The sequence below is a fragment of the Chiloscyllium punctatum genome, chromosome 35 (genome assembly GCF_047496795.1).
Source record: "Chiloscyllium punctatum isolate Juve2018m chromosome 35, sChiPun1.3, whole genome shotgun sequence".
Lineage (NCBI taxonomy): Eukaryota > Metazoa > Chordata > Chondrichthyes > Orectolobiformes > Hemiscylliidae > Chiloscyllium > Chiloscyllium punctatum.
Genome location: NC_092773.1, coordinates 996899 through 1121657, shown reverse-complemented (window position 1 = coordinate 1121657; position 124759 = coordinate 996899). Strand labels below are relative to the sequence as shown.

General features: G+C 49.0%; 1 pseudogene; it reads left to right on the top strand.

Moving 5' to 3' along the window:
- The first annotated feature begins 3389 nt into the window (after positions 1 to 3389).
- LOC140459580 (neuropeptide Y receptor type 1 pseudogene) lies at positions 3390 to 63976 on the top strand (annotated as a pseudogene).
- Positions 63977 to 124759: the final 60783 nt, after the last annotated feature.

The window sequence follows — 124759 nt, the reverse complement described above, 5'->3', positions numbered from 1 at the left end:
TTCCTTCTGTTGTTACAGTGCAGTTCTGTTTCCTTCTGTTGTTACAGTACAGTTCTGTTTCCTTCTGCTGTTACAGTACAGTTCTGTTTCCTTCTGTTGTTACAGTACAGTTCTGTTTCCTTCTGCTGTTACAGTACAGTTCTGTTTCCTTCTGTTGTTACAGTACAGTTCTGTTTCCTTCTGCTGTTACAGTACAGTTCTGTTTCCTTCTGCTGTTACAGTACAGTTCTGTTTCCTTCTGTTGTTACAGTACAGTTCTGTTTCCTTCTGTTGTTACATTACAGTTCTGTTTCCTTCTGTTGTTACAGTGCAGTTCTGTTTCCTTCTGTTGTTACAGTGCAGTTCTGTTTCCTTCTGCTGTTACAGTGCAGTTCTGTTTCCTTCTGCTGTTACAGTACAGTTCTGTTTCCTTCTGCTGTTACAGTACAGTTCTGTTTCCTTCTGTTGTTACAGTGCAGTTCTGTTTCCTTCTGCTGTTACAGTGCAGTTCTGTTTCCTTCTGCTGTTACAGTGCAGTTCTGTTTCCTTCTGCTGTTACAGTACAGTTCTGTTTCCTTCTGCTGTTACAGTGCAGTTCTGTTTCCTTCTGCTGTTACAGTGCAGTTCTGTTTCCTTCTGCTGTTACAGTGCAGTTCTGTTTCCTTCTGTTGTTACAGTACAGTTCTGTTTCCTTCTGTTGTTACAGTACAGTTCTGTTTCCTTCTGCTGTTACAGTACAGTTCTGTTTCCTTCTGTTGTTACAGTACAGTTCTGTTTCCTTCTGTTGTTACATTACAGTTCTGTTTCCTTCTGTTGTTACAGTACAGTTCTGTTTCCTTCTGTTGTTACATTACCAGGGGACTGGAGAGTAGCGAATGTTGTGCCCCTGTTCAAAAAAAGGGAATAGGGATAACCCCGGGAATTACAGGCCAGTTAGTCTTACTTCTGTGGTAGGCAAAGTAATGGAAAGGGTACTGAGGGATAGGATTTACGAGTATCTGGAACGGCACTGCTTGATTAGGGACAGCCAGCACGGATTTGTGAAGGGTAGGTCTTGCCTTACAAGTCTTATTGAATTCTTCGAGGAGGTGACCAAGCATGTGGATGAGGTAGAGCAGTGGATGTAGTGTACATGGATTTTAGTAAGGCATTTGATAAGGTTCCCCATGGTAGGCTTATGCGGAAAGTCAGGAGGCATGGGATAGAGGGAAATTTGGCCAATTGGATAGAAAACTGGCTAACCGGGTCGAAGTCAGAGAGTGGTAGTAGATGGTAAATATTCAGCATGGAGTCCAGTTACAAGTGGAGTTCCGCAGGGATCAGTTCTGGGTCCTCTGCTGTTTGTAATTTTTATTAATGACTTAGATGAGGGAGTCGAAGGGTGGGTCAGTAAATTTGCAGATGATACAAAGATAGGTGGAGTTGTGGACAGTGAGGAGGGCTGTTGTCGGCTGCAGAGGGACTTAGATATGATGCAGAGCTGGGCTGAGGAGTGGCAGATGGAGTTCAACCCTGCCAAGTGTGAAGTTGTCCATTTTGGAAGAACAAATAAGAATGCGGAATACAGGGTTAATGGTAGGGTTCTTGGTCAGGTGGAGGAACAAAGGGATCTTGGGGTCTATGTACATAGATCTTTGAAGGTTGCCACTCAGGTGGATAGAGTTTGTAAGAAGGCCTATGGAGTATTATCGTTCATTAGCAGAGGGATTGAATTCAAGAGTCGTGAGGTGATGTTGCAGCTGTACAGGACTTTGGTTAGGCCACATTTGGAGTACTGTGTGCAGTTCTGGTCGCCTCACTTTAGGAAAGATGTGGAAGCTTTGGAGAGGGTGCAGAGAAGATTTACCAGGATGTTGCCTGGAATGGAGAGTAGGTCGTACGAGGATAGGTTGAGAGTTCTCGGCCTTTTCTCGTTGGAACGGCGAAGGATGAGGGGTGACTTGATAGAGGTTTATAAGATGATCAGAGGAATAGATAGAGTAGACAGTCAGAAACTTTTTCCCCGGGTACAACAGAGTGTTACAAGGGGACATAAATTTAAGGTGAAGGGTGGAAGGTATAGGGGAGATGTCAGGGGTGGGTTCTTCACCCAGAGAGTGGTGGGGGCATGGAATGCGCTGCCCGTGGGAGTGTAGAGTCAGATTCATTGGCGACCTTTAAGCGGCATTTGGATAGGTACATGGATGGGTGCTTAATCTAGGATAGAAGTTCGGCACAACATCGTGGGCCGAAGGGCCTGTTCTGTGCTGTATTGTTCTATGTTCTATTACAGTTCTGTTTCCTTCTGTTGTTACAGTACAGTTCTGTTTCCTTCTGTTGTTACAGTGCAGTTCTGTTTCCTTCTGCTGTTACAGTACAGTTCTGTTTCCTTCTGTTGTTACAGTACAGTTCTGTTTCCTTCTGTTGTTACAGTGCAGTTCTGTTTCCTTCTGTTGTTACAGTACAGTTCTGTTTCCTTCTGTTGTTACATTACAGTTCTGTTTCCTTCTGTTGTTACATTACAGTTCTGTTTCCTTCTGCTGTTACAGTACAGTTCTGTTTCCTTCTGCTGTTACAGTACAGTTCTGTTTCCTTCTGCTGTTACAGTACAGTTCTGTTTCCTTCTGCTGTTACAGTGCAGTTCTGTTTCCTTCTGCTGTTACAGTACAGTTCTGTTTCCTTCTGTTGTTACAGTGCAGTTCTGTTTCCTTCTGTTGTTACAGTGCAGTTCTGTTTCCTTCTGTTGTTTGTTTTCCTTCTGTTGTTACAGTACAGTTCTGTTTCCTTCTGTTGTTACAGTACAGTTCTGTTTTCCTTCTGCTGTTACAGTACAGTTCTGTTTCCTTCTGCTGTTACAGTACAGTTCTGTTTCCTTCTGCTGTTACAGTGCAGTTCTGTTTCCTTCTGCTGTTACAGTACAGTTCTGTTTCCTTCTGTTGTTACACTACAGTTCTGTTTCCTTCTGTTGTTACAGTACAGTTCTGTTTCCTTCTGTTGTTACAGTACAGTTCTGTTTCCTTCTGCTGTTACAGTACAGTTCTGTTTCCTTCTGCTGTTACAGTACAGTTCTGTTTCCTTCTGTTGTTACAGTACAGTTCTGTTTCCTTCTGTTGTTACATTACAGTTCTGTTTTCCTTCTGTTGTTACAGTACAGTTCTGTTTTCCTTCTGTTGTTACAGTACAGTTCTGTTTCCATCTGTTGTTACATTACAGTTCTGTTTCCTTCTGCTGTTACAGTACAGTTTCTGTTTCCTTCTGCTGTTACAGTGCAGTTCTGTTTCCTTCTGCTGTTACAGTGCAGTTCTGTTTCCTTCTGCTGTTACAGTACAGTTCTGTTTCCTTCTGTTGTTACAGTACAGTTCTGTTTCCTTCTGCTGTTACAGTACAGTTCTGTTTCCTTCTGCTGTTACAGTACAGTTCTGTTTTCCTTCTGTTGTTACAGTACAGTTCTGTTTCCTTCTGTTGTTACAGTACAGTTCTGTTTCCATCTGTTGTTACATTACAGTTCTGTTTCCTTCTGTTGTTACATTACAGTTCTGTTTCCTTCTGTTGTTACAGTACAGTTCTGTTTCCATCTGTTGTTACATTACAGTTCTGTTTCCTTCTGTTGTTACAGTACAGTTCTGTTTCCTTCTGTTGTTACAGTACAGTTCTGTTTCCATCTGTTGTTACATTACAGTTCTGTTTCCTTCTGTTGTTACAGTACAGTTCTGTTTCCATCTGTTGTTACAGTACAGTTCTGTTTCCTTCTGTTGTTACATTACAGTTCTGTTTCCTTCTGTTGTTACAGTACAGTTCTGTTTCCATCTGTTGTTACATTACAGTTCTGTTTCCTTCTGTTGTTACAGTACAGTTCTGTTTCCTTCTGTTGTTACAGTACAGTTCTGTTTCCATCTGTTGTTACATTACAGTTCTGTTTCCTTCTGTTGTTACATTACAGTTCTGTTTCCTTCTGTTGTTACAGTACCGTTCTGTTTCCTTCTGCTGTTACATTACAGTTCTGTTTCCTTCTGCTGTTACAGTACAGTTCTGTTTCCTTCTGTTGTTACAGTACAGTTCTGTTTCCATCTGTTGTTACATTACAGTTCTGTTTCCTTCTGTTGTTACATTACAGTTCTGTTTCCTTCTGTTGTTACAGTACAGTTCTGTTTCCATCTGTTGTTACAGTACAGTTCTGTTTCCTTCTGTTGTTACAGTACAGTTCTGTTTCCTTCTGTTGTTACAGTACAGTTCTGTTTCCTTCTGTTGTTACATTACAGTTCTGTTTCCGCGCTGCTGTTGACATCCCTGTGTCTGCCCGGCCTTACGTGGGTTAACTCTTAAAGTTTGCTTTCCGAGATTATCAGTGTTCTGAATCGTGATTAAATAATTCACAAAACAATAAACTTGGGACTGTGATTACTGGTGGATTCACCCCCCCCCCCCCCCCCCCCCCCCCCCAGTCATTTCCAAAGATACGTAGACATATGATGTGGAGCAAAAATGAAGGATATTTGTTCCACTGCAGATGTTTGATTTGATAGAAGCATTGACCATCAATGGTTGATGTGAATATTATTGAGGTACAATGCACATGGATACTTTACAATGAAGAACAAGTGTGAAGAAATCTGAAGCAACTTGAGTCCTAGTTCAGATTCTCATAAGGTTAAAATGCAGGTTCAGTTGGCATTTAGAAAGGTAAATATGATGTTAGCATTAATTTCAAGAGGACAGGAATACATGAACAGAGATATACTGCTGATACTGTATAAAGCTCTAGTCCTGTATCAAATGGAGGGTATGTTGGTCTCAAAAGGGGGTGTCCAGAGGATGTTTACAAGAATGTACCCAGAATAAGAAGAGCTTGTCATATGCAGCGCAGTTGAGGACTCTGGCTCTGTATTTGATGCAGCTTAGATGAGGCAATCTCAACAGAATACAGAGTGGACATGGGGAAGATGTTTCCACCAGTAGGAGAGACTCTGACCTGAGGACACATCCTAAGAGTGAAGGGAAGACTCTTTACAACTGAGATGAGGGGAAGTTTCTTCAGCCAGAGGATGGTAAATCGATGGAACTCAGTTCCGCAGAAGGTTGTGGAGGTCAAGTCATCAAGTGTCTTGAAGGTAGGTAGGTAGGTTTGAGAAAGTCTATAGCCTTAAAATTTGTCTTTTAACATTTAGACTAAAACATAATGCTGAATTATAGAACACATTTACTGCACAAGAAAATAGATAGGCAGGAAGGCTCAGAAAAAAGGGGGAAGCTCAAGGAATGCAAAAGCATCCTGTTATCACCTGGGCTCACCAAGTGATAACAGGATCTTGTAAGGCAATTAAGAACATTTGCCTTTGCATTGGTGAATCTGTGTCACATTCCATTCACAGCCGTTCCCTTGTGAAATTATGACAGTGTCTGATTCTGACCCTGAAACGAAACTCGGTACTATCAAAAACTTTGTAATTAATGGTTAGATGCTGCCAATTATAATGGATTCTTATTACCCCTTGCAAGCAGGGCAGACACAAAGAAAAAAAAGTCTTTGCTGTTACAAAACCCTGACTTGAGAGTTCAAAATGAAACTAAAGAGAGAGAGACCATTTTAGTGCTGAGGCTGTTGAATCCAGTAGAAAATTAACTTTAGTGCTGATCTGCTTTGGATTTAATTTAATTGCATTTTGAGACTTTTTGATGATTTTGAGTAGCCATTACTGGTTATGAAATGCAAACCAAGCTTTAATTTGCTGTTTTTACAGACCTTACAGACTGCCCCACTGTCAATTCTAATTAAACAGATCTTATGTCTTATTTGAATTTGAATCACAAACTTGAAAATAAGGCATGTTTAATTCAAGACTAATTATTCATTTAAATACAACCTTGCAGTAACATTTCAGCCTCAGGTACAGAATGATTCTGTGCTTAAGATAAAAAGCAGGAATCCCAGCTTAAAATTATTCTAAACCTAACATTGAAGAGATTCTGACACAATCCGTTCGGAAGCCATTTTATGGTCAAAAGTTTGTCCTCCTGGTTAAGAAGCCATTTCGTAAAACAACGATGTCAGACATGTGAGCTGTGCAAGGTTACCTTATGACATCTCCCACTTAATTTAGACTGGTACTTTTTTATAGGAATTTATCTCGTCGCAGATGCCTAACTTGGCTGGATTTCTTTTCCCACCTGATGGATAGCTCAAGGCCTGGAGGAGTAATCAGTCAAGCGCACACAGGCCTGTCAATTAAATTTTCTTCCTTACAACTTATTGTCTTTGACTGTTATCTGTCTAATTAAGAACATGCAATGTTTTTGTAAACTTTTGTATAAAGAAAGCCACTTTGTATCAGTACATCGGAGTAGCCTGCTGGGGCACTTGAAGAACTGGTATCCTAGTTATTAGAACTTAGTTATTTTGGCTTCTAGGTGTTATGTTGTAACAGTGATGCTATTCGGGAATAAAGGGGATGACTAAATTAAACTAAACTGCATGTAAGAGGTTTTTATTCCAGACTTCCAAAGAGTACAATCTCCTGGACGAACCAAGAGAGAGGCTTTACAGCCCTAAGTCCAGAAGGGATTCCCTTGGCCATCTCAAATCTGTACTTTAACAGGCTCTTGGTTCATGAGAGGATCAAAGGTTACAGGGAGAAGGCAGGAGAATGAAATTGAGAAGCATTAGCCATAATCGAATGGCGGAGCAGACTCGATTGACCAAATGGCCTAATTCTACTCTCTTATCTTATAGTCTTGGAGTTTGTTGGTAATCTGAATGTGTATTCTGGTCAACACAGCAAATAGGATGTAAAGACATTGTGAATATTAACCTAAAATTTGTTGAGATAGCCAAAATGTAGTTAAGTGTAGTTCAATTAAGTGAGAAGGAAAAACCGAATGAGGCTGGGCGATGACTTAATAATTAGAAAGGTCACTGGTTCGGAGCCATTTGTGTTTTGATGAAGGAATGCATATGCGATTCCATCAAATATTGTTACTCAGCAATAATGGACGGAACCTTCACAGTAACTCTGGAAAGCTGAAGCTTTGTTGAAGACAGACAATGTGGATTATTTATCAGCTGAATTTGGGATTGACATGGAAATGGACTGTGTAAGTATCATCAAGCTGTTCGGTGACAAAAAGTGAACAGTGAGCATCAGCTCAATTTTACCTCAAAGTTCATTAAAAGAAGCAATTAGCTTCTTTTCAAGGAGACAGAAATCTGACTGAGTTAACCTGAAAAACGTGATGTTATATTTGCCAGTGGTCAAACTGATCGCTTGCTCGAGACCAGATAGTATCAAGAACGTAAATAAAGGTAAAGATGAAGTTGCTTTCGTCTGACCAGACCATAGAACTGGTCTCTCATTACAGAGAGACAATGAGTGGTGGCTTAACCTGAGGGTCACCATGTCTCAGGGGAAGAGAGAGATTGAAAAGGAGAGTTCTTCCACGGTAACATTAGCTGGTTTCAGAAGTGAACCCATACTGTTGCCGTCACTGTGCATCACAAACAAGATATCCATCCAATTGAGTTAATCAACACCAAGAGTTTAAACGTGTAGTTTCTCCATTGGAAATTCTTTTCTTTGAAAAAACCCTTGCCTCACTGCAAAACTAGTCTGATTTAGTGGTTAGAATGGAAACAGGACAGGCTGATCACATAGAGTAATAGAGATGTACAGCATGGAAACAGGCACTTTTGGAATATTGCTTGCAATTCTGGTCTCCTTCCTATCGGAAAGATGTTGTGAAACTTGAAAGGGTTCAGAAAAGATATACAAGGATGTTGCCAGGGTTAGAGAGTTTGAGCTATAGGGAGAAGCTGAACAGGCTGGGGCTGTTTTCCCTGGAACGTCGGAGGCTGAGGGGTGACCTTATAGAGGTTTATAAAATCATGAGGGGCATGGATAAGATAAATAGACAAGGTCTTTCCCTGGGGTCGGGGAGTCCAGAACTAGAGGGCATAGGTTTAGGGTGAGAGGGGAAAGATATAAAAGAGACCTATGGGGCAACTTTTTCACACAGAGGGTAGTATGTGTATGGAACGAGCTGCCAGAGGAAGTGGTGGAGGCTGGTACAGTTGCAACATTTAAGAGGCATTTGGATGGGTATATGAATAAGGAAGGGTTTGGAGGGATATAGGCCAGGTGCTGGTTGGTGGGACTAGATTTTCTGGTGTGATTTTGGAACAAGAATGAAAAGGTTCACTTGTGATTGCAAACATTGTATGGGTAATAAATTTGTAGTTTTTTTGTAGTGTACTGTGCTTTAAGAAAGAACGTTGGATATATTCCATTATTAGAACTGCACTGGATTATTGATATCCAGAGTAAACCTCATAGACCAGGGAAAGTGGGAATGAAAGCCACCAAGGTTGTGGTCTGGGTTGGGTAGCAAAACTGAGAAGTATTTTAGTCACTGTTATATTCATGACACCCATTACTATCAAGGTCAATACTAACTGACGACCCCTTCAGTGGGTGTTTTTGGTGAGCTCCTTTTTTGAACTGCTGCAATCCAGATCTTGTCACTGCAGCCAGGACGTTGACCTAGTGAGGATTGATGATATGTTTTAGTTTAGGATGATATGGCTGAGTTTGTTAGGTGGGGGAGGTGAAGAGTTGGTGTGGGAATCTGCAAGCATTGGTGTTTTCATGCAGCTGCTGTTTTTGTTATTCTTGCTGGTAGAAATTGTGGGGCTACTCTCAACATAAATGATGAACTGAAGGCTGTGAAATTATGTTGAAGAAGGATTATAATGGTACAGCATTTGTCACCACCAGGTGAGTTTACTGTTGTCCTGACTGGAAAGAAACATCATTTATTGTTGAACACCAAAATAGAACCACTACTTGTGGCGTGCATCGACTTGTTCCAGCCTGGGATAGACGTTCAATTTTAGAACAATCAGTTTAAAATGTTGTTCAGAGATGTTATTACATACTTTTGGAGTAGGTTGGACTTGAACTCAAACTTCCTGGTACTGGAGGAAGGGGTAAGTACACAAACATTTCACTACAGGAGGGCCCCTGGATCTGCTTGACCCTATTTTTCAAATCATATTATTACATACCTCTGGAACAGGTGGCACTTTACCCCAGGCCTCCTGATCATGGATAGGGACAATACCACTGTGACACAAGAAGGCCCCCCTTTTTTGGTTTACAAACATTAACCATCACAAGTAAATCATCTGTATAAGCAAATGAATATCTCCTGGCAAAGCCCATGAGTCTGATTCTTTACAAAGGGCTTAGGTGATGAGTTCAAGCTTGGCAACCTGTTATTGAGGGAACTTGTACTCGATGAGCTCCATGAGGAGATTAATTAGTGATTTGCCACGACACTTGTAGAGGTTGTCACAGTTACACGGGCAACATTGATGAGGTCAGATCTGGATTGCTGATTTCAACAGAGTTAATCAGGAAATATTCTAGGCCTGAACAATGCAAGAACTTCCTTGTTGATTTTCAGGTAGAGTCATGGAGTCATAATGAGACAGTGATGGAGTCTGTTTGAACCTTTGAGTCTGAAGTAACTCTTTGTAGAATCATGTAACCCATTACCTTGTTCTTTTTCCATGGCTCTGTCATTTATTCATCACATGTGCCAGTCAGATTTCCTTTTGAAATGTTTGATCGGGTCCACTTTCACGACCCTCGGGGGCACTATGTTTCAGTCTTAGCCTCGTGATGAAAGTTGTTCCGATGTGCAACTATATCTCTTAAGTAAAACCTAAAACCTGTGCTTCCAGTCCTCACATGATCAGCAAATAATCTTCCTTTGTCTTTTGTCACAAAGAGGACATTGTGGTGGAAGGGACTGAAGTTAAATTATGGGATTGCATTTTCTCTCCTAAGCCTGAGACAGGGATTTACTGAGTGATGTAATATTTTTCCCTTTTTTCCGGTCCTTTATTCGAAAAGGCTAAGGCATGTTCCCAAACATTGTCAATCTTATAATTAAAGAATCGTAAAATCCTTTTAAGATTGATTCAAAGGTGGAACTTACAAACAAACCTTTTAAAAAGTGGGGGAGTTGCTTTCCAACTGATGCACTTTTGTGTTTGTGTTAAAGGTAATGTAAGGAATTGAAATGGCACTTGAGAAAAAGGTGCATGCAGTGAAGTGGTTTTGACCCTAAGACAGAGAAACAGAAGTAAGCTATTTGGCTCAGTGAGCCTGCTGTGCCATTCAGTGGGATCGTGGCTGTTTCCAACATTGCTAACGTTCACTTTTTTTACCCTTTCTTGCAACCTTTTGTTCCCCTATTTGTCAAGAATCTTTATCTCAGCCTTAAACACATACAAGAACTCTGACCCACAGCTCTCTGTGGCAAGGAGATGCAAAGTCACTCATCCCTGTGAGAGAAGAAATTCCATCTCATCTTCGTCTTAAATTGGCACCCCTTTATTCTGAGATTGTACCTTCTGGTCCTCTCCCAGGAGAGGAAACATCCTCTCAACATTTACCCTGTTCAGCCCCTTTAAGAATCCTGTACGACTAAAAGAGATCATCTCTCATTCTTCTAAACTTCAGTGAGTAGACTCCCAACCTGCTTAACTTACAATCCCACGATACCAGGATCATCTTAGTGGATCCTCTGAACCACCTCCAATGATGAAGGGGACCAAAACTGTTTATTACAGATGTGGTCTCCCTAGCACCTTGTACAATTACAATAAGACTTCCCTACTCTAATACGCCAACCTTCTTGAAATAAGGGCCAACATTCCATTGTCCTTGCTAATTATCTGCTGCTCTTTTGTGCTAGCTTTATATGTTTCATGCACAAAATCTCGCCAAGTGCCTTTGTATTGGAGCTTTTAGCAGTTTCTCTCTATTTAAATAATATTCTGTTCTTTTGTTCTCCTTTCCAAAATGAGCCATTTTGCATTTTCTCACCTGGTACTCCATTTGCCAACTTTTTTGCCACTTACTTAATCGATCAAGATTTCTTGGTAAACTGCTTGTATCCGTCTCACAACCTGCCTTTCCACCTATTTTTGTGTCATCTGCACATTTGGCTCCAGTGCGTACACTCTCTTCCTCCAAGTTGTTGGGGGAGGTTTAATGGTGACATTTTCTGACCAGCAATGATGGTTACAGAGTTCCAGTGTTACAGTGGTGAACTCTCTGATAAGTATGGAGGAGTGTAGGGAATGAAAAGAATTTGACAGAACACTTTGGGTTGATGTGAGTGAGTGTACTTCTGACAACACTGGAAACTTGACAGCAGGCAGGACGAGATGGTCCACTTGAATGTCAACCCCTGGCATTTCATGTAGTAGCTGTGACCCCCGAAAGCTCGAATGTTAAGTGCAAATGAGGAGTGAGAACACAAACAGTACCACTGCAAGTTGTGCACCATTCTGATTTGAAACTACATTGCTGTTGTTCCATCAAATTATTGGAAATTTGTTAAAGTGCTGTTGGTGTACTTAGGCCATGTGGACTGCAGTGGTTTCAAGAAGCTGGTGTACAATAAGATGCACAACAAAAGCAGGCTCGTAACTGAAGAACAAATAAAAGGAAGAGGCTCCTTTAGTTTCCCTAACTTGTGCTCGGCCTGGTCTGCACTATTTTATAGTGTAGTGATTGGAACCAGGGCCAGGTGGATCTCATTGACCATTGTTATGAAGATGTGGGCATGCTATACCTTTAAGAGAGTAAACACCAAGTGTTCTCAAAAAGACACAATGTAACGTGTGCTCCAGCTATGACAAAAATGATTTGAATTTGGCCAGTTTAAATTAGACCCTGAAAAAATACCAAATTCTAATCAAGTTTGAATTTGTATATTGATAGTCTTAAAAGCCAATGACACAATCTCATTGCTTTGGGGTATAAGACCAGGGAAAATTGAACAGTTGGGTAGAGAACTGCCATCAGACCAACAGCTGTAGATTGCTAGTCAGAATTCTTTGAGAGATACCTGTATAGAGAAGGAGTTTACATAGAGCAAAACCTCAAGACTAACCTGGAGAGCCAATCTACCAACAGAAGTAAAGAGAAGATTCGGCTGGTTTTAAAATTTGAATTTTCCTGTAAGTCTTAATTGGGAGTTTTTATTGGACTAGTATTATAGAAGAGAAGGTAAAGATAGGTTAGAAAAAGTAGTTCTAAATATTTGTGAGTTAGTTATTCTCTGTTATACTTTAAGAAATAACGTTGTTACTTTTTACTTTAAATAGGTCTTGGCCCCTCGAATTTTCTGCACGGATTACTGCACGGGATAAATCTTTTCTGTGTTTCTGATTTAAATTAAGCAGGACGGTTTACTATGGAGTGTTACTTGGAACACGATGAAATCCTTGATTGGAGTTGTTAACTTGGGCCAATCAAGAATCCCTGGCTCGGTGATGGGATACCTGCCTCTTTGGAGTTATTTCAGATGGGAACATGTGCAGGATGAGCTTTACTCTGTGTCTAATACTGTACTGTGCTAGCCTTGGAGGTGTTGACAAGGTAGTGTCGAGGAAGCTGTACTGTATCTAACCATGTGCTGTACCTGCCGAGGAACTGTTTGATATGGTCAGTTTAAACTGAGCTTTACATTGTGTCCCAACCCTGTGTTGTACCGACCATGAGAGTTTTTTTATGTGAACTGTGTTGAGTGAACCTTAATCTGCATTTTAATGTTGTACTGCACCTAGCCTGGGAACTTTGAGCTTTATAGTTGGGAGAGTCTTTGAGATCCACCAATAGATCGCCCAGAGCTCGATCACCCTGATCGATTGGACCCAACTGGGTGTTGACAAGTCGATGGCAGGGTGGTCTTTGGGCATTCATTTCTGGAGGTGTCAGGTGCATGTAGGTCAGGTGGTCCTTTCCAAATAAGGGTGTGAGGCACTCCGTGTCTGGTAAACAACTTCATGTTAGTGATTGTCCTGGGGATGGCATTCAGGTCGATTCTGTTCCTTTCAAGTTCAAATCTATATTGTATGGTCTGCAGTTGCTGGGTCAGTTGTATACTGTCTATCCGTAGCTGCAACCTGTCAGGATTCTGCATCATGTTTATTCTAGGGTCTTTGAGCACTTTTGGCCGAGGCTTGTCTCAATCTCCCAGCATGCCTCATGTATCGTCCATTTTCAAATTCCATCATTTTAACCGGCCTGACCAGCCACAAGATATAGAGGAGAATTAGGCTGTTCGGCTCTTTGAGTCTGCTCCACCATTTGATCATGGCTGACGTACTCCTCACCCCTATTTTCCTGCCTTCTCCCCATATCCGGACAACCCATTCCCAATTAAAAATCTCTCCAACTCCTCCTTAAATTTACTCTCTGTCCCGGCATCGCAAATTTCACAGATTCACAACTGTTTCGGAGCAGCAGTTTCTCCTCAACTCCATTTCAAATTTGCTCCCCCTCATCCTAAGATTATGACATCTTGTCCTAGAATACCCTCCCCCCCCCCCCCCAAGAGGAAACATTCACTGTATGTCTTTTTTATCTATACCTTTTATCATCTTTGGATATGAACATAGGAATTAAATTTAGTCAGTTTGCAGATGACCCCAAAATTGGAGGTATATATGGTTATCTTAAAGAAGAACGGGATCTTGATTAGATGGACCAATGGGCTGAGGAGTGGCAGATGGAGTTTAATTCAGATCAATGTGAGGTACTGCATTGGAAAAGCAAATCAGAACAAGACTTAATGGTAACATCCTAGGGAGTGTTGCTGAACAAAGAGAACTTTGAGTGCAGGTTCATAGTTCCTTGCAAGTAGAGTTGCAGGTAGATAAGACAGTGAAGAAGGTGTTTTGTATGCTTATCTTTATTGGTAAGAGCATTGATTACAGGAGTTGGGAGGTCATGTTGCAGCTGTATAGGACATTGGTTAGACCACTTTTGGAATATTGTGTGCAGCTCTGGTCTGTGAGTAGCCTGTCAGTCTGTAGTAGAATGACAGAGCTTGAATAGTGATGGGTGGCTGGGAGAGGAAAGAGTCCCACTAGTAGAGAGCACGTGGACGAGAGGTAGGTTTCTGGGCCTATCTGGACGTGTTGGGTTGGTAGATGAGGCCAGGAGGGTAGAGGAGTCCTGGTAGAGAGCACACCCTATTGAGCCAGCATTCCTAGCCGACCGGTAGGTACCAACTAGTAGTGGTGACCGGGAGGGTAGAGAAGTCCCACCAGTAGAGTGCACACCTCACTAGGAGGCTGCTACGGCCGTATGGATGGTGCTGGGACAGTATTATTGGAACACTTTACTGTTGGTGGTATCTGGGGGTACACAATCTGCTAAATGGCAGATCAAAGTTTTTCTGCAGATTCCCTTATTGAGAAATACAAGGCAGACAGACAATAGTTGACAGCAAGTGAAGAAAAGTAGTTGGGGATCCATCCCAGACATTAGCACAAGAGAGCGAGATGATAGATAAACAGAAACGGAATAAAACTAAAAAGGTAGGGGTACTGTTAGTGTTCCAATCAGCAGGCGTAATTGAACAAGTGAGTGTCTCCACGAGTAGGTGGAGAAAGGACCAGCAACAAGTTAAAGAGCTAGAGGATAGAATACAAAAGTAGGAGTAGGAATTCAGAAGGGTACACAAAAATTCAGATGTGGATTCGCTTCCTCCTTACGAGACCGTCCAGCAGGGACCAACTGCATCCTCTGTTGGACGAACTATGCAAGAGTTATAGAGGAGGAACGGACTTACAGCCCAAAGCAAATTATAAACCCTTCACCCCTGGGGAGAGAGACAGCAAATTATGGCCTCTTTGGGCAAGTTACAGCTCCAGAGCACAAACATCAGATTCTGGGAAGAGCTGGAAAGTGTATGGGTAGGGCACCAACTACACCTGAGGGATGTACACCAGCTGATCCGGGCAGATGGGCCAGCAGACAAGTGGAGGCAGGTAGCTGGCAGACCTGATGCCACAGCAGCCCGAAACTTTAGGGGAGGACGGTGGACACATGCCATCGCGCTTACAACTGAGATAGATGCCCAGCAGGCCCCCTTCACCGACTTTAAAGAGGAAATCCAGAGGGCGCCAAGAAATGCTCCCACGAACTGGAGCAAGATCACAACCACGAAGCAACTTAAAGAGGAAGGAGCCTCTGAGTATGGGGAACGATTATTGAGGTGCTGTCAGGAATGCTCAGGGCAAGTGAACCCAGATCGGGGGACTGGACATTCATCCAAGCTTTTAGAGATGGACTCTCTAGTGCCCACCAAGCCATCCTGAAAATGGGAGTAATAATGTCCCAGGATTCTAATGATCTAGTTGAGCAGGCTAGTGGGGTGCAGGAGGCAGAAACTCCTGCAATAAAGGCAAGAGCTGACAAAGCAGTCTACCGGAATGGAGGCAAGAGTAGAATAAAACTATCCTGCCACAACTGTGGCCGACAGGGACACTAGGCTCAAGAATGTAAGGCCCCATGAGCCAGGGATAGAGGAGGGAACAATGTAAAATACTGCAGCCACTGCAACAGAATAGGACACGTAGAAGTAGTGTGCTGGGAAAAGCATGGGGCACCCCCAAACACCACTCGGAGCATTGCAGAACCACTGGAGTCCTGAAGTCAGCAGAGCTGACAACCAGCTGTCCCCTTTCATGAGGATAAGGGAGAGGGGAGAATCTACATACCCGCAGTAGTAGGAAGGAGGAAATGTGAAATGCTAGTAGACACAGGAGCAGCTGTATCCATCACAAACTTATCCTTACCCCACACAAGTAAAATGATTCTCTTAACCGGGGTAGGAGGGGATAACACACCAGCTTATCTAAGTAAAACTACCCTCGTAGAAATAAGCAATACATATTTCCCCATGAAATTCTATGTCTGCCAAAATAATGAGGGCACTATAATGCTCTAATCAACTGTGCGAAAGGGAACTTGATTTGGCCCAGACAGGACGGTCAAAAGACCAAGATTGGGATACTTACAAGTCACCTTGAAACTATTAACGTGGCTACAGTCACCTCGAAAATGGGGGATTCAGAGTCATCTGCACCTCCCTCCCCAGAGCATGGCAGAAACAAAATAAGATACAGATCTAGTTAACATAGACCCTATAAGGGTTCCCAGACCGGAGCATAAGCCCCACCGGCAATACCCAATAAAACCCGAAGCAGAAAAAGCAGTTGTGGAGATAGTGCAAGGACTAGTGAAACAGGGAATCCTGAAAGAAACCACAAGTACAACTAATTCCCCAACTTGGACAGGACCACATAAAGTCACACCCCAAATTGCATCCCATTGTAGCAGACCCCTCCACCATTTTAAGCGGCTTCTCCCCCGAACACAAGATATTTGCTCTTTTACACATAGCCAATGGGTTCTGGTCTCTCCCGTTACACTCTGAGTCCCAGAATAAATTTGCTTTTACAGTAAGGGACAGGCAGTACACCTAGACTTGCCGACCACAAGGCTTCCCCAACAGGCCCACTATTTTTCACGGGGTGATGAGCGACATTCTGAAGAGAATAGATTTAGCAGAGGGTAGCACTGCCCTCCAACATGTCGATGATATCCTAATTGCCTCAAAGTCCGAGTCAGGACACCAGGAAGCTTTATGTCTAGTATTATGGAATTAGCAACCGAAGGTTTAAAAGTTAGCCCTGCAAAGGCACAAATTGGCAAAACACAAGTCTTATACCAGGGACACTTTATATCTCAGAGGCTCAAAGAAATGCCCAATGACTGAAAGAAGGCAATCCAGCAGATGCCATGACCTGCCACGCAAATGCGAGGTCTTGCACTTTGGAGAAAAGAATATAGGCATGAACTATTTTCTAAACGGTGAGAAAATTCATAAAGCCAAAGTACAAAGGGATCTGGGAGTGCTAGTCCAGGATTCTCTAAAGGTTGACTTGCAAGTTAAGTCTGTGGTTAAAAAAGCAAATGTAATGTTGTCATTTATCTCAAGAGGGTTAAAATATAAAAGCAGTGTGTGCTATTGAGACTTTATAAAGCTCTAGTTAGGCTCCGTTTAGAATACTGTGTCCAATTTTGGGCCCCACACCGCAGGAAGGACATCTGGCATTGGAGCGTGTCCAGTGGAGAGTCACACTGATGATCCCTGGAATGGCAGGCCTAACATACGAGGAATGGCTGAGGATCCTGGGATTGTATTCATTAGAGTTTAGAAGGTTATGGGGAGATCTATAGAAACTTACAAAATAATAAATAAAATGAAATGAGAATGTTATCATCATGGCATTGCTTGACCAGCCAGCAAGGGGTTGACTGAATGATTTTGGTAAGTGTTAGTGAAGGGCAGCAGAGGGTTTGCACAGACTCAAGTGGATAATATTCCAGTACACCCATAATTTGTACTCCATAGTTAACAAAGTAAACAGCAATAGATCATGCAAAACTTTTGTTTCAAGTTTGGACTTGTGATGCTGTCACTTCCTGGGCACTTACCTAGTGTATACTATATTACAAGGTGGTGTGGGGACTGTAAAAATTGATAAAGCTACACGTACTCAGGTCTGATATTTATGAATAGTTGCGGGTTTCAGATCGGTGATCTTTCGTATTCACTTTAGACTTGACCATATGAAATCAGGTCAGCTGTTTGCAGCAATCATCCAGTCATGAAACAATGTCTGATACATAGTATCACTGAGAATGTTGAACAACAGCTCTATTAGCCTTCTCAAGAGGCTATAGAAACTCCCTAAAGCTTTTTTGAAAAACCGAAAAGACTTTTCAAAAATGTCTCTGGAGTTCTCTCATTCCTCAGGTCAAATTAAGCAAATAAAAATGTTGTTTATAAGGGGACCTTTATATCAATGTGCTAGAAAAATTGTACAAAAGTATTGAATGTAATAATGAGCATGTCTTATTAACTTGAGAGTTGAGTAATACTTTAACCACGTAGTTTTGTTATGTCTCTTCCCTTTCTGTCATTGTCTATATTCTACGGCAGCTGGAATATTAAGTTCTATTGAGAATCGCTTTACCGTTTTTCATGTCCCTTCTTTGCTTGTTTAAACATGGAACTGGCTCAAGTCCATAAGAAATCTGATGTCTTCTAAAAGAAGTAGTTAGCGCTTGTTAAGTTGATATTGAAGTAATCACTATACTCTGAAGCCACTTGATGTTGTAAATTGTCTGGAAAGAAAGCTCTTTTCTGTTGGTTATGATCCAGTGTGGACATCAGTTATTTTGCAGTGTCCTTATGTCCCCATTAAAGTTGACACACAAAGTATTGTTTCCATTAATTAATCACTGACAAACTGATTACATCTGTTTTTCTTCAGCTTTGGTTCTTTTGATTAAAGTCAAAGTGGGCTAGATTTTGGAGGAGCAGTACATTGAATGGTGTGCTCTTTACTTAGTTCTTTTAGCCGAGAAGTTGCTAGGATAAGGTTCGTAATTCAGTAAGGCATTTGATAAGGATCCCCATGGTCGGCTGATGGAGAAAGTAAAGTTACATGGGGTCCAGGGTGTACTGGCGAGATGGATAAAGCTGGGCAACAAGAGGCAGACTAGTAGTGGAAGGGAGTTTCTCAAAATGGAGAACTGTGACCAGTGGTGTTCCACAGGGATCCATGCTGGGACCACTGTTGTATACACAAATGATCTGGAGGAAGGTAAAGATGGCCTGATTAGTCAATTTGCAGTTGATGCTAAGATTGGTGGAGTAGCAGATAGTGAAGGGGATTGTCAGAGAATACAGCAGAATGTAGATAAATTGAAGAGTTGGTCAGAAAAATAGCAAATGGAGTTCAATCTGGGCAAACGCAAGGTGATAAGTTTTAGAAGAGCCAATTCAAGAGCAAACTATGTGGTAAATGGAAAAGCCCTAGGGAAGTTTGATGTACAGACAGGTGGTCAGGTCCATTGTTCCCTGAAGGTAGCAACGCAGATTAATAGAGTGGTCAGGGTATTGAGTACAAGAGTTGGCAGGTCATGTTTCAGGAGAAAGTGAGGACTATAGATGCTGGAGATCAAAGTTGACAGTGGGGTCCTGGAAAAGCACAGCAGATTAGGCAACATCCGAGGAGCAGGAGAATCAACATTTGAGGCATAAGCTCTTCATCAGGAATGACAGGTCATATTACAGTTGTATAGAACTTTGGTTCAGCCACATTTGGAATATTTCATACAGTTCTGGTCGCCACATTACCAAAAGGATGTGGATGCTTTGGAGAGGGTGCAGAGGAGGTTCACCAAGGTGTTTCTCCTGGTATGGAGGACGCTAGTCAAGAAGAGAGGTTGAGTAGAGTAGGATTATTTTGATGAGACGGAGATGGAAGGGGGACCTGATTGAGGTCTACAAAATCATGAGAGGTATAGACAGGGTGGAGAGCAAGAAGCTTTTTCCCAGAGTGGGGGCCTCAGTTATGAGGTGTCATGAGTTCAAGGTGAGAGGGGAAACATTTAAGGGAGGTATGCTTGGAAAGTTCTTTATGCAGAGGGTGGTGGGCGCCTGGAACATGCTAGGTGGTAGAGGTGACCACAACTGTATCATTTATGATGTATCTGGACAGATACATGAATGGGCAGGGAGCAGAGGGATACAGATCCTTAGGAAATAGACAGCAGATTTAGATAGAGGATCTGGATTGCACAGGCTTGGAGGGCCAAAGGGCCTGTTCCTGTGCTGTAATTTTCTTTGATCTTTATGTTCTTTTGATAAGCACTCAAGTGAGAGCCAAAAGACAATTGGGAACTGCTCAACATCAGGATTAGTAGTCTTATCATAAACCATGAAAATTATGAATTGTGAAGGAAATGAAGCAATGAAGAAGAACAAAGACAAATTGAAATAAAATGAGGGGGAATAAATGTGAGGGTGGGAGGTGAAGAGACAGCAAAAATTCCTAGTCTTTAAGTAGAACTCAGGGCATGGTTAGGAACATGGGACTGGGATATCAGAGCAATTACAGAAACATGGCTCAGGGATGGGTAGGACTGGCAGCTTAATGTTCCAGGATACAAATGCTACAGGAAAAGGATAGAAAGGGAGGCAAGAGAGGAGGGGGAGTGGCATTTTTGATAAGGGATAGCATTACAGCTGTGCTGAGGGAGGATATTCCCAGAAATACATCCAGGGAAGTTATTTGGGTGGAACTGAGAAATAAGAAAGGGATGATTACATTATTGGGATTGTATTGTAGACCCCCTAATAGTCAGAGGGAAATTGAGAAACAAACTTGTAAGGAGATCTCAGCTATCTGTAACTTTCCAAACATAGACTGCCATAGTGTTAAAGGTTTAGATGGAGAGGAATTTGTTAAGTGCGTCCAAGACAATTTTCTGATTTAGTATGTGGATACGAGAGAAGGTGCAAAACTTGACCTACTCTTGGGAAATAAGGCAGAGCAGGTGATTGGGGTGTCAGTGGGGGAGCACTTTGGGGACAGCGACCATAATTCTATTAGATTTAAAATAGTGCTGCAAAAGGATAGACCAGATGCAAGAGTTGAAGTTCTAAATTGGAGAAAGGCCAATTTTGATGGTATTAGGCAAGAACTTTTGAAAGCTGATTGGGGGCAGATGTTCGCGGGTAAAGGGACGGCTGGAAAATGGGAAGCCTTCAGCAATGAGATAACGAGAATCCAGAGAAAGTATATTCCAGTTAGGTATATTCCATCTATTTCGCTACTTTCTATATCTTTCATGTCCTTTTCCATGGTAAATACTGATGCAAAATACTCATTTAGTATCTCCCCCATTTTCTGTGGCTCCACACAAAGAGCCAGTTAGGGTGAAAGGGAAGGCTGGTAGGTGTAAGGAATGCTGGATGACTAAAGAAATTGAGGGTTTGGTTAAGAAAAAGAAAGAAGCATATGTCAGGTATGGACAGGATAGATCGAGTGAATCCTTAGAGTATAAAGGAAGAGGAGTATACTTAAGAGGGAAATCAGGAGGGCAAAACGAGGATATGAGATAGCTTTGGCAAATAGAGTTAAGGGGAATCCAAAGGGTTTTTACAAAAATATTAATGACAAAAGGGTAACTAGGGAGAGAATAGGGCCCCTCAAAGATCAGCAAGACGGTCTTTGTCTGGAGCCACAGAAAATGGGGGAGATACTAAATGAGTATTTTGCATCAGTATTTACTGTGGAAAAGGACATGGAAGATATAGACTGTAGGGAAATAGATGGTGTAACCTTGCAAAATGTCCATATTACAGAGAAGGAAGTGCTGGGTGTCTTGAAATGCATAAAGGTGGGTAAATCCCCAGGACCTGATGAGGTGTACCCTAGAACTCTGGGAAGCTAGAGAGGTGATTGCTGGGCCCCTCGCTGAGATATTTGTATCATCGATAGTCACAGGTGAGGTGCCGGAAGACTGGAGGTCGGCTAACGTTGTGCCACTGTTTAAGAAGGGTGGTAAGGACAAGCCAGGGAAGTATAGACCAGTTAGCCTGACGTCGGTGGTGGGCAAGTTGTTGGAGGGAATCCTGAGGGACAGGATGTATATGTCTTTGGAAAGGCAAGGACTGATTAGGGATAGTCAACATGGCTTTGTGCGTGGGAAGTCATGTCTCACAAACTTGATTGAGTTTTTTGAAGAAGTAACAAAGAGGATTGATGAGGACAGAGGGGTAGATGTGATCTATATGGACTTCACTAAGGCGTTCGACAAGGTTCCCCATGGGACACCCGTTAGCAAGGTTAGATCTCACGGAATACAGGGAGAACTAGCCATTTGGATACAGAACTGGCTCAAAGGTAGAAGACAGAGGGTGGTGGTGGAAGGTTGTTTTTCAGACTGGAGGCCTGTGACCAGTGGAGTGCCACAAGGCTCGGTGCTGGGTCCACTACTTTTTGCCATGTATATAAATGATTTGGATGTGAGCATAAGAGGTACAGTTAGTAAGTTTGCAGATGACACCAGAATTGGAGGTGTAGTGGAGAGCAAAGAAGGTTACCTTACATTACAACAGGATCTTGATCAGATGGGCCAATGGGCTGAGAAGTGGCAGATGGAATTTAATTCAGATAAATGCGAGGTGCTGCATTTTGGGAAAGCAAATCTGAGCAGGACTTATACACTTCATGGTAAGGTCCTAGAGAGTGTTGCTGAACAAAGAGACCTTGGAGTGCAGGTTCATAGCTCCTTGAAAGTGGAGTCGCAGGTAGGTAGGATAGCGAAGAAGGCGTTTGGTATGCTTTCCTTTATTGGTCAGAGTATTGAGTACAGGAATTGGGAGGTCATGTTGCGGCTGGACAGGACATTGGTTCAGTGTGCAATTCTGGTCTCCTTCCTATCGGAAAGATGTTGTGAAACTTGAAAAGGTTCAGAAAAGATTTACAAGGATGTTGCCAGGGCTGGAGGATTTAAGCTATGGGGAGAGGCTGAACAGGCTGTGTTGTTCTCCCTGGAGCATCTGAGGCTGAGGGGTGACCTTAAAGAGGTTTATAAAATCATGAAGGGCATGGATAGGATAAATAGACAAAGTCTTTTCCCTGTGGTGGGGGAGTCCAGAACTAGAGGGCATAGGTTTATGGTGAGAGGGGAAAGATATGCTGGGCGGCACGGTGGCACGGTGGCACAGTGGTTAGCACTGCTGCCTCACAGCGCCAGAGACCCCGGGTTCAATTCCCGCCTCAGGCGACTGACTGTGTGGAGTTTGCACGTTCTCCCTGTGCCTGCGTGGGTTTCCTCCGGGTGCTCCGGTTTCCTCCCACAGTCCAAAGATGTGCAGGCCAGGTGAATTGGCCATGCTAAATTGCCCATAGTGTTAGGTAAGGGGTAAATGTAGATGTAGGGGTATGGGTGGGTTATGCTTCGGCGGGGCAGTGTGGACTTGTTGGGCCGAAGGGCCTGTTTCCACACTGTAAGTAATCTAATCTAATCTAAGTAATCTAATCTAATCTAATATAAAAGGGATCTAAGGGGCAATTCTTTCACACAGAGGGTGGTACGTGTATTGAATGAGCTGCCAGAGGAAGTGGTGGAGGCTGGTACAATTGCCACATTTAAAAGGCATTTGGATGGGTATATGAATAAGGAGGGTTTGGAGGGATACGGGTGGGTGCTAGCAGGTGGGACTAGGTTGGGTTGGGATATCTGGTCGGCATGGATGGGTTGGACCGAAGGGTCTGTTTCCATGCTGTACATCTCTATGACTCTGTGACTCTGTAATGCATGGCTTAGAAAGGGTGGATGCTGGGAATTTGTTTCTGTTAGACGGGGAGATTAGGACCCGTGGGCACTGCCTTAGAATTAAAGGAGGTCAATTTAGAATGGAAATGAGGAGACATTTTTTCAGCCAGTGAGTAGTGGACCATGTAGCATTACCTTGATCTCGCAAGGAATTAGGGGCTACGGGGAGTGTGCGGGTAAGTAAAGTTGAATTGCCCATCAGCCATAATTGAATGGGCCGAATGGCCTTACTTCCACTCCTATGTCTTATGGTCTTATGGGCCTGCCACTGTCAGGGGAGTCAGGAAGGTCTTCGGACTATTCGACTACAGTCGGAGCTTTATACCCAAGTTCGCAAAATTGGCTGAACCGATCCAAGGCAAACCCACCTTGGAACTGTAACCTGGGGGCCAGAACGGTGGCACAGTGGTTAGCACTGCTGCCTCACAGCGCCGGAGACCCGGGTTCAATTCCTGCCTCAGGCGACTGACTGTGTGGAGTTTGCACATTCTCCCCGTGTCTGCGTGGGTTTCCTCCGGGTGCTCCGGTTTCCTCCCACAGTCCAAAGATGTGCAGGTTAGGTGAATTGGCCATGCTAAATTGCCCGTAGTGTTAGGTAAGGGGTCGATGTAGGGGTATGGGTGGGTACGCTTCGGCGGGGCGGTGTGGACTTGTTGGGCCGAAGGGCCTGTTTCCACACTGTAAGTAATCTAATCTAATCTAATCTAAACAGAAGGAGGCATACAGTCAGCTTAAAACTTCACTCCCGGGCTAGGGCTTCCAGATCCCAGAAAGGATTTTCCCATCCACTGTAATAATGAGGGAGGATTTTACTTTGCAGTGGTCACCTAAGACCACTTGGGTGGTAACAGGAGAAGGCTCGCAGGTTACTACTCAACTACAGAAGGGCCAGTAGTCACCAGGAGAGAGTGGTGGTGGAAGGGAGTGGGAAGAGATGTGACCAAGTACTGCCGCAGATGCATGGTTTGTGCACAACACAACCCAGGGAGACCCTTAAAAGTTCGGATGGGACACCATCCCAGACCAAGAGGACCCTGGGAACACCTTCAGATAGATTTTACGCGGCCGTGACTCCCTTCCCATGGGAAGATGTACTGCCTGGTCATCATAGACCAATTCACTTGGTGGGTAGAGACATTCCCAACTAAAAGTAGCATTGCGATCACTGTAGCCAGAATATTAGCGGAGGTGGTATCCCTGGGCAGGAGTATCTCTCCTGATCGACTCTGACCAAGGGACGCATTTTACAGGTAAGGTCATGAAGACTGTCTGCCAATTACTTGGCATCAGACAAAAATTTCACATTCCCTATCACCCCAAGAGCTCAGGGATGGTAGAAAGAATGAGTCGAATGCTTAAAAATACTTAGTGAAGGCTATGCAAACCTCAGAACATGGGCTGAAGTGCTGCCAGCCATACTAATGAGACGAAGAGCCACCACGAATCAGGCAACTGGGCTAACATCAGATGAATTAATGACCGGGCGAGCAATGCAATTTCTAGAGACAAATATCACAGATGGCACTGATGTGGGTCCATTCAAAGACAAAATTCAGCGATATGTGGTAGAATTAAGCTCCCAATTGAAAAGGATGTGGAAATCTGTAATTGATAAACAGGACAAAAAGGACAAGGCAGGGGAACTCGAAATCTTCCCTGAGGTCCCAGCAGCAGGAAGCCGTGTCCTGGTGCGAGCACTGCCTGACAAACCAGGCTTTGCCCCAAAATGGAATGGGCCATATGACATGGTAATAAGTGGGGACCCCTGTGCCTGTATAGATATTAAAGGAAAAGGCACATGGAAACACTGCACCCATCTAAAACCGTTTGAAGACTCCTGTGACCAAATGAATGTCATTGACTATTCCCCAGGTGCAGACAGGAACGGCGGACAAGATGGTCATCCAGGGGCAGGGGGTAAGCAAAAACACAACAGAACAACCCACACAGGAACACGACTGCACCTCCTGACGAAAACAAAGACTTTGAGTGATAACTTTATTTAACTGCAAAAGTGTGTCCACCTGTATGTATTTTACTGTGTTTAAGTGTCGCGACTGTTGGGAGCATATCAGGATTGAAGATAACGTCTTATGTAAAACCCACCTAAGTTTGCGTGGGAACCGAACTGTCTGCTACCCATTGGCGCGATCAGTAGAGTCCCTATTTGTGGGCACCTCAGTGGGTTTATAAAATCATGAGTGACATGGGTAGGGTAAATAGACAAGGTCTTTCCCTGGGGTGAGGGAGTCCAGAACTAGAGGGCATAGGTTTAGGGTGAGAGGGGGAAGATTTAAAAGAGACCAAAACGGCAACTTTTTCATTCAGAGAGTGGTACGTGTGTGGAATGAGCTGCCAGAGGAAGTGGTGGAAGTTGGTAGAATTGCAACATTTAAAAGGTATCTGAAAGGGTGTATGAATAGGAAAGGTTTGGAGGGATATGGGCCGGGTGCTGGCAGGTGGAACTAGATTGGGGTGGGATATATGGTCGGCATGGACAGGTTAGACCGAAGGGTCTGTTTCATGCTGTACATCTCTATGACTATGATTCTATGACCCCTCGCGAGCTGTGTAGGTAGACACCTCGGGCGCACTGTGTAAGGGGCAGATAGGAAAATACAAACGGGGAATCCAGGGTAGATGTGTGCAGCTGGGCCGGACCACCTGCCCAGGGAAGGAAGACCCATTTAAAAGCCGGTAATTACCCAGTCTGTTTCACAGGGCAGGGATGGGGATATGTTTATGCCTTGGTTCCCAAAAATGACTCATGCGTCCAGACACAGTGCATTTATCAGCACTGTACAGTCACCAGTGGACAGTTGACCTGCACCTGCAGTGAGCAGGCAAGCTTGAATGTGACCGTAGGCAGACAATTCGTATGTGGTCAGTGCAATGGCACTCACATTAACTCTGCCACATGGACATACCCGTTTGATACTTACCAGCTTGGGGGTGTGGGGGGTAGTTGGGGGTGGCCACCTAGAGGATCAGAGGCAACATGGGTAGTCAGAAGGACAGGACAACGTATGCTATCGAGCGGCGAAGGTATTTGTTTTTCTTTTTAAGGGGATTTATGCGACAGACACCCCAGACCTCTCAAACCTGTTAGCAGTAGGGACAATTGCACACCTTAATGTACCGTGCCCCAGTGGGGGCCATGTTCAGAGAAAGATAGTGAACTGCTCCATCAGCCAGGAGTTCTGTGCTGACTGGCAGATCCCCACCACTTTGAGGTCATCATTAGAATATGGATCCTCGGGATCTCTGTCTTTAGTGGGGGGGGGGGGGTGCAGCAGTGCTGAAAACCTTGTATGTGGCCTGACTATCTTAGGCAATAATACTTCAAACGCTCTGGAAGCAATTAATACAGAATTGGCTGAACTCAGATTCTGCACACAGCAGACACGTTATGCTGTGGATTATCAATGAGCACAGCAAGGGGGAGTTTGGACAATTATTGATGACAATTGTATCACCCATGTTTTTGATGATTCTTCTAACATCACAGAAGCCTTCAAGACCAGCTGGATTTCTTTTGACAGGGAGCCCCAATTACAGACAGCTGGCTAAATTGGTTGATAGGTAAATCTTGGGGATCCTATTTGGCACACAGGATAGTTCTCCTCATTGCACTCATGGTGGTATTCTGTGTGGGTCTCGAGTGTTTAAAACTCTGCTGTAAGGCGCTACTGACGAGAACTGTGCTTGCAGCGAGTGTCACCAGGAAAAGCCCCCAACAAAATTGGCAGTCCATGATACCCCACGGGAGGAGAAGCTCCTAGAGATGACCTATCTCCACATGTAAATTGGGTGGTCTGCGGGAGATCTCTGAAGTCGCCTCCTTGACCACAAAGGAGGGAGTGAAGTGGGAGATGGCATGGGGCAGGGTGACACTAGGCACACGGACACACATGATGGCTGTTGAGCCATAAGTTGGCCACTTGCCACACAAGATGGCCGCCGGACCACAATTTGGAGAGAGACAGCAGAGCAAACACAGACACTGCCTGGGGCCACCAGGATGCCAGCACAGTGCACTCACAACCCAGTTGATTTGTTTAAGGCGGGTGGGGGAGCGAATACACATGAGTAGCATATGCTGCCCGCCAAAGTGTCTGGGTCCAGCCAACACCTCTTAAAGAAATGCTAACTGTTTGATATCGACTCAATACAAAGTGCTAATACCTAGGGCTGCAGTAATCATCTATTTCAGGAAGAGCGATTAGCGCCCATTACTACAATGTCTGTGCTGGAACTGACAATGACTGCACCGAAACTATCAACGATTCTGCAATGTTTACAATAAACAAACTATGTTACAAAGACAATAACCTTATCACTGACCTATTATATTACAAAATGTATAAAAGTATCTTGACATGTGCTCCAGGTGGAGAGAGGACTCGCGGCTGGCCACTGTGCTTATGGTGTCTCTCTCTCTCTCTCTCTCTCTCTCTCTCTCTCTCTCCCTAGAGCTCCGGTATTTCCTTGTACAATAAACTCTGTCATTGAAACCCAACTCTGACTCCGAGACTGGTGATTTTCCCCACAACAAAATCATCGTGTCAAACGTCACAGAAACAAGCTCTTTGGCCCAACTCATCCATGCTGACCAGGTTTCCTCAACTGAACTGGTCCCATTTGCCTGCATTCCATTCATATCCCTCTAAACCTTTCTGAACCACATTAAAAATCACACAACACCAGGTTATAGTCCAACAGGTTTATTTGGGAGCACTAGCTTTCCGGAATTACCTTGTATGTGGCCTGACTATCTTAGGCAATGATACCATCGTCAGATAGCTGTCACAGGAACCTCCAAATCATTTCTGAACCATGTACCTGTCCAAATGTCTTCTAAATGTTGTAATTGTACTTGCCTCTGCCAGTTCTTCTCACAGCTTGTTCCATATGTGCATCACCCTCTGTGTGAAAAAGTTGCACTTCAGGTTTCTTTTAAATCTTTCCCTTCTTAGCTTAAACCTGTGCCCTCTAATTTTGGGAAAGTGATCTTTGCAATTCACCTTATCTATGCCCCTCATGGTTTTATAAACCTCTATAAGATTTCCCCTTAACCTCTGAAATGTTTGGGGACAGTCAAGGGAGCTTTACTTTCAGTTTACAAGGGTAGAGGGAGCGTTACTCTATCAAACTCTGTGGTATACCTGTGTTGGGAGTGTTTGATGTGGGGCAAGATAAAGGAGGCTTTAATCTACCTCATCAGTGTTTGTCTTGTCATATTTTACTTGGCTTTCAAATGCTGTTCATTGTAGATGAAGAGAATGTTTATCAAGTTGTTTCTCTAGGGAATGGAAGTGAAGCTAGAAACTGTCAACTGTAAGATGCTGGGTGTAGACAAATTAGAACAGCCCACACAGTCTCCAATTGGCCTTTGTAAATAAAATTATGAGCGGAGATAACTGTAAGGAATGGAAATAAATGCATCTGTGTGAACAGCTCTGGGAAATAAGAGGACGGAACTGCAGGAAAGGATCAGTACTTAATGTCAAGATTTTGACAGCTGCTATCAAATCATTACAATAATCTTAAGATAATATGATGTTAATTTGATGAAGCTTTGAACAGAGATAGAACTCTCCCAGCTCATCACCTGAATCTATGCAACAGCTTCAGTCCTAATAGCTGGTAACTGGTGAGTTTATGCTCTAATTAGTTGGTACACTGCAGGAAGGAGATATGTCAGCATTTTTGTAGCGAGTGTACATACTATCCTTTATTGCTTGCAGTACATCTGGCCAAAAATCTGCATTTCAAAGTTGTTCACCAGGTAATGAATAAATGAGAAGTGACTGCAAGCACTTGAGTAATTTTTAAGGCTGACACTTGTTTCTTGCAGAGTGAGAAACTTGCTGTCAGCAGGCCCATCTTTAAGAAGGAGACCAAGTTGAGAACAGGGTAATATTGTGGGGCCTGAGCTATTTACAATCATTAGTAATGATTTAGGTGAAAAGACGGAGAGCATTTAATGCAAGGCTACAAGAGGAAGACAGAGAGGGCACGAGGACACATAGACAACTAGTGAGTGGGTAACTAAGTGATAGATGGTGTATTATGTGGAGAAATGTGATGCTATTCTTTTTGGCAATAATTGAGGAATGGAATATTCTTTAAAGGGCATGCAACATGAAAATGTACATTCTCAGCAGGACATTTTGTGGCACAAAAAGGTGGCAGTGAATGGCCTTTTCGAACTGCTGTTGTACTTAGAGTCTGAGTAAGGGTATTCAGTATTTTGACCAGTGGCAGCAAAGGAGATGTGGTTCCAAGGTGTTCCTATGAATGTACAGCTCTTGTTTTTGATAGTAAAGGTTATGGATTTGGAGGGTGCAGTAGCAAAGAGGCACTGAATGCACTTGTGTGAGGACGAAATGACACATTGGTATTCCCTGCAACAATAAGGCGGTCTGCGAATTTGACAACACCAGATGTGGGGTTCTGTGCATGGTTTTGGTCTTTGTCCATCGTGAAGGATTTACTTGCCTTGAATGTTGTGCCATGAAGATTCATGACTTTTGCTTCTGGAATGATGATAGGCTGAGTGAAATGGATCTATGTTCTTTGCAGAATTGGAAACATGAGAGGTATTCTACCTGAAACACGCATGTTTTTTGAATGGGCTTGAGAAGAGTGCCACTGAGTTGGTGTTTCAGCTGACTGGAGAATCAAGAACAAGAGGACACAGCCTCACAGTAAGAGGATGATAATTCAGAGCTAAGATGAAGTGAAGTTACTGTGTTCAAAGGATTATGAATCCTTGGAATTTTTTTCCCTTTTTGAGGATTGGGGGTGATCAACTATTGACCATATTCAAGGCTGGGAGGATGTTTTTAGTGCATCCGAGAATAAATGGATATGAGGACAGGCAGAGCAGAAGCTGTAATTATGTTGAATGGTGGAGCAGGCTGCATGGAACCCACAGTGCATTCCCATTTATTACATTACAAATAGTGAAAAACTACAAAACCTGAGATCTTGGTATATATCGAGGAGAAAGTGAGGACTGCAGATGCTGGAGATCAGAGCTGAAAAATGTGTTGCTGGAAAAGCGCAGCAGGTCAGGCAGCATCCAAGGAACAGGAGAATCAACGTTTCGGGCATAAGCCCTTCTTCAGGAATGAGGAAAGTGTGTCTCTTCCTCCCTCTACAAGGATTTCAGTGAGTCCCTCTCTCACTGCACACCCCTCTGCACAGAAGCTCTTCAGCCACGTCCTCAAACAGACTCGCTACCACAGCCACATCTCCTTCCTCAGCACCTGCCTACGGAACTGACTGACCCTGCACGGACTCCGGACTACGTTCCGACCAACAAAATTTGGACCCAACCAGGATGGACACACTTGCTTCATTCCTGAAGAAGGGCTTATGTTCGAAACGTCGATTCTCCTGCTCCTTGGATGCTGCCTGACCTGCTGCGCTTTTCCAGCAACACATTTTCAGCATCTTGGTATATGTACCATTGCAACGTCACAAGCCGGTCTTAAAAAGGACTGGGAAAGTTAATGAAATAAAACCGAGATAAACCACACTTCAACCACTGTGAACACCTTTGTGAAGGTATTTCGATTCTGGGGGGAACTGCAGTGAACAATTCAGGGAGTGGCAACAAGACTCCCAAAGCTTGACTTGGAAGAAAGGTATTGCAAGCCAGTGTTTTGATTCCTTGCATTTATAAATTTAACTGGTGGACTTAAGCAAGATATTGAGGAGATCAGATTGGGTCCACTGTGAAACTATTCCAGTGGAAATTAGATTCCCTACAGTGTGGAAACAGGCCCTCGGCCCAACAAGTGCACACCGACCCTCCAAAGAGCAACCTACCCAGACCCATTTCCCTACATTTACCCCTGACTAATGCTCCTAACACTATGGACAATTCACCTGACCTGCACAGCTTGGGAGGAAACCCACGCAGACACGGGGAGAATGTGCAAACTCCGCACAGACTGAGGCTGGAATTGAACCCAGGTCCCTGGCGCTGGGTGAGGCAACAGTGCTAACCATTGAGCCACCGTGCCGCCATTATTGGAAATCCTGGAGAGGCAAGGATTTGAGGGCACATAATCTGAGAATTGGAGTCAGACCTTTCAGAAAGGAAATTAGCAAATGAACAAAGCGTGATGCGGTTTGAGAACTCTTCCCGCAAATGGCACTTGATGCTGAAGTGGAGCTGAAATGAGCATCAGCCATGATTGAATGGCGGAGTGGACTCGATGGGCCGAATGGCCTTACTTCCACTCCTATGTCTTATGGTCTTATAACTGTCAATTTGTCAACCTGAAGTTGGTATTTCTCTCTTCAAAGTCATAAAAAGAATGAATGTGGAGTGGATCAAGGAGCGAGCTCCCAGATCAGCTACCACCCCCCGTGAAATGTGGCAGTGGGTCGAGGAGCTGAATGGCGTCGTGTCGTTCCTGTGTTGGGCAATGGTTTATTCTCTCGGGGATATGTGAAAGACCTGATAGCACTGTAACATCATCGAGCAGACCAGTGGAGTTGTAAGTGGGGTCGTTCAACTGGAATTAATCCATGATCACATTATTGTTTGAGCGATGTTCCTGTGTCAAGTGAACTGTCTTGTTTCCGACATGACAACAGTGATTGCACTTGGCTGTACTGGGGCGTTGTTAGGTCCTGAAAGGCGTGTGGCAGGTTCAGGGGAGCCGGAGGTTGGAAAGGATGGCTGTGTGCCGGACTATTTTCCGGCATATTTTTAAAAGCAGGGCCCGGTGCATTGACACCTCGCAGCCGTCAGCTGAAAATTACAGCTTGTTGCTGCACATGGATTGTCGGCGAGTCCTTCTTTTCCAACCTATCACTGAACATTGCAGAGCTGTTGTCAGACAGAGGCTGGGTTACTGCAGTATCTGCTGAGAAATCCCCCTCGGCAGCTGAAGGAACTTTGAACTGGCCGCCGTCAGCGTTCAACTGGAAGACAGGTGAGTGATAAAACCACTGTGAGCGGCCACCACAAGCCAGCCTGCTCCGTCCCCTCGCTGACACTCGCTCTGATTTACATTTCTCTCACAAGAGTCCGATTGCTTTCTGAAGGTGGCCCGAGGCCTTTCGGACCACTCTCTACATCTGGACCGACGTCAGTCCCTGCCACTCCAACCATTAAAAGAAAAGCTCCAGCAGCTCTTCATTCTCTGAGGATCAGCGGGAGAGAGAAAGACAGCAGGGTCCACAAAGCAGCAGACCTGTCGAAGCAAGAAGGTGAGAGTCGCAGCTCTTGCCCCTGTTCTGTGTGTGTGTGTGTGTGTGAGAGAGAGACAGACTTCAGCTTAGGACGCATTGTCATCGAATGTTTCTCTTCCTATTCTTTTCCTGGTTAAGTGGCCTCTGCTCTGTTTAATGCATGTGGACCTCTCTGCATGTTCCTGATTTTTTTTTTGTCACGTCCTGCGGAGAGGGGGGAAGGAAATGTCTGAGTGTGTGCCAACTGCAGAATAAATGCAGCAGCGATCTCCAAGAGACAAAAATCGCCCAGGCTTTGCCCAGAGTTGTGGCTGTGGGAGATTTTATCATCAGCAGCATTCCTGTTATTCTGTCATCTCGTGGTTATGAATAAGGTTTCGTTTAAAAGATAATTACAGAGAGGGAAAACAATAAATTCAGGTGCAAGGAGAACACGTCCCCGCTCTGCGCACAGTTACACAGTTAAGAATTTGGAAGTGTTTGACGACCAGGTAATTGGAGTGATTATGGAATGCTGTATGTCGGAAGGAAGTGCATTGTACCTTCACCGGCTCTTTGAAACAATCCAATCCAACCAATCCATTTCCCCTGCTCTTTTCCAACAGTCTTACCAATGTTGTTTTGCTAACTGGTAGCCTGCAGGGCAGTTTGCAGCAGTAAGATTGTACCTAATTAAGATGCTGAAAATGGTTGAGACCTGGTTCACAGAGAAAACACCTCCACAGAATCTGAGGGGCTTGAAATGTTTCTTTTGCAGCAAGATCAGAGCTGGAATATGCTGCAGGAAAGCTGTGGGAAACAGTTTGAGCAGGCACTTTGGGATGGGAATGGGATGCATAGAGTTTGCGTTTAGATAACAGGTTTGACCACAAGATCATTTTCAACTGTTGCACAGTCAATGAAGTACTTTTTGCAGTTACTGTTGTGAGGTCAGAAGAAAGCCATTAACTTTCTACAAACAGTGCTGTGATGATGAACTCAGCTGGTTTGGGTGTTATTTGAGGGACAAGAAAAAGCAAGGACACAGAGTCTGACTCCCCTAGAAAAGATCACAGGGCTCTGGGAAAAGAGGCAGTAGAGGGGACAGATTTGGCTCATTCAGGAACTAGGGCAGGATTGATTTTTCTAAATATTTTTGAGGGAACCTCCCTGGTGGGAAGAACAGAGTATGGGGCCATCATATTAAAAATACAGCAAAGTCAAAGAGGACTAATCTTTCAGAGAAAGCATAAAAGAAACCTAGACCACTCTTCAGTCCCCCCCCCCCACCCCCATACTGCCGCCTCACTCTCTCACAGTCTGCTATTCATGCTTTCCTACTCATGTTGGCACCATGTTGAGGAAGGGGCAAAACTGCTCTGGAGAGATTACAGGGGACATTCACGAGAATGTTGGCATGGTTGGAAAATTGATAGGCTGGGTTGCTTTCCTTTGAAAAGATGAGAGGTGACTTATTTAAGATGTACAAGAGAATGAGCAGGTTAGAGTGGACAGAGCAGACCTGTTACCTATGGAATGGATGTTAGTTACCAAGTCTAAACTGATTGGCTCAAGGATTCGAGGAGATAAAAGGAGAAACCTCTTCACCCAGCAGGGGGTAGTGTCTAAAATTCACTGCCTGGTTTGGCAAGTCAGGTGGAAACCTTCAATTAGTTTGATAAGAACCTGGATCGGCCCCTTGAAATACTGTTACCTACAAGCTACCAAATTGTTGCTGAATGTAGGATGAAATGCATGGCCTCTTTCTCTGCCCGAATTTTCCAATGGTTTGATGTTTGTTTCTCTGAACTGCTTCAAATGGGGATCCAAATTATATAAAGTACTCTCGATGGGATCTCACCAAAGTCAAATGTCCAACTGCAATAAAACATCAGTAAAACATTTCGGAATGCACGCTGAGTAAGTGAAGTAATATATTTGGGTGGTTGCGTTACCTGAAACACTACTTAGATCATGTCTCCCACCCATCTTCCTCCTCTAACCAAAACAAAGATTCTGTGCAGCTGATTGGTAAGATAAATAGTTCTTTGTTTCATTCTTTATTTTCCTACAGTCTCTTTGGGAATTCAGAATAGTGGGAATGGCGGTTAGAGCAGTTGAATGTTCCTCCTGCAGAATGTGGGAGGTAAAGGGTCACTGCTAAGTGTCCCTGCTGATTTCATCTGCAGGAAAAGTGCACCTTACTCCAGCTCCTCGAAAACCATGTTAGGGAACTGGAGCTGGAGCTGTATGAACTTTGGATCATTTGGGAGGCAGAGGGGGTGGTAGAGAGGAGTTACATGGAGGTGGTCACACCTTAGGTGCAAGAAAAAGGGTTACAGTCAGGGGACAGAAAGGGAACTAGCAGTCAGTGCAGGGATTCCCTGTGGCCATTTCCCTCAATAACAAGTATATTTTGGATACTGTTAGCTGTGGGGGTGGGGGGGAAGGAGCTAACTAGGATTAAGTCATGGGGTGCAGGTCTCTGGCACAGTCTGTCCCTGTTGCTTAGAAGGGAAGGGGGGAGAGGAGCAGAGCATTTGTCACTGGGGACTCCAGTTAGGGGGACAGATAAGAGGTTCTGTGGGAATGAGACAGAATCACAGATGGTGTGTTGCCTCCCAGGTGCCATGGTTCATGATGTCTCGGATTGTGTTTTCAGGATCCTTGTGGGGGAGGGGGAGCAGCTACGTAGGCACTAACGACATAGGTAGGAAAAGAGATGGGGATTTAAGGCAGAAGTTCAGGGAGCTAGCGTGGAAGCTTAGTGCAGAGTTGTTTGTTGCCTGTGCCACATGCCAGCGAGGGAAGGAAAAGGGAGAGAGGATTGAACATGTGGCTGCAGGGATGGTGCAGGAGGGAGGGTTTTGGATACTTAGACAATTAGGGCTCACTCTGGAGTAGGTGGGACCTCTGCAAACAGGATGGTCTACACCTGAACCAGAGGGGTGCCAATATGCTAATTTGCTAATGTTCTTCAGGAAGATTTAACCTAATTCAGCAGGGGAATGGGAACCTAAATTGTAGCTCCAGTGACCAGGAGGTTGAGAGTAGTGAGGTCAGCAATGAGGTTTCATGGTCGCAAGAGTTCACCGGCAAGCAGGAATGTGGTTTGAAGTATGTCCATTTCAACACCAGGAGCATCCAGGATGAAGGTGAGTGAACTTGCAGCATGGATTGGTACCTGGGACTTCGATGTTGTGGCCATTTCAGAGACATGGATTGAGCAAGGACAGGAATGGTTGTTGCAGGTTCTGGGATTTAGATGTTTCACTAAGAACAGAGAAGATGATAAAAGAGGGGGAGGTGTGGCATGGTTGGTCAAGGACAGTATTATGGTGGCAGAAAGGATGTTTGAGGACTCGTCTACTGAGGTAGCATGGGCTGAGGTTAGAAACAGGAAAGGAAAGGTCACCCTGTTGGTAGTTTTCTGTGGGCCTCCAAATAGTTCCAGAGATGTAGAGGAAAGGATAACCTGGTTATTTTGGGTAGGAGCTAGAGTAACAGGGTAGTTGTTATAGGGGGCTTTAACTTTCCAGATATTGACTGGAAATACTGTAGTTCAAGTACTTTAGAGGGGTCAGTTTTTGTTCAATGTGTGCAGGAGGGCTTGCTGACACAGTATGTAGATAGGCCAACAAGGCGCAAGGCTGGGTAATGAACCTGGCTAGGTGTTAGATTTGGAGGTAGGTAAGCACTTTGGTGACTGTGACCACCATTCGGTTATGTTTACTTTAGCAATGGAAAGGGATAGGTATATACCGCAAGGCAAGATTTATTGCTGGGGGAAAGGCAATTGAGATGTGATTAGTCAAGACTTAGAATGCATAGGATGGGGAAGGAAACTGCAGGGGATGGGCGCAATTGAAATGTGGATCTTATTCAAAGAATAGCTACTGTGGGTCCTTGATAATTATGTACCTGTCAGGCAGGAAGGAAGTGGTCGAGGGAGGGAGCCGTGGTTTACTAAAGAAGTTGAATCTCTTGTGAAGAGGAAGAAGAAGGCTTATGTTAGGATGAAATGTGAATGCTCAGTTAGGGCTCTTGAGAATTACAAGCTAACCAGGAAAGACCTAAATAGAGAGCTAAGAAGAGCCAGGAGGGGACACGAGAAGTCATTGGCAGATAGGATCAAGGAAACCCTAAAACTTTCTATAGGTATATCAGGAATAACAGAATGACTCGAGCAAGATTAGGGCCAATCAAGGATATTGTGGGAAGTTGTGTGTGGAGTCTGAGGAGATAGGGGAAGCGTCAAATGAATATTTTTTGTCAGTATTCACACTGGAAAAAGACAATGTTGTTGAGGAGAATACTGAGATACAGTCTACTAGACTAGATGGGACTGAGGTTCACAAGGAGGAGGTGTTAGCAATTCTGGCCAGTGTGAAAATAGAGAAGTCCCTAGGCTGGATGGAATCTATCCTAGGATTCTCTGGGAAGCCAGGGAGAAGATTGCAGAGCCTTCGGCTTTGATCTTTATGTAGTCATTGTCGACAGGAATAGTGCCAGAAGGCTGGAGATTAGCAAATATTGTTCCCTTGTTCAAGAAGGGAAGGGAGACAATGCTGGTAATTATAGACCACTGAGCCTTACTTCGGTTGTGGATAAAGTGTTGGAAAAGGTTATAAGAGATAGGATTTACAATCATCTAGAGAGGAATAAGTTGATTAGGGATAGTTAACACGGTTTTGTGAAGGGTAAGTGTGCCTCACAAACTTTATTGAGTGCTTTGAGATGGTGACCAAACAGGTGGATAAGGGTAAAGCGGTTGTGATGTGGTGTACAGGTATATTGATTTCAGTAAGGCGTTTGATAAGGTTCCCCACGGTAGGCTATTGCACAAAATACAGAGGCATGGGATTGAGGGTAATTTAGTGATTTGGATCAGACATTGGCTAGCTGAAAGACAGAGGGCGGTGGTTAATGGGAAATGTTTATCCTGGAGTTCACTTACTAGTGGTGTACCGGAAGGATTTATTTTGGGACCACTACTGTTTGTCATTTTTATAAATGACCAGGATGAGAGTGTAGAAGGATGGATTAGTAAATTTGCAGATGACATTCAGGTCGGTGGAGTTGTGGATTGTACTGAAGAATGTTGTAGGTTACAGAGGGACATAGATAAGCTGCAGAGCTGGGCTGAGAGGTGGCAAATGGAGTTTAATGCGGAAAAGTGTGAGGCGATACACTTTGGAAGGATCAACAGGAATAAAGAGTACTGGGCTAATGGTAAGATTCTTGGTAGTGTAGATGCTCAGTGTCCTCAGAGATCTCGGTGTCCATGTACATAGATCCCAGAAAGTTGCCACCCAGGTTGACAGGGTTGTCAAGAAAGCATACAGTGCGATAGCTGTTACTGGTAGAGGGATTGAGTTTCAGAGCCACGAGATAATGCTGCAGCTGTACAAAACTCTGGTGTGGCCACACTTGGAGTATTGCATATAGTTCTGGTCACTGCATTATCAAAAGGATGTGGAAGCTTTGGAAAGGGGTTCAGAGGAGATTTACTCGGATGTTGCCTGGTATGGAGGGACAGTCTTGTGAGGAAAGGCTGAGGGACTTGAGGCTGCTTTCATTAGAGGGAAAAAGATTGAGGGGTGATATAATTGAGGCATTAACTCAGAGGGTTAGATAGGGTAAACAGTGAGAGCCTTTTTCCTCAGATGGAGATGGCAAGCATAAGGGGACACAGCTTTCAATTGAAGGCTGATAGATATAAGACAGATGTCAGTGGTAGTTTCTTGACTCAGAGTTGTAGGGGCATGGGTCGCACTGCCTGCAACAGTAGTAGATCCGCCAACTTGAAGGGCATTTATGTGGTCATTGGATAAACATTTGGATGATAATGGAATAGTGTATGTTAGATGGGCTTCAGATTGGTTCCACAGGTCGGCACAACATAGAGGGCCAAAGGGCCTGTACTGCGCTGTAATGTTCTCTGTTCTATCACTATTTGAATGATCCATTCTTGTTTCTACAGACAAGAAAAACCTTTTTTGCCTTTTTCATCAAATGTAAATGCAAATAGATTTTGTTTTGTGATTTGTGGACCAGGACCTGCTATTTCCACTTTGGTAATTTGCAAACTCTTTTGACTTAAGTAATGTGTGTTTTTCTATTTAACTGCTGAAGTGCCACGTCTTCTCACATGATCCTACCCCTGCTGAATTTGTTTTCTGGTCGTGTAGCCTATCTTTAATGCTGTACAGACTTGATATGTCCTTTTATCATTTAATTTCTGGACTGTCTTTGTGTCGTCAGCAAGTTTAGGATCGGTACATTTGGTTCAATCAGGCAGATTGCAAACAGATTCGACCCCAGGTCAGATCTCTGTGCTAGTTCCCTTGTTGCAGCTGTTATAAATCTGGAAATGACCTGTTTCAGTCTACTCTCAGTTTCTCGTTTGTTCATCAATTCTCTACCAATGCTAATATGGTACATTCTCTCCGACCATGAGTTCTTGTTTTGTTTTGTCATTTTTGATGTCAGACTTGTCAAATGCCTTCTGTCAATCCAATTCCACCACATCCACATGTGTTTTTTATATGTTGCTTGTTGCTCCTTCAAAGAACTCCAGTAAATTGGTAAAACATGGTTTTCCTTTTGTAACACCGTATTGGCCCTCCTGCAATTTCGTTCATTTTTATCTTGTTACCCGTTTCCCTCCAACAAAATGTCAAGCCATTTGGCTTGGAGTTTCTTGCTTTTTGTCTTCTTCCTTAATTCCCTCTTGTTCATCCAATCCCTACAGTATGGGAACAGGCCTGTTGGCCCACCAAGTCCACACCAACCCTCTGAAGAGTAACCCACCCGGACCCATTCCCTTACATTTCTTCCTGGCTAATGCACCTAACCTCCACATCCCTGTACACTATGGAGAATTTAGCATGGCCAATTCACATAGCCTTTAGATTGTGGGAGGAAACCAGAGTACCTGGAGGAAACACAAGCAGACACAGGAAGAACATGCAAACACCACACAGACAGTCATCCAAGGCTGGAATTGAACTCGCGTCCCTGGCACTGTGAGGTAGCTGTGCTAACCACTGAGCCACCGTAATGGCTATTTTTAGTAGCTAAGCTTCATATTCAGCCATCTAATCCCCGAGTTGTGTGCCTTCTTTCTGTGATACATCTACTTCACTATGTTTCTGCCCACCTTCAAGGTCTTTGTTTAAACAGACTTTTTCAATCAAATCTTTGGTCTCCTGTCCTAAAAGTTCTGATGAAAGGTCATGGTCCTGAAAAATATATATTCTATACTCCTATCTGACCTAAATATTTCCTGCTTTTTCTGTTACTGTTTAGGATTTCCAACATCTGTGTTATTTTGTTTCAGCTTTAATGCTCCTTGGTTGATTCTATTTCAAGGGCAGTTTTTAATTGCTAAGTTAGATGCCACTTGAGTTCAAGTGTTTCAAGTTGAGTTTAAATCATATGTTTATCAACCTGGTGAGAAACTGTTATCCAGCCATGAGTTGTTGCATTGGACGTGTTATGGAGCAGACCAGCTTACCGCCAAATCTCCTGCCCCCATACCTGGACTTCAGCTTTTTTCTAAATTTAAGGCAAGTATAAGGTGCTGTGTTGCAGACATGTGATTAGTGCACATTTAGGATTTAATCAAAATACATGTTATTTTTACAACACGCTTCAAATACAAAAAGAAAGAATTGGCATAACTCTTAAAGGCACAGTACCACTACACATGTGGCTCAGAAACAGGCCATTTGCCCAAATCAGTCTGTGCTGGCATCAGCGACTAAGCTTGCCGAGCCCTCTGGGACAGAGAATTCCATGGATTTACCACCGTCTAAGTGGAGAAACTAATCATTACAGTCTAAATAGCTCTCCCCTTATTCTGTCGATAACTAATAATTCACTCAAAAGGTGGATAGTTAATGTAATTACTGCATTAAAGAACACAGCCAGTTAATACAGTCAATTAAGCTTACTATTAGAACATAGAACAGTACAGCACAGAACAGGCCCTTCAGCCCACAATGTTGTGCCGACCATTGATCCTCATGTATGCACCCTCAAATTTCTGTGACCATATACATGTCCAGTAGTCTCTTAAATATCCCCAATGACCTTGCTTCCACAACTGCTGCTGGCAACGCATTCCATGCTCTCACAACTCTCTGCATAAAGAACCCGCCTCTGACATCCCCTCTATACTTTCCGCCAAACAGCTTAAAACTATGACCCCTCGTGTTAACAATTTCTGCCCTGGGAAAAACTCTCTGGCTATCAACTCTATCTATGCCTCTCATTATCCTGTACACCTCAATTAGGTCCCCTCTCTTCCTCTTTTTTTCCAATGAAAAACGTTTGAGTTCAGTCAACCTCTCTTCATAAGATAAGCCCTCCATTCCAGGCAGCATCCTGGTAAACCTCCTCTGAACCCTCTCCAAAGCATCCACATCTTTCCTATAATAGGGTGACCAGAACTGGACGCAGTATTCCAAGTGCGGTCTAACCAAAGTTTTATAGAGCTGCAACAAGATCTCACGACTCTTAAACTCAATCCCCCTGTTAATGAAAGCCAAAACACCATATGTTTTCTTAACAACCCTGTCCACTTGGGTGGCCATTTTAAGGGATCTATGTACCTCCACACCAAGATCCCTCTGTTCCTCCACACCGCCAAGAATCCTATCCTTAATCCTGTACTCAACTTTCAAGTCCGACCTTCCAAAATGCATCACCTCGCATTTATCCAGGTTGAACTCCATCTGCCACCTCTCAGCCCATCTCTGCATCCTGTCAATGTCCCGCTGCAGCCTACAACAGCCCTCTATACTGTCAACGACACCTCCAACCTTTGTGTCATCTGCAAACTTGCTGACCCATCCTTCAATCTCCTCATCCAAGTCTTTAATAAAAATTACAAACAGTAGAGGCCCAAGAACAGAGCCCTGTAGAACACCACTCACCACAGACTTCCAGGCAGAATACTTTCCTTCCATTACCACTCGCTGTCTTCTGTTGGCCAGCCAATTCTGTATCCAGACAGCTAAGTTCCCCTGTATCCCATTCCTCCTGACCTTCTGAACGAGCCTACCATGAGGAACCTTATCAAATGCCTTTCTGAAGTTCATATACACCACATCCACAGCTCGACTTGTCTAGTAACATCCTCAAAGAATTCGATAAGGTTTGTGAGGCATGACCTGCCCCTCACAAAGCTGTGTTAACTGCATTTAATCAAGCCATGCTCTTCCAGCTTGTCATAAATCCTATCCCTCAAAATCCTTTCTAACACCTTGAGACTGACTGGTCTGTAATTGCCAGGGATTTCCCTATTTCCTTTCTTGAAGAGAGGAATTACATTTGCCTCTCTCCAATCCTCAGGTACGACTCTGGTGGAGAGCGAGGATGCCAAGATCTTCACAAGTGGCGAAGCAATCTCATTTTTTGCTTCCCAAAGCAGCCGAGGACAAATCTGGTCTGGCCCTGGTGACTTGTCAATCTTAATGTTTGTCAGAATTTTCAGCACATCAGCTTCCTCAATCTCTATCCATTCCAGCATGCACACCTGCTCCTCAATAGTTTCATTCACTACAAGGTCCTTTTCTTTAGTAAAGGCAGAAGCAAAAAACTCATTTAGGGCTATCCCAACCTCCTCAGGCTCTATACACAAGTTCTCTATGCTATCCCTGATTGGCCCTACTCTTGCTTTGACCGTTCTCTTATTCCTCACATACATGTAAAATGCCTTTGGATTCTCCCTAATCCGTTCTGCCAAGCCTTTTTCGTGCCCCCTCCTGGCTCTCCTCAGACCATTTTTGAGTTCCTTCCTTGCCTGCCTGTAATCCTCTAGAGCTGAGCAAGATCCTAGCTTCCTCCACCTTATGTAAGCTTTCTTTTGCCGAGAAGCTCCTCCGCTCTCGTCATCCAAGGTTCCTTTATCGTACCCCTTCTTGCCTGTCTCAGAGGGACACATTTATGCATCACTCACAACAACTGTTCCTTAAACAGCCTCCACATGTCTATAGTGCCCTTTCCATGGAACAATTGCTCCCACTCCATGCTTCCCAACTCATGTCTGATAGCATCATAGTTTCCTTTTCCCCAATTAAATATCCTCCCATTGTGCCTGCTTTCTCCTTCTCCATAGCTATGTAGAATGTGAGGCAGTTGTGGTCACTATCACCAAAATGCTCTCCCACTGCATATTAGTGGCAGGAAAAAGCAATGCAACCTTTGCTGAAGGATATAATAAATAAAATATCTAGTATGGAAGCTAGAATTATGATAGGCGGAATGAAAGGCAAAAATAAAAACATTGATTTACTGATTTTTTTAAAAAATGTGTGCTACAAAGAATAAATTATGTTAATATGATTGATGTAACTTTCAAAACCACTTTCATAAACTGTCCTATAATACATCAGTGAATCAGGTCTGAAAAGTACAGGGCAGGTGGCCAAGTGAATTGCTGGCAAGCTTCAAATCACAAATCTGGGAGTAGTAGTAAAACGGAGTTCTTCAGAGTAGCAGTCTATGGGAACCCAACGATCTGGGTTGGGAACACTGCTCTTCACAACTGACATTTAGAATTTGCACATGATGATGAAAAACACAATTTGAAAATTTGCTGATGTGACTTAACTTGGGAGATTATTAGTACTGAGGAGGGCTTCAAAAAATTACAGGAGGACACAAATGAACTTGAATGATGAACAAGTGATAGATTAGCAAAGTTGGTTACAGATTAGTGTGTGCTAGTTGAGTTTGGTGGGAAGAGTAGGGAAGAATTGTTACTTTCAAGACATCAGAAGAGGTAGTAAAGGACCACAGGGATCTTTGAGTACAAATATGTTAAACACAAACTTGTTTCACTTTGAATGTTCAGGATAGTGTGTAGTTTGCAACTTGCTGTGTCAGGTCTCAAGTGGGAAAGTACACCAACACTCGAGCCCCACTACTCCTGAGGTCATCACAGTGGTTGAAGATTTTGTCCAAGATTCAGGGTGGTATGTTACCTTCAGGTGCTCAGGTCAAGGCTATCTTGGAGCAACACCATTACATTGTTGAGTAGAAGGATGAACAGCCAAAGGTCGTAGTACACTTTAGTGACCGTCCTAGATTTAAGAAAAGGAATGAGATCCTAAAAGCAGACTGAGAGAGTTAAGAAGCAAGTTTAAAAGTAGGACCTCAAAGTTATTGATCTCAGGATCACTACCAGTGCCAAGTGCTACTCAGTAGAAGTAACATATATGTATGTGGCTTGAGAGGTGGTGCAAGGGGGAGGGCTTTAGATTGCTGGGACATTGGAACCAGTTCTAGGGGTGGTTGAATGGGTTGCATGTGGGCAGACCGGAATTGCTGCCCTCAGGAAGTATTTGCAAGTGCAGTCGAGGAGGGTTTAAACTAATGTTATGGACTAGGCCAGACCACTCAAAACATTCTTAAGCAGGTAGCCCAGGCCATAATTTTGCAATTTGTTTCAGTTAGTGTACAGTGAAAATTACCCAGGGTGAGGTAGCTCGGTTGACTCCCAGGTTTTAAAACAGACAAAAAATTATTCACAAGATTACACAATGAAATACAAAGAACAAAGTAAAGAACCCTGCAGAACTCTGTCTATCCAAACTACTTTAGGCAGTTCCGAATACACACAACAGTCCCAATAAGCAAACCCTCTTAAAGACCAGTTTAAAAAAAAGGAACAGTTGCTTACAGGTTGAATTTGAAGGGCAGAAAGAGTGAGAGCCTGTTCACACATTCCACTGCTGAACTTCCACTAGTTCTGGACTGAACTAAACTGCTCAGTTAGAGAGCTGACCACTTCCTTTCATTGTGCAGGTCACTTCTAAAACATGACCACTTTGGCCTGAAGTCTCATCTGTTTAATTATAAACAAGAAAGCCTCTCAATCCCTTTTAATCTCTGTACCAAACTAGACTAATCGGCACTGAGAGCAGTTTATTACCCCTCAGAGAAAAACCAAGGACATAGTATCTTTGAGAAAAGGAACAGCTTTTAGAAAAAAGAAACCAGCTTTGTGAGACTAAAAGAACAGAGGTTTAGGAACCTATACGAGGAGCCAGAAGAGAAGGAAAGACAGGAAAAAACAAAACACAGAATGGGAAATACGAAAAGCGAAATGCAGAGAATTCAAGGGTGAGAATTAAACAGGGCCACAGGTGTAAAGTGATATAAAAGGGATTAAAAATGTTAAAAAGATAAGCCTTGAGACCTTCTGTCTTAATGCACAGAGCATTCCCAATAAGTGGCTGAATCAGTCACACAAATTGGTATAAAAGGGTATGATACATTTGGGATTACAGAGGTGTGGCTGCAGCAGGACCAGGCTTGGGAATTGAATATTCATGGGCATTCAACATTTATAAAGAATGGACAAACAGGAAAAGGAAATAGATTTAAGAGCATATTAAACACAATACTAAGCATCAATATTAGTTTGGCTGAAGAATCTTTATGGGTAGATTTAGATCCAGGGTGCAGAAAACAATAGTTTGGTGCAGAAACCCCAACTGTGATGGTAACTTGGAAAAGGCATTAAACAGGAAATTCGAGAGTCAAGCAATACAGATACAGCTGTAATTATGGGTGACTTCAATCTGCATATGCATTGGTCATATCAAATCTCTAACAGTGCTTTAGAGAAAGAATTACTAAACTATTGTAGAAATGGTTTTTGGATCAATATGTTGAGGAACCAACCAACTGAGAACAGGGTGATCAAGATAAGGGATGGTGGAATGAGACAGTACCAATTTACAATCTAACTTTGGTGAAAATGACCATAAAATGATTGAACACTTCATGAAGGTGAACAGCAATGTACTTGATTCTGAGGCGAGGATTCTGAAACTAAATAAATGGCTATGGTAAGTTGGGGAAGGTTACTTTAATATTATGAAAATGAATAAGGGATGGCAAATATTTAAAGACTCCATGGATAAACGATAAGAATGCCTGTCTGGCTCAAAAATAAAGCAGGAAAGGCGGAGCGTTTACCACTGCTGCCTCACAACTGCAGGGACCTGGATTCCAGCCTTGGGTGGCTGTGTGGAGTTGGATGTGCAGGTTAGGTGAATTAGGCATGGAGTTAAAAAGCCATCCTGGGTTATGGGGGTGTGTGGTGTGTGTCTGTGGGGTGCCCCTTGGAGGGGTGGTTCGGATCCAATGGGCTAAATGGCCTTGACCTGCGCTGTGGACATTCTATGATTCCAAAGGTCGTACTGGATTCAAGGAAGAAGCAACCGTCCTGAAGATGTGGACACTTAAGATTTCAGCAAAGGAGCACAAAGAGATTGATGAAGAAGGGGAAAATAGAATTTGTGAGTAAGCTAACATTAATGTACAAACTGCTTGTAAGAACAGATACAGGGTATGTGAGAAGAAAATAATCCATTAAAACAAGACAAATGAAGGTCCCTTAAAGTCAGGAACAGGCAAGTTGGAATGGGGAACAAAGAGGTGGCAGACCAATTAAATACACATTTCAATTCTGTCTTCACAAAATATGACACAAATAACATCCTATAAATGTTGTGGAATACAGGGTTAAGTGAGCGACAGGAACTGAAGGAAATCATTATTAGTGAATGATTTGGAGATGCCGGTGTTGGACTGGGGTGTACAAAGTTAAAAATCGCACAACACCAGGTTATAGTCCAACAGGTTTAATTGGAAGCACTAGCTTTCGGAGCGACACTCCTTCATCAGGTGGTAGTGGATGAAGGAGCGACGGTCCGAAGGCTAGTGCGCTTCCAATTAAACCTGTTGGACTATAACCCGGTGTTGTGTAATATTTAACATTATTAGTGAAAGAATGGTGTTGGGAAAGAGATGGGATTAAAGACCAACAAACCCCAAGGCCATGATAATCCAACCGACATCCGAGAGTACTCTTTGGCCTTTGAAGGAGTGGATGCATTGGTGGTCATCTTTCAAGATACTACTGACTCTGAAACAGTTCCTGAGCATTGGAGGGTAGCTAATGGAACCCCAGTATTTCTAAAAGTTGTTACAGAGAAAATAGGAAATCTTAGACTGGTTCCCCATAATCAGTAGTGAGGAAAATGCTAGAGTCCATTGTACAAGAGTTAGCTAAACACTTGGAAAACAGCAGTAGGATTAGACTATAAGACATAGGAGTGGAAGTAAGGCCATTCGGCCCATTGAGTCCACTCTGCAATTTAATCATGACTGATGAGCATTTCAACTCCACTTACCCACACTCTCCCCGTAGCCCTTAATTCCTTGCGAGATCAAGAATTTATCAATCTCTATCTTGGAGACATTTAGTGTCCCGGCCTCCACTGAAGCCGGGACATTAGACGGAGTCAGCACATATTTACAAAAAGGAAATTGTGCTTGACAAATAGACTAGAATTCTTCAACCATGTAATTAGCAGAGTTCGTAAGGGCAGTCGGTGGATGTGGTTTGTTTGGGCGTTCAGAAGACTTTCAGCAATGTCCTGTGTAAGAGACTCTCAATTAAAATGAAAGCACCTGGGATTGGAAGCAGTACAAAGAACTGATTGGCAGACAGGAATAAATGAGCCTTCCTCTGAGTGGCAGGCAGTGACCAACATGATACTGCAGGCATCAGTACTTGGACCTTGGATATTTGTAATAAAGATATTTAGATTTAGACGAGGAAACTAAAGGTAATATCTCCAACTTTGCAGATGGTACAAGGCTGGGTGGGAAGGTAAGTTTTGAGGATGACATGGAGTGAGTGAGTAAATGCAGGTAAAGTGTAATATGATTTGACCTACTTTAGTCACAAAAACAGGAAATCAGATTGTTATTTGAATGGCAATAAATTGGGAAAGTCTGTGGTGCAGTGAGCCCAAAGTGGATCCAAAACCATCTCCAATTTCCTTTGATAGCCAATGGTCAGACAATTCCTACAGATATAGCAGTTAAGAGTTCACCACATTGCTGTGGCTTTAGAGTCATGTGTCAGCCAAAACAGGTGAGGATAGCAGTTTTCTTCCCTAAAATACATTGGTGAACCAGATGGGTTTTTCCAGCATTCAACAACAGATACGTGGTCATCATTTGAAATTTACTGAATTCAAATTCCACCATCAGACCTGGTGGGAACCTGAGGGATGGGATTTACACGTATTTGGAATAGCAAGGACTGATTAGGGATAGTCAACATGGCTTTGTGCGTGGGAAATTGTGTCTTACCAACTTGATGGACTGTTTTTGAAGAAGTGACAAAGAGGATTGACGAACGCGGAGCGCTGCACTTTGTCTATATGGACTTCAGTAAGGCGTTTAACAAGATCAGTTAACAAGATTAGATCACCTAGAATACAGGCAGAACTCGCCATTTGGATACAAAATTGGCTTGATGGTAGGAAACAGAGGGTAGTGGTGGAGGGTTACTTTTTGGACTGGAGGTCAGTGATTACAAGGATCGGTGCTGTGTCTGCTGCTTTTTATAAATATATTTATATGAATAGTTTGGATGTGAATATAGGAGGTATGGTTAATAACTTCGCAGATGACACCAGCATCAATGGTGTAGTGGACAGTGAGTAAGGTTACCTCAGTGCACAAGAGGCAGTACTTATACAGGTAATGGTAAGATCCTGGGGGAGTGTGGCTGAACAAAGAGACCTTCGAGTTCAGATTCATAGTTTCTTGAAATTGGAGTCAGAGGCAGGCAGGGTACTGAACAAGGTGTTTGGTATGCCTCCCATTATTGGTTAGGGCATTGAGTAAAGGATTTGGGAGATCAGGTTGAAGCTATACAGGATATTGATTCAGCCACTTTTGGAATATCGTGTGCAATTCTGGTCTCTCTGCTCGAGGAAAGATGTTAGACTTGAAAGAGTTCAGAAAAGACTTATTAAGGATGTTGCTTGGGTTGGAGGGTTTGAGGTAGAGGGAGGGCTGTTTCCCCTGGAGCATCAGAAGCTGAGGCGTGACCTTTAAGAAAAGTTTATAAAATCATGAGGGGCATGGATAGGAAGAATCGTTAGAGTCTTTTCCCCAGGGTGGGGGAGTCCAAAACTCGAGGGCATGGGTTTAAGGTGAGAGGAGAAAGATTTAAAAGGGACTTGAGGGGCAATATGTGCAAATAGAGGGTGGTGTGGAATGAACTGCCAGAGGAAATGGTGGAGGCTGGTACAATTAGAACATTTTAAAGGCATCTGGAAGGGTACGCGAATAGGAAGGGCATTGAGGGGTGTGGGCTAAGTGCTGCCAAATGCAACTGGAATAATTTAGGATATCTGTTTCTGTGCTGGGCATCTCCGTGAGTCTATGATTTGAACCCAGGTCCCCAGAACATTAGCAGGGTACCTGTGTTAACAGTCCAGTGATAATACCGCTTGGCCATTGCATCTCCTGGAAGGGAGGTAGAAATGAAAGGTGGAGCAGGCTCAAAGGGTTGACTGGCCTACTTCTTTTGGCCTTTAGGTCTCCTTGATTTTATAACCCCGCTCCACCTCAGAAAGGATCTGCCTTTGTTTTTCCTACCAAACTGATTAACTTCACATTTATTCACATTATGTTCCATTTGCCATGCGTCTATCCAAGTTTCTTGCACCCTCTTTAAACTTGCACTTCCACGCAGTTATGTGTGGAAGTATTTCAGTCAGTCTCTACATTCCCATTGTTGAAGCAGACCATGAACAGGTGTGACCCAAACTCCCATTCTTACGATATCCCAGCAGTACCAGCCTTCCATTGAGAGAATTATCAATTTCTTCCTACCCTCTTCTTGCTGTCTATTAACCAAATCTCAATCCATACAAGTATATTTCCTCCCCCAGTTGCAAACGCTATAACCTTGTTTATGAACCTCCTGTGGACCCTTATGAAAACACAGATGTCAACCTAACAGGGTTGTTGTTCTCCCTTCCTTCATTGTCAGAAATAGTGGGGTTACATCTACAACCTTCCGATCAGGAAGAACTGACTCACCAAACCTAACTCTTCTAAAATCTATGAACATAAGAAGACATGAATGTGCCCATCATTTCCGTAGGTGTCCTTTTAGGGGGTGGGGCTGGGGGTCTTATCTGAACAGAGGTTTATTAATCCTTGATCCATCTGAGGTTTCAAATACTACCCCTTTAGAAATACTAATTTCTTTTAGTTCCTTTGTTTTGCAAGTGGTTTAGGAACGCAAGTGTTTTCGGGAGCTGTATGTTTTTCTCTGAAAACAGACGCAAAGTAAACATTTAGCTTCTCTGCCATTTCCCTGTTCTCCACTTAGATTCTCCTGTCGCCTGTGACTGGATCACACTTGGCCTTGTTAATCTTGACCGTTCTTACTTCATGAAAAAGCTTTCACCTTTTTGTTTAGAATTAGAGTCCTATCATTCTCGATGCTCTCGCAAAAGTATTCTGGTAATCTCCAGTCTGGATTTTTTTGGGCAGCTCTGCAAATCTAGTTGCTTCTGGTCACGGGTCCTTCTGTCAGTGGAAGCTGTTGACTTTGAAACTTCAGTCAAGTGTCCTTCTTATCTTGTTTGCTTCAAGGATAATACTTGCTTTTCCAGCATCTCCTCGTCTTTAAAGTCGCTCAATACCTTTCCAGTAGTGCTGTTCAGCACTAGAGTGGAGCAGCATCTCATTTTTCCACATTATACTCCATCTGTCAGATTCTTGGTCACTCAGTCAATCAGTCGAGGATTGGTTTTTGTCCTTGTTAGACAATCATCACTACATACTTTCCTACTTAGTTGTGTGTCATGTGGAAATATAGCTATCGCACCTTTGATCTCCTAATCTCAGCCTTTAGCATGAATAATGCACTTTGGCAGCCCACCACTAATCACAGCAGGACTCCACTTGTAAAACCTTGTCAATCTGCAAAAGGCCCATTGATGAATACTCTGTTTTCTGCCAGCCACCCAAAGTTCTAATCATGCCAGTCAGTATATTACCCTGGACGCCAAACACCTACTTTGCACAGGAACCTTTTTATGTTGCACCAAGTTGACTGCCTTCTGGAAATCTGAGTGCAGTACATCTTTGGCCAACCCCTTATCCCTTACCCAAAAGACCGCAAATTCCCCCCGGACATGGTCGACGATGCTGTCCACTGCATCTCCTCCACTTCCCACTCCTCCGCCCTTGAGCCCTGTCCCTCCAATCGCCACCAGGACAGAACCCCACTGGTCCTCACCTACCACCCCACCAACCTCCATATACATAATATCATCCGTCGTCATTTCCGCCACGTCCAAACAGACCCCACCACCAGGGATATATTTCCCTCCCCACTCCTATCAGCATTCCGAAAAGACCACTCCCTCCGTAACTCCCTTGTCAGGTCCACACCCCCCACCAACCCAACCTCCACTCCCGGCACCTTCCCCTGCAACCGCAAGAAACGCCCACACCTCCTCCCCCTTACTTCCCTCCAAGGCCCCAAGGGATCCTTCCATATCCTCCACAAATTCACCTGCACCTCCACACACATCATTTACTGCATCCGCTGCACCCAATGTGATCTCCTCTATATTGGGGAGACAGGCCGCCTACTTGCGGACGTTTCAGAGAACACCTCTGGGATACCCAGACCAACCAACCCAACCACCCCGTGGCTCAACCCTTCAACTCCCCCTCCCACTCCACCAAGGACATGCAGGTCCTTGGACTCCTCCATCGCCAGACCATAGCAACACGGCGACTGGAGGAAGGGTGCCTCATCTTCCGCCTGGGAACCCTCCAACCACAAGGGATGAACTCAGATTTCTCCAGTTTCCTCATTTCCCCTCCCCCCACCTTGTCTCAGTCCCAACCCTCGAACTCAGCACCACCTTCCTAACCTGCAATCTCCTTCCTGACCTCTCCGCCCCCACCCCCACTCCAGCCTATCACCCTCACCTTAACCTCCTTCCACCTATCGCATTTCCAACGCCCCTCCCCCAAGTCCCTCCTCCCTACCTTTTATCTTAGCCTGCTTGGCACACTCTCCTGATTCTGAAGAAGGGCTCATGCCCGAAACGTCGATTCTCCTGCTCCTGGATGCTGCCTGACCTGCTGCGCTTTTCCAGCAACACATTTTCAGCCCTTACCCACAGTGCATGCTATTCCTTAAAATAAATCCTATAAATCAGTTAAATGCATTTTCCCTTTAATAAGACCATGCTGACTCTTGCCAGTTACTTCAGTTTTTCCAGGAAACCAGTTACAACTTCCTTCATGATCAATTCAAACACCTTTTTATGATTGCTATGAAGCTAACTGGCCTGTTTTCTACTCTTTTCCCTTAGAGTCATAGAGATGTACAGCATGGAAACAGACCCTTTGGTCCAACCTGTCCATGCCGACCAGATACCCCAACCGAATCTAGTCTCACCTGCCAGCACCCAGCCCATATCCCTCCAAACCCTTCCTATCCGTATACCCATCCAAATGCCTCTTAAATGTTGCAAATGTACCAGCCTCCACCACTTCCTCTGGCAGCTCGTTCCATACACGCACCACCCTCTGTGTGAAAAAGTTGCCTCTTAGGTCTCTTTTATATCTTTCCCCTCTCACCCTAAACCTATGCCCTCTAGTTCTGGACTCCCCAACCCCAGGAAAAAAAGACTTTGCCTATTTACCCTATACATGCCCCTCTTAATTTTGTAAACCTCTATAAGGCCTCCCCTCAGCCTCCGACACTCCAGGGAAAACAGCTCCAGCCTGTTCAGCCTCTCCCTGTAACTCAAATTCTCCAACCCTGGCAACATCCTTGTAAATCTTTTCTGAATCCTTTCAAGTTTCGCAACATCTTTCTAATAGGAAGGAGACCAGAATTGCACGCAATATTCCAACAGTGGCCTAACCAATGTCCTGTACAGCCGTAGGGTGGCCTCCCAATTCCTGTACTCAATACTCTGACCAGTAAAGGAAAGCATACCAAAAGCCTTTTTCGCTATCCTATCTACCTGCGACTCCACTTTCAAGGAGCTATGAACCTGAACTCCAAGGTCTCTTTGTTCAGCAACACTTCCTCGGACCTTGCCATTAAGTGTATAAGTCCTGCTAAGATTTACTTTCCCAAAGTGCAGCACCTCGCATTTATCTGAATTAACCTCCATCTGCCACTTCTCAGCCCATTGGCCCATCTGGTTCAGATCCTGTTGTAATCTGAGGTAACCCACTTCGCTCTCCACTACACCTCCAATTTTGGTGTCGTCTGCAAACTTACTAACTGTACCTCTTATGCTCGCATCCAAATCATTTAGGTAAATGACAAAAAGTAGAGGGCCCAGCACCGATCCTTGTGGAACTCCACTGGTCACAGGCCTCCAGTCTGAAAAGCAACCCTCCACCACCACCCTCTGTCTTCTACCTTTGAGCCAGTTCTGTATCCAAATGGCTAGTTCTCCCTGTATTCCATGAGATCTAACCTTGCTAACCAGTCTCCCATGGGGAACCTTGTCGAATGCCTTACTGAAGTCCATATAGACCACATCTACTGCTCTGCCCTCATCAATCCTCTTTGTTACTTCTTCAAAAAACTCAATTAAGTTTGTGAGACATGATTTCCCACGCACAAAGCCATGTTGACTATCCCTAATCAGTCCTTGCCTTTCCAAATACATGTACATCCTGTCCCTCAGGATTCCCTCGAACAACTTGCCCACCACCGAGGTCAGGCTCACCGGTCTATAGTTCCTTGGTTTGTCTTTACCGCTCTTCTTAAACAGTGACACCACGTTTGCCAACCTCCACTCTTCCGGCACCTCACCTGTCGATGATACAAATATCTCAGCAAGAGACCCAGCAATCACTTCTCTAGCTTCCCACAGAGTTCTCGGGTACACCTGATCAGGTCCTGGGGATTTATCCACCTTTACCCTTTTCAAGACATCCCAGCACTTCTTCCTCTGTAATATGACATTCTGCAAGATGTCACCATCTATTTCCCTGTAGTCTATATCTTCCATATCCTTTTCCATAGTAAATACTGATGCAAAATATTAATTTAGTATCTCCCCCACTTTTCGTGGCTCCACACAAAGGCTGCCTTGCTGATCTTTGAGGGGCTCTATTCTCTCCTTAGTTACACTTTTGTCCTTAATATATTTGTAAAAACCCTTTGGAATCTCCTTAATTCTGTTTACCAAAGCTATTTCATATTCCCTTTTTGCCCTCCTGATTTCCCTCTTAAGTATACTCCTACCTGCCTTTATATTCTTTGAAATTAATTCCAATGCATTTAATTACCTTTTTGAAAACTCAACGGGAAGGTCCATCAAATCTAGAGACTTATCAACCTGCAACTCTGTTTGCTTGACTATTTCCCTTCAAGTGATTTTTGATGAGGGAATAAATATCTTGACCTGGTCTCATTGAGAAAGAGTGCAATGGAGACAGGTCCATTGCGCGAGGTTGTAAAACGGTGTTAGAAGCATAGTCTGATGCTTGTCAGACAAAGCACATTTGATACCATCAGGAGATAGGTCTTAGCCCCTTCTCGTGGCTTGGCGCAAGAGCTTCCTACATGTCTTTTCAATTTCTATCACTTGCTCTATTCATCAGAACATCGGCTTATGGTCCGAAGACTGGTTCTCATTCATTCCCTTGGATTCCTGCCCTCTTAACAAACGGCTGAAGAGGGAGATAAGAAAGAACCTCAGGCTTGCGGTTTGTATTCAAAGGGCTGAACTACTTCTATTTGAGGTTCCATGCTGGGCACCAAAAGTTTTGACCTTGTTTCCATGTGTGTCTGATTTACTTGCTTTCTTAGTGGGGCTAATTTTATACTAATGATGAGAAGTGGTTTACCATGAGATGCAGTTTTTTTTTATTGTTGAAACAAGCAATTCACGCACATATATCTTGTGTGTGAGAAATGGAGAAAGGTGACCAGTGGTGTTCCACAGGGGTCAGTATTGGGGGCCACTGCTGTTTGTAATATACATAAATGATCTGGAAGAGGGCACTGTTGTTATGATCAGCAAGTTTGCAGATGACACAAAGATTGGTGGAGTAGCAGAAAGCATAAGGGATTGTCAAAGAACGCAGGAGAATATCGATAGATTGGAGAGTTGGTCGGAGAAGAGACAGATGGAGTTCAATCCAGGCAAATGTAAGGTGATGCATTTTGGGAAGTCTAATTCTAGAGTGAACTATATTGTAAATGGAAGAGCCTTGGGAAAAGTTGATGGGCAGAGAGATCTGGGAGTGCAAGTCCATTGTACCCTGAAGGTTGCTGCACAGATGGATAGAGTGGTCAAGAAGGCATATAGTATGCTTGTCTTCATCGGACGGGATATTGAGTATAAGAGCTGGCAAGCCATGTTAAAATTGTACAAGACATTGGTTCGGCCGCATTTAAAATACTGTGTACAGTTCTGGTCGCCACATTACCAAAAGGATGTGGACTCTTTGGAGAGGGTGCAGGGAAGGTTGATGAGGATTCAAGCAACAATTTGATTTCAGACAGTCAACATGGTTTTGTCAAGGGCAGAGGTTTTTGAGAAGGTGACCAAGCATGTAGATGAAAGTAGGGCCGTTGACGTGGTACACATGGACTTCAGTAAAGCCTTTGATAAGGTTCCACATGATAGGCTGTTGGAGAAAATGCAGAGACAGAGGATTGAGGGTAATTTAGCAGATTGGATTAGAAACTGGCTTTCTAAAAGAAAGCAGCGAGTGGTGGTTGATGGAAACTATTCAGCCTGGAGTCCGGTTACTCGTGGTGTGGCACAGGGGTCTGTTTTGGGACCACTACTGTTTGTGATTTTCATAAATGACTTAGACACAGGCATAGGTGGATGGATTAGTAAATTTGCAGATGACAGTGGTCATTGGAGTAGTGGACAGTTTGGAAGAATGTTATAGATTGCAGGGGGACTTAGGTAAACTGCAGGATTGGGCTGAGAGGTGGCAAATGGAGTTCAATGCAGCTAAATGTGAGGTGATGCACTTTGGGAAGATTAACAGGAAGGCAGAGTATTGGGTCAATGGAAAGATTTTTGGTAGTGTGGATGTGCAGAGGGATTTTGGAGTCCATGTACATAGATCCCTGAAAGTTGCCACCCAGGTGGATAGTGCTGTTAAGAAGGCATACGGTGTGGTGTGCTGGCTACATAGAACAGTCCATTTTCCATAGTTACACCGGCACCACTCCCCACCTCTTCCTCCGCTACATTGATGACTGCATTGGCACCACCTCGTGCTTCCGCGAGGAGGTTGAGCAATTCATTAACTTCACCAACACATTCCACCCTGACCTTAAGTTCATCTGGACCACCTCTGACACCTCCCTCCCATTTCTGGACACCTCCATGACCGACTTGACACTGACATTTTTTACAAACCCACCGACTCCCACAGCTACCTGGATTACACCTCTTCCCACCCTACCTCCTGCAAAAATACCATCCTGTATTCCCAATTCCTCTGCCTCCACCGTATCCGCTCCCAGGAGGACCAGTTCCACCAGAGAACACACCAGATGGTCTCCTTCTTTAGAGATGGCAATTTCCTTTCCCACGTGGTTAAAGATGCCCTCCAACGCATCTCGTCCACCTCCCCCCCCCGCCCTCAGACCCCAACCCTCTAACCGTAACAAGGACAGATGGTGCTCACCTTCCACCCTACCAACATTTGTGTAAACCACATCATCTGACAACATTTCCGCCACCTCCAAACGGACCCCACCACCAGGGATATATTTCCCTCCCCACCCCTTTCCACCTTCCATAAAGACCGTTCCCTATGTGACTACCTGGTCAGGTCCATGCCCCCCAACAACCCACCCTCCCATCCTGGCACCTTCCCCTGCCACCGCAAGAATTGCAAAATCTGCGCCCACACCTCCCCCATCACCTCCATCCAAGGCCCTGCACATCCACCAATATAATTTATTGTATCTGTTGCTCCCTATGCAGTCCCCTCTACATTGGGGAGACTGGACGCCTCGTAGCAGAGTGTTTTAGGGAACATCTCTGGGACACCCGCACCAATCAACCACACCGCCCTGTGGCCCAACATTTCAACTCCCCCTCGCACTCTTGCGAGAACATGGAGGTCCTGGGCCTCCTCCACCGCCGCTCCCTCACCATTCGATGCCTGGAGGAAGAACGCCTCATCTTCCGCCTCAGAACACTTCAACCTCAGGGCATCAATGTGGACTTAACACCAGGTTCCTCATTTCCCCTTGCCCCACCTCACCAAGCTCCAACCTTCCAGCTCAGCACTGCCCTCATGACCTCTCCTACCTGCCTATCTTCCTATCCACACCACCCTCCTCTCTGACCTATCACCTTCATCCCCACCCCCATTCACCTATTGAACTCTATGCTACCTTCTCCCCACCCCCACCCCCCTCTCACTTATCTCTCCACTCTGCAGGCACCCAGCCTCTATTCCTGATGAAGGGCTTTTGCCCAAAACATCGATTTTCCTGCTCCTCAGATGCTGCCTGACCTGCTGTGCTTTTCCAGCACCACTCTAATCTAGACCATACGGTGTGTTAGATTTCACTTGTAGATGGATTGAGTTCCGGAGCTGCAATATCATGCTGCAACTATACAAAACGCTAGTGCGGCCACATTTGGAATATTGTGTACAGTTCTGGTCGCCACATTTCGGGAAGCATTGGAAAAGGTGCAGAGGAGACTTATGAGGATGTTGCCTGGTCTGGAGGGAAGGTCTTATGAGGAAAGGCTGAGGGACTTGGGTCTGTTCTCATTGGAAAGAAGAAGGCTAAAAGGGGATTTGGTAGAGACATACAAGCTGATCAGAGGATTAGATAGGGAGGACAGTGAAAGTCTGTTTCCTAGGATCATGACGTCAGCTTGTACAAGGGGGCATAACTACAAATTGAGGGGTGATAGATTTAAGACAGATGTCAGAGGGAGGTTCTTTACGCAGAGAGTGGTAAGGGCGTGGAATGCCCTACCTGTCAATGTAGTTAACTCAGCCACATGAGGGAGATTTAAACAATCCTGAATGAGCATGTGGGGTAGTGTAGAGGGACGAGCTGAGAATAGTTCACAGTTCGGTGTAACATCGAGGGCCGAAGGGCCTGTTCTGTGCTGTATTGTTCTATGTTCTATGATGTTGCCTGGCATGGACGATGGTAGCTGTGAAGAGAGTAGGTTAAGTTTCTTTTCATTTAAAAAAAGGAGATTGAGGTACAGACAGGGTGGATAGAGATAAGCTTTTTAATAATGAGAGGTCACACTTTCAAGATGAGAGGTGAAAAGTATAAGGGGGATACACGCGCCCAGTACTTCACACAGAGGGTGGTGGGCGTCTGGAATGTGTTGCCAGCAGAGGTGGTAGAGGAAGGCACGGGAGATTCATTTAAGATGCGTCTAGACAGATGCATGAGTCGGTGGGGAGCAGATGGATACAGATACCTAGGAATTGGGCAACAGGTTTAGACAGTGGATTTGGATCGGCTCAGGCTTGGAGGGCCTGTTCCTGGGCTGTAAATTTTCTTTGCTCTATGTTTAATTCTACGAAACCCACCTTTCCCTCTTAAGTTCCCCAGTAAATTCACTGTTCTGAAATGCCTACGCTTTCACGCAGCTTTAAAGTCTGCTTTGGAAGCACAAGATGATAAAAGAAGGTAATACTACACTGAATGCAGTTGCTTGAACTGAAGTTGAAGCTGTTGTTCCTGCTCTAGATGTTCCTGCTTCTTTTGGCTGATGTTCTCTCTGGAGTGTGAGTTCCCTTTGATTTAAGTAACCTTTTTAAATCATGATCTGGGTCATTCCTGAGTACACTATTTATCATTTAGTAACAGCAGTTTGATGTAACAATGTAATTTTCAGTTACTGCAAAGAATTTGTGTTTCTGTCCCAGGAAGTGTGTTACAAAAGACATCGTTGGATGTTATAATTTCTCTACTGACTGTGTCAACTCTAGGAGCTAGGGCTCTCCTGAATCTCAGATCCATAGTTTCAGCCAAAACCTTGCAGCATTGTCTCATCGACATCTATTCAGTAGTCAGTCAAATTGGATGTTTTGCATTTCTGTCTGGCTTGATCCAGTTTGACAGTGAATGCTGCAAACTTCCAGCCTTAATATCCCAGTTCCGGCCTCATTAACACCTATTCAATATAATCAATTGAGATAACTGGCTTGCATATTTGTCTGGTTTGATCCAATTACTAGCAGACTGTTCAGTTGGGAAGTTTTCCCAGCCTGCCATTCTGTTGGCTAATGTTGCTTTTAGTATCCCAAAACAGCTGTTAGTTTACATTCCACTGGCTACTTCAACTATCATAACATTCAACTGTACATGTACATGAAGATTTCTTTCTATGAATAAAGTATATTTTGGCAATTTAAAAAAAAATTCAAGGATATGGGACAAGTTGAGGAAATTGGGATGAGATGTCCTGGAGCTGGAGGACGAACCTCCAATGACCACAACTATCTTCCTGTGTGTCAGATAATACTCCAACCAGTGGAGAGTTTATCCCCTGATTCCCATTTACTCGGGCTCCTTGATGCCACATTCTGTTGAATGCAGCCTTGATGTCAAAGGCTGTCACTCACACCTTGCCTCTGGAATTCAGCTCTTTTGTCCATGTCTGAACTATGGCTGTCATGATGTCAGGAGCTGAGTGGCCCTGGTGGAACTCAATCTGAGTGTCCCCTCCAGGAAGTTGAAAACTTTCTTCATTTTGCCTCTGATTTCCAACCCACTGTGATTTTCACATTGTCCTTTTCCAACACTTCCCTTCCTTTACTTGACCTCTGTATCTTCATTTCAGGAAATAAACTGTCCTCTGCCATCCATTACAAAGCCCACTAACTCCCATAGGTACGTTCACTACAGCTTGTCACACGCCACGTCCTGCAAGGACACAATCCTATTCTCCCAGTTTCTTTCCCTATGTTGCATCGGTTCAGATGATGCCACCTTCCAAAACTTGCTTATTCCGTAATCGAGGTTTCCCATCCACAGTGGTTGACAGGACCCTCAACCACATCTGCCCTATCACTTATGGTTCTGCCCTTGACCCTTCCCATCATTCACAACAGCATAATCACTTTTCATCCCACCAGCTTCCGCATTCAAAGGACCATTCTCTGCCATTTCAGACAACTCCAGCAAAATGCAGGGTTACATTGCACTTTGCTCAAAAACTGCATGCATTCATGTAAAACGCTGAGCTCAAAAACTGCATGAATTTATGTAAAACTCCATTATCTCACTTTTTAGATTAGAATCAATCTAAACATCAGGTCATAGACAGAGAACACAGGGGGCCAACACCTTCAACATATTGTCTAGCTATCACCATTGTTAACAGCTAACCTGAGAATGCAACTTTTTAGAAAAAAGGTTTGTGATTTACACATGAAAGAAGTGAAACTATCACTGTATTCTAACAGATGAAAGGCTTAACAGACAATCAATTTTTCAATGTATAATTTCAGTTACATCGCACTGTAAATTTTTGCTATAAATTCTGTGTGTTAGGATTGAGCCCTCCACTATGACCTGATGAAGGAGTGTCGCTCCGAAAGCTAGTGTGCTTCCAATTAAACCTGTTGGACTATAACTTGGTGTTGTGTGATTTTTAACTTTGTACACCCCAGTCCAACACCAGCATCTCCAAATCATGACTACAAAATAATGACGGGCATGGATAAGATAAATAGACAGTCTTTTCCCTGGGGTGGGAGAGTCCAGAACTAGAGGGCATAGGTTTAGGGTGAGAAGGGAAAGATATCAAAGAGACCTAAGAAGTAATACTTTCACGCAGAGGGTGGTACATGTATGGAATGAGCTGCCAGAGGAAGTGGTGGAGGCTGGTACAATTGCAACATCTAAGAGGCATTTGGATGGGTATACGGATAGGAAGGGTTTGGAGGGATATGGGCCGGGTGTGGCAGGTGGGACTAGATTAGGTTGGGATATCTGGTCGGCATGGACGGGTTGGACTGAAGGGTCTGTTTCCGTGCTGTACATCTCTATGACTATTAATATACGGCTATCTAATAAGTTAAAAAATCAGACAAACACTAGGTTATAGTCGAACAGGTTTATTTGGAAGCACTAGCTTTCGGAGCTGTGACAGCTACCTGACAAAGGAGCAGCTCTCCGAAAGCTAGTGCTTCCAAATATATCTGTTGGACTATAACCTGGTATTTGTGTGATTTTTAACTTTGTCCATCCCAGTCCAACACCAGCTCCTCCACATCATAACCAATAAGCATTTATAATTATTTAAAAGGCCTCATCTCAGGTGGGCCAAACTTTCCCTTTCTATTGCATATTTAATAGGAAGTTTCTGAACAGTTTCCATCTGAGCGAACCTTGTCAGAACAGAGGAGTCTTGCTGTCTGCATTGTAGCCCCATCTCACTAAGACTCTGTTTTGATTCTCAGAGGCATTTTACTATCTGTCTGTAAAGGCCTTGAGCTGAGCTACATGAAACTTCTCTTCCCATCATTTTGTGAGCTGAAACAAAACACAAGCAGCCATGGGTAGCTACAACACTATCTCTGCTGGATCTGTCCTGCTGTTGGGTATGGATATGATTACAAGAGGATGAATAAACAGTTATCAAGCTGCTGCTTGATGAGTCCATGAGAATGTTCTCCCAATTTTGGATTTGCCCCCAGATGTTAGTAAAGAACATTTTCCAAGGTCAACAGATCTATTTCCAATGTTGCCTCTTCTGGTTCCTAGGTCAATGTCTGGTGCACCATCCATTTTTATTTCTGTTGTGAGGATTCATAGTGATTGAAACAACGGAATGGCTTGCAAGGCCATTTCAAAAGGCAGTTGCAAGTCAACCACATTGTTGTGGCTCTGAAGTCACATGTAGGCCAGACCAGATGAAGGATGATGGCAGGTTAAAATGTGATACAAAGGACATTAATATTAAAAACATCAACAGGTGAACTTGCAGCGGGCAAAGCTGTTTCTCAGTGTGCACAGAGATAAGATTTGTAATACAAAGAAAATCTTGTTATTTGCACAATGCTTTCTGTGATCCCAGGGCATTATGAAATATTTTCTTGTAATGGCTTTGTGTTTGGAAATATACTCACTAGTAAAATGTAATGAATACTGCTGCCAACGTAGCATGTCAATATGTTATGAATTATGCAACTACAAATGTGTAAATTCAATTGTATCTTTTCTTTAGATAGAGGAAGATCCAACGCTGAAATGATTTCCCTGATTCAAATCATGACCAAGAAGACTCATGAGCTAGGTTGAAAGATGTCTCCAGTCCTGTCCAACTAACACCAGGCTAGAACTTGCAGTTTGGCTACCGGTAAGACAGAACCTGGCCTGTTTATTGAAGAATGGATCAGAATTTCAACCGTTCTGTGAAATTCCAGCCTGCTTCCTGGCACAACATTTCATTGCTGGCGGAGCAATTCCAGTTCTGCTCGGACTCAGTGAGTAGTACCACCTTTCTCATCGTGGCCTACAGTGCAGTGATGGCAGTGGGCATGATTGGCAACATGTGCCTGGTTCTGGTCATTATGAGGCAGAAGGAAATGCGTAATGTGACCAATATCCTGATAGCCAACCTGTCATGCTCAGATATCTTCATTACCACCCTTTGCCTCCCGGTGACAGTGATTTATACCATGATGGACCGTTGGATCCTTGGTGCTGCACTTTGCAAGTTGACCCCATTTGTTCAGTGCACGTCAGTTACTGTGTCCATCCTCTCCTTGGTCCTGATTGCTTTGGAGAGACATCAGCTGATTATCAACCCAACTGGTTGGAAGCCAGCAGTGGGCCATGCATACTTGGCAGTTGCTCTCAGCTGGCTAGTTGGAAGTTTAATCTCTTTACCTTTTATCTCCTTCAACGTCTTGACCAGTGAGCCCTACTCAAACATTTCCTTTCTCCCAGACTCTTTCAAGGATCATGCAGCTTGTATTGAAAGCTGGCCTTCAGAGCAGCAGAAGCTGGCCTACACCACTTGCCTCTTGGTCTTCCAGTATGGCTTGCCCCTGTTTCTGATGCTGACCTGTTACTTCCGGATCTTCCTGCGTCTCCGAAGGCGCCGGGAGATGGTGGACCGTGCAAGGGATGGGAATCGCCGGGTCAGCCACAGTCGGAAGATCAACATCATGTTGGCATCTATTGTTGTGGCCTTTGGCCTTTGTTGGCTACCACTCACAGTTTTCAACACGGTATTTGATTGGAACCACGAGGCCATCTCTATCTGTCACCATAACCTCATCTTTTCGCTTTGTCACCTGACAGCTATGCTGTCCACCTGCGTCAACCCAGTCATCTATGGCTTCCTCAATACCAACTTCCAGAAGGAAGTGAAGGCCATGTTGTACCGTTGTCGTTGTGGTGGGACTTCAGACACCTACGAGAGTTTTCCTTTGTCCACAGTCAACACTGAACTGTCGAAAGCTTCCGTATGCCATTAATTGTGTCTAACTTCAGCTGCATTGTGCCTTTTGTGGATCATTTGACACTCGTTCTTGCTGTTTATGTCTGCAGCAATTACATCGCTCCCCTCATGCCAAGTCTCACTGCTGAGAGTTGTTGGTCTGCGCCGAGACAGTCTGGCTCCAGCAGTTGTGGATGACTTGTCAATGCTCTGTTGTCAATGCTTTGAAAATCAGGACCCCTGAAATGCACCATCACGGGGAGGCTGTAAGTTACTTGCCTTAAAGTGACCTGCCTTCAAGTAACATTGACACTGAATTTGTGAGACAATGGTTCCAAAATGTACCTGGCATGGGTGAGGTGACAATATGCAGTGGGTTGTTGGTGTATCTTATTGGGCCTCTGGCTGACCAATCTGCTGGTTCCTCCTCATCTCACACGGTCCTTTATTAGCTCCACACAACTGAGTGGGGGGGGGGCGCACAGCCTGGGTACCCATGGAAGGTGGGGATAAGGGAAATATTACAGATGAGGCTGCATGCATTTCCCATCAACCCCAAAGTGATACTGAACGCATCATTACTGGCAGGTAGATGTCGAGGTCAAGAAGTGCTCAGTGGCAAGGCATCAGTGCAAGATTTGTACAGCGATCGTGTTGCCTGAGTGGAACCACGCCAGGGGAGCCTCATGTGATGCGGCGCTGAGTATCATGGCAAATCAGGAGGGCCTGGTAGCAAGATTCCTTTATCTTCTACCTTTAGATCTGAGCCGCAAGGAGGACCCTGAAAATGAGGGACAAGAAAAGGATGTCATTTTTTTTCCTTTTCAAGTTATTCAAGCGATTTTGAAGTCGTTTGTGGATGAGACAATGGTGCTGGAGGCGGGGAGGAAAGGAAATGAAGTGCTGGGAAATTATCTGTCTGAGTTCAGCCTTTTCAGTGTGTGTTAACAGAAAAATGCATGAGCTTGTTTAAACTGTGTATCAATGTTATATTTGTATGTCATTTTGCCACATTTACAGCGGCCAAATGACTTCAGTCGAGAATCTTCAACAGACAGCAGGGGGATTAACAAAAAGGGGACAGGTCTGATGAACTGGATCTGGAATATTTGATTCGACAGATTGGTGAATAAGGCATATAGAGCAATGTTCTGTGGATATTCTTTCCTTTTTTTTAAAGAGTGCCCAATATGCAAACTGCCCTGATTGAGTTTCTGCAAAATGCAAAATCAAAGATAATGGACTATGGGTGTGGTGGTTATCAGTTTGTAAAGGCAGTTTTATGTCTGGGGGCAAATCTCACCGAAGTTCCAGATTAGTGTTCTGTAAATAAAACACATTTCTTTCTCTTCTAACTTCAGACGAATGATCTTTTGATGTAACTCAGTTGAAGTATTGCTGGAATGAGATACTGCTTTTGAATGCTCCAATAAAATTGATAAGGCTGAGTTTCATATTGTTTGTTATTCACTGTTTCAAGATTTGTCTCAACCATTGAAGGACTGTCCTGTTTCATGAGCGCACCAGAGGATCTCACGACAAGTAAATAAACCTGACCTTCTACTATTCTCTGACATTATCAGAAGCTGTGAGGAAACCAGGAGCAGCATGAGTGACTTAGAAGTAAAGCTGCCTTTGTCATCAGGGGCCTCCTTCGTTTCAAGGACATTGCATGTTTTGGGTGCAAATTTCTAACAGGGCTCTCCACATCACCGTGCAGGCTGATTCTTGAACAGCAGACCTTCAGGTCTCCTCCTAGAGTGGAGGATATGTTTCCTATTCTTAGTTTGTTGACACTGTCCCATTGCAAAGAGGAGAAGAGCAGATGGAGGTCACAGTGCGTGGAAGATGAGAGCTGTGTTGCTGCAATGAATTAAATTAATAGGAGCTAGTTGCCTCTGATTAGCTGGAGTGAAGGGAAATGAACACCTTGCCAACAACACTGTGCAGCACAGAGAACCCCCAGATTCCTGGGGTGTTGGGGACAGATCTGAGAGTGTTTGCATTCTTGTTCTAGATTTGGGCACTGGAGAGCAGGAACAAAGTACAGAAGGTGCTGGTTTGAGAGTAGACGATTATTTAGAAACAACTCTGATGTCCTATTTTCCAACCTCCTTTTGTTTTGTTTTGTTTTGTCCAGTTCAGGGTGGGATGAGGTACACATTATCTGGACTTTATGGAATGAGGTTTGTAGGCTTGGCGTGTGTGAGGAGGTTTACTTGTAATATCAGTGATTGATCCAGGGATGGCAGACTAGGGTTGGTGTTTGTAGAATAGATTTCAGATTTCATGAAATTGAATGTGATTACCACGAAGGATGCCATTAAAGTGGAGTGAGGTTTGGAGGTATAGACAAAAATCTGCAGTTATTTGGATTTAGATGCTACATAGATCTGTAATTGTCACAGTCTGGCCCAGAGAAACCTCCGATCTATGAATGAGATTTGGAGTCAGGGTCATGGTTTGATTGAGGTTGGGAGTCAGCACTGAAGTTAAGTACTCAGAGGAGGATTAAGGATTGGGTCAGTTAGCCTTATTTTGTTGTGGAGACTCTTGCAGTTTCAAGGCAAGGTTGGGTTAGTATGTTTGATGCAGACCATTTGGTGGGTGAATTTCTAATGTTTGAATTCAGCTTGGCTTTTGCTTCCCTCACCTGTCTACCAGATGTACTGCTCGTGTCTATTTCAAATGTTCTAACTTCCAGGACTGTCCCTGGGGGTGGTTTGCTTACAAATTTGTGACCTTGATGGCAATGAAATGTGAAGTCATGCTTGTTATTAGAGTTTCCAGTCTTCGTAATCCAGAAGATATGGCATTATGTCTATCTGATCGTGTATATTGTATTGTCAGTCACAATCTCCTGCTTTTCAGTGGTCCCTTTGTATCATCTTGCCGCCTTTTTGTTGGTTATATATTTGCCAAATGACATACAGTTCTCACCATCATTGCAGGTTGCACATTACTGAGCTGTTGACAATATTTTTTTTTGAGGAGAAGGTGAGGACTGCAGATGCTGGAGATCAGAGCTTAAAAATGTGTTGCTGAAGAAGGGCTTATGCCTGAAACGTCGATTCTCCTTCTCCTTTGATGCTGCCTGACCTGCTGCGCTTTTCCAGCAACACAATTTTTTTTTAAACTTGTTTGAAAATTGATGCTACTTGTAAAACAGAATATTCACATTCTCTGTGAACTTTTGAAAACTGTTGCTCATATCTTTTTTTAAACTTTATTGAGCCTGTCAGAATCAGTGGGAAAATTACAGTTGCTACATAAAGATGACTCCATATGTTTGAGAAATACTTTGATGTTTGTTGAGGTTCACTCATTTCTTTATTGGAAATTTCTAAGTTTTGCACACACATTCAAAGTAATCATGTTTTCATTTTGATATTAAAAGCCTGTAAGTTGATTTGAAGGCGATTTCTGTCTGAGGGCTGTTCTGAAGAACACACACCATAAACTATGGTTTTCCTGTGCTTGTTCAAATACTGTTTTTTTAAAGGATTTTGATACCTTCCTTGTGTGTTCATGCTTTCTGTTTAATGGACAGGCAATGATAATTGTCAGTACAAATTGGTTGGGGGTGGGGGTGGGGTGGGGTGGGGTGGTGTGGTGGTGAGGAGCACAGTTAGGATTGAAGTGACTGAGGCCAAGTGGTTAGGGTTCAGGTTAGAAGATGTGAACCGGGCAGAGACTGAGGGTGTGACAGGCAGAGATGCAGTATTGGAAAGAGAGACTGAGGAACAGATAATGAGAGTCAGGGGGCGAGTCACAAAGGTTGAGAGAAATAGAGACTGTGAGAAGTAGAATTGAGGAACTAAAAGGACAACCAGAGGGGGAGAACCTGATGGTGACAGAACCAGAGAGGGAGAAACAGATGGTCTGATCCATCTATGCTAACCAGGATCCTTAATTGAACTTGTCCTATTTGCATGTGTCTTGCTCACATCCCTCTAAACCTTTACTATTCATATACCTCTTTAAATGTCTTTTCAATGTTGTAATTGTACCCAGCTCGACCACTTCCTCTGCCATGTACGCACCACCTTCTTTGTGAAAAACTTGCCCTTCAGGTTCCGTTTAAAACTTTCTCCTCTCACCTTAAACATATGCCAACTAGTTTTGAACTCCCCTACCTTGGGGAAAAGACCTTGGCTATTCACCTATTCACCCCTTATGATTTTCTAATCCTCTGTAATGATCATGATCCCGTTGTACTCTCAGATTGACGAGTTTGGTGTCATCTGCAAACTCATTAACCATGCTCCCTACGTTCTCATTCATAATTGTTGATATAAATGACGGACCACAGTGGACCAAGCACCGAGCCTTGTGGCATACATCTGGTTACAGGCCTCCAGTCTGAATAATGATCCTACACCACCACCCTCTGTCTTCGACCCTCAAGCCAATTTTGTATCCAGTTGGCTAGCTTTCTGTTGCGAAGTTGGGTAGGGAACTTCTGGATTGGAAAGCAGCAAGTTAAAATTTGGTGTTTGCAAAGAGCTGGTGGGAAAGTATTGTGTGGTCCCTTTTAAAGATCATGTCCTTTTTCTATGCTTGGAGCAGCAGCTTGAAACTTTGCAAGTACACAGAAAGCACCCGAATGAAACATTTGTATTGAACAGTCGTACAGTTAGCAAGCCATGCAGCAGTTTTTACAAGGAAAGCAGGCTTTTGTATTCAGCTAATTAATTTTAACCAGGTACTTAGACACTTCAAACCTATTAAATCTGATTCTGATGGTTTTGATAACATAGGACCACTCCTGTTGTAAGAAATATTGGTACGTTGCTAAGGGTATAAAAGAAGGGGGCAGTTGGACAAAGACACCAGAGCAAACAAGCTACCGTCCACCAGAGCTAACGGCCCTCAGCTCTCCAGAGAGAATTACTGGCTCTTACAGCTTCCTCTGGCTTTGAGAAAGCACCATCTGAGTAACATTACCAACAACACAACTAGTGAATATTCCTGACAGAAGAATTAATGGAGAAGGCACAGAACATTCTGGAAGGCAAGTAACCTGGCTGTAATTTCAAGAGACTGAATTCTTTTTTTAATATGAGTGTGAGTTATATTTACTGGAACAGCATACCTTTAGAATCTTGTTTTATTCGGGAATACAGGTCGGTCTACTGTAATGTTGTAATTGCATTTCAGCAAAACCTCGCTTTATAGAAAATCGCTTAATTTAAATAATGGGGCTGATGGGAAAAGTGGAGTTGGGGCAGACCAGTAAAAAAAATCAGTCCGGATCACTCAAAAATCACCCAAAAATCACTCAAAGTATAGCAGAGCCTGAATGAAGGTATAAATCATATTTATCAATGAATCAAAAGTAAATTTAACACATTACATTTTAACAAAATATTGTTATTGCAAGAATTATATTGTTAAGCAAGAATTATCACATAATTCTCTCATGCTCAAAACGCCTTGTAGCTTCTCTTCCAGTGTTATAGTCTTTCTTTTGTGTTCATCACCTGCAGTTTTATCACCAGGACGCTTCTCACTAACATTCTTGTCACTATGGCCCTCCACCTTTTCGAAATAAAAGGGATCATTTAGGAGCAGTGTACTCCCCATAGAAAGCCACTCTGTTGACAGCTGACAGTGGGGCATACACAGAACAGTGTGTGCAAGACATCACTGCTGGAATTGCGTTATTGCCAACAGAGGTAAGCAATCTTGCAAAGTGTGTTCCTTCCATCTTCAGTGATGTCATAAATAAATCCCATTCCTGGAACGCACTTCATCTGAGAACGACTTGATGTTGGTAGTTAGAAGAGATTTATTCGGGTTTGTCAGTAGTTTAGTTAACTGGTTTACTCTTCAGGTTAGATAAATAAATACTTACTTATGGATTTTAAAGTGAGTGTTGGGTGAGTTTTGAGAAGATTTGTAGCTCAGGTTGAGGTGTAGGTTTGTTTGCTGAGCTGGAAGGTTCATTTTCAGACATTTTTTCACCATACCAAGTAACATCTTACAGTGAGGCCTCGGACAAAGTAGTCCTCATGTTTCGAGCTTTCTATTTACAGGGAAACCTCGATTATCCGAACGTGATGGGCGGGCACGATTTCGTTCAGATAATCAATTATTAGGTTTATCGACTAAATGCCTTCCCTCTGGGGCTCAGAGTTTTTAAAGTCAGCTCCCCGTTCAGGAGACTGTAGAAGCACACAGTGCGTGAGGTTCCGCCTTCAACCCTGTACACACCCGTGCTCTCTCTGGGGCAGCTGGACTGGACACCAACAACAAGACTGTGGCAATTGCCTTTGTGGGGATAAGTCTCCAAATAGCACATGCACACGCGGCCATAGCCACGCACATTACTTTGTACTGCAACTTTTTGACAGGTTCCACGTTTAGCCTGCACAGGACAATGTTGGAGAGATTATCTGGGGAAGCGGGGGGGGAGGGTGAGGGAGTGTTTAGAGTACACACCTGTGTAGAACTTGAGGGAAAGTGTGGGGAGAGAGAGGGCGGGCAGTCAGTCATTTGGAGACGGTGCCTGTTTAATCACTGTAAACAAAAGTTTACAGTGATCATTTTTGGAAGCACGTTTTTGATGTAACGTTTCCATCGGGACCTCGAGACCTCCCTCGAATAATCCAATTTTCGGATAATTAGTATTCGGATAATCGAGGTTCCTCTGTATATGTGTGGGTTTCCTTGGGTTGGTGATGCCATTTCCTGTTCTTTTTCTCAGGCAGTGGTAAGTAGGGACCAAGTCAATGTGTTTGCTGCTAGAGTTCCGGTTGGAATGTCATGCTTCTAGGAATCGCGTGTGTCTCTGTTTTGCTTGTCCTAAGATGGATATCTTGTCCCAATCAAAGTGGTGTCCTTCCTTATCCGTATGTAACGATATGAATGAGAGTGGGTTATGTCTTTTTGTGGCTAGTTGATGTTCATGTATCCTGGTGGCTAGTTTTCTGCCTGCTGTACAATGTAGTGTTTGTTACCATTCTTGCAAGGTATTTTGTAAATGACATTAGTTTTGCTTGTTGTCTACATAGGACCTTTCATCGTCATTAGCTGCTGTTTTATAGACCTGTGGTAAGGGTCAGGGGGTCAGGGTGCAATCAGGTCAGAGTCAGGGAATGTGAAGGAGAATCAGGGGTCCAGGGTCACAGGATAAAAAAATTAGGGTTGGGGTCAAAGGTTAAGAGTTAACGACAGGGTTCGAGGGTTGGGGTCAGGGGTGGAGGGGGTCAATTTCAGTGTTTGAGTTGGGGGTTAGAGTGATAGGGTTAGGTTTACAGTGATAGCTCGACAGTCGGGTCAAGGATTAGAGTCTGGGGTCAGGGTCAGTCTCCTGCAAGAGGAAGCAGGGTCAAGTTTATAAAGGGCAGGCGCAGGGAGGGGGGAGGGTTGGCAGGGTTGGCTAGGGTTAGCATTAGGGTTAGTTCAAAAGTGAAAACGAAGGGGAGACTCAGTACAATGGAATCTTTCTCTTTCTTTCTTTCTTTCGCTCTCTTTCCCTTTTTACCTCTTCCCCCCTCCCTCTCTCTTTCTCTCTTTGTCTCTTTCTCTCTCTCTCTCTTTCTCTCTCTCTCGCGCTTTCTTTTTCTCTCTTTCTCTCTCTCTCTCTCACGCTTTCTTTTGCTCTCTCTTCTCTTTCTGTCTCTCTCTTTCTCTCTCTCTCTCTTTCTTTCACTCTCTCTTTCGCTCTCTCGCTCTTTCTCTCTTTTTCTCACTCTTTCACTCTCTCTCTCTCTTTCTTTCTCTCTCTCTCTTTCTCTCTTTCCTTCTCTCTCTTTCTTTCTTTGTCTCTCTCTTTCTCTCTTTCTTTCTCACTCTCTCTTCCTCCCTCTCTCTTTCTCTATCTTTTTCTCTCTGTCTCTCTCTCTCTCTTTCTTTGTCTCTTTTTCTCTGTCTCTTGCTTTCTGTCTCTCTTTTTCTCGCTCTCTCTTTCGCTCTCTTTCTTTATCTCGCTTTTTTTGCTCTCTCTTTCTCTCTTTCTTGCTCTCTTTCTCTTTCTCTCTCTCTTTCTCTTTCTCTCTTTCTTTCTCTCTCTCTCTCTTTCTCTTTAACTCTCTCCATCGCTCTCTCTTTCTTTCTCTTTCTCTCTCTTTCTCACTCTCTCTCTCTTCCTCTCTTTCTCTCTCTCTTTCTTTCTCTCTCTTGCTCTTTCTCTTTTTTCTCAATCTCTTTCGCTCTCTCTTTTTCTTTTTCTTGCTTTTTTTTGCTCTCTCTTTCTCTCTCTCTTTCTCTTTTTCTTTCTCTCTCTCTATCTCTCTCTTTTACTCTCTCTTTCTTTCTTAGACTCTCTCTCTTTCTTTCTCTCTCTCTCTTTCTCGCTCTCTCTTTCTCCCGCGCTCTCTTTTTCTCGCTCTCTTTCTCTTTCGCTCTCTGTGTTTCTGCCTGTGTGTGTCAGTATGTTTTAGTTTAGGTGTTTCTCTGTGTATCTAGGAGAAAGTGAGGACTGCAGATGCTGGAGATCAGAGTAGCGAGTGTCTCACTGGAAAAGCACAGCAGGTCAGGCAGCATCGAAGGCGTAGGCGAGTCGACGTTTTGGGCAGAAGCCCTTCATCAGGAATGAGGCCTCAGGTCTTGGAGATAAAGTGTGCTGATCTCCATCCTCTCGGTTTACAAAGTAGCATTGGGACTGGTGAGTGACAGTGGGTGAAGGGGGAGAGAGAAAGGTTGAAAGCGCAGGAGGGAAAGGAATTGAGGAGGATGGGTTCAGGGAGGGTTAATAATGGGCACGGCGAAGTGTCTGGAGTGACTAGTCCACTACCCTCCCCTCACTTTTCTTCCTCCCTTTCTCTCTGCCTCTCCCCTACACTCCACCTCTCTGTCCCCTTCTCTCTGTCCCCCTGCTCTTTCTGACTCCTCTTTCTCTGCTACCCCTATCTGCCTCCCCCCTCTGTCTCCGTCTCTGTCCTCTTCCACCTCCTTTCTCCCCTACCCCTTTCTTAGAGTCACAGAGATGTACAGCACGGAAACAAACCCTTCGGTCCAACCCATCCATGCCGACCAGATATCCCAACCCTCTGTTTTAGCCCCTGTGTTTCAGCCCCGTGTTTCTCGCCCTCAGTTTCTCACCCTCAGTTTCTCACCATCTGCTTCAGCCCCTCTGTATCAACCCCTCTATTTCTCGCCCTCTATTTCTTGCACTCTGTTTCAGCCCCTTTGTTCAAGCCCCCCTGTTTCTCACCCCCTGTTTCTCGCCCTCTGAATCTCGGCCTCTATTTCAGCCCCTCTGTTTCAGCCCCTCTGTTTCTCGACAACTGTTTCTAGCCCCCTGTTTCTCGCCCTCTGTTTCTCGCCCTCTGTTTCTCGCCCTCTGTTTCAGCCCCTTGTTTCTCACCCTTTGTTTCTTACCCTCTGTTTCAGCTCCTCTGTTTCTCGCCCTCTGTTTCAGCCCCTTTGTTTCTCGCACTTTGTTTCTCGCCCTCTGTTTCAGTCCCTCTGTTTCAGTCCCTCTGTTTCTCATCCTCTGTTTCTGCCCCTCTATTTCAGCCCCTCTGTTTCAGCCCCTCTGTTTCTTGCCCTCTATTTCAACCCCTCTGTTTCTCATCCTCTGTTTCTGCCCCTCTGTTTCTGCCCCACTGTTTCTTGCCCTCATTTTCAGCCCCTCTGTTTCAGCCCCTCTGTTTCAACCCCTCTGTCTCAGCACCTCTGTTCTAGCCCCTCTGTTTCTTACCCTGTGTTTCTCACCCTCTGTTTCAGCCCCTCTGTTTCTCACCCTGTGTTTCTCACCCTCTGTTTCAGCCCCTATGTTTCTCGCTCTCTGTTTCTCACCCACAGTTTTTCGCCCTCTGTTTTGGCTCCTATGTTTCTCGCTCTCTGTTTCTCACCCGTTGTTTCAGCGCCTCTGTTTCAGCCTCTCTCTTTCTTGCTCTCTGTTTCAGCCCCTGTTTCTCGCCCTCTGTTTCTCGCCCTCTGTCTCAGCCCCTCTGTCTCAGCCCCTCTGTCTCTGCCCCTCTGTTTCAGCCCCACTGTTTCAGCCATTCTGTTTCAGCCCCTCGGTTTCTCACCCTCTGTTTCAGCCCCTCTGTTTCAGCCCCTCTGTTTCTCGCCCTCTGTTTCAGCCCCTCGGTTTCTCGCCCTCTGTTTCTCGCCCTCTGTCTCAGCCCCTCTGTCTCAGCCCCTCTGTCTCAGCCCCTCTGTTTCAGCCCCTCTGTTTCAGCCCCTCTGTTTCTCGCACCCTGTTTCTCGCCCTCTGTTTCAGCCCCTCTGTTTCTCGCCCTCTGTTTCAGCCCCTTTGTTTCTCGCCCTCTGTTTCAGCCCCTCTGTTTCTCGCCCTCTGTTTCAGCCCCTCTGTTTCAGCCCCTCTGTTTCAGCCCCTCTGTTTCTCGCCCTCTGTTTCAGCCTCTCTGTTTCAGACCCTCTGTTTCAGCCCCTCTGTTTCAGCCCCTCTGTTTCAGCCCCTCTGTTTCTCGCCCTCTGTTTCTCGCCCTCTGTTTCTCGCCCTCTGTTTCAGCCCCTCGGTTTCAGCCCCTCGGTTTCTCGCTCTCTGTTTCAGCCCCTCTGTTTCAGCCCCTCTGTTTCTCGCCCTCTGTTTCAGCCCCTCTGTTTCAGCCCCTCTGTTTCTCGCCCTCTGTTTCAGCCCCTCTGTTTCTCGCCCTCTGTACCAGACGGCGAGAAATGAAGAGGGTGAGAAACAGAGGGGCTGAAACAGAGGGCGAGAAACAGAGGGGCTGAAACGGAGGGGCTGAAACAGAGGGGCTGAAACAGAGGGCGAGAAACAGAGGGGCTGAATCAGAGGGGATGAACCAGAGGGCGAGAAACAGAGGGGCTGAAACAGAGGGCGAGAAACAGAGGGGCTGAAACAGAGGGCGATAAACAGAGGGGCTGAAACAGAGGGGCTGAAACAGACGGGCTGAAACAGAGAGCCTGAAACAGAGGGCGAGAAACAGAGGGGCTGAAACAGAGGGCGAAAAACAGAGGGGCTGAAACAGAGGGCGGGAAACAGAGGGTGAGAAACAGAGGGCGAGAAACAGAGGGGATGAAACAGAGGGGCTGAAACAGAGGGGCTGAAACAGAGGGGCTGAAACAGAGGGGCTGAATCAGAGGGGCTGAAACAGATGGCGAGAAACAGAGGGGCTGAAACAGAGGGCGAGAAACAGAGGGGCTGAAACAGAGGGGCTGAAACAGAGGGGCTGAAACAGAGGAGCTGAAACAGAGGGAGAGAAACAGAGGGGCTGAAACAGAGGGCGAGAAACAGAGGGTCTGAAACAGAGGGGCGGGAAACAGAGGTGCTGAATCAGAGGGGCTGAATCAGATGGGCTGAATCAGAGGGGCTGAATCAGAGGGGCTGAATCAGAGGGGCTGAAACAGAGGGTGTGAAACAGAGGGGCTGAAACAGAGGGGCTGAATCAGAGGGCGAGAAACAGAGGGGCTGAAACAGAGGGCGAGAAACAGAGGGGCTGAAACAGAGGGGCTGAAACAGAGGGGCTGAATCAGAGGGGCTGATTTAGAGGGGCTGAAACAGAGGGGCTGAATCAGCGGGGCTGAAACAGAGGGCGAAAAACAGAGGGGCTGAAACAGAGGGCGAGAAACAGAGGGGCTGAAACAGAGGGCGATAAACAGAGGGGCTGAAACAGAGGGGCTGAAACAGACGGGCTGAAACAGAGAGCCTGAAACAGAGGGCGAGAAACAGAGGGGCTGAAACAGAGGGCGAGAAACAGAGGGTGAGAAACAGAGGGCGAGAAACAGAGGGGATGAAACAGAGGGGCTGAAACAGAGGGGCTGAAACAGAGGGGCTGAATCAGAGGGGCTGAAACAGATGGCGAGAAACAGAGGGGCTGAAACAGAGGGCGAGAAACAGAGGGGCTGAAACAGAGGGGCTGAAACAGAGGGGCTGAAACAGAGGGGCTGAAACAGAGGGAGAGAAACAGAGGGGCTGAAACAGAGGGCGAGAAACAGAGGGTCTGAAACAGAAGGGCGGGAAACAGAGGTGCTGAATCAGAGGGGCTGAATCAGATGGGCTGAATCAGAGGGGCTGAATCAGAGGGGCTGAATCAGAGGGGCTGAAACAGAGGGTGTGAAACAGAGGGGCTGAAACAGAGATGCTGAAACAGAGGGCGAGAAACAGAGGGGCTGAAACACAGGGCGAGAAACAGAAGGGCTGAAACAGAGGGCGAGACACAGAGGGGCTGAATCAGAGGGCGAGAAACAGAGGGGCTGAAACAGAGGGGCTGAAACAGAGGGGCTGAAACAGAGGGCGAGAAACAGAGGGGCTGAAACAGAAGGCGAAAAACAGAGGGGCTGAAACAGAGGGCGAGAAACAGAGGGGCTGAAACAGAGGGGCGGGAAACAGAGGTGCTGAATCAGAGGGGCTGAATCAGAGGGGCTGAATCAGAGGGGCTGAAACAGAGGGCGAGAAACAGAGGGGCTGAAACAGAGGGCGAGAAACAGAGGGGCTGAAACAGAGGGCGAGAAACAGAGGGGCTGAAACAGAGGGGCGGGAAACAGAGGTGCTGAATCAGAGGGGCTGAATCAGAGGGGCTGAATCAGAGGGGCTGAAACAGAGGGTGAGAAACAGAGGGGCTGAAACAGAGGGGCTGAATCAGAAGGCGAGAAACAGAGGGGCTGAAACAGAGGGCGAGAAACAGAGGGGCTGAAACAGAGATCGAGAAACAGAGGGGCTGAAACAGAGGGGCTGAAACAGAGGGGCTGAATCAGAGGGGCTGATTCAGAGGGGCTGAAACAGAGGCGCTGAATCAGCGGGGCCGAAACAGAGGGCGAAAAACAGAGGCGCTGAAACAGAGGGCGAGAAACAGAGGGCGAGAAACAGAGGGGCTGAAACAGAGGGCGAGAAACAGAGGGGCGGAAACAGTGGGCGAGAAACAGAGGGGCTGAAACAAAGGGGCTGAAACAGGGGGGCTGAAACAGAGGGCGAGAAACAGAGGGGCTGAAACAGAGGGCGAGAAACAGAGGGGCTGAAACAGAGGGGCTGAAACAGAGGGCGAGAAACAGAGGGGCTGAAACAGTGGGCGAGAAACAGAGGGGCTGAAACAGAGGGGCTGAAAAAGAGGGGCAGAAACAGAGGGCGAGAAACAGAGGGGCTGAAACAGAGGGCGAGAAACAGAGGGGCTGAAACAGAGGGCGAGAAACAGAGGGGCTGAACCAGAGGGCGAGAAACAGAGGGGCTGAAACAGTGGGCAAGAAACAGAGGGCGAGAAACAGAGGGACTGAAACAGAGGGGCTGAAACAGTGGGGCTAAAACAGAGGGCGAGAAACAGAGGGGCTGAAACAGAGGGGCTGAAACAGAGGAGCTGAAACAGAGGGCGAGAAACAGAGGGGCTGAAACACAGGGCGAGAAACAGAGGGGGTGAAACAGAGGGGGTGAAACAGAGGGCGAGAAACAGAGGGGCTGAAACAGAGGGGCTGAAACAGAGGGCGAGAAACAGAGGGGCTGAAACAGAAGGCGAAAAACAGAGGGGCTGAAACAGAGGGGCTGAAACAGAGGGGCTGAAACAGTGGGCGAAAAACAGAGGGGCTGAATCAGAGGGGCTGAAACAGAGGGTGAGAAACAGAGGGGCTGAAACAGAGGGGCTGAAACAGAGGGCGAGAAACAGAGGGGCTGAAACAGAGGGGCTGAATCAGAGGGCGAGAAACAGAGGGGCTGAAACAGAGGGCGAGAAACAGAGGGGCTGAAACAGAGATCGAGAAACAGAGGGGCTGATTTAGAGGGGCTGAAACAGAGGGGCTGAATCAGAGGGGCTGATTCAGAGGGGCTGAAACAGAGGCGCTGAATCAGCGGGGCCGAAACAGAGGGCGAAAAACAGAGGGGCTGAAACAGAGGGCGAGAAACAGAGGGGCTGAAACAGAGGGGCTGAAACAGAGGGGCTGAAACAGAGGGGCTGAAACAGAGGGCGAGAAACAGAGGGGCTGAAACAGAAGGCGAAAAACAGAGGGGCTGAAACAGAGGGGCTGAAACAGAGGGGCTGAAACAGTGGGCGAGAAACAGAGGGGCTGAAACAGAGGGGCGGGAAACAGAGGTGTTGAATCAGAGGGGCTGAATCAGAGGGGCTGAATCAGAGGGGCTGAAACAGAGGGTGAGAAACAGAGGGGCTGAAACAGAGGGGCTGAATCAGAGGGCGAGAAACAGAGGGGCTGAAACAGAGGGCGAGAAACAGAGGGGCTGAAACAGAGATCGAGAAACAGAGGGGCTGATTTAGAGTGGCTGAAACAGAGGGGCTGAAACAGAGGGGCTGAATCAGAGGGGCTGATTCAGAGGGGCTGAAACAGAGGCGCTGAATCAGCGGGGCCGAAACAGAGGGCGAAAAACAGAGGGGCTGAAACAGAGGGTGAGAAACAGAGGGGCTGAAACAGAGGGCGAGAAACAGAGGGGCTGAAACAGAGGGCGAGAAACAGAGGGGCGGAAACAGTGGGCGAGAGGGGCTGAAACAGAGGGGCTGAAACAGAGGGGCTGAAACAGAGGGCGAGAAACAGAGGGGCTGAAACAGAGGGCGAGAAACAGAGGGGCTGAAACAGAGGAGCTGAAACAGAGGGGCTGAAACAGAGGGCGAGAAACAGAGGGGCTGAAACAGTGGGCGAGAAACAGAGGGGCTGAAACAGAGGGGCTGTAAAAGAGGGGCAGAAACAGAGGGCGAGAAACAGAGGGGCTGAAACAGAGGGCGAGAAACAGAGGGGCTGAAACAGAGGGGCTGAAACAGAGGGCGAGAAAAAGAGGGGCTGAACCAGAGGGCGAGAAACAGAGGGGCTGAAACAGTGGGCAAGAAACAGAGGGCGAGAAACAGAGGGACTGAAACAGAGGGGCTGAAACAGTGCGGCTAAAACAGAGGGCGAGAAACAGAGGGGCTGAAACAGAGGGGCTGAAACAGAGGAGCTGAAACAGAGGGCGAGAAACAGAGGGGCTGAAACACAGGGCGAGAAACAGAGGGGGTGAAACAGAGGGCGAGAAACAGAGGGGCTGAAACAGAGGGGCTGAAACAGAGGGGCTGAAACAGAGGGGCTGAAACAGAGGGCGAGAAACAGAGGGGCTGAAACAGAAGGCGAAAAACAGAGGGGCTGAAACAGAGGGGCTGAAACAGAGGGGCTGAAACAGAGGGGCTGAAACAGTGGGCGAGAAACAGAGGGGCTGAAACAGAGGGGCGGGAAACAGAGGTGTTGAATCAGAGGGGCTGAATCAGAGGGGCTGAATCAGAGGGGCTGAAACAGAGGGTGAGAAACAGAGGGGCTGAAACAGAGGGGCTGAATCAGAGGGCGAGAAACAGAGCGGCTGAAACAGAGGGCGAGAAACAGAGGGGCTGAAACAGAGATCGAGAAACAGAGGGGCTGATTTAGAGGGGCTGAAACAGAGGGGCTGAAACAGAGGGGCTGAATCAGAGGGGCTGAAACAGAGGGGCTGAAACAGACGGGCTGAAACAGAGAGCCTGAAACAGAGGGCGAGAAACAGAGGCGCTGAAACAGAGGGCGAAAAACAGAGAGCGAGAAACAGAGGGGCTGAAACAGAGGGGCTGAAACCGACGGGCTGAAACAGAGAGCCTGAAACAGAGTGCGAGAAACAGAGGCGCTGAAACAGAGGGCGAAAAACAGAGGGGCTGAAACAGAGGGCGAGAAACAGAGGGTTAGAAACAGAGGGTGAGAAACAGAGGGGCTGAAACAGAGGGCGAGAAACAGAGGGGCTGAAACAGAGGGGCTGAAACAGAGGGGCTGAATCAGAGGGCGAGAAACAGAGGGGCTGAAACAGAGGGCGAAAAACGGAGGGGCTGAAACATAGGGGCTGAAACAGAGGGGCTGAAACAGAGGGGCTGAATCAGAGGGCGAGAAACAGAGGGGCTGAAACAGAGGGCGAGAAACAGAGGGGCTGAAACAGAGGGCGAGAAACAGAAGGGCTGAAACAGAGGGGCTGAAACAGAGGGGCTGAAACAGAGGGCGAGAAACAGAGGGCGAGAAACAGAGGGGCTGAAACAGAGGGCGAGAAACAGAGGGGCTGCAGCAGAGGGCGAGAAACAGAGGGGCTGAAACAGAGGGCGAGAAACAGAGGGGCTGAACCAGAGGGGCTGAAACAGAGGGCGAGAAACAGAGGGGCTGAAACAGAGGGCGATAAACAGAGGGGCTGATTTAGAGGGGCTGAAACAGAGGGGCTGAAACAGAGGGCGAGAAACAGAGGGGCTGAAACCGAAGGCGAAAAACAGAGGGGCTGAAACATAGGGGCTGAAACAGACGGGCTGAAACTGAGGGGCTGAAACAGAGGGGCTGAAACAGAGGGCGAGAAAGAGAGGGGCTGAAACAGCGGGGCGGGAAACAGAGGTGCTGAATCAGATGGGCTGAATCAGAGGGGCTGAATCAGAGGGGCGGAAACAGAGGGTGAGAAACAGAGGGGCTGAAACAGAGGGGCTGAATCAGAGGGCGAGAAACAGAGGGGCTGAAACAGAGGGGCTGAAACAGAGGGGCTGAAACAGAGGGCGAGAAACAGAGGGGCTGAAACAGAGGGGCTGAAACTGAGGGCGAGAAACAGAGGGGCTGAAACAGAGGGCGAAAAACAGAGGGGCTGAAACAGTGGGCAAGAAACAGAGGGCGAGAAACAGAGGGACTGAAACAGAGGGGCTGAAACAGAGGGGCTGAAACAGAGGGCGAGAAACAGAGGGGCTGAAACAGAGGGCGAGAAACAGAGGGGCTGAAACAGAGAGCGGTAAACAGAGGGGCTGAAACAGAGGTGCTGAAACAGAGGGCGAGAAACAGAGGGGCTGAAACACAGGGCGAGAAACAGAGGGGCTGAAGCAGAGGGCGAGAAACAGAGGGGCTGAATCAGAGGGCGAGAAACAGAGGGGCTGAAACAGAGGGGCTGAAACAGAGGGGCTGAAACAGAGGGCGAGAAACAGAGGGGCTGAAACAGAGGGCGAGAAACAGAGGGGCTGAAACAGAGGAGCTGAAACAGAGGGGCTGAAACAGAGGGCGAGAAACAGAGGGGCTGAAACAGTGGGCGAGAAACAGAGGGGCTGAAACAGAGGGGCTGAAAAAGAGGGGCAGAAACAGAGGGCGAGAAACAGAGGGGCTGAAACAGAGGGCGAGAAACAGAGGGGCTGAAACAGAGGGGCTGAAACAGAGGGCGAGAAAAAGAGGGGCTGAACCAGAGGGCGAGAAACAGAGGGGCTGAAACAGTGGGCAAGAAACAGAGGGCGAGAAACAGAGGGACTGAAACAGAGGGGCTGAAACAGTGCGGCTAAAACAGAGGGCGAGAAACAGAGGGGCTGAAACAGAGGGGCTGAAACAGAGGAGCTGAAACAGAGGGCGAGAAACAGAGGGGCTGAAACACAGGGCGAGAAACAGAGGGGGTGAAACAGAGGGCGAGAAACAGAGGGGCTGAAACAGAGGGGCTGAAACAGAGGGGCTGAAACAGAGGGGCTGAAACAGAGGGCGAGAAACAGAGGGGCTGAAACAGAAGGCGAAAAACAGAGGGGCTGAAACAGAGGGGCTGAAACAGAGGGGCTGAAACAGAGGGGCTGAAACAGTGGGCGAGAAACAGAGGGGCTGAAACAGAGGGGCGGGAAACAGAGGTGTTGAATCAGAGGGGCTGAATCAGAGGGGCTGAATCAGAGGGGCTGAAACAGAGGGTGAGAAACAGAGGGGCTGAAACAGAGGGGCTGAATCAGAGGGCGAGAAACAGAGGGGCTGAAACAGAGGGCGAGAAACAGAGGGGCTGAAACAGAGATCGAGAAACAGAGGGGCTGATTTAGAGGGGCTGAAACAGAGGGGCTGAAACAGAGGGGCTGAATCAGAGGGGCTGAAACAGAGGGGCTGAAACAGACGGGCTGAAACAGAGAGCCTGAAACAGAGGGCGAGAAACAGAGGCGCTGAAACAGAGGGCGAAAAACAGAGAGCGAGAAACAGAGGGGCTGAAACAGAGGGGCTGAAACCGACGGGCTGAAACAGAGAGCCTGAAACAGAGTGCGAGAAACAGAGGCGCTGAAACAGAGGGCGAAAAACAGAGGGGCTGAAACAGAGGGCCAGAAACAGAGGGTTAGAAACAGAGGGTGAGAAACAGAGGGGCTGAAACAGAGGGCGAGAAACAGAGGGGCTGAAACAGAGGGGCTGAAACAGAGGGGCTGAATCAGAGGGCGAGAAACAGAGGGGCTGAAACAGAGGGCGAAAAACGGAGGGGCTGAAACATAGGGGCTGAAACAGAGGGGCTGAAACAGAGGGGCTGAATCAGAGGGCGAGAAACAGAGGGGCTGAAACAGAGGGCGAGAAACAGAGGGGCTGAAACAGAGGGCGAGAAACAGAAGGGCTGAAACAGAGGGGCTGAAACAGAGGGGCTGAAACAGAGGGCGAGAAACAGAGGGCGAGAAACAGAGGGGCTGAAACAGAGGGCGAGAAACAGAGGGGCTGCAGCAGAGGGCGAGAAACAGAGGGGCTGAAACAGAGGGCGAGAAACAGAGGGGCTGAACCAGAGGGGCTGAAACAGAGGGCGAGAAACAGAGGGGCTGAAACAGAGGGCGATAAACAGAGGGGCTGATTTAGAGGGGCTGAAACAGAGGGGCTGAAACAGAGGGCGAGAAACAGAGGGGCTGAAACCGAAGGCGAAAAACAGAGGGGCTGAAACATAGGGGCTGAAACAGACGGGCTGAAACTGAGGGGCTGAAACAGAGGGGCTGAAACAGAGGGCGAGAAAGAGAGGGGCTGAAACAGCGGGGCGGGAAACAGAGGTGCTGAATCAGATGGGCTGAATCAGAGGGGCTGAATCAGAGGGGCGGAAACAGAGGGTGAGAAACAGAGGGGCTGAAACAGAGGGGCTGAATCAGAGGGCGAGAAACAGAGGGGCTGAAACAGAGGGGCTGAAACAGAGGGGCTGAAACAGAGGGCGAGAAACAGAGGGGCTGAAACAGAGGGGCTGAAACTGAGGGCGAGAAACAGAGGGGCTGAAACAGAGGGCGAAAAACAGAGGGGCTGAAACAGTGGGCAAGAAACAGAGGGCGAGAAACAGAGGGACTGAAACAGAGGGGCTGAAACAGAGGGCGAGAAACAGAGGGGCTGAAACAGAGGGCGAGAAACAGAGGGGCTGAAACAGAGAGCGGTAAACAGAGGGGCTGAAACAGAGGTGCTGAAACAGAGGGCGAGAAACAGAGGGGCTGAAACACAGGGCGAGAAACAGAGGGGCTGAAGCAGAGGGCGAGAAACAGAGGGGCTGAATCAGAGGGCGAGAAACAGAGGGGCTGAAACAGAGGGGCTGAAACAGAGGGGCTGAAACAGAGGGCGAGAAACAGAGGGGCTGAAACAGAGGGCGAGAAACAGAGGGGCTGAAACAGAGGAGCTGAAACAGAGGGGCTGAAACAGAGGGCGAGAAACAGAGGGGCTGAAACAGTGGGCGAGAAACAGAGGGGCTGAAACAGAGGGGCTGAAAAAGAGGGGCAGAAACAGAGGGCGAGAAACAGAGGGGCTGAAACAGAGGGCGAGAAACAGAGGGGCTGAAACAGAGGGGCTGAAACAGAGGGCGAGAAACAGAGGGGCTGAACCAGAGGGCGAGAAACAGAGGGGCTGAAACAGTGGGCAAGAAACAGAGGGCGAGAAACAGAGGGACTGAAACAGAGGGGCTGAAACAGAGGAGCTGAAACAGAGGGCGAGAAACAGAGGGGCTGAAACACAGGGCGAGAAACAGAGGGGGTGAAACAGAGGGCGAGAAACAGAGGGGCTGAAACAGAGGGGCTGAAACAGAGGGGCTGAAACAGAGGGGCTGAAACAGAGGGCGAGAAACAGAGGGGCTGAAACAGAAGGCGAAAAACAGAGGGGCTGAAACAGAGGGGCTGAAACAGAGGGGCTGAAACAGAGGGGCTGAAACAGTGGGCGAGAAACAGAGGGGCTGAAACAGAGGGGCGGGAAACAGAGGTGTTGAATCAGAGGGGCTGAATCAGAGGGGCTGAATCAGAGGGGCTGAAACAGAGGGTGAGAAACAGAGGGGCTGAAACAGAGGGGCTGAATCAGAGGGCGAGAAACAGAGGGGCTGAAACAGAGGGCGAGAAACAGAGGGGCTGAAACAGAGATCGAGAAACAGAGGGGCTGATTTAGAGGGGCTGAAACAGAGGGGCTGAAACAGAGGGGCTGAATCAGAGGGGCTGAAACAGAGGGGCTGAAACAGACGGGCTGAAACAGAGAGCCTGAAACAGAGGGCGAGAAACAGAGGCGCTGAAACAGAGGGCGAAAAACAGAGAGCGAGAAACAGAGGGGCTGAAACAGAGGGGCTGAAACCGACGGGCTGAAACAGAGAGCCTGAAACAGAGTGCGAGAAACAGAGGCGCTGAAACAGAGGGCGAAAAACAGAGGGGCTGAAACAGAGGGCGAGAAACAGAGGGTTAGAAACAGAGGGTGAGAAACAGAGGGGCTGAAACAGAGGGCGAGAAACAGAGGGGCTGAAACAGAGGGGCTGAAACAGAGGGGCTGAATCAGAGGGCGAGAAACAGAGGGGCTGAAACAGAGGGCGAAAAACGGAGGGGCTGAAACATAGGGGCTGAAACAGAGGGGCTGAAACAGAGGGGCTGAATCAGAGGGCGAGAAACAGAGGGGCTGAAACAGAGGGCGAGAAACAGAGGGGCTGAAACAGAGGGCGAGAAACAGAAGGGCTGAAACAGAGGGGCTGAAACAGAGGGGCTGAAACAGAGGGCGAGAAACAGAGGGCGAGAAACAGAGGGGCTGAAACAGAGGGCGAGAAACAGAGGGGCTGCAGCAGAGGGCGAGAAACAGAGGGGCTGAAACAGAGGGCGAGAAACAGAGGGGCTGAACCAGAGGGGCTGAAACAGAGGGCGAGAAACAGAGGGGCTGAAACAGAGGGCGATAAACAGAGGGGCTGATTTAGAGGGGCTGAAACAGAGGGGCTGAAACAGAGGGGCTGAAACAGAGGGGCTGAAACCGAAGGCGAAAAACAGAGGGGCTGAAACATAGGGGCTGAAACAGACGGGCTGAAACTGAGGGGCTGAAACAGAGGGGCTGAAACAGAGGGCGAGAAAGAGAGGGGCTGAAACAGCGGGGCGGGAAACAGAGGTGCTGAATCAGATGGGCTGAATCAGAGGGGCTGAATCAGAGGGGCGGAAACAGAGGGTGAGAAACAGAGGGGCTGAAACAGAGGGGCTGAATCAGAGGGCGAGAAACAGAGGGGCTGAAACAGAGGGGCTGAAACAGAGGGGCTGAAACAGAGGGCGAGAAACAGAGGGGCTGAAACAGAGGGGCTGAAACTGAGGGCGAGAAACAGAGGGGCTGAAACAGAGGGCGAAAAACAGAGGGGCTGAAACAGTGGGCAAGAAACAGAGGGCGAGAAACAGAGGGACTGAAACAGAGGGGCTGAAACAGAGGGGCTGAAACAGAGGGCGAGAAACAGAGGGGCTGAAACAGAGGGCGAGAAACAGAGGGGCTGAAACAGAGAGCGGTAAACAGAGGGGCTGAAACAGAGGTGCTGAAACAGAGGGCGAGAAACAGAGGGGCTGAAACACAGGGCGCGAAACAGAGGGGCTGAAGCAGAGGGCGAGAAACAGAGGGGCTGAATCAGAGGGCGAGAAACAGAGGGGCTGAAACAGAGGGGCTGAAACAGAGGGGCTGAAACAGAGGGCGAGAAACAGAGGGGCTGAAACAGAAGGCGAAAAAACAGAGGGGCTGAAACAGAGGGGCTGAAACAGAGGGCGAGAAACAGAGGGGCTGAAACAGAGGGGCGGGAAACAGAGGTGCTGAATCAGAGGGGCTGAATCAGAGGGGCTGAATCAGAGGGGCTGAAACAGAGGGTGAGAAACAGAGGGGCTGAAACAGAGGGGCTGAATCAGAGGGCGAGAAACAGAGGGGCTGAAACAGAGATCGAGAAACAGAGGGGCTGAAACAGAGATCGAGAAACAGAGGGGCTGAAACATAGGGGCTGAAACAGAGTGGCTGAATCAGAGGGTCTGAAACAGAGGGGCTGAAACAGAGGGGCTGAAACAGAGAGCCTGAAACAGAGGGCGAGAAACAGAGGGGCTGAAACAGAGGGGCTGAAACAGAGGGGCTGAAACAGACGGGCTGAAACAGAGAGCCTGAAACAGAGGGCGAGAAACAGAAAGCGAAAAACAGAGGGGCTGAAACAGAGGGGCTGAAACAGAGGGGCTGAAACAGAGGGGCTGAAACAGTGGGCGAGAAACAGAGGGGCTGAAACAGAGGGGCGGGAAACAGAGGTGTTGAATCAGAGGGGCTGAATCAGAGGGTCTGAATCAGAGGGGCTGAAACAGAGGGTGAGAAACAGAGGGGCTGAAACAGAGGGGCTGAATCAGAGGGCGAGAAACAGAGGGGCTGAAACAGAGGGCGAGAAACAGAGGGGCTGAAACAGAGATCGAGAAACAGAGGGGCTGATTTAGAGGGGCTGAAACAGAGGGGCTGAAACAGAGGGGCTGAATCAGAGGGGCTGAAACAGAGGGGCTGAAACAGATGGGCTGAAACAGAGAGCCTGAAACAGAGGGCGAGAAACAGAGGCGCTGAAACAGAGGGCGAAAAACAGAGAGCGAGAAACAGAGGGGCTGAAACAGAGGGGCTGAAACCGACGGGCTGAAACAGAGAGCCTGAAACAGAGTGCGAGAAACAGAGGCGCTGAAACAGAGGGCGAAAAACAGAGGGGCTGAAACAGAGGGCGAGAAACAGAGGGGCTGAAACAGAGGGGCTGAAACAGAGGGGCTGAATCAGAGGGCGAGAAACAGAGGGGCTGAAACAGAGGGCGAAAAACGGAGGGGCTGAAACAGAGGGGCTGAAACAGAGGGGCTGAAACAGAGGGGCTGAATCAGAGGGCGAGAAACAGAGGGGCTGAAACAGAGGGCGAGAAACAGAGGGGCTGAAACAGAGGGCGAGAAACAGAAGGGCTGAAACAGAGGGGCTGAAACAGAGGGGCTGAAACAGAGGGCGAGAAACAGAGGGCGAGAAACAGAGGGGCTGAAACAGAGGGCGAGAAACAGAGGGGCTGCAGCAGAGGGCGAGAAACAGAGGGGCTGAAACAGAGGGCGAGAAACAGAGGGGCTGAACCAGAGGGGCTGAAACAGAGGGCGAGAAACAGAGGGGCTGAAACAGAGGGCGATAAACAGAGGGGCTGATTTAGAGGGGCTGAAACAGAGGGGCTGAAACAGAGGGGCTGAAACAGAGGGCGAGAAACAGAGGGGCTGAAACCGAAGGCGAAAAACAGAGGGGCTGAAACATAGGGGCTGAAACAGACGGGCTGAAACTGAGGGGCTGAAACAGAGGGGCTGAAACAGAGGGCGAGAAAGAGAGGGGCTGAAACAGCGGGGCGGGAAACAGAGGTGCTGAATCAGATGGGCTGAATCAGAGGGGCTGAATCAGAGGGGCGGAAACAGAGGGTGAGAAACAGAGGGGCTGAAACAGAGGGGCTGAATCAGAGGGCGAGAAACAGAGGGGCTGAAACAGAGGGGCTGAAACAGAGGGGCTGAAACAGAGGGCGAGAAACAGAGGGGCTGAAACAGAGGGGCTGAAACTGAAGGCGAGAAACAGAGGGTCTGAAACAGAGGGCGAAAAACAGAGGGGCTGAAACAGTGGGCAAGAAACAGAGGGCGAGAAACAGAGGGACTGAAACAGAGGGGCTGAAACAGAGGGGCTGAAACAGAGGGCGAGAAACAGAGGGGCTGAAACAGAGGGCGAGAAACAGAGGGGCTGAAACAGAGAGCGGTAAACAGAGGGGCTGAAACAGAGGTGCTGAAACAGAGGGCGAGAAACAGAGGGGCTGAAACACAGGGCGAGAAACAGAGGGGCTGAAACCGAAGGCGAAAAACAGAGGGGCTGAAACATAGGGGCTGAAACAGACGGGCTGAAACTGAGGGGCTGAAACAGAGGGGCTGAAACAGAGGGCGAGAAAGAGAGGGGCTGAAACAGCGGGGCGGGAAACAGAGGTGCTGAATCAGATGGGCTGAATCAGAGGGGCTGAATCAGAGGGGCGGAAACAGAGGGTGAGAAACAGAGGGGCTGAAACAGAGGGGCTGAATCAGAGGGCGAGAAACAGAGGGGCTGAAACAGAGGGGCTGAAACAGAGGGGCTGAAACAGAGGGCGAGAAACAGAGGGGCTGAAACAGAGGGGCTGAAACTGAAGGCGAGAAACAGAGGGGCTGAAACAGAGGGCGAAAAACAGAGGGGCTGAAACAGTGGGCAAGAAACAGAGGGCGAGAAACAGAGGGACTGAAACAGAGGGGCTGAAACAGAGGGGCTGAAACAGAGGGCGAGAAACAGAGGGGCTGAAACAGAGGGCGAGAAACAGAGGGGCTGAAACAGAGAGCGGTAAACAGAGGGGCTGAAACAGAGGTGCTGAAACAGAGGGCGAGAAACAGAGGGGCTGAAACACAGGGCGAGAAACAGAGGGGCTGAAGCAGAGGGCGAGAAACAGAGGGGCTGAATCAGAGGGCGAGAAACAGAGGGGCTGAAACAGAGGGGCTGAAACAGAGGGGCTGAAACAGAGGGCGAGAAACAGAGGGGCTGAAACAGAAGGCGAAAAAACAGAGGGGCTGAAACAGAGGGGCTGAAACAGAGGGCGAGAAACAGAGGGGCTGAAACAGAGGGGCGGGAAACAGAGGTGCTGAATCAGAGGGGCTGAATCAGAGGGGCTGAATCAGAGGGGCTGAAACAGAGGGTGAGAAACAGAGGGGCTGAAACAGAGGGGCTGAATCAGAGGGCGAGAAACAGAGGGGCTGAAACAGAGATCGAGAAACAGAGGGGCTGAAACAGAGATCGAGAAACACAGGGGCTGAAACAGAGGGGCTGAAACAGAGTGGCTGAATCAGAGGGTCTGAAACAGAGGGGCTGAAACAGAGGGGCTGAAACAGAGAGCCTGAAACAGAGGGCGAGAAACAGAGGGGCTGAAACAGAGGGGCTGAAACAGAGGGGCTGAAACAGACGGGCTGAAACAGAGAGCCTGAAACAGAGGGCGAGAAACAGAGGGCCTGAAACCGAGGGCGAGAAACAGAGGGGCTGAAACAGAGGGGCTGAAACTGAGGGGCTGAAACAGAGGGGCTGAAACAGAGGGGTTGAAACAGAGGGGCTGAAACAGAGGGAGAGAAACAGAGGGGCTGAAACAGAGGGCGAGAAACAGAGGGTCTGAAACAGAGGGGCGGGAAACAGAGGTGCTGAATCAGAGGGGCTGAATCAGATGGGCTGATTCAGAGGGGCTGAATCAGAGGGGCTGAATCAGAGGGGCTGAAACAGAGGGTGTGAAACAGAGGGGCTGAAACAGAGGGGCTGAATCAGAGGGCGAGAAACAGAGGGGCTGAAACAGAGGGCGAGAAACAGAGGGGCTGAAACAGAGGGGCTGAAACAGAGGGGCTGAATCAGAGGGGCTGATTTAGAGGGGCTGAAACAGAGGGGCTGAATCAGCGGGGCTGAAACAGAGGGCGAAAAACAGAGGGGCTGAAACAGAGGGCGAGAAACAGAGGGGCTGAAACAGAGGGGCTGAAACAGAGGGCGAGAAACAGAGGGGCTGAAACAGTGGGCGAGAAACAGAGGGGCTGAAACAGAGGGGCTGAAACAGAGGGGCTGAAACAGAGGGCGAGAAACAGAGGGGCTGAAACAGAGGGGCAGAAACAGAGGGCGAGAAACAGAGGGGCTGAACCAGAGGGCGAGAAACAGAGGGGCTGAAACAGTGGGCAAGAAACAGAGGGCGAGAAACAGAGGGACTGAAACAGAGGGGCTGAAACAGAGGGGCTGAAACAGAGGGCGAGAAACAGAGGGGCTGAAACAGAGGGCGAGAAACAGAGGGGCTGAAACAGAGAGCGGTAAACAGAGGGGTTGAAACAGAGGTGCTGAAACAGAGGGCGAGAAACAGAGGGGCTGAAACACAGGGCGAGAAACAGAGGGGCTGAAACAGAGGGCGAGAAACAAAGGGGCTGAATCAGAGGGCGAGAAACAGAGGGGCTGAAACAGAGGGGCTGAAACAGAGGGCGAGAAACAGAGGGGCGGAAACAGTGGGCGAGAAACAGAGGGGCTGAAACAGAGGGGCTGAAACAGAGGGTCTGAAACAGAGGGCGAGAAACAGAGGGGCTGAAACAGAGGGGCTGAAAAAGAGGGGCAGAAACAGAGGGCGGGAAACAGAGGGGCTGAAACAGAGGGCGAGAAACAGAGGGGCTGAAACAGAGGGCGAGAAACAGAGGGCGAGAAACAGAAGGGCTGAACCAGAGGGCGAGAAACAGAGGGGCTGAAACAGTGGGCAAGAAACAGAGGGCGAGAAACAGAGGGACTGAAACAGAGGGGCTGAAACAGTGGGGCGAAAACAGAGGGCGAGAAACAGAGGGGCTGAAACAGAGGGGCTGAAACAGAGGAGCTGAAACAGAGGGCGAGAAACAGAGGGGCTGAAACACAGGGCGAGAAACAGAGGGGGTGAAACAGAGGGCGAGAAACAGAGGGGCTGAAACAGAGGGGCTGAAACAGAGGGGCTGAAACAGAGGGGCTGAAACAGAGGGCGAGAAACAGAGGGGCTGAAACAGAAGGCGAAAAACAGAGGGGCTGAAACAGAGGGGCTGAAACAGAGGGGCTGAAACAGAGGGGCTGAAACAGAGGGGCTGAAACAGTGGGCGAGAAACAGAGAGGCTGAAACAGAGGGGCGGGAAACAGAGGTGTTGAATCAGAGGGGCTGAATCAGAGGGGTTGAATCAGAGGGGCTGAAACAGAGGGTGAGAAACAGAGGGGCTGAAACAGAGGGGCTGAATCAGAGGGCGAGAAACAGAGGGGCTGAAACAGAGGGCGAGAAACAGAGGGGCTGAAACAGAGATCGAGAATCAGAGGGGCTGAAACAGAGGGGCTGAAACAGAGAGCCTGAAACAGAGGGCGAGAAACAGAGGGGCTGAAACAGAGGGCGAAAAACAGAGGGGCTGAAACAGAGGGCGAGAAACAGAGGGTGAGAAACAGAGGGCGAGAAACAGAGGGGATGAAACAGAGGGGCTGAAACAGAGGGGCTGAAACAGAGGGGCTGAAACAGAGGGGCTGAATCAGAGGGGCTGAAACAGATGGCGAGAAACAGATGGGCTGAAACAGAGGGCGAGAAACAGAGGGGCTGAAACAGAGGGGCTGAAACAGAGGGTCTGAAACAGAGGAGCTGAAACAGAGGGAGAGAAACAGAGGGGCTGAAACAGAGGGCGAGAAACAGAGGGTCTGAAACAGAGGGGCGGGAAACAGAGGTGCTGAATCAGAGGGGCTGAATCAGATGGGCTGAATCAGAGGGGCTGAATCAGAGGGGCTGAATCAGAGGGGCTGAAACAGAGGGTGTGAAACAGAGGGGCTGAAACAGAGGGGCTGAATCAGAGGGCGAGAAACAGAGGGGCTGAAACAGAGGGCGAGAAACAGAGGGGCTGAAACAGAGGGGCTGAAACAGAGGGGCTGAATCAGAGGGGCTGATTTAGAGGGGCTGAAACAGAGGGGCTGAATCAGCGGGGCTGAAACAGAGGGCGAAAAACAGAGGGGCTGAAACAGAGGGCGAGAAACAGAGGGGCTGAAACAGAGGGCGATAAACAGAGGGGCTGAAACAGAGGGGCTGAAACAGACGGGCTGAAACAGAGAGCCTGAAACAGAGGGCGAGAAACAGAGGGGCTGAAACAGAGGGCGAAAAACAGAGGGGCTGAAACAGAGGGCGAGAAACAGAGGGTGAGAAACAGAGGGCGAGAAACAGAGGGGATGAAACAGAGGGGCTGAAACAGAGGGGCTGAAACAGAGGGGCTGAAACAGAGGGGCTGAATCAGAGGGGCTGAAACAGATGGCGAGAAACAGAGGGGCTGAAACAGAGGGCGAGAAACAGAGGGGCTGAAACAGAGGGGCTGAAACAGAGGGGCTGAAACAGAGGGGCTGAAACAGAGGGAGAGAAACAGAGGGGCTGAAACAGAGGGCGAGAAACAGAGGGTCTGAAACAGAGGGGCGGGAAACCGAGGTGCTGAATCAGATGGGCTGAATCAGAGGGGCTGAATCAGAGGGGCTGAATCAGAGGGGCTGAAACAGAGGGTGTGAAACAGAGGGGCTGAAACAGAGATGCTGAAACAGAGGGCGAGAAACAGAGGGGCTGAAACACAGGGCGAGAAACAGAGGGGCTGAAACAGAGGGCGAGACACAGAGGGGCTGAATCAGAGGGCGAGAAACAGAGGGGCTGAAACAGAGGGGCTGAAACAGAGGGGCTGAAACAGAGGGGCTGAAACAGAGGGCGAGAAACAGAGGGGCTGAAACAGAAGGCGAAAAACAGAGGGGCTGAAACAGAGGGGCTGAAACAGAGGGCGAGAAACAGAGGGGCTGAAACAGAGGGGCGGGAAACAGAGGTGCTGAAACAGAGATCGAGAAACAGAGGGGCTGAAACAGAGGGGCTGAAACAGAGGGGCTGAATCTGAGGGGCTGATTCAGAGGGGCTGAAACGGAGGCGCTGAATCAGCGGGGCCGAAACAGAGGGCGAAAAACAGAGGCGCTGAAACAGAGGGCGAGAAACAGAGGGGCTGAAACAGAGGGCGAGAAACAGAGGGGCTGAAACAGAGGGGCTGAATCAGAGGGGCTGAGACCGAGGGCGAGAAACAGAGGGACTGAAACAGAGGGCGAGAAACAGAGGGGCTGAATCATAGGGGCTGAAACAGAGGGCGAGAATTAGAGGGGCTGAAACAGAGGGCGAGAAAGAGAGGGGCTGAAACAGAGGGGCTGAAACAGAGGGGCTGAATCAGAGGGGCTGATTCAGAGGGGCTGAAACAGAGGGGCTGATTCCGAGGGGCTGAAACAGAGGGGCTGAATCAGAGGGGCTGAAACACAGAGTGAGAAATAGAGGGGCTGAAACAAAGGGTGAGAAACAGAGGGGCAGAAACAGAGGACGAGAAACAGAGGGGCTGAAACAGAGGGGCTGAAACAGAGAGCGCGAAACAGTGGGGCTGAAACAGAGGGCGAGAAACAGAGGGGCTGAAACAGAGGGGCTGAAACAGAGGGGCTAAATCAGAGGGGCTGAAACAGAGGGTGAGAAACAGAGCGGCTGAAACAGAGGGCTGAATTAGAGGGGCTGAAACAGAGGGCTGAATCAGAGGTGCTGATTCAGAGGGGGTGAAACAGAGGGGCTGAATCAGCGGGGCTGAAACAGAGGGCGAGAAACAGAGGGGCTGAAACAGAGTGCGAGAAACAGAGGGGCTGAAACCAAGGGCGAGAAACAGAGGGGCTGAAACAGAGGGGCTGAAACAGAGGGGCTGAAACAGTGGGCGAGAAACAGAGTGGCTGCAACAGACGGCGAGAAACAGAGGGGCTGAAACAGAGGGCGAGAAACAGAGGGGCTGAAACAGAGGGGCTGAATCAGCGGGGCTGAAACAGAGGGCGAGAAACAGAGGGGCCGAAACAGAGGGCGAGAAACAGAGGGGCAGAAACAGAGGGCGGGAAACAGAGGGGCTGAAAAAGAGGGGCTGAAACAGAGGGCGAGAAGCAGAGGGGCTGAAACCGAGGGCGAGAAACAGAGGGGCTGAAACAGAGGGGCTGAAACAGAGGGGCTGAAACAGTGGGCGAGAAACAGAGTGGCTGCAACAGACGGCGAGAAACAGAGGGGCTGAAACAGAGGGCGAGAAACAGAGGGGCTGAAACAGAGGGGCTGAAACAGAGGGGCTGAAACAGAGGGGCTGAAACAGAGGGCGAGAAACTGAGCGGTTGAAACAGAGGGCGAGAAACAGAGGGGCTGAAACAGAGGGCGAGAAACAGAGGGGCTGAAACAGAGGGGCTGAAACAGAGGGGCTGAAACAGAGGGCGTGAAACAGAGGGGCTGAAACAGAGGGCGAGAAACAGAGGGGCTTAAACAGAGGGCGAGAAACAGAGGGGCTGAAACAGAGGGGCTGAAACAGAGGGGCTGAAACAGAGGGGCTGAAACAGAGGGCGAGAAACAGAGGGGCTGTATCAGAGGGGCTGAATCAGAGGGGCTGAAACAGAGGGGCTGAAACAGAGGGCGAGAAACAAAGGGGCTGAAACAGCGGGCGAGAAACAGATGGCGAGAAACAGAGGGGCTGAAACAGAGGGGCTGAAACAGACGGGCTGAAACAGAGAGCCTGAAACAGAGGGCGAGAAACGGAGGGGCTGAAACAGAGGGCGAACAACAGAGGGGCTGAAACAGAGGGCGAGAAACACAGGGGCTGAAACAGAGGGTGAGAAACTGAGGGCGAGAAACAGAGGGACTGAAACAGAGGGGCTGAAACAGAGGGGCTGAATCAGAGGGGCTGAAACAGAGGTGCTGAATCAGAGGGGCTGAAACAGAGGGCGAGAAACAGAGGGGCTGAAACTGAGGGCGAAAAACAGAGCGGCTGAAACAGAGGGCGAGAAACAGAGGGGCTGAAACAGAGAGCGCGAAACAGAGGGGCTGAAACAGAGGGGCTGAAACAGTGGGGCTGAAACAGAGGGGCTAAATCAGAGGGGCTGAAACAGAGGGCGAGAAACAGAGGGGCTGAAATAGAGGGCGAGAAACAGAGGGGCTGAAACAGAGGGGCTGAAACAGAGGGGCTGAAACAGAGTGCGAGAAACAGAGGGGCTGAAACAGAGGGGCTGAAACAGAGGGCGAGAAACAGAGGGGCTGAAACAGAGAGCGCGAAACAGAGGGGCTGAAACAGTCGGCGAGAAACAGAGGGGCTGAATCAGAGGGGCTGAATCAGAGGGGCTGTAACAGAGGGGCTGAAACAGAGGGCGAGAAACAGAGGGGCTGAAACAGAGGGCGAGAAACAGAGGGACTGAAACAGAGGGCGAGAAACAGAGGGGCTGAAACAGAGGGGCTGAAACAGTGGGGCTGAAACCAAGGGCGAGAAACAGAGAGGCTGAAACAGACGGCAAGAAACAGAGGGGCTGAAACAGAGGGGCTGAAACAGAGGGGCTGAAACAGAGGGCGAGAAACAGAGGGGCTGAAACAGAGAGCGCGAAACAGAGGGGCTGAAACAGTGGGCGAGAAACAGAGGGGCTGAATCAGAGGGGCTGAATCAGAGGGGCTGAAACAGAGGGGCTGAAACAGAGGGCGAGAAACAGAGGGGCTGAAACAGAGGGCGAGAAACAGAGGGGCTGAAACAGAGGGGCTGAAACAGAGGGGCTGAAACCGAGGGCGAGAAACAGAGGGGCTGAAACAGAGAGCGAGAAACAGAGGTGCTGAATCAGAGAGGCTGAAACATAGGGCGAGAAACAGAGGGGCTGAAACAGAGGGCAAGAAACAGAGGGGCTGAAACACGGGGCGTGAAACAGAGGGGCTGAAACAGAGGGGCGGGAAACAGAGGGGCTGAATCAGAGGGGCTGAATCAGAGGGGCTGAAACAGAGGGTGAGAAACAGTGGGGCTGAAACAGAGGTGCTGAAACAGAGGAGCTGAAACAGAGGGCGAGAAACAGAGGGGCTGAATCAGAGGGGCTGAAACAGAGGGGCTGAATCAGAGGGGCTGAAACAGAGGGGCTGAATCAGAGGGGCTGAAACAGAGGGCGAGAAACAGAGGGGCTGAAACAGAGGGCGGGAAACAGAGGGACTGATACAGAGGGGCTGAAACAGAGGGCGAGAAACAGAGGGGCTGAAACAGAAGGCGAGAAACAGAGGGGCTGAAACAGAGGGGCTGAATCAGAGGGGCTGAGACCGAGGGCGAGAAACAGAGGGACTGAAACAGAGGGCGAGAAACAGAGGGGCTGAATCATAGGGGCTGAAACAGAGGGCGAGAATTAGAGGGGCTGAAACAGAGGGCGAGAAAGAGAGGGGCTGAAACAGAGGGGCTGAAACAGAGGGGCTGAATCAGAGGGGCTGATTCAGAGGGGCTGAAACAGAGGGGCTGATTCCGAGGGGCTGAAACAGAGGGGCTGAATCAGAGGGGCTGAAACACAGAGTGAGAAATAGAGGGGCTGAAACAAAGGGTGAGAAACAGAGGGGCAGAAACAGAGGACGAGAAACAGAGGGGCTGAAACAGAGGGGCTGAAACAGAGAGCGCGAAACAGTGGTGCTGAAACAGAGGGCGAGAAACAGAGGGGCGGAAACAGTGGGCGAGAAACAGAGGGGCTGAAACAGAGGGGCTGAAACAGAGGGGCTGAAACAGAGGGCGAGAAACAGAGGGGCTGAAACAGAGGGCGTGAAACAGAGGGGCTGAAACAGAGGGGCTGAAACAGAGGGGCTGAAACAGAGGGCGAGAAACAGAGGGGCTGAAACAGTGGGCGAGAAACAGAGGGGCTGAAACAGAGGGGCTGAAAAAGAGGGGCAGAAACAGAGGGCGAGAAACAGAGGGGCTGAAACAGAGGGCGAGAAACAGAGGGGCTGAAACAGAGGGTCTGAAACAGAGGGGCGGGAAACCGAGGTGCTGAATCAGATGGGCTGAATCAGAGGGGCTGAATCAGAGGGGCTGAATCAGAGGGGCTGAAACAGAGGGTGTGAAACAGAGGGGCTGAAACAGAGATGCTGAAACAGAGGGCGAGAAACAGAGGGGCTGAAACACAGGGCGAGAAACAGAGGGGCTGAAACAGAGGGCGAGACACAGAGGGGCTGAATCAGAGGGCGAGAAACAGAGGGGCTGAAACAGAGGGGCTGAAACAGAGGGGCTGAAACAGAGGGGCTGAATCAGAGGGGCTGAATCAGAGGGGCTGAAACAGAGGGTGAGAAACAGAGGGGCTGAAACAGAGGGGCTGAATCAGAAGGCGAGAAACAGAGGGGCTGAAACAGAGGGCGAGAAACAGAGGGGCTGAAACAGAGATCGAGAAACAGAGGGGCTGAAACAGAGGGGCTGAAACAGAGGGGCTGAATCTGAGGGGCTGATTCAGAGGGGCTGAAACAGAGGCGCTGAATCAGCGGGGCCGAAACAGAGGGCGAAAAACAGAGGCGCTGAAACAGAGGGCGAGAAACAGAGGGGCTGAAACAGAGGGCGAGAAACAGAGGGGCTGAAACAGAGGGCGAGAAACAGAGGGGCGGAAACAGTGGGCGAGAAACAGAGGGGCTGAAACAGAGGGGCTGAAACAGAGGGGCTGAAACAGAGGGCGAGAAACAGAGGGGCTGAAACAGAGGGCGAGAAACAGAGGGGCTGAAACAGAGGGGCTGAAACAGAGGGGCTGAAACAGAGGGCGAGAAACAGAGGGGCTGAAACAGTGGGCGAGAAACAGAGGGGCTGAAACAGAGGGGCTGAAAAAGAGGGGCAGAAACAGAGGGCGAGAAACAGAGGGGCTGAAACAGAGGGCGAGAAACAGAGGGGCTGAAACAGAGGGCGAGAAACAAAGGGGCTGAACCAGAGGGCGAGAAACAGAGGGGCTGAAACAGTGGGCAAGAAACAGAGGGCGAGAAACAGAGGGACTGAAACAGAGGGGCTGAAACAGTGGGGCTAAAACAGAGGGCGAGAAACAGAGGGGCTGAAACAGAGGGGCTGAAACAGAGGAGCTGAAACAGAGGGCGAGAAACAGAGGGGCTGAAACACAGGGCGAGAAACAGAGGGGGTGAAACAGAGGGCGAGAAACAGAGGGGCTGCAACAGAGGGGCTGCAACAGAGGGGCTGAAACAGAGGGGCTGAAACAGAGGGCGAGAAACAGAGGGGCTGAAACAGAAGGCGAAAAACAGAGGGGCTGAAACAGAGGGGCTGAAACAGAGGGGCTGAAACAGAGGGGCTGAAACAGTGGGCGAGAAACAGAGGGGCTGAAACAGAGGGGCGGGAAACAGAGGTGTTGAATCAGAGGGGCTGAATCAGAGGGGCTGAATCAGAGGGGCTGAAACAGAGGGTGAGAAACAGAGGGGCTGAAACAGAGGGGCTGAATCAGAGGGCGAGAAACAGAGGGGCTGAAACAGAGGGCGAGAAACAGAGGGGCTGAAACAGAGATCGAGAAACAGAGGGGCTGATTTAGAGGGGCTGAAACAGAGGGGCTGAAACAGAGGGGCTGAATCAGAGGGGCTGATTCAGAGGGGCTGAAACAGAGGCGCTGAATCAGCGGGGCCGAAACAGAGGGCGAAAAACAGAGGGGCTGAAACAGAGGGCGAGAAACAGAGGGGCTGAAACAGAGGGGCTGAAACAGAGGGGCTGAAACAGAGGGGCTGAAACAGAGGGCGAGAAACAGAGGGGCTGAAACAGAAGGCGAAAAACAGAGGGGCTGAAACATAGGGGCTGAAACAGAGGGCGAGAAACAGAGGGGCTGAAACAGAGGGGCGGGAAACAGAGGTGCTGAATCAGAGGGGCTGAATCAGAGGGGCTGAATCAGAGGGGCTGAAACAGAGGGGCTGAAACAGAGGGGCTGAATCAGAAGGCGAGAAACAGAGGGGCTGAAACAGAGGGCGAGAAACAGAGGGGCTGAAACAGAGATCGAGAAACAGAGGGGCTAAAACAGAGGGGCTGAAACAGAGGGGCTGAATCAGAGGGGCTGATTCAGAGGGGCTGAAACAGAGGCGCTGAATCAGCGGGGCCGAAACAGAGGGCGAAAAACAGAGGCGCTGAAACAGAGGGCGAGAAACAGAGGGGCTGAAACAGAGGGCGAGAAACAGAGGGGCTGAAACAGAGGGCGAGAAACAGAGGGGCGGAAACAGTGGGCGAGAAACAGAGGGGCTGAAACAGAGGGGCTGAAACAGAGGGGCTGAAACAGAGGGCGAGAAACAGAGGGGCTGAAACAGAGGGCGAGAAACAGAGGGGCTGAAACAGAGGGGCTGAAACAGAGGGGCTGAAACAGAGGGCGAGAAACAGAGGGGCTGAAACAGTGGGCGAGAAACACAGGGGCTGAAACAGAGGGGCTGAAAAAGAGGGGCAGAAACAGAGGGCGAGAAACAGAGGGGCTGAAACAGAGGGCGAGAAACAGAGGGGCTGAAACAGAGGGGCTGAAACAGAGGGCGAGAAACAGAGGGGCTGAACCAGAGGGCGAGAAACAGAGGGGCTGAAACAGTGGGCAAGAAACAGAGGGCGAGAAACAGAGGGGCTGAAACAGAGGGGCTGAAACAGAGGAGCTGAAACAGAGGGCGAGAAACAGAGGGGCTGAAACACAGGGCGAGAAACAGAGGGGGTGAAACAGAGGGCGAGAAACAGAGGGGCTGAAACAGAGGGGCTGAAACAGAGGGGCTGAAACAGAGGGGCTGAAACAGAGGGCGAGAAACAGAGGGGCTGAAACAGAAGGCGAAAAACAGAGGGGCTGAAACAGAGGGGCTGAAACAGAGGGGCTGAAACAGTGGGCGAGAAACAGAGGGGCTGAAACAGAGGGGCGGGAAACAGAGGTGTTGAATCAGAGGGGCTGAATCAGAGGGGCTGAATCAGAGGGGCTGAAACAGAGGGTGAGAAACAGAGGGGCTAAAACAGAGGGGCTGAATCAGAGGGCGAGAAACAGAGGGGCTGAAACAGAGGGCGAGAAACAGAGGGGCTGAAACAGAGATCGAGAAACAGAGGGGCTGATTTAGAGGGGCTGAAACAGAGGGGCTGAAACAGAGGGGCTGAATCAGAGGGGCTGATTCAGAGGGGCTGAAACAGAGGGGCTGAATCAGAGGGGCTGATTCAGAGGGGCTGAAACAGAGGCGCTGAATCAGCGGGGCCGATACAGAGGGCGAAAAACAGAGGGGCTGAAACAGAGGGCGAGAAACAGAGGGGCTGAAACAGAGGGCGAGAAACAGAGGGGCTGAAACAGAGGGCGAGAAACAGAGGGGCGGAAACAGTGGGCGAGAAACAGAGGGGCTGAAACAGAGGGGCTGAAACAGAGGGGCTGAAACAGAGGGCGAGAAACAGAGGGGCTGAAACAGAGGGCGAGAAACAGAGGGGCTGAAACAGAGGGGCTGAAACAGAGGGGCTGAAACAGAGGGCGAGAAACAGAGGGGCTGAAACAGTGGGCGAGAAACAGAGGGGCTGAAACAGAGGGGCTGAAAAAGAGGGGCAGAAACAGAGGGCGAGAAACAGAGGGGCTGAAACAGAGGGCGAGAAACAGAGGGGCTGAAACAGAGGGGCTGAAACAGAGGGCGAGAAACAGAGGGGCTGAACCAGAGGGCGAGAAACAGAGGGGCTGAAACAGTGGGCAAGAAACAGAGGGCGAGAAACAGAGGGACTGAAACAGAGGGGCTGAAACAGTGGGGCTAAAACTGAGGGCGAGAAACAGAGGGGCTGAAACAGAGGGGCTGAAACAGAGGAGCTGAAACAGAGGGCGAGAAACAGAGGGGCTGAAACACAGGGCGAGAAACAGAGGGGGTGAAACAGAGGGCGAGAAACAGAGGGGCTGAAACAGAGGGGCTGAAACAGAGGGGCTGAAACAGAGGGGCTGAAACAGAGGGCGAGAAACAGAGGGGCTGAAACAGAAGGCGAAAAACAGAGGGGCTGAAACAGAGGGGCTGAAACAGAGGGGCTGAAACAGAGGGGCTGAAACAGTGGGCGAGAAACAGAGGGGCTGAAACAGAGGGGCGGGAAACAGAGGTGTTGAATCAGAGGGGCTGAATCAGAGGGGCTGAATCAGAGGGGCTGAAACAGAGGGTGAGAAACAGAGGGGCTGAAACAGAGGGGCTGAATCAGAGGGCGAGAAACAGAGGGGCTGAAACAGAGGGCGAGAAACAGAGGGGCTGAAACAGAGATCGAGAAACAGAGGGGCTGATTTAGAGGGGCTGAAACAGAGGGGCTGAAACAGAGGGGCTGAATCAGAGGGGCTGAAACAGAGGGGCTGAAACAGACGGGCTGAAACAGAGAGCCTGAAACAGAGGGCGAGAAACAGAGGCGCTGAAACAGAGGGCGAAAAACAGAGAGCGAGAAACAGAGGGGCTGAAACAGAGGGGCTGAAACCGACGGGCTGAAACAGAGAGCCTGAAACAGAGTGCGAGAAACAGAGGCGCTGAAACAGAGGGCGAAAAACAGAGGGGCTGAAACAGAGGGCGAGAAACAGAGGGTGAGAAACAGAGGGGCTGAAACAGAGGGCGAGAAACAGAGGGGCTGAAACAGAGGGGCTGAAACAGAGGGGCTGAATCAGAGGGCGAGAAACAGAGGGGCTGAAACAGAGGGCGAAAAACGGAGGGGCTGAAACAGAGGGGCTGAAACAGAGGGGCTGAAACAGAGGGGCTGAATCAGTGGGCGAGAAACAGAGGGGCTGAAACAGAGGGCGAGAAACAGAGGGGCTGAAACAGAGGGCGAGAAACAGAAGGGCTGAAACAGAGGGGCTGAAACAGAGGGGCTGAAACAGAGGGCGAGAAACAGAGGGCGAGAAACAGAGGGGCTGAAACAGAGGGCAAGAAACAGAGGGGCTGCAGCAGAGGGCGAGAAACAGAGGGGCTGAAACAGAGGGCGAGAAACAGAGGGGCTGAACCAGAGGGGCTGAAACAGAGGGCGAGAAACAGAGGGGCTGAAACAGAGGGCGATAAACAGAGGGGCTGATTTAGAGGGGCTGAAACCGAGGGGCTGAAACAGAGGGGCTGAAACAGAGGGCGAGAAACAGAGGGGCTGAAACCGAAGGCGAAAAACAGAGGGGCTGAAACATAGGGGCTGAAACAGAGGGGCTGAAACTGAGGGGCTGAAACAGAGGGGCTGAAACAGAGGGCGAGAAAGAGAGGGGCTGAAACAGCGGGGCGGGAAACAGAGGTGCTGAATCAGATGGGCTGAATCAGAGGGGCTGAATCAGAGGGGCGGAAACAGAGGGTGAGAAACAGAGGGGCTGAATCAGAGGGCGAGAAACAGAGGGGCTGAAACAGAGGGGCTGAAACAGAGGGGCTGAAACAGAGGGCGAGAAACAGAGGGGCTGAAACAGAGGGGCTGAAACTGAGGGCGAGAAACAGAGGGGCTGAAACAGAGGGCGAAAAACAGAGGGGCTGAAACAGTGGGCAAGAAACAGAGGGCGAGAAACAGAGGGACTGAAACAGAGGGGCTGAAACAGAGGGGCTGAAACAGAGGGCGAGAAACAGAGGGGCTGAAACAGAGGGTGAGAAACAGAGGGGCTGAAACAGAGAGCGGTAAACAGAGGGGCTGAAACAGAGGTGCTGAAACAGAGGGGCTGAAACAGAGGGGCTGAATCAGAGGGGCTGATTTAGAGGGGCTGAAACAGAGGGGCTGAATCAGCGGGGCTGAAACAGAGGGCGAAAAACAGAGGGGCTGAAACAGAGGGCGAGAAACAGAGGAGCAGAAACAGAGGGCGAGAAACAGAGGGGCTGAATCAGAGGGCGAGAAACAGAGGGGCTGAAACAGAGGGGCTGAAACAGAGGGGCTGAAACAGAGGGCGAGAAACAGAGGGGCTGAAACAGAAGGCGAAAAAACAGAGGGGCTGAAACAGAGGGGCTGAAACAGAGGGCGAAAAACAGAGGGGCTGAAACAGAGGGGCGGGAAACAGAGGTGCTGAATCAGAGGGGCTGAATCAGAGGGGCTGAATCAGAGGGGCTGAAACAAAGGGTGAGAAACAGAGGGGCTGAAACAGAGGGGCTGAATCAGAGGGCGAGAAACAGAGGGGCTGAAACAGAGATCAAGAAACAGAGGGGCTGAAACAGAGATCGAGAAACAGAGGGGCTGAAACAGAGGGGCTGAAACAGAGTGGCTGAATCAGAGGGTCTGAAACAGAGGGGCTGAAACAGAGGGGCTGAAACAGAGAGCCTGAAACAGAGGGCGAGAAACAGAGGGGCTGAAACAGAGGGGCTGAAACAGAGGGGCTGAAACAGACGGGCTGAAACAGAGAGCCTGAAACAGAGGGCGAGAAACAGAGGGGCTGAAACAGAGGGCGAGAAACAGAGGGGCTGAAACAGAGGGGCTGAAACTGAGGGGCTGAAACAGAGGGGCTGAAACAGAAGGGCTGAAACAGAGGGGTTGAAACAGAGGGGCTGAAACAGAGGGAGAGAAACAGAGGGGCTGAAACAGAGGGCGAGAAACAGAGGGTCTGAAACAGAGGGGCGGGAAACAGAGGTGCTGAATCAGAGGGGCTGAATCAGATGGGCTGATTCAGAGGGGCTGAATCAGAGGGGCTGAATCAGAGGGGCTGAAACAGAGGGTGTGAAACAGAGGGGCTGAAACAGAGGGGCTGAATCAGAGGGCGAGAAACAGAGGGGCTGAAACAGAGGGCGAGAAACAGAGGGGCTGAAACAGAGGGGCTGAAACAGAGGGGCTGAATCAGAGGGGCTGATTTAGAGGGGCTGAAACAGAGGGGCTGAATCAGCGGGGCTGAAACAGAGGGCGAAAAACAGAGGGGCTGAAACAGAGGGCGAGAAACAGAGGAGCAGAAACAGAGGGCGAGAAACAGAGGGGCTGAAACAGAGGGGCTGAAACAGAGGGCGAGAAACAGAGGGGCTGAAACAGTGGGCGAGAAACAGAGGGGCTGAAACAGAGGGGCAGAAACAGAGGGCGAGAAACAGAGGGGCTGAACCAGAGGGCGAGAAACAGAGGGGCTGTAACAGTGGGCAAGAAACAGAGGGCGAGAAACAGAGGGACTGAAACAGAGGGGCTGAAACAGAGGGGCTGAAACAGAGGGCGAGAAACAGAGGGGCTGAAACAGAGGGCGAGAAACAGAGGGGCTGAAACAGAGAGCGGTAAACAGAGGGGTTGAAACAGAGGTGCTGAAACAGAGGGCGAGAAACAGAGGGGCTGAAACACAGGGCGAGAAACAGAGGGGCTGAAACAGAGGGCGAGAAACAGAGGGGCTGAATCAGAGGGCGAGAAACAGAGGGGCTGAAACAGAGGGGCTGAAACAGAGGGCGAGAAACAGAGGGGCGGAAACAGTGGGCGAGAAACAGAGGGGCTGAAACAGAGGGGCTGAAACAGAGGGTCTGAAACAGAGGGCGAGAAACAGAGGGGCTGAAACAGAGGGGCTGAAAAAGAGGGGCAGAAACAGAGGGCGAGAAACAGAGGGGCTGAAACAGAGGGCGAGAAACAGAGGGGCTGAAACAGAGGGGCTGAAACAGAGGGCGAGAAACAGAGGGGCTGAACCAGAGGGCGAGAAACAGAGGGGCTGAAACAGTGGGCAAGAAACAGAGGGCGAGAAACAGAGGGACTGAAACAGAGGGGCTGAAACAGTGGGGCTAAAACAGAGGGCGAGAAACAGAGGGGCTGAAACAGAGGGGCTGAAACAGAGGAGCTGAAACAGAGGGCGAGAAACAGAGGGGCTGAAACACAGGGCGAGAAACAGAGGGGGTGAAACAGAGGGCGAGAAACAGAGGGGCTGAAACAGAGGGGCTGAAACAGAGGGGCTGAAACAGAGGGGCTGAAACAGAGGGTGAGAAACAGAGGGGCTGAAACAGAAGGCGAAAAACAGAGGGGCTGAAACAGAGGGGCTGAAACAGAGGGGCTGAAACAGAGGGGCTGAAACAGAGGGGCTGAAACAGTGGGCGAGAAACAGAGGGGCTGAAACAGAGGGGCGGGAAACAGAGGTGTTGAATCAGAGGGGCTGAATCAGAGGGGCTGAATCAGAGGGCGAGAAACAGAGGGGCTGAAACAGAGGGGCTGAAACAGAGGGGCTGAAACAGAGGGGCTGAAACAGAGGGGCCGAAACAGAAGGCGAAAAACAGAGGGGCTGAAACAGAGGGGCTGAAACAGAGGGGCTGAAACAGAGGGGCTGAAACAGAGGGGCTGAAACAGTGGGCGAGAAACAGAGGGGCTGAAACAGAGGGGCGGGAAACAGAGGGTGAGAAACAGAGGGGCTGAAACAGAGGGGCTGAATCAGAGGGCGAGAAACAGAGGGGCTGAAACAGAGGGCGAGAAACAGAGGGGCTGAAACAGAGATTGAGAAACAGAGGGGCTGAAACAGAGGGGCTGAAACAGAGGGGCTGAAACAGAGGGGCTGAATCAGAGGGGCTGAAACAGAGGGGCTGAAACAGACGGGCTGAAACAGAGAGCCTGAAACAGAGGGCGAGAAACAGAGGCGCTGAAACAGAGGGCGAAAAACAGAGAGCGAGAAACAGAGGGGCTGAAACAGAGGGGCTGAAACAGACGGGCTGAAACAGAGAGCCTGAAACAGAGTGCGAGAAACAGAGGCGCTGAAACAGAGGGCGAAAAACAGAGGGGCTGAAACAGAGGGCGAGAAACAGAGGGTTAGAAACAGAGGGTGAGAAACAGAGGGGCTGAAACAGAGGGTGAGAAACAGAGGGGCTGAAACAGAGGGGCTGAATCAGAGGGCGAGAAACAGAGGGGCTGAAACAGAGGGCGAAAAACGGAGGGGCTGAAACAGAGGGGCTGAAACAGAGGGGCTGAAACAGAGGGGCTGAATCAGAGGGCGAGAAACAGAGGGGCTGAAACAGAGGGCGAGAAACAGAGGGGCTGAAACGGAGGGCGAGAAACAGAAGGGCTGAAACAGAGGGGCTGAAACAGAGGGGCTGAAACAGAGGGCGAGAAACAGAGGGCGAGAAACAGAGGGGCTGAAACAGAGGGCGAGAAACAGAGGGGCTGCAGCAGAGGGCGAGAAACAGAGGGGCTGAAACAGAGGGCGAGAAACAGAGGGGCTGAACCAGAGGGGCTGAAACAGAGGGCGAGAAACAGAGGGGCTGAAACAGAGGGCGATAAACAGAGGGGCTGATTTAGAGGGGCTGAAACAGAGGGGCTGAAACAGAGGGCGAGAAACAGAGGGGCTGAAACCGAAGGCGAAAAACAGAGGGGCTGAAACATAGGGGCTGAAACAGAGGGGCTGAAACTGAGGGGCTGAAACAGAGGGGCTGAAACAGAGGGCGAGAAAGAGAGGGGCTGAAACAGAGGGGCTGAATCAGAGGGCGAGAAACAGAGGGGCTGAAACAGAGGGCGCGAAACAGAGGGGCTGAAACAGAGGGGCTGAAACAGAGGGCGAGAAACAGAGGGGCTGAAACAGAGGGGCTGAAACTGAGGGCGAGAAACAGAGGGGCTGAAACAGAGGGCGAAAAACAGAGGGGCTGAAACAGTGGGCAAGAAACAGAGGGGCTGAAACAGAGAGCAGTAAACAGAGGGGCTGAAACAGAGGTGCTGAAACAGAGGGCGAGAAACAGAGGGGCTGAAACACAGGGCGAGAAACAGAGGGGCTGAAACAGAGGGCGAGAAACAGAGGGGCTGAATCAGAGGGCGAGAAACAGAGGGGCTGAAACAGAGGGGCTGAAACAGAGGGGCTGAAACAGAGGGCGAGAAACAGAGGGGCTGAAACAGAAGGCGAAAAACAGAGGGGCTGAAACAGAGGGGCTGAAACAGAGGGCGAGAAACAGAGGGGCTGAAACAGAGGGGCGGGAAACAGAGGTGCTGAATCAGAGGGGCTGAATCAGAGGGGCTGAATCAGAGGGGCTGAAACAGAGGGTGAGAAACAGAGGGGCTCAAACAGAGGGGCTGAATCAGAGGGCGAGAAACAGAGGGGCTGAAACAGAGATCGAGAAACAGAGGGGCTGAAACAGAGATCGAGAAACAGAGGGGCTGAAACAGAGGGGCTGAAACAGAGTGGCTGAATCAGAGGGTCTGAAACAGAGGGGCTGAAACAGAGGGGCTGAAACAGAGAGCCTGAAACAGAGGGCGAGAAACAGAGGGGCTGAAACAGAGGGGCTGAAACAGAGGGACTGAAACAGACGGGCTGAAACAGAGAGCCTGAAACAGAGGGCGAGAAACAGAGGGGCTGAAACAGAGGGCGAAAAACAGAGGGGCTGAAACAGAGGGCGAGAAACAGAGGGTGAGAAACAGAGGGCGAGAAACAGAGGGGATGAAACAGAGGGGCTGAAACAGAGGTGCTGAAACAGAGGGGCTGAAACAGAGGGGCTGAATCAGAGGGGCTGAAACAGATGGCGAGAAACAGAGGGGCTGAAACAGAGGGCGAGAAACAGAGGGGCTGAAACAGAGGGCGAAGAACAGAGGGGCTGAAACAGAGGGCGAGAAACAGAGGGGCTGAAACAGAGGGGCTGAAACAGACGGGCTGAAACAGAGAGCCTGAAACAGAGGGCGAGAAACAGAGGGGCTGAAACAGAGGGCGAAAAACAGAGGGGCTGAAACAGAGGGCGAGAAACAGAGGGGCTGAAACAGAGGGCGAAAAACAGAGGGGCTGAAACAGTGGGCAAGAAACAGAGGGCGAGAAACAGAGGGACTGAAACAGACGGGCTGAAACAGAGAGCCTGAAACAGAGGGCGAGAAACAGAGGGGCTGAAACAGAGGGCGAAAAACAGAGGGGCTGAAACAGAGGGCGAGAAACAGAGGGGCTGAAACAGAGGGCGAAAAACAGAGGGGCTGAAACAGAGGGCGAGAAACAGAGGGGCTGAAACAGAGGGCGAAAAACAGAGGGGCTGAAACAATGGGCAAGAAACAGAGGGCGAGAAACAGAGGGACTGAAACAGAGGGGCTGAAACAGAGGGGCTGAAACAGAGGGCGAGAAACAGAGGGGCTGAAACAGAGGGCGAGAAACAGAGGGGCTGAAACAGAGAGCGGTAAACAGAGGGGCTGAAACAGAGGGCGAGAAAGAGAGGGGCTGAAACAGCGGGGCGGGAAACAGAGGTGCTGAATCAGATGGGCTGAATCAGAGGGGCTGAATCAGAGGGGCGGAAACAGAGGGTGAGAAACAGAGGGGCTGAAACAGAGGGGCTGAATCAGAGGGCGAGAAACAGAGGGGCTGAAACAGAGGGCGCGAAACAGAGGGGCTGAAACAGAGGGGCTGAAACAGAGGGGCTGAAACAGACGGGCTGAAACAGAGGGCGAGAAACAGAGGGGCTGAAACCGAAGGCGAAAAACAGAGGGGCTGAAACATAGGGGCTGAAACAGAGGGGCTGAAACTGAGGGGCTGAAACAGAGGGGCTGAAACAGAGGGCGAGAAAGAGAGGGGCTGAAACAGAGGGGCTGAATCAGAGGGCGAGAAACAGAGGGGCTGAAACAGAGGGCGCGAAACAGAGGGGCTGAAACAGAGGGGCTGAAACAGAGGGCGAGAAACAGAGGGGCTGAAACAGAGGGGCTGAAACTGAGGGCGAGAAACAGAGGGGCTGAAACAGAGGGCGAAAAACAGAGGGGCTGAAACAGAGGGCGAGAAACAGAGGGGCTGCAGCAGAGGGCGAGAAACAGAGGGGCTGAAACAGAGGGCGAGAAACAGAGGGGCTGAACCAGAGGGGCTGAAACAGAGGGCGAGAAACAGAGGGGCTGAAACAGAGGGCGATAAACAGAGGGGCTGATTTAGAAGGGCTGAAACAGAGGGGCTGAAACAGAGGGGCTGAAACAGAGGGCGAGAAACAGAGGGGCTGAAACCGAAGGCGAAAAACAGAGGGGCTGAAACATAGGGGCTGAAACAGAGGGGCTGAAACTGAGGGGCTGAAACAGAGGGGCTGAAACAGAGGGCGAGAAAGAGAGGGGCTGAAACAGAGGGGCTGAAACAGAGGGGCTGAATCAGAGGGGCTGAAACAGATGGCGAGAAACAGAGGGGCTGAAACAGAGGGCGAGAAACAGAGGGGCTGAAACAGAGGGCGAAGAACAGAGGGGCTGAAACAGAGGGCGAGAAACAGAGGGGCTGAAACAGAGGGGCTGAAACAGACGGGCTGAAACAGAGAGCCTGAAACAGAGGGCGAGAAACAGAGGGGCTGAAATAGAGGGCGAAAAACAGAGGGGCTGAAACAGAGGGCGAGAAACAGAGGGGCTGAAACAGAGGGCGAAAAACAGAGGGGCTGAAACAGTGGGCAAGAAACAGAGGGCGAGAAACAGAGGGACTGAAACAGACGGGCTGAAACAGAGAGCCTGAAACAGAGGGCGAGAAACAGAGGGGCTGAAACAGAGGGCGAAAAACAGAGGGGCTGAAACAGAGGGCGAGAAACAGAGGGGCTGAAACAGAGGGCGAAAAACAGAGGGGCTGAAACAGAGGGCGAGAAACAGAGGGGCTGAAACAGAGGGCGAAAAACAGAGGGGCTGAAACAATGGGCAAGAAACAGAGGGCGAGAAACAGAGGGACAGAAACAGAGGGGCTGAAACAGAGGGGCTGAAACAGAGGGCGAGAAACAGAGGGGCTGAAACAGAGGGCGAGAAACAGAGGGGCTGAAACAGAGAGCGGTAAACAGAGGGGCTGAAACAGAGGGCGAGAAAGAGAGGGGCTGAAACAGCGGGGCGGGAAACAGAGGTGCTGAATCAGATGGGCTGAATCAGAGGGGCTGAATCAGAGGGGCGGAAACAGAGGGTGAGAAACAGAGGGGCTGAAACAGAGGGGCTGAATCAGAGGGCGAGAAACAGAGGGGCTGAAACAGAGGGCGCGAAACAGAGGGGCTGAAACAGAGGGGCTGAAACAGAGGGGCTGAAACAGACGGGCTGAAACAGAGGGCGAGAAACAGAGGGGCTGAAACCGAAGGCGAAAAACAGAGGGGCTGAAACATAGGGGCTGAAACAGAGGGGCTGAAACTGAGGGGCTGAAACAGAGGGGCTGAAACAGAGGGCGAGAAAGAGAGGGGCTGAAACAGAGGGGCTGAATCAGAGGGCGAGAAACAGAGGGGCTGAAACAGAGGGCGAGAAACAGAGGGGCTGAATCAGAGGTGCAGAAACAGAGGGCGAGAAACAGAGGGGCTGAAACACAGGGCGAGAAACAGAGGGGCTGAAACAGAGGGCGAGAAACAGAGGGGCTGAATCAGAGGGCGAGAAACAGAGGGGCTGAAACAGAGGGGCTGAAACAGAGGGGCTGAAACAGAGGGCGAGAAACAGAGGGGCTGAAACAGAAGGCGAAAAACAGAGGGGCTGAAACAGAGGGGCTGAAACAGAGGGCGAGAAACAGAGGGGCTGAAACAGAGGGGCGGGAAACAGAGGTGCTGAATCAGAGGGGCTGAATCAGAGGGGCTGAATCAGAGGGGCTGAAACAGAGGGTGAGAAACAGAGGGGCTCAAACAGAGGGGCTGAATCAGAGGGCGAGAAACAGAGGGGCTGAAACAGAGATCGAGAAACAGAGGGGCTGAAACAGAGATCGAGAAACAGAGGGGCTGAAACAGAGGGGCTGAAACAGAGTGGCTGAATCAGAGGGTCTGAAACAGAGGGGCTGAAACAGAGGGGCTGAAACAGAGAGCCTGAAACAGAGGGCGAGAAACAGAGGGGCTGAAACAGAGGGGCTGAAACAGAGGGACTGAAACAGACGGGCTGAAACAGAGAGCCTGAAACAGAGGGCGAGAAACAGAGGGGCTGAAACAGAGGGCGAAAAACAGAGGGGCTGAAACAGAGGGCGAGAAACAGAGGGTGAGAAACAGAGGGCGAGAAACAGAGGGGATGAAACAGAGGGGCTGAAACAGAGGTGCTGAAACAGAGGGGCTGAAACAGAGGGGCTGAATCAGAGGGGCTGAAACAGATGGCGAGAAACAGAGGGGCTGAAACAGAGGGCGAGAAACAGAGGGGCTGAAACAGAGGGCGAAGAACAGAGGGGCTGAAACAGAGGGCGAGAAACAGAGGGGCTGAAACAGAGGGGCTGAAACAGACGGGCTGAAACAGAGAGCCTGAAACAGAGGGCGAGAAACAGAGGGGCTGAAACAGAGGGCGAAAAACAGAGGGGCTGAAACAGAGGGCGAGAAACAGAGGGGCTGAAACAGAGGGCGAAAAACAGAGGGGCTGAAACAGTGGGCAAGAAACAGAGGGCGAGAAACAGAGGGACTGAAACAGACGGGCTGAAACAGAGAGCCTGAAACAGAGGGCGAGAAACAGAGGGGCTGAAACAGAGGGCGAAAAACAGAGGGGCTGAAACAGAGGGCGAGAAACAGAGGGGCTGAAACAGAGGGCGAAAAACAGAGGGGCTGAAACAGAGGGCGAGAAACAGAGGGGCTGAAACAGAGGGCGAAAAACAGAGGGGCTGAAACAATGGGCAAGAAACAGAGGGCGAGAAACAGAGGGACTGAAACAGAGGGGCTGAAACAGAGGGGCTGAAACAGAGGGCGAGAAACAGAGGGGCTGAAACAGAGGGCGAGAAACAGAGGGGCTGAAACAGAGAGCGGTAAACAGAGGGGCTGAAACAGAGGGCGAGAAAGAGAGGGGCTGAAACAGCGGGGCGGGAAACAGAGGTGCTGAATCAGATGGGCTGAATCAGAGGGGCTGAATCAGAGGGGCGGTAACAGAGGGTGAGAAACAGAGGGGCTGAAACAGAGGGGCTGAATCAGAGGGCGAGAAACAGAGGGGCTGAAACAGAGGGCGATAAACAGAGGGGCTGAAACAGAGGGGCTGAAACAGAGGGGCTGAAACAGACGGGCTGAAACAGAGGGCGAGAAACAGAGGGGCTGAAACCGAAGGCGAAAAACAGAGGGGCTGAAACATAGGGGCTGAAACAGAGGGGCTGAAACTGAGGGGCTGAAACAGAGGGGCTGAAACAGAGGGCGAGAAAGAGAGGGGCTGAAACAGAGGGGCTGAATCAGAGGGCGAGAAACAGAGGGGCTGAAACAGAGGGCGCGAAACAGAGGGGCTGAAACAGAGGGGCTGAAACAGAGGGCGAGAAACAGAGGGGCTGAAACAGAGGGGCTGAAACTGAGGGCGAGAAACAGAGGGGCTGAAACAGAGGGCGAAAAACAGAGGGGCTGAAACAGAGGGCGAGAAACAGAGGGGCTGCAGCAGAGGGCGAGAAACAGAGGGGCTGAAACAGAGGGCGAGAAACAGAGGGGCTGAACCAGAGGGGCTGAAACAGAGGGCGAGAAACAGAGGGGCTGAAACAGAGGGCGATAAACAGAGGGGCTGATTTAGAAGGGCTGAAACAGAGGGGCTGAAACAGAGGGGCTGAAACAGAGGGCGAGAAACAGAGGGGCTGAAACCGAAGGCGAAAAACAGAGGGGCTGAAACATAGGGGCTGAAACAGAGGGGCTGAAACTGAGGGGCTGAAACAGAGGGGCTGAAACAGAGGGCGAGAAAGAGAGGGGCTGAAACAGAGGGGCTGAAACAGAGGGGCTGAATCAGAGGGGCTGAAACAGATGGCGAGAAACAGAGGGGCTGAAACAGAGGGCGAGAAACAGAGGGGCTGAAACAGAGGGCGAAGAACAGAGGGGCTGAAACAGAGGGCGAGAAACAGAGGGGCTGAAACAGAGGGGCTGAAACAGACGGGCTGAAACAGAGAGCCTGAAACAGAGGGCGAGAAACAGAGGGGCTGAAACAGAGGGCGAAAAACAGAGGGGCTGAAACAGAGGGCGAGAAACAGAGGGGCTGAAACAGAGGGCGAAAAACAGAGGGGCTGAAACAGTGGGCAAGAAACAGAGGGCGAGAAACAGAGGGACTGAAACAGACGGGCTGAAACAGAGAGCCTGAAACAGAGGGCGAGAAACAGAGGGGCTGAAACAGAGGGCGAAAAACAGAGGGGCTGAAACAGAGGGCGAGAAACAGAGGGGCTGAAACAGAGGGCGAAAAACAGAGGGGCTGAAACAGAGGGCGAGAAACAGAGGGGCTGAAACAGAGGGCGAAAAACAGAGGGGCTGAAACAATGGGCAAGAAACAGAGGGCGAGAAACAGAGGGACTGAAACAGAGGGGCTGAAACAGAGGGGCTGAAACAGAGGGCGAGAAACAGAGGGGCTGAAACAGAGGGCGAGAAACAGAGGGGCTGAAACAGAGAGCGGTAAACAGAGGGGCTGAAACAGAGGGCGAGAAAGAGAGGGGCTGAAACAGCGGGGCGGGAAACAGAGGTGCTGAATCAGATGGGCTGAATCAGAGGGGCTGAATCAGAGGGGCGGAAACAGAGGGTGAGAAACAGAGGGGCTGAAACAGAGGGGCTGAATCAGAGGGCGAGAAACAGAGGGGCTGAAACAGAGGGCGCGAAACAGAGGGGCTGAAACAGAGGGGCTGAAACAGAGGGGCTGAAACAGACGGGCTGAAACAGAGGGCGAGAAACAGAGGGGCTGAAACCGAAGGCGAAAAACAGAGGGGCTGAAACATAGGGGCTGAAACAGAGGGGCTGAAACTGAGGGGCTGAAACAGAGGGGCTGAAACAGAGGGCGAGAAAGAGAGGGGCTGAAACAGAGGGGCTGAATCAGAGGGCGAGAAACAGAGGGGCTGAAACAGAGGGCGCGAAACAGAGGGGCTGAAACAGAGGGGCTGAAACAGAGGGCGAGAAACAGAGGGGCTGAAACAGAGGGGCTGAAACTGAGGGCGAGAAACAGAGGGGCTGAAACAGAGGGCGAAAAACAGAGGGGCTGAAACAGAGGGCGAGAAACAGAGGGGCTGCAGCAGAGGGCGAGAAACAGAGGGGCTGAAACAGAGGGCGAGAAACAGAGGGGCTGAACCAGAGGGGCTGAAACAGAGGGCGAGAAACAGAGGGGCTGAAACAGAGGGCGATAAACAGAGGGGCTGATTTAGAAGGGCTGAAACAGAGGGGCTGAAACAGAGGGGCTGAAACAGAGGGCGAGAAACAGAGGGGCTGAAACCGAAGGCGAAAAACAGAGGGGCTGAAACATAGGGGCTGAAACAGAGGGGCTGAAACTGAGGGGCTGAAACAGAGGGGCTGAAACAGAGGGCGAGAAAGAGAGGGGCTGAAACAGAGGGGCTGAAACAGAGGGGCTGAATCAGAGGGGCTGAAACAGATGGCGAGAAACAGAGGGGCTGAAACAGAGGGCGAGAAACAGAGGGGCTGAAACAGAGGGCGAAGAACAGAGGGGCTGAAACAGAGGGCGAGAAACAGAGGGGCTGAAACAGAGGGGCTGAAACAGACGGGCTGAAACAGAGAGCCTGAAACAGAGGGCGAGAAACAGAGGGGCTGAAACAGAGGGCGAAAAACAGAGGGGCTGAAACAGAGGGCGAGAAACAGAGGGGCTGAAACAGAGGGCGAAAAACAGAGGGGCTGAAACAGTGGGCAAGAAACAGAGGGCGAGAAACAGAGGGACTGAAACAGACGGGCTGAAACAGAGAGCCTGAAACAGAGGGCGAGAAACAGAGGGGCTGAAACAGAGGGCGAAAAACAGAGGGGCTGAAACAGAGGGCGAGAAACAGAGGGGCTGAAACAGAGGGCGAAAAACAGAGGGGCTGAAACAGAGGGCGAGAAACAGAGGGGCTGAAACAGAGGGCGAAAAACAGAGGGGCTGAAACAATGGGCAAGAAACAGAGGGCGAGAAACAGAGGGACTGAAACAGAGGGGCTGAAACAGAGGGGCTGAAACAGAGGGCGAGAAACAGAGGGGCTGAAACAGAGGGCGAGAAACAGAGGGGCTGAAACAGAGAGCGGTAAACAGAGGGGCTGAAACAGAGGGCGAGAAAGAGAGGGGCTGAAACAGCGGGGCGGGAAACAGAGGTGCTGAATCAGATGGGCTGAATCAGAGGGGCTGAATCAGAGGGGCGGAAACAGAGGGTGAGAAACAGAGGGGCTGAAACAGAGGGGCTGAATCAGAGGGCGAGAAACAGAGGGGCTGAAACAGAGGGCGCGAAACAGAGGGGCTGAAACAGAGGGGCTGAAACAGAGGGGCTGAAACAGACGGGCTGAAACAGAGGGCGAGAAACAGAGGGGCTGAAACCGAAGGCGAAAAACAGAGGGGCTGAAACATAGGGGCTGAAACAGAGGGGCTGAAACTGAGGGGCTGAAACAGAGGGGCTGAAACAGAGGGCGAGAAAGAGAGGGGCTGAAACAGAGGGGCTGAATCAGAGGGCGAGAAACAGAGGGGCTGAAACAGAGGGCGCGAAACAGAGGGGCTGAAACAGAGGGGCTGAAACAGAGGGCGAGAAACAGAGGGGCTGAAACAGAGGGGCTGAAACTGAGGGCGAGAAACAGAGGGGCTGAAACAGAGGGCGAAAAACAGAGGGGCTGAAACAGAGGGCGAGAAACAGAGGGGCTGCAGCAGAGGGCGAGAAACAGAGGGGCTGAAACAGAGGGCGAGAAACAGAGGGGCTGAACCAGAGGGGCTGAAACAGAGGGCGAGAAACAGAGGGGCTGAAACAGAGGGCGATAAACAGAGGGGCTGATTTAGAAGGGCTGAAACAGAGGGGCTGAAACAGAGGGGCTGAAACAGAGGGCGAGAAACAGAGGGGCTGAAACCGAAGGCGAAAAACAGAGGGGCTGAAACATAGGGGCTGAAACAGAGGGGCTGAAACTGAGGGGCTGAAACAGAGGGGCTGAAACAGAGGGCGAGAAAGAGAGGGGCTGAAACAGAGGGGCTGAATCAGAGGGCGAGAAACAGAGGGGCTGAAACAGAGGGCGCGAAACAGAGGGGCTGAAACAGAGGGGCTGAAACAGAGGGCGAGAAACAGAGGGGCTGAAACAGAGGGCCTGAAACTGAGGGCGAGAAACAGAGGGGCTGAAACAGAGGGCGAAAAACAGAGGGGCTGAAACAGTGGGCAAGAAACAGAGGGCGAGAAACAGAGGGACTGAAACAGAGGGGCTGAAACAGAGGGGCTGAAACAGAGGGCGAGAAACAGAGGGGCTGAAACAGAGGGCGAGAAACAGAGGGGCTGAAACAGAGAGCGGTAAACAGAGGGGCTGAAACAGAGGTGCTGAAACAGAGGGCGAGAAACAGAGGGGCTGAAACACAGGGCGAGAAACAGAGGGGCTGAAACAGAGTGCGAGAAACAGAGGGGCTGAATCAGAGGGCGAGAAACAGAGGGGCTGAAACAGAGGGGCTGAAACAGAGGGGCTGAAACAGAGGGCGAGAAACAGAGGGGCTGAAACAGAAGGCGAAAAACAGAGGGGCTGAAACAGAGGGGCTGAAACAGAGGGCGAGAAACAGAGGGGCTGAAACAGAGGGGCGGGAAACAGAGGTGCTGAATCAGAGGGGCTGAATCAGAGGGGCTGAATCAGAGGGGCTGAAACAGAGGGTGAGAAACAGAGGGGCTGAAACAGAGGGGCTGAATCAGAGGGCGAGAAACAGAGGGGCTGAAACAGAGATCGAGAAACAGAGGGGCTGAAACAGAGATTGAGAAACAGAGGGGCTGAAACAGAGGGGCTGAAACATAGTGGCTGAATCAGAGGGTCTGAAACAGAGGGGCTGAAACAGAGGGGCTGAAACAGAGAGCCTGAAACAGAGGGCGAGAAACAGAGGGGCTGAAACAGAGGGGCTGAAACAGTGGGACTGAAACAGACGGGCTGAAACAGAGAGCCTGAAACAGAGGGCGAGAAACAGAGGGGCTGAAACAGAGGGCGAAAAACAGAGGGGCTGAAACAGAGGGCGAGAAACAGAGGGTGAGAAACAGAGGGCGAGAAACAGAGGGGATGAAACAGAGGGGCTGAAACAGAGGTGCTGAAACAGAGGGGCTGAAACAGAGGGGCTGAATCAGAGGGGCTGAAACAGATGGCGAGAAACAGAGGGGCTGAAACAGAGGGCGAGAAACAGAGGGGCTGAAACAGAGGGCGAAAAACAGAGGGGCTGAAACAGAGGGCGAGAAACAGAGGGGCTGAAACAGAGGGGCTGAAACAGACGGGCTGAAACAGAGAGCCTGAAACAGAGGGCGAGAAACAGAGGGGCTGAAACAGAGGGCGAAAAACAGAGGGGCTGAAACAGAGGGCGAGAAACAGAGGGGCTGAAACAGAGGGCAAAAAACAGAGGGGCTGAAACAGTGGGCAAGAAACAGAGGGCGAGAAACAGAGGGACTGAAACAGACGGGCTGAAACAGAGAGCCTGAAACAGAGGGCGAGAAACAGAGGGGCTGAAACAGAGGGCGAAAAACAGAGGGGCTGAAACAGAGGGCGAGAAACAGAGGGGCTGAAACAGAGGGCGAAAAACAGAGGGGCTGAAACAGAGGGCGAGAAACAGAGGGGCTGAAACAGAGGGCGAAAAACAGAGGGGCTGAAACAATGGGCAAGAAACAGAGGGCGAGAAACAGAGGGACTGAAACAGAGGGGCTGAAACAGAGGGGCTGAAACAGAGGGCGAGAAACAGAGGGGCTGAAACAGAGGGCGAGAAACAGAGGGGCTGAAACAGAGAGCGGTAAACAGAGGGGCTGAAACAGAGGGCGAGAAAGAGAGGGGCTGAAACAGCGGGGCGGGAAACAGAGGTGCTGAATCAGATGGGCTGAATCAGAGGGGCTGAATCAGAGGGGCGGAAACAGAGGGTGAGAAACAGAGGGGCTGAAACAGAGGGGCTGAATCAGAGGGCGAGAAACAGAGGGGCTGAAACAGAGGGCGCGAAACAGAGGGGCTGAAACAGAGGGGCTGAAACAGAGGGGCTGAAACAGACGGGCTGAAACAGAGAGCCTGAAACAGAGGGCGAGAAACAGAGGGGCTGAAACAGAGGGCGAAAAACAGAGGGGCTGAAACAGAGGGCGAGAAACAGAGGGGCTGAAACAGAGGGCGAAAAACAGAGGGGCTGAAACAGTGGGCAAGAAACAGAGGTCGAGAAACAGAGGTACTGAAACAGAGGGGCTGAAACAGAGGGGCTGAAACAGAGGGCGAGAAACAGAGGGGCTGAAACAGAGGGCGAGAAACAGAGGGGCTGAAACAGAGATCGAGAAACAGAGGGGCTGAAACAGAGGGGCTGAAACAGAGTGGCTGAATCAGAGGGTCTGAAACAGAGGGGCTGAAACAGAGGGGCTGAAACAGAGAGCCTGAAACAGAGGGCGAGAAACAGAGGGGCTGAAACAGAGGGGCTGAAACAGAGGGGCTGAAACAGACGGGCTGAAACAGAGAGCCTGAAACAGAGGGCGAGAAACAGAGGGGCTGAAACAGAGGGCGAAAAACAGAGGGGCTGAAACAGAGGGGCGGGAAACAGAGGTGCTGAATCAGAGGGGCTGAATCAGAGGGGCTGAATCAGAGGGGCTGAAACAGAGGGTGAGAAACAGAGGGGCTGAAACAGAGGGGCGGGAAACAGAGGTGTTGAATCAGAGGGGCTGAATCAGAGGGGCTGAATCAGCGGGGCTGAATCAGAGGGGCTGAATCAGAGGGGCTGAAACAGAGGGTGAGAAACAGAGGGGCTCAAACAGAGGTGCTGAATCAGAGGGGCTGAATCAGAGGGGCTGAATCAGAGGGGCTGAAACAGAGGGTGAGAAACAGAGGGGCTGAAACAGAGGGCGAAAAACAGAGGGGCTGAAACAGAGGGGCGGGAAACAGAGGTGCTGAATCAGAGGGGCTGAATCAGAGGGGCTGAAACAGAGGGTGAGAAACAGAGGGGCTCAAACAGAGGGGCTGAATCAGAGGGCGAGAAACAGAGGGGCTGAAACAGAGATCGAGAAACAGAGGGGCTGAAACAGAGATCGAGAAACAGAGGGGCTGAAACAGAGGGGCTGAAACAGAGTGGCTGAATCAGAGGGTCTGAAACAGAGGGGCAGAAACAGAGGGGCTGAAACAGAGAGCCTGAAACAGAGGGCGAGAAACAGAGGGGCTGAAACAGAGCGGCTGAAACAGAGGGGCTGAAACAGACGGGCTGAAACAGAGAGCCTGAAACAGAGGGCGAGAAACAGAGGGGCTGAAACAGAGGGCGAAAAACAGAGGGGCTGAAACAGAGGGCGAGAAACAGAGGGGCTGAAACAGAGGGCGAAAAACAGAGGGGCTGAAACAGTGGGCAAGAAACAGAGGGCGAGAAACAGAGGGACTGAAACAGAGGGGCTGAAACAGAGGGGCTGAAACAGAGGGCGAGAAACAGAGGGGCTGAAACAGAGGGCGAGAAACAGAGGGGCTGAAACAGAGAGCGGTAAACAGAGGGGCTGAAACAGAGGTGCTGAAACAGAGGGCGAGAAACAGAGGGGCTGAAACACAGGGCGAGAAACAGAGGGGCTGAAACAGAGGGCGAGAAACAGAGGGGCTGAATCAGAGGGCGAGAAACAGAGGGGCTGAAACAGAGGGGCTGAAACAGAGGGGCTGAAACAGAGGGCGAGAAACAGAGGGGCTGAAACAGAAGGCGAAAAACAGAGGGGCTGAAACAGAGGGGCTGAAACAGAGGGCGAGAAACAGAGGGTCTGAAACAGAGGGGCTGAATCAGAGGGGCTGAATCAGAGGGGCTGAAACAGAGGGTGAGAAACAGAGGGGCTGAAACAGAGGGGCTGAATCAGAAGGCGAGAAACAGAGGGGCTGAAACAGAGATCGAGAAACAGAGGGGCTGAAACAGAGATCGAGAAACAGAGGGGCTGAAACAGAGGGGTGAAACAGAGTGGCTGAATCAGAGGGTCTGAAACAGAGGGGCTGAAACAGAGGGGCTGAAACAGAGAGCCTGAAACAGAGGGCGAGAAACAGAGGGGCTGAAACAGAGGGGCTGAAACAGAGGGGCTGAAACAGACGGGCTGAAACAGAGAGCCTGAAACAGAGGGCGAGAAACAGAGGGGCTGAAACAGAGGGCGAGAAACAGAGGGTGAGAAACAGAGGGCGAGAAACAGAGGGGATGAAACAGAGGGGCTGAAACAGAGGTGCTGAAACAGAGGGGCTGAAACAGAGGGGCTGAATCAGAGGGGCTGAAACAGATGGCGAGAAACAGAGGGGCTGAAACAGAGGGCGAGAAACAGAGGGGCTGAAACAGAGGGGCTGAAACTGAGGGGCTGAAACAGAGGGGCTGAAACAGAGGGGCTGAAACAGAGGGGTTGAAACAGAGGGGCTGAAACAGAGGGGTTGAAACAGAGGGGCTGAAACAGAGGGCGAGAAACAGAGGGTCTGAAACAGAGGGGCGGGAAACAGAGGTGCTGAATCAGAGGGGCTGAATCAGATGGGCTGATTCAGAGGGGCTGAATCAGAGGGGCTGAATCAGAGGGGCTGAAACAGAGGGTGTGAAACAGAGGGGCTGAAACAGAGGGGCAGAATCAGAGGGCGAGAAACAGAGGGGCTGAAACAGAGGGCGAGAAACAGAGGGGCTGAAACAGAGGGGCTGAAACAGAGGGGCTGAATCAGAGGGGCTGATTTAGAGGGGCTGAAACAGAGGGGCTGAATCAGCGGGGCTGAAACAGAGGGCGAAAAACAGAGGGGCTGAAACAGAGGGCGAGAAACAGAGGGGCAGAAACAGAGGGCGAGAAACAGAGGGGCTGAAACAGAGGGGCTGAAACAGAGGGCGAGAAACAGAGGGGCAGAAACAGTGGGCGAGAAACAGAGGGGCTGAAACAGAGGGGCTGAAACAGAGGTGCTGAAACAGAGTGCGAGAAACAGAGGGGCTGAAACAGAGGGGCAGAAACAGAGGGGCTGAAACAGTGGGCAAGAAACAGAGGGCGAGAAACAGAGGGACTGAAACAGAGGGGCTGAAACAGAGGGGCTGAAACAGAGGGCGAGAAACAGAGGGGCTGAAACAGAGGGCGAGAAACAGAGGGGCTGAAACAGAGAGCGGTAAACAGAGGGGTTGAAACAGAGGTGCTGAAACAGAGGGCGAGAAACAGAGGGGCTGAACCAGAGGGCGAGAAACAGAGGGGCTGAAACAGTGGGCAAGAAACAGAGGGCGAGAAACAGAGGGACTGAAACAGAGGGGCTGAAACAGAGGGGCTGAAACAGAGGGCGAGAAACAGAGGGGCTGAAACAGAGGGCGAGAAACAGAGGGGCTGAAACAGAGAGCGGTAAACAGAGGGGTTGAAACAGAGGGGCTGAAACAGAGGGCGAGAAACAGAGGGGCTGAAACACAGGGCGAGAAACAGAGGGGCTGAAACAGAGGGCGAGAAACAGAGGGGCTGAATCAGAGGGCGAGAAACAGAGGGGCTGAAACAGAGGGGCTGAAACAGAGGGGCTGAAACAGAGGGCGAGAAACAGAGGGGCTGAAACAGAGGGGCTGAAACAGAGGGCGAGAAACAGAGGGGCTGAAACAGAGGGGCGGGAAACAGAGGTGCTGAATCAGAGGGGCTGAATCAGAGGGGCTGAATCAGAGGGGCTGAAACAGAGGGTGAGAAACAGAGGGGCTGAAACAGAGGGGCTGAATCAGAAGGCGAGAAACAGAGGGGCTGAAACAGAGGGCGAGAAACAGAGGGGCTGAAACAGAGATCGAGAAACAGAGGGGCTGAAACAGAGGGGCTGAAAGAGAGGGGCTGAATCAGAGGGGCTGATTCAGAGGGGCTGAAACAGAGGCGCTGAATCAGCGGGGCCGAAACAGAGGGCGAAAAACAGAGGGGCTGAAACAGAGGGCGAGAAACAGAGGGGCTGAAACAGAGGGGCTGAAACAGAGGGATAGAAACAGAGGGGCGGAAACAGTGGGCGAAAAACAGAGGGGCTGAAACAGAGGGGCTGAAACAGAGGGGCTGAAACAGAGGGCGAGAAACAGAGGGGCTGAAACAGAGGGCGAGAAACAGAGGGGCTGAAACAGAGGGGCTGAAACAGAGGGGCTGAAACAGACGGGCTGAAACAGAGAGCCTGAAACAGAGTGCGAGAAACAGAGGCGCTGAAACAGAGGGCAAAAAACAGAGGGGCTGAAACAGAGGGCGAGAAACAGAGGGTTAGAAACAGAGGGTGAGAAACAGAGGAGCTGAAACAGAGGGTGAGAAACTGAGGGGCTGAAACAGTGGGGCTGAAACAGAGGGGCTGAATCAGAGGGCGAGAAACAGAGGGGCTGAAACAGAGGGCGAAAAACGGAGGGGCTGAAACAGAGGGGCTGAAACAGAGGGGCTGAAACAGAGGGGCTGAATCAGAGGGCGAGAAACAGAGGGGCTGAAACAGAGGGCGAGAAACAGAGGGGCTGAAACAGAGGGCGAGAAACAGAAGGGCTGAAACAGAGGGGCTGAAACAGAGGGGCTGAAACAGAGGGCGAGAAACAGAGGGCGAGAAACAGAGGGGCTGAAACAGAGGGCGAGAAACAGAGGGGCTGCAGCAGAGGGCGAGAAACAGAGGGGCTGAAACAGAGGGCGAGAAACAGAGGGGCTGAACCAGAGGGGCTGAAACAGAGGGCGAGAAACAGAGGGGCTGAAACCGAAGGCGAAAAACAGAGGGGCTGAAACATAGGGGCTGAAACAGAGGGGCTGAAACTGAGGGGCTGAAACAGAGGGGCTGAAACAGAGGGCGAGAAAGAGAGGGGCTGAAACAGCGGGGCGGGAAACAGAGGTGCTGAATTAGATGGGCTGAATCAGAGGGGCTGAATCAGAGGGGCGGAAACAGAGGGTGAGAAACAGAGGGGCTGAAACAGAGGGGCTGAATCAGAGGGCGAGAAACAGAGGGGCTGAAACAGAGGGCGCGAAACAGAGGGGCTGAAACAGAGGGGCTGAAACAGAGGGCGAGAAACAGAGGGGCTGAAACAGAGGGGCTGAAACTGAGGGCGAGAAACAGAGGGGCTGAAACAGAGGGCGAAAAACAGAGGGGCTGAAACAGTGGGCAAGAAACAGAGGGCGAGAAACAGAGGGACTGAAACAGAGGGGCTGAAACAGAGGGGCTGAAACAGAGGGCGAGAAACAGAGGGGCTGAAACAGAGGGCGAGAAACAGAGGGGCTGAAACAGAGAGCGGTAAACAGAGGGGCTGAAACAGAGGTGCTGAAACAGAGGGCGAGAAACAGAGGGGCTGAAACACAGGGCGAGAAACAGAGGGGCTGAAACAGAGGGCGAGAAACAGAGGGGCTGAATCAGAGGGCGAGAAACAGAGGGGCTGAAACAGAGGGGCTGAAACAGAGGGGCTGAAACAGAGGGCGAGAAACAGAGGGGCTGAAACAGAAGGCGAAAAACAGAGGGGCTGAAACAGAGGTGCTGAAACAGAGGGCGAGAAACAGAGGGGCTGAAACAGAGGGGCGGGAAACAGAGGTGCTGAATCAGAGGGGCTGAATCAGAGGGGCTGAATCAGAGGGGCTGAAACAGAGGGTGAGAAACAGAGGGGCTCAAACAGAGGGGCTGAATCAGAGGGCGAGAAACAGAGGGGCTGAAACATAGATCGAGAAACAGAGGGTCTGAAACAGAGATCGAGAAACAGAGGGGCTGAAACAGAGGGGCTGAAACAGAGTGGCTGAATCAGAGGGTCTGAAACAGAGGGGCTGAAACAGAGGGGCTGAAACAGAGAGCCTGAAACAGAGGGCGAGAAACAGAGGGGCTGAAACAGAGGGGCTGAAACAGAGGGGCTGAAACAGACGGGCTGAAACAGAGAGCCTGAAACAGAGGGCGAGAAACAGAGGGGCTGAAACAGAGGGCAAAAAACAGAGGGGCTGAAACAAAGGGCGAGAAACAGAGGGTGAGAAACAGAGGGCGAGAAACAGAGGGGATGAAACAGAGGGGCTGAAACAGAGGTGCTGAAACAGAGGGGCTGAAACAGAGGGGCTGAATCAGAGGGGCTGAAACAGATGGCGAGAAACAGAGCGGCTGAAACAGAGGGCGAGAAACAGAGGGGCTGAAACAGAGGGGCTGCAACTGAGGGGCTGAAACAGAGGGGCTGAAACAGAGGGCCTGAAACAGAGGGGTTGAAACAGAGGGGCTGAAACAGAGGGAGAGAAACAGAGGGGCTGAAACAGAGGGCGAGAAACAGAGGGTCTGAAACAGAGGGGCGGGAAACAGAGGTGCTGAATCAGAGGGGCTGAATCATTGGGGCTGATTCAGAGGGGCTGAATCAGAGGGGCTGAATCAGAGGGGCTGAAACAGAGGGTGTGAAACAGAGGGGCTGAAACAGAGGGGCTGATTCAGAGGGCGAGAAACAGAGGGGCTGAAACAGAGGGCGAGAAACAGAGGGGCTGAATCAGAGGGGCTGAAACAGAGGGGCTGAATCAGAGGGGCTGATTTAGAGGGGCTGAAACAGAGGGGCTGAATCAGCGGGGCTGAAACAGAGGGCGAAAAACAGAGGGGCTGAAACAGAGGGCGAGAAACAGAGGGGCAGAAACAGAGGGCGAGAAACAGAGGGGCTGAAACAGAGGGGCTGAAACAGAGGGCGAGAAACAGAGGGGCAGAAACAGTGGGCGAGAAACAGAGGGGCTGAAACAGAGGGGCTGAAACAGAGGTGCTGAAACAGAGTGCGAGAAACAGAGGGGCTGAAACAGAGGGGCAGAAACAGAGGGGCTGAACCAGAGGGCGAGAAACAGAGGGGCTGAAACAGTGGGCAAGAAACAGAGGGCGAGAAACAGAGGGACTGAAACAGAGGGGCTGAAACAGAGGGGCTGAAACAGAGGGCGAGAAACAGAGGGGCTGAAACAGAGGGCGAGAAACAGAGGGGCTGAAACAGAGAGCGGTAAACAGAGGGGTTGAAACAGAGGTGCTGAAACAGAGGGCGAGAAACAGAGGGGCTGAAACACAGGGCGAGAAACAGAGGGGCTGAAACAGAGGGCGAGAAACAGAGGGGCTGAATCAGAGGGCGAGAAACAGAGGGGCTGAAACAGAGGGGCTGAAACAGAGGGTCTTAAACAGAGGGCGAGAAACAGAGGGGCTGAAACAGAAGGCGAAAAACAGAGGGGCTGAAACAGAGGGGCTGAAACAGAGGGCGAGAAACAGAGGGGCTGAAACAGAGGGGCGGGAAACAGAGGTGCTGAATCAGAGGGGCTGAATCAGAGGGGCTGAATCAGAGGGGCTGAAAAAGAGGGTGAGAAACAGAGGGGCTGAAACAGAGGGGCTGAATCAGAAGGCGAGAAACAGAGGGGCTGAAACAGAGGGCGAGAAACAGAGGGGCTGAAACAGAGATCGAGAAACAGAGGGGCTGAAACAGAGGGGCTGAAACAGAGGGGCTGAATCAGAGGGGCTGATTCAGAGGGGCTGAAACAGAGGCGCTGAATCAGCGGGGCCGAAACAGAGGGCGAAAAACAGAGCGGCTGAAACAGAGGGCGAGAAACAGAGGGGCTGAAACAGAGGGGCTGAAACAGAGGGATAGAAACAGAGGGGCGGAAACAGTGGGCGAAAAACAGAGGGGCTGAAACAGAGGGGCTGAAACAGAGGGGCTGAAACAGAGGGCGAGAAACAGAGGGGCTGAAACAGAGGGCGAGAAACAGAGGGGCTGAAACAGAGGGGCTGAAACAGAGGGGCTGAAACAGAGGGCGAGAAACAGAGGGGCTGAAACAGTGGGCGAGAAACAGAGGGGCTGAAACAGAGGGGCTGAAAAAGAGGGGCAGAAACAGAGGGCGAGAAACAGAGGGGCTGAAACAGAGGGCGAGAAACAGAGGGGCTGAAACAGAGGGGCTGAAACAGAGGGCGAGAAACAGAGGGGCTGAACCAGAGGGCGAGAAACAGAGGGGCTGAAACAGTGGGCAAGAAACAGAGGGCGAGAAACAGAGGGGCTGAAACAGAGGGGCTGAAACAGAGGTGCTGAAACAGAGGGCGAGAAACAGAGGGGCTGAAACACAGGGCGAGAAACAGAGGGGGTGAAACAGAGGGCGAGAAACAGAGGGGCTGAAACAAAGGGGCTGAAACAGAGGGGCTGAAACAGACGGTGAGAAACAGAGGGGCTGAAACAGAAGGCGAAAAACAGAGGGGCTGAAACAGAGGGGCTGAAACAGAGGGGCTGAAACAGAGGGGCTGAAACAGTGGGCGAGAAACAGAGGGGCTGAAACAGAGGGGCGGGAAACAGAGGTGTTGAATCAGAGGGGCTGAATCAGAGGGGCTGAATCAGAGGGTCTGAAACAGAGGGTGAGAAACAGAGGGGCTGAAACAGAGGGGCTGAATCAGAGGGCGAGAAACAGAGGGGCTGAAACAGAGGGCGAGAAACAGAGGGGCTGAAACAGAGATCGAGAAACAGAGGGGCTGAAACAGAGGGGCTGAAACAGAGAGCGTGAAACAGAGGGGCTGAAACAGAGGGGCTGAAACAGAGGTGCTTAAACAGAGGGCGAGAAACAGAGGGGCTGAAACACAGGGCGAGAAACAGAGGGGGTGAAACAGAGGCCGAGAAACAGAGGGGCTGAAACAGAGGGGCTGAAACAGAGGGGCTGAAACAGAGGGGCTGAAACAGAGGGCGAGAAACAGAGGGGCTGAAACAGAAGGCGAAAAACAGAGGGGCTGAAACAGAGGGGCTGAAACAGAGGGGCTGAAACAGAGGGCGAGAAACAGTGGGGCTGAAACAGAGGGCGAGAAACAGAGGGGCTGAAACAGAGATCGAGAAACAGAGGGGCTGAAACAGAGTGGCTGAAACAGAGGGGCTGAAACAGAGGGGCTGAATCAGAGGGGCTGAAACAGTGGGGCTGAAACAGAGGGCAAGAAACAAAGGGGCTGAAACAGCGGGCGAGAAACAGAGGGCGAGAAACAGAGGGGCTGAAACAGAGGGGCTGAAACAGAGGGCGAGAAACAGAGCCGCTGAAACAGAGGGCGAAAAACAGAGGGGCTGAAACAGAGGGGCTGAAACAGAGGGGCTGAAACAGAGGGCGAGAAACAGAGGGGCTGAAACAGAGGGCGAGAAACAGAGGGGCAGAAACAGTGGGCGAGAAACAGAGGGGCTGAAACAGAGGGGCTGAAACAGAGGTGCTGAAACAGAGTGCGAGAAACAGAGGGGCTGAAACAGAGGGGCATAAACAGAGGGGCTGAAACAGTGGGCAAGAAACAGAGGGCGAGAAACAGAGGGACTGAAACAGAGGGGCTGAAACAGAGGGGCTGAAACAGAGGGCGAGAAACAGAGGGGCTGAAACAGAGGGCGAGAAACAGAGGGGCTGAAACAGAGAGCGGTAAACAGAGGGGTTGAAACAGAGGTGCTGAAACAGAGGGCGAGAAACAGAGGGGCTGAACCAGAGGGCGAGAAACAGAGGGGCTGAAACAGTGGGCAAGAAACAGAGGGCGAGAAACAGAGGGACTGAAACAGAGGGGCTGAAACAGAGGGGCTGAAACAGAGGGCGAGAAACAGAGGGGCTGAAACAGAGGGCGAGAAAC